This window comes from Lissotriton vulgaris, chromosome 1_2 (genome assembly GCF_964263255.1).
Source record: "Lissotriton vulgaris chromosome 1_2, aLisVul1.2, whole genome shotgun sequence".
In the NCBI taxonomy this organism is placed as follows: Eukaryota; Metazoa; Chordata; class Amphibia; order Caudata; family Salamandridae; genus Lissotriton; species Lissotriton vulgaris.
The window spans coordinates 337,859,128-338,003,306 of NC_141686.1; the positions used below are offsets into that span (position 1 = coordinate 337,859,128).

At 45.0% G+C, this 144,179-nt stretch overlaps 1 protein-coding gene across 1 annotated transcript; it reads left to right on the forward strand.

The window, feature by feature from the left end:
• The first annotated feature begins 15,507 nt into the window (after positions 1 to 15,507).
• On the forward strand, positions 15,508 to 95,802 carry LOC147736702 (olfactory receptor 1G1-like). The gene is made up of 5 exons (XM_086952676.1): positions 15,508 to 15,570; positions 78,637 to 78,782; positions 86,494 to 86,650; positions 86,708 to 86,825; positions 94,835 to 95,802. Exons 1-5 carry the CDS (start codon positions 15,508 to 15,510, stop codon positions 95,800 to 95,802), a joined length of 1,452 nt encoding a protein of 483 aa, XP_086808802.1.
• The last annotated feature ends 48,377 nt before the right edge of the window (positions 95,803 to 144,179 follow it).

Consider the following 144,179-nt stretch of genomic DNA (forward strand, 5'->3'; position numbering starts at 1 on the left):
GGAAAGGAAAGGGTGCTACAGTATCATCTTCTCCAAGCACCACTTCTGATGATGATGATAGTGACATGGAGTGGACTTAGACAGAGACTAGAAGACAAAAGAAGAGGCTAGGGAAAAGAAAAGTTTCAGAAAGACTTAGACTTGTGGAAAGGGATGAAGAGGAGGATGACGATGACGAAGTAGCCATGGTAGAAGGTGACACATAGAAATCTGACATTGCTATTCAACTAGCTCCAAAGGATGTGCCGCCAGCTCCCATATTTACAAAGACTCAGCTGAGACGTGGACTAACCCTTGCCTCAGGAAAAGCAGAGAGGCAATCAACAACATCCACATCTACCTCCAGTTCTTCTTCAGGCATTATTTATTTTATTATTATTATTTTAGGGCGCACAAATCATCCCCAAGTGGATCTCTCGGCGCCTGGGTAGCAGATAATCTAGTGTGGGAAATGCTCATTAAAACAGCCAGGTTTTGAGATGTTTCTTAAAGAGAGCCAGATTGGGGCATGCCTGAAGATTCTCTGGCAGACTGTAACTGGGGGCTAGATAGGAAAAGGCACAGTCACCCATCTTAACTTTCCTGATTCTCCATGTGCAAAGAAGCATTGGCAGTGGTCCGGTAAAAAAGTACTCCGCCCCAGTTTGGGACTTTTTTACAGTTAACAAAGAGGGGGAGCACATTGCAGTATGCACCATTTGCCACACAAATGTTCATTGAGGTAAGCCTGGAACACATTATGAAACTGGAGGCCAGATGACCCATCTGAAAAACACCAATCAGTCAAGTGGGAGGAGCACCTTAAAAAAATTGCTGAACATGGTGGTGGTGGTGGGAAGATCTGGGGAACATCAGCTACAAGTCTAGTCACAGGAAAGGTGATGATGATGAAGAAAAAGAAGGTGACATACAAAGCAGCCCAGTCCTCAGCAATGTGCCAGCAGATTCACCCACCTCAACAACTTCACAATGGCACAAGAATTCTCAGAGTGAGATGATGGAGACACTGTGGCATACATGACTACCCAAACACCACCACTCACATTGGGTCTACCACTAGCATCTACTTCTCAAAAGACGCCTGTGTTTGTACCCCAAGAAAAGAAGATAATCCATGTGGCTATTAAGGGCATGTTTAGGCAGGAGGAGCCCTATGAACGAAACCACCCAACCGCACATTTGTACAATGGGAAGCTGGGAAAAATGTTAGTGCTGGACATCCTCCCTTTTTCTTTTGTGGGAGGAGTGGGTATTCTATAGTGTGTGGCCGCCATCTGACTGTATGTCACGACGGTACCGGTATCCAGATGCTATGACGAGGAAATTCTTAACAGAGGACCCGTAACTTTTTTGATAGAAAGTCAGCGTTACTTTCACCATTTCACTCACAAAGACTTATCCTTTTGAAAATGTATATTGAATTGTTGAATCTAAGTATTACAGAGACACTGGGACTCTCTTATGTGCATTGCGGGATCATATTTCCTTGTTTTTAAAAGAAAATACTGTCTGGTCTCCATCCTCATGTTGCGGGCCTATATAGGACTAGGCCCAGTTTCAGATATTTCCTGTTGGAACGTGTATTGATTGCAGAAACCCTACAGCATCTAGCCCCACATTTCTGAGATATGCTTCGTCAGCCCTGATGTTCACATTTGTACATACCTCCATATTTAGATGACTATATCTTGGGCCACTAATGCTTTATGAAATGTAACGTGCGCCCTGATGAAGGAAGCTATATAAAATAGTTTTTGGTATTTTCCGAAACGCGCGTCAGCACTATTCTTGTGTGCTTTCTACAGTGGTCTATTGTTTTACTAATTGTTATGTGTACTGTCTTATGTTTCTGAACGTAATTTGTGGACCTTATGTCCGTTATCCTTCTATGTGATTATTCCTTTGCTTTTGAACTGTATTTATGTGAACATTTGTCTATATACTGTTGAATTTTGGTATATTTATGGTCGGCTTTTTCTTCCTTAGATGTTTAAAGAAACACTATGGGGCATTTTAACAAGAATAGTCCATTGTGATGTTTTAAGATTTATGTAAATGAACTGTTTTAATGTTTATCTCATCTTGTTTTTTCCTTTCTTTTTTATAAAAAAAGAGAATATCATAATGAAAAATAAAATGATAAATTAATTTTGAAATTCTAGTGAGCAGTTCTGTGGGTGCTATTTCTTATATTTTGGAACTTTTGTTCTTTTTCATATTTATTGGGGACACCCTTTTCATGTTGTTGAGTACATTTCTTCCCATGGGGGGTTGTTCCCTAGCTATAGCCAGGGTCCCTCTTATGTTTATTTAACTGTGGACGCCATCTGCCCAAAATCGATGGTACCAAGTAGGACCTATTTTGTCAGAAAGGTTGTTCCAGCGCTGCATCACAATGTGCCGCATTTGGTTGGACAAGCTTTGCAGCAAAGTGTTGTTCAGACCATCTACCTGACAATAGACATGTGGACTAGTTGTCACATACCTCACTGCACACTGGATCTATTGTTCAGGGGTATAGCAAAAGATAGCTTCAGGTCTTGCCCTTGAAGAAAAATTTAAGAGCGTTCGGCAGCATGCAACAGTGACCATGTTTGCGATGGAGAATTCAAATGCAACTGTAAACATCTTGGAGGGATTTAACAGCAAGGTGTATGAATGGCTGCAACCCAGAGGTCTTGTTGCCACGGACATAGGCAGTAACATAGTCAAGTCCATGTCAGGCAGAGGCTATTTCAAGTTCCTGTGTTTGGCCTATTGCATCAACCTGGTGGTGCAAGATTTCCTCAAAAATGAAGACATAGTCAGGAACATACTGACCACCTGCAGAAGAATCTGCACTCATTTCAGACGTTCGTTTAAAGCCTAGAAGCAGCTGAGGATTATTCAGCGTAATAATAGGGCACCAGTTAGAGCCCTGATAAAGGACATGCCAATACGCTGGAATTCTAACTTTTACATGCTGCAACATCTGTTTGAGCTGTACAAACAGATCAATGACTCTGTCATTCAAAGAGGAGGGGATGCAGTTGGGAAAGCTTTGACCGTGGATGTGGAAAAATGGGGCCTTGTCAAATACCTGTAACAGATGCTACTCTCTTTTGAGGTTTTTACACAGGACGTTTGCAAGGAGGACAGTGCAATGGGCCAAGCTATCCCTTTGTATTATCTCCTACAAAACTAGATAAAGTAGGCGTCTGAAAGGTTTGCCCCGGCAGGTTTGAGTGAAAACACAGAAGCACATGCCTTGGTCGAGACCTTTTGTCCTGCGCTTGGCTTCTAATATAAGGCTGCAACATGACAACATCAAGACGAAAGAGTACATATCTGCCACACTACTTCATTAACTGGTGCAAAATAATTCATTCCATTTTCTGAAGGGGATTTTTAAAATACAAGAGGTGGATTATTGAGCAGGCAAGATACTTGGAAGACGAATGGCTGGAACTTCGAGTCCTACCCCACAGTTTGGGGTGCCACCTTCAACTTCCAGTTTTGTCTCATGGCAGCCAACAACACCATCAACCAGAAAACTGGCAACAACAGCAAAAGAAGTACCGGACCCAACCCCTGTATCATATTTGATTCAATTGGCAGGGCTCCAGTCAAGTGCAGAGGCAATGGCAAAACAGGTTGAGCAAGTGACAGCACCAATGACCTTCCATAGAATGTTCCAGGAGTAAATGGATGATCCAAAATAGGTCTATATGGATCAAAATCCATTGATGTATTGGTATGGGAAGATGCGCCAATGGCCAGAGCTCAGTAGGCTGGCAATAAAGTGTATGGCTTGTCCTGTCATCAGTGTGTCTGCTGAATGTGTGTTCAGTGCAGCTGGTGTAGTCATCACAGTAAGAAGGACCAGTCTCTCTCCTCAAAATGTGGAGACATTGACTATGATCAAAATGAACAAACACTTTATACCACACAATTACAAGTTCCTGAAACAGTAGCACAGAAGGAGAAAGAGGGTGATTGGTCTGAAATTAAATCAAATGTTTTAACTGACCAGCATTTGGAACAACCACCGGAGTTTGAGGATGAACTCAGCTTCACAGACTAAGTATGCCAGTGCCCCCATAGAACGTTTACATGTTTTCCTTTTGAACTATGTTTTTTCTTTGCAAAAAAACAACAAAAATAGCTATAGGAACATTATTATTTTTGTGTCAGCTTTGCGCTGTCCCATCTTTTTTAATAGTCACATAAATGTTGCTAGATTACGGTTGGATAAGTGTGCATTGAAGAAGCCTCCACAATTCCTTCATGACATGGGGACAATGCTCGCCCCCTTGCATGCCTACTACCTAATGCCTATTCCTTTTTCTATCACTTAGCACTAGAAGGGATGCCCCATACAATATGTGTTACCTACAAGACTGCCTACCAAAACCAAATGCCAATGTGTTGCCGGCATCAAAGATAATTGAATACCTATCTGAACTACCCCTGCTTGGATTGGATTAGATAACTGCAACTATTGTAATGGTGAGTGACTGATTGCGTGGGTGATGTTTTAAGTTGTTTGATGATTCATGTGGTGGCAGGCACTGAGGGAGGGTGTAAGTGGAACTGTAATATGGGAAATTGATTATTGATCGCCATTGTTTGAAGCTTGAGTGATCAACACTCTTTTCTTTTCCCTGTAGGTAATGATCAGCCCTTTCACACTTAGACATATTTTATTAAGTGCAGGGTGTTCTCCTTTTTTTTGGTTCTTCAAAGACCAGAACAGTCACTTTAGTTAAAAAACAAAAACCTATGCAAAATACTGCAGTTGTGTTTCATTCTCTACTTGTTCTTCAACTGCAGAGCACTGCACTCCATTCTATCTTGCTCGGGTCATCTTGATTTATGATGATGATCATGATGACAGATCCAGGATTGGATTACTCTGACTCAGGACTGGAGGAGTATCATGAAAGAACTCAGTGTGGGAGTTGCACGCCTACCTCATATATAGCTCGAAGCAAGAAGTAATTGAGTATACTATTAACTTCAGTTAAAACATAAACTAAAAGTCTGAGACCTAGTACTCAGCTGTGTGGAATAGAGAGAAGTGTGTTTATGAAATGCTGCTGTGTGTGTGTGTTGGACTCATGACGAAAGGGATACTCTAAGTCCCCCTTTGTTTTTTTTGTGCTGTCTCCGAGTCTTCATGATATACTACTCATGAAGCTTACCTTCCTTCTGTCCTCCTTGACTCTAAAATAAATGTTCTCTTCTACCATCCGCAGGCCTTGTTCTAGCCTCCCTCACGAAAGCTAGCTAAGCTCATCAACACTTCTGCTTACCTAACGGAGTGCAAACATGTCTCAAAGAGTTGACATTCCCGAGGAGGATGCCAACTCACCACCCAATTTTACAATACAGTGTCATTTTTCTTTAACAGCCATATTAACTAAGAGAAGTGGGTGGGTGAGTTCAGTTCCGCACCTAGAAGGCAGAACATTTGAGATAAATTGGGTCTCAGAGGCAGGAGGACTGTTTGTAATGCATGTATCTATACTGTCATACTCATTCCTTGATGAATGTTGGCCTTGTGCTGTAGTGTTTGTCAACCTTTTCCTCAACTCCTATTACCCATCCATTCATCAAAAACCTAACCCTCTTCCCCTGAGCTGTGTGAGTTATGGATCACAAACTTGCTGGGGCGGATGTGGTGAAAAGCAACACCAACTTACTGTAGAATCATCTAAGCAGTAGCCCACACCAGCCCATTACAACCCTGCATTAAAAATTATCATTTTTTTTAAATACAGAATGAAGAACATCATTCATCAGCATCGTCATTCAGGCCTTCTGTTGCCTAACTGTAAAAGCCTAACCTAAGCTTGTCGACTCCAGACTTTGAGTCAATTTTCCGTAACTTGAGGATTTCACAAATAATACTGCTAGCTCCACATTAGCCAAAATTTACTAGTATTGCTATTTTTTCTATTTTAGCACAATTAGGCTCAATTTGTGTCATCACATAGTACGCAGGTGGTGTCAATTCTTTGTAATTCTTTGTAAATCTTTGATAAATAGATACACCACTTAATCAGTCTTCCTTCTTCCATTTAGTTGCCTATGATGGATAATCATCAATCAATCATTCAGAACAATCCTACAGTTGGATCTCACCTGGGTGAAACCGGAATTGGGACCTTGTGAACCTGTGATGCATCCCCAGTTATTGCAAACAAAAACGCAAAAAATGCCAATACTGATACACAATTCTTGCCTTGCATACCTGAGCATTGAAATGAAACAATGCTACCAAACACCTCTTTTTCCGTTTTTCGTAATCAAAATTTATTATAAGCTTTACATCAATAAGTCACTCAAAAAAAATCTTTAAAAATTCTGAACACTACCAAGCTCCCCTTACCCACATACTTTCTTATGGTACATCTTTCCACCCATTCAAACTTTTCTTCATGTACCCCTCTCAGCCACTCACATCTATTCAGTCATCCATTCATTCTGAATCCCTCTCATACCAGCACAAAATACAAAGAATTTTCAATAAACAACAATGGCCAAATCGGAAGAAATTTGCACAATACAAAGCTTTTAATTTTTAGCAACCATTTGTATACTTGCATGCCCCCACAAAAAAGGTGTTAGTGCTGCATGTATATTCAGGTAAGACAACTAGTATGGATGTAGTTTAAGTTAGTGAGAAATAAATTAACTGCTACTGTTTTGTATCTAGATAGTTCAGAACTTCGACACAATATAGTTCATCATCTCAGCATTCCCCATAATGGTCAAAATGGTTGGAGAAGTATAAGCCTAAACTCTATAAATAAGTGCTATGCTCTACCTTAACCACATGCGGGCTCGGTGGCCATGTGCTCATGACGAGCTGAGCTAATTCCCCCGCTGTGCTGAGCGTTCCACAGAAACAGATGTGGCCGTGACGTGCTCAGCTCGTCACGAGCACCGGGGTGCTGTGCGCGCCCCCCCCTCCCCCAGCACAGCAGGGGAATTACCCCTGCTGCGTAGGGGTTAAGTTACAAGCACGTAAACAGGCTGCGTAAAACTACTTGAAGGCAGCCGTGCAAAGTTAAAGTAAAAGAAACTACTTAAGGCATGAATTTAGATTAGAAAAAACGTTTGCCCTTTTTATCTATGTACAAAGCAACCCACCCTCTCCTTCCGAACAACATGCAAACCCCTGTCACAAACAAAACTGACCCAAGCCACAAAAGTCAAAGGGGCAGATTTACTAGCCCATTGCGTCATTTCTGCGCTGCCTTTGCGTCAATTTTCGTGATGCAGCAGCAGCGTAAAAATTATGGCCTATTTACAACATGATGCATCTAGGGTTGTGCGTCACGTTGTAAAGCCCTGCGTCACATTATACCTGTGTCAGCTATAATATATGAAGGGTGGGCGTTCCCACAAAAAAAAGCCTTGTAGAAGTGATGCAGTGAAATCTGCAAGATTTAATTGCACCACCTCTAGGACGCCAGTGGATCAAACCTTACGCCTTCTTGGAACTGGCATATGGATTAACGCTGCACAATGAGGATTGGCCTTCCCATGCATTTCTGGAGTTGCATCGTGGTTGCTACACGACTCCAGCAATGCGTGACTTTTGCGACAACAGATGCGTCAGAATTTCTGACGCTACTGTCAATCCTTGTGCCATGGTGCGTGGTATTGTAATCACAGCACATCCATGGAGGTGCAAGGGTTTCTCGGAGGGGCGCAGGGAAAGTGATGCATCTCTACAGATGCATCACTTTCTTGTATAGCTGCCCCAAATTGTCCAAGAAAGTTTCTTCTGTCCCAACTCCCTTCCCTCCCTCTCCACCCAGCCCCAAAAACCAACAAATCCCTACTACCAAAACAATTTTTTTAAAGGCTAAAAGAAGACATTATCAACATCAGTCCAGTACTAGTCCATGCTCTGTTCCATTGAGGTGAACTGGCCCTCAATGGTGTCCAGCCATTGCAGGAGGTGGCGCAGCATGGCCTGTTGCCATTGTGGTGGGGGTGGCAGCAGTTGTTTGGCAGTGGTACTGGTAATGGAATGGTCGGGAGTCTGGAGGCTGAGGGGGACTGGCTGCACTGGTGCACTTTTTTCCTGCATATTATTATTACATCAAGCTCCAGTTCCATTAGTCGTTACTAGGTGTCCCTCAAGAGTCAAATGCAAAAGCATTGAAACCCTTTCATGAAGCTGCAGTTCCACTCGTCGTTACTAGGTGTCCCTCATGAGTCAAGTCATAAGTCAAGTCATAAAATTTGTATAGCGCACTACATACCCAGAGGGTTTCAAGGCGCTTAGGAGGGGGAGGAGGATTATTTGTCAAATATCCACGTTTTAAGCTGCTTTCTGAACGCTAGGTGGTTCTGGGTGAGGCGCAGGTAAGCGGGGAGTGAGTTCCATGTTTTAGCAGCCAGGTATGAAAAGGATCTGCCTCCCATGGTGGTCTTGTTGATGCGAGGTACAGTGGCGAGGGCTTGGCTGGAAGAACGTAGTTGGCGGGGGGGGGTGTAGAAGGACAGGCGAGAGTTGAGGCAATCTGGTCCGATGTCGTAGAGTGATTTGTGTGCGTGGGTAAGCAGTCGGAAAGTGATCCTCTTATTGACGGGTAGCCAGTGGAGGTCTTTAAGGTGACCAGAGATGTGTTCGTTGCGTGGGATGTCTAATATGAGTCTGGCTGATGCGTTTTGGATTCGTTGAAGTTTCTTCTGGAGTTTTGCGGTAGTGCCCGCGTAGAGGGTGTTTCCGTAGTCCAGTCGGCTCGTGACCAGAGCGTGGGTGACTGTTTTCCTTGTTTCGGAGGGGATCCAGCGAAATGTTTTTCTGAGCATGCGAAGAATGTTGAAGCAGGAAGAGGATACGGCGCTGACTTGTCTGTTCATCGAAAGTGAGGAATCCAGGATGACGCCTAGGTTCCGTGCGTGGTCTGTCGGGATGGGAGCTTTTCCGAGGGCTTCCGGCCACCAGGAGTCGTCCCATGCAGAGGGGGAAGTACCTAAGATGAGGACTTCTGTTTTGTCTGAGTTCAGTTTCAGACGGCTTAGCTTCATCCATTCGGCAACTTCTTTCATTCCTTCGTGAAGGTTAGTTTTGGCGGTGCTGGGGTCATTGGTGAGAGAAAGGATTAGTTGAGTGTCGTCCGCGTAGGAGATGATGTTGAGGTTGTGTTGGCGTGCGATGGCCGCGAGGGGGCTCATGTATACGTTGAAGAGGGTGGGACTGAGTGAGGATCCTTGAGGTACTCCGCAGATGACTTCAGAGGCCTCGGACTTGAATGGAGGAAGGCGGACTCTCTGGGTTCTTCCGGTGAGGAATGAGGTGATCCATTCAAGTGCTTTTCCTTGGATTCCGATGTTATTGAGGCGTTGTAGAAGGGTGCTGTGGCAGACTGTGTCGAATGCTGCAGAGAGGTCGAGGAGGATGAGGGCGACTGTGTCTCCATTGTCCAGTAGAGTTCGAATGTCGTCTGTTGCTGCGATGAGGGCGGTCTCAGTGCTATGTTTTGCTCGGAAGCCAGATTGTGAGGGGTCGAGGGATTTGTTGGCTTCGAGGAAAGCGGCGAGCTGGTTGTTGACGGCTTTCTCGATGACTTTGGCCGGGAATGGAAGAAGCGAGATGGGGCGGTAATTTTTGAGTTCGGTGGGGTCCGCTGTTGGTTTTTTCAGAAGGGCGGTGAGTTCAGCGTGTTTCCAGTTTTCTGGGAAAGTGGCGGAGTTGAAGGAGCAGTTGATAACGTCTCGGAGGTGCGGTGCGATGACGGAGTCTGCTTTGTTGAAGATGTGGTGAGGGCATGGGTCTGTGGGGGATCCTGAGTGGATGGAATTCATCAGGCGGGTGGTGTCCTCCGTGGAGATTGGGTTCCACGCGTTAAGGGTGTTCACGGGGGGAAGATGGTCCGCAGATGGTAGGGTGGGCTGGTTTCCGGGTTGGTTGTCAAAGCTGTTATGGATGTCTGCAATCTTGTTGTGGAAAAAAGAGGCTAGGGAGTCGCAGAGGGTTTGAGAGGGTGTGATGTCGTTGGAGTTGGCTGAGGGATTGGAAAATTCCTTGACGATGTTGAAGAGTTCTTTGCTGTTGTGGGCGTTGTTGTCAAGTCGATCCTTGAATGCTGTTTTCTTGGCTCTTCGTATTAGTTGGTGGTGAGATCGGGTGGCGCTTTTGAAGGCGTCCTTGGTGCTGGTGGTTGGGTCTTTTTTCCAGGCCTTTTCAAGGGATCGGCAGAGTTTCTTGGACTTCTTGAGATCATCGTTGAACCATGAGGCTTTCTTGCTGCCAGGTTTGCTTTGACGTTTTTTCAGTGGAGCTAAGGTGTTGGCGGTGTTGGATAGCCATCGGGTGAGGTTGGCTGCGGCTTCGTTGGCGTTGGAAGAGGGGGCTGGGGAGTTTCGAAGGAGCGATGCGGAGATTTGGTCAGTGGTGATCTTGTTCCAGTTTCTTTGCAGGGTAGGTTGGGAGTGGTTGATGGGTTTCGGCTTGTTGTAGATGAAGTGAACGCAGCTGTGGTCGGTCCAGAGGAGATCCGTGGTGTGGCTGAAGGAGACATGGTTGCTGGATGTGAAGATGGGGTCGAGTGTGTGACCTGCGATGTGGGTGGGGGAAGTGACTAGTTGTTTAAGTCCGAGGTTGGCGAGGTTGTCCAAGAGGGTGGTGGTGTTGCGGTCGTTGGTCTTTTCAAGGTGAAAGTTGAGGTCTCCCAGAAGGATGTAGTCTTTGGAGGGGAGCGCGTGTGGGGTGATGAAGTCCGTGATGTCTTCACTGAATTTTGCGCGTGGTCCTGGTGGTCTGTAGAGGAGAGTGCCTCTGAGTGTTGTTTTGGGATCGATGTGGATCTGGAAGTGAAGGTGTTCGGAGTTGACGAGATTGACGTCAGAGCTGGTTGAGATACGGATAGATTTCTTATGGACGATAGCGATTCCTCCTCCTGTGTGGCCGGTACGGTCCTTGGGTGTGATCTTATAGTCTTCAGGGATGGCGATGGTGATGTCTGGGGCGGAGGAAGCATTCATCCATGTTTCCGTAAGGAAGGCGATGTCCGGAGAAATGGTGTCTAGTAGATTCCATAGGTCAATGGCATGCCTGTGGATCGATCTGGTATTGAGAAGGATGCATTGTAGGTGGTTGGGGTCGGGAATCTGAGGTGTGGTCGTAGCAGAGATGTTGTCGGAGCCGCTGAATTTGCAGGAGTAGCAGGAGAAAGGTCCATGGGTGTGTCCTGGAGCGGCTTGGACTCAGTTGGGGGCGCGACCGGGGTTAAGGGCTAGGAGGGTGGCGGCATCGTAGGTAATGCGGGAGGGCTGGGCAGCGCGAGGGGCAGGGGGTCTGGCGCTGGGCGCGGTCCAGGCGCGGACGGGCGTAGACGGGCTTACCTTTGGCGCACCTTCGGCGCGGGTTGGGCGCGGTCGCTGCGCGTGAACGCTGCGCGCGGGAACAGCTGTCATATATGGATAGTGGAGGGGGAGGGGCGAGGGCGTCTCAGCTGGGAGGCGGGGCGGGCACACGAGGACAACAACACACAAAACGGAGGGGTCAGCACGGCAGGAGCGCCTGGGGGAAAACTTCAATGCAGCAGTGAGCAACGCTAGCAGTAATGAAAAGCTAATGAGCAGAGCGCTATACCCAAACAGATAGCAGTCAACATAAATGAGGTCCGATTCGGTGAAAAATGCGCTGCAAACAATAACAAAGACGGCAACAGAGTAGCGCTGGCAGAATGCAATATGTTAATGACAGAGAAGGCAGATCGGCAAATAAAGCGCACGGCAGCGAGATACAAGCAGTTTTCAAATTCGTTTTCCAAGCGCTGTAAAACGATACCAGGGCCAGAGGGGAGCGACCACTCAGCACAGAAGCGGAGAGCAAAAGCTTGATATAATTTCAATGCTTCTGCATTTGACTCGAGAGGGACACCTAGTAATGACTAGTTGAACTGCAGCTCTTTGTAGATTTATTTTGATATTGGACACTTTAATATTCACTGCCCACTGTTAATGTCGTCCCATAATGATTTGCAGGGCCTTTGGTTGGGATTGTATTTTTGCCCATAACTGTGCTTGGGGTAGTCCTAAGAGGATGGGACCACCACTGAATCATTCAGCATGATATGTTCTTTGAGTTCAAGGCATCTGCTTGGTCCCACCCTAGGTTAGGGGGGACCCCAAAATCATCTCCTCTCTCATTGTCTGCAGTTTTTTCAATTTTAAAGTTCACTTTTGTGAATTGGTTTCATGCTTTTTAGTATGTAAATTTGCTTTATTAAAGCATTTGTGGGTGCAGTTTCGAAGCTGACTCCGCTGCGTGGAGGAACTGAGGGCCATATTATCAAGAAAGGGCGATATAATATCGCCGCTTTTATCTGCAGGAAACTGCCGCAAAAGCGGTGCTAATGGGCTTGATAATATGCCCTTGTGAATTCCCATAGAAGCACAGGTTCTGGTGTTAACCTGGGCTTCTATGGAAATTCACAAGGGCATATTATCAAGCCCATTATCGCCGCCATAATGCATCACCCTTTCCTCGATAACATGGCCCTGAGTTTTTGCCTGAATTCTGTGTTTTTAATGGAATTCGTAGTTACCAAATCTCTGAAAACTATGCTAGTGGAGCGGAGTTCATTGCCCAAGCCTAATAGCAACCTTTTCTTCAAATATATCATTTTGACCATGAACCCTTTCACCCACCCACCCTTTCTCTCACATACCATTTCCTTTCTTTTAAGTTACCTTCCATTTTTTCATGTGTCCCTCAAGGCATCCATAATAATAACTCAACCACCGCTGTGGAAGGTAAAGCTCGGCGGGGGGTTCACTTCGCGATAATTTTTCATGACGACGAGCAACACAATAGCAAATGAGCAAAGTAATTGCAAGAAATTAAGTGACTTACCAGTGCACAACCCTGCTGTTGCCTTCCCCCCTCCAACGGCTCCTGCAGCGGCACTGGAGACGGCATCACCAATGTTTTGTGTGACTAGAATAAAACATTACACATAATTTTTATCCTAGATACATAACCCCAAATACAACAGCAATGCAGCACAACGGCTCAGTTAGCACATCTGTATTTTCCAAATATCACTATAGGCATTTGATTGGTTGGTTAATAAATTTAGACAAGCCAGGCATGGAATAGTGGTCAATGAAAGACATAAGGTGCTGGCTGGCAAATGCAATGGGAGTGGGACCGCATACTTTTTTCCAGCCTTGCTGCACTCTCATGGGAAACTGCTAGTATACTGTAACTATGAATGAACAGGTCTGCAGCACACTATGAATGAACGGGTCTGCAGCACACTACATTAGAGGGATCGGGTGTGGTCCATGATGACCATAGCCACTCTCTTGTGAATTGAATTATGTTAGAGCTAGGCATAAGCAGGTAAAAGAAAACATTCTCAACAAACATACATGGTGATTTTTATTTAAAATACAAGCTTACTTGGGCCTGCTATCTGAATCATCACCAATCGCGATAGATGGCACCAACATTCCAATACCCCAAGATTCTACCCTAAGAAGTTCACAACAATCATAAAAGGACTCACTGGCTTCAGCAGAGCCCTTGGCATTGGTGCTGGTGATCGGAGCAGGATGACCAGCTTGTCGGGGACCTTCTGAATCATCTTTCTTCTTGCCCTTAGGTGCTGATGAAAGAAATAAAGAAGATAAATAACAAAAAGATTAGTAATTCTGTTAATCATTTCCACAAAATGCTTTATGAAAAGTAAACACAGTTGCTAAAACAGATCACCTATAGTACTGCTAGTTTGGACCTAAATCTTAATGTTTTGCCGTTAATGATCTTTGATTTTGTTGCATTCCCATTTCACAACACCCTTGATGAGCCAACTCAGTCTCCTTTTTTTTTCAATGCAGTTTTGCAAACTTCACATCATCACTGTGAATTCAAATAAATGACCTGGAACTGTACGAGCTACACAAAGAAAGTCACAGAGAGAATTCACAACTCAGTGATTCACTAGAGTGACAGGAGAATAGTCTGCAATGGCTTCTTCATTAATCAGCCAAAGTGAGCACCTGGTGAGTGCACTTAGGTAATAGCACCTGCTTTGCAGACAGTAGAAACTGCATCACACAATAATATACCAGCGTAAAATAAACCTAACTTACCTCTGAGTGTGAGCAGCATGCTATTCGTAATTATTTTTTGGCATTGTAGAACACAAACACAACAAATAATTAATACTCACTGAGACCCAGAATCTCGATGTCTAGCAGGTCGAGCAGGCCCTGTTTGCAGTAGAGAATGTCCACCTAATGGTGCTTCAGCTGCTTGGCGGTGTGCCGAACATTGCTGGTGTGCCGCATGTACCAGCACACTATCCCCCAGCACTGCTGATGCTCCAGAAGGGTGAACCTGCTACAGGGTCTGCCACCTGCTGCTAGCATAGAGGGGAGGTGGTGCTGCACAAAATGAAACTAGTGCTGCTACCTCCTCCTCTCCAAAGATTGCCTGAGGCTGCACACCTCGGTGTCAGAGCTGCAAGCATGGAAGCTGCCCCTCTGCCATGGTGCTTGGTGTGGAAATAATAACTAACAAGGAAAAGGAAGGGAAAGTAAAGAAGAAAGAAATAAGGAAAGAAGGAAACTAAATCAAAAAGTCACAAAAACACAAAACAATTTACACAAAAATGTAAAACACACAAACACATAGACACACTATTATAAAAAATAAAAATTAGGGGTACAAAAGTAGTAAAGGAGGAGGATTACAAAGATTAGGTACAGATTAAAATTTAGACCTAGCTCCATAACAGAAAGCAGAAAAATAAGTTGGCCGCACCCATGCAGACTGCGTGGTGCTGTTCGTGTGCGATTTAGAATACAAGCACACTTCCGGACTGCGTAGTGACATTCACACGTGATTTTGGAGTGTGTGGAATCATTCCGTGTTCCCAAAGCAACATGATCGGGCATGCCGGCATACTCCATCTGAAAGCGGAACTCCGCATAGCACAATTGAGTTTTTTTGCGACTCTGCGGAATTCCACGTGATACACATTATACAAAGTACAAGTATGTACCAAATTCAAATTACCTAAATCTGGATACAAGGTATAACCTGCTAGCTCTGGCCACATGGCCCCTCCATTTCTAAATGGGTCCATTCCAACAGTCCCAGGCACATGGGGAAGGGCGCTATTAAGCCAAGTCTGGTGCTCCCAGATGGTAACAGGCAATTCAAAAAGTGCATATGGGCGATATGCAGCGTGTGTCTGGGGTGCTCTGTATTCATGAAAAATATTAATATTAGTGTCCACAGCCAGAAGTGTCACTCAGGAATAAAAAAACTTCAAAGAGGGGACTCAATGCTATGTCAAACATTGAGTTACGCTGGGTGACAGTTAACATCAATAGCAATGGATTGCGCCATAGCTAATTTATAAAGGAATCAGACATAATTACAAACAGGGTATAAACATTTTATAAACCTTTTAATATTCAAGCTTGAAAAACCAACAGAACTAGGAGCTCCCTAATAACAGTTGAGGACAAATCCCCAACACCATGGACAACTCTGATCAAAGGTGCAAAGGGATTGTGGACAAGGACTACTCAGGGTTCCCGCAAGTAAGAACCTGACTAAAACAGTAGTGGCGCCATGTGTAGGGATTCTGCTCAGGAACAGAACTGTGCTTGGAATCATAGAACATCAGTATGTAGGGACTGAGTCACCATATCACCTCAGTACCTATGAGCCCAAGTCTGACAAGCTATAGTGCCTCACTTGCCCTCCTAACCTTAGGAGAGAAATAAGTGAATCACACACCAGAACACAGCACTCTTGACCTCTCAGGTATCACAGTAACAGGACACACCCTTTTTTTCTCTCACTCATACTCATCCATTATAATATAAACAAGAGACATGAAGGAAGTTTAGAATATTTATTTAAACTATTATGTCTTAAAATGCAGTATTCATGCCAGAATTAGAAAATAAATGCATACCAAAAGTACAGTTAGCATGGCCAGTAAACCATATATCATAAAAAGCCTTGTAATGTTATAAGACAGAATATCCTAAACTCCCCTCCGTCTACTGAAGCTAGATGATTGTATATCAACGATCTCTGGAATTAGTGGTGGACCCCGTACCTTAGCATACACATATGGACGTTCTACATCTCAGCTAATGTAGCAATCTTGTTTCAGAACCCTCGCTCAGTGTTTCTACTTAAATTTCTGGACTCAGTTATGTGACAAGACGCAAGCTCAAAAATAGCAGCTGCATTCTTATGTTATGTCTAGGTGGCAGTGCCTGACCACAGAGAATAACAAGGGGCATTGCTGTTTGACCTTGTCTGTGTCATTCAGACTAAAGAACAGAAGACGAAAACATATGCAGGTTCCTTGTGAAAGTACAATGTTGCACTAAAGCAAGTGTATACACATAGTAATGTGTGCAAAAGAAAATGTGGCCCACAACAGGCACAATTAGGCTAACATAGGGAAAACTATAATGGGCCATGCAGGAAAAACATGACAGTGCATCCTGTGGACTTTTAAGGATTTGGCTAGGTACATTGTGGGGAATATCTGACAGGATATCGACTGACAGAAAATCGACCTACAAAACTCAAACATATCGAAGTCAAAAATATTGAAGTCATATCTACATAACGGTAAGTACAAAAATATTGAGAACAAAAATATTGTTTTTTAAATGTTTGAAAATGTATGTAAAATTAAGTAAATAATACATATAATTAAAAGAAATATAGTTAAAAATATTAAAACATATTTAAAAAAATACCTAATACATTTAATGTTAAAATAAATTAAATTAAACATATACATATAAATTATTATATATACTTACTCCACATAGTGCAACAGTAGGGAAAGCGGACCCCACCAACCTCAAAAACTACAGACCCATCTCCCTGCTCCCGTTACCAGCGAAAGTCATCGAGAAAGCCATCAACAGCCAACTCGCCACATTCATTGAAGAACACAACATCCTCGACTCCTCCCAATCCGGCTTCAGAAAAAAACACAGTACGGATACCGCCCTCCTCGCCGCAACAGACGACATCCGCACCTTACTGGACAAAGGAGAAACAGTAGCCCTCATCCTCCTTGACCTATCAGCGGCGTTCGACACAGTCTCCCACCGCACCCTAATACGCAGACTCTACGATGCAGGAATCCAGGACAAGGCCCTCGACTGGATCTGCTCCTTCCTCTCCGGCAGGACGCAGGGGGTCAGACTCCCCCCTTTCCTCTCGGACCCCACACCGATCACCCCAGGGCTCCTCCCTCAGCCCGACGCTCTTCAACGTCTACATGGCTCCACTTGCCGCCATCGTCAGAACCTACGGACTCAACATTGTGTCATATGCAGACGACACCCAGCTCATCCTCTCCCTATCCAACAAGCCCAACACCGCCAGACGCAACTTTCGAGAAGGCATGGAAGCCGTCGCCAAGTGGATGAAAAACAGCTGCCTTTAACTAAACACCAACAAAACAGAAGTACTCATCATGGGCCCAAACCCAGACGCCTGGAGCGACACCTGGTGGCCCACCGCCCTCGGAAACCCGCCAACCCCCACAGACCACGCACGCAACCTGGGAATCATCCTGGACTCCGAGCTCAAAATGGACCGCCAGATCAACTCTGTCTCATCTTCCTGCTTCCACACCCTCCGCCTCCTTCGTAAGAACTTCAAATGGATCCCCCTCGAACACCGAAAGGCAGTCACTCATGCCCTGGTCACCAGCAGACTCGACTACGGCAACGCACTCTACGCCGGAATAAACAAAAACCTCATCCGCAAGCTACAGAACATCCACAACGCCGCCGCAAGACTGGTCCTCAACCTGCCAAAACACTGCCACATCTCCCAGCACCTGCGCACACTCCACTGGCTCCCCGTCGAGGCGAGACTCACCTTTAAGATGCTCACCCACGCACACAAGGCCCTCCACGGCACCGGACCAGCATACCTGAACAGCCGACTCAAATTCCACGCACCCCAAAGTACCCTACGATCAGCCCAGCTTTCCTACGCCGTGGACCCCCGCACCAGAAAGACCAGATCGGGAGGCCGCTCCTTCTCCTTCCTCGCGGCCAAAGCATGGAATGCCCTTCCGCTCCACCTCAGACAGACAACATCGCTCCCCATCTTCGTGAGAAACCTCAAAACCTGGCTCTTCGACAGACCCCCTCCTTGATGGAATGGAACCTGCACCCCCCCCACCCCTAGCGCCTTGAGACCCTTACGGGTGAGTAGTCGCGCTTTAACAAACTCCTGATTGATTGATTGATGGAGCGTTGGATAGCATAGGGGTAAAATTACTATTCCCACACCAGAGAGTACAACTAGAGGGAAAACGCTGGATAGCGTAGGAGTAAAAATCACTATTCACACTCCAGAGAGTGTAACAGTAAGGAAAGCATTTAATAGCGTAGGGGAAAAATTACTATTCCCACTTCAAAGAGTGCAACAGTAGGGAAAGCGCGGGATAGCATAGGGGTAAAAATTATTATTCCCACTCCAGAGAGTGCAAAAGTAGGGAAAGCGTTGGATAGCGTAGGGGTAAAAATTACTATTCCCACTCTAGAGAGGGCAACAGTAGGGAAAGGGCTGGACAGCGTAGGTGAAAAAATAACATACTTCTAAATCAAATAAATAATATTTAATACAAATTAACAGCCAATTAATAATTAACTAATAAACAAAATAATTATTAATACCCGATTGTTTTTTAATAGTTACTTATTACAAATAAATTACTTCCCACCCAATTCCCCTATAAACCCAACACCCCTCGATATTTAAAAATCGATATTTTGTCTGTTCACCCATTGTGGGAATTGTAGTCCCAATATCACTAGACCCCTGGATTGGTGTTGTGGACACTTTGAACCCTCAACAAGTCGATCTGGAAGTTTGGTGAAGTTTGGGAACTTTTTGGTAAAATGCTCCATAAGGTAACCGACTCAATGTCGAGTCAAATAAGCGACATTCAAACATGACCCGGCCTGTAATTCAGGCTTGTCCTACTAAAAGCTCCAGATCTCCAGACTTCCAAGATTTCACTGCTGCCTCACAGAAAATCAGGCTGATGACTTTGATGTATATCCGGCCTGAAGAGGAGCCTCACTTGACATCAAAAGAACATTTTTCAAAAAACGGCTAAGTGCGAAGGTACAATTTTGACTGAGGCCTCCCGCTTAGCGTATCTGACCAGAGCTCCATCACAGTTGGCCTCAGACCTTGACTTTATCCTGGTCATGCGAAAGTGTTTATTCTTTAATAATTAATATACCGGTTCCCTATATTGGATTTTTGTTGTTTTGTTGTCTATTTGTTAATAAAAATATAATCCATTTTTATAAATTGGTGTTGGATGTGCTAGATGATGTTATTGCCACGAACAATCTTTAGTGTTCACAACACTAATTACACATGGTCCTACTGATTTCTTGGAATTAGGAGCACAGCCGTGAATGGAAGGAACCTCCACGAAGACTGAAGAAACAGAAGAGGTTGACGACGATACCATAATTTGGAAAATCCTAAGGCCCCTAGATGTTGTAAGATTAAATGTGGAATTGAAAAAAAATATTAAGAGAAACCTGGATACGAGATATTTGGTTGGATATCATGAAGAAGAACATTACGTCCTAAGCAAAGAAGTCACTCAACGTGCCATGAAGGTACATGAAAGACTGGCAGAACTAGCTAATGCAGCAGTCATTTATCTAAGATCAAACGTTACTGAAAAGCATTAGCATGTATGTAAACAAAGAGATACTCACTAGTATGAAGAGTTCTGAGTTTATAGCACATATAAGAGAATTGGTAGTCAGTGTACAAAAATGGTGCAATTTAGATAAAATAAGGCACAGAAGAGGAAGAGGAAGGAAGATTCTAAGGGTACAAGAAAAGTGACCTCCCAAAATGATACTGATGCTAGTGCTTTCTCTTTGAAGGAAGTAGGTGCATGGTGGAGGATATGTGAATTTATTCCGGAATTGACGATCTTGCAACATTTACAATTCTGTTCCCAAAATTGAGGGGAAATTCCAGATTATGGTACACTCAGTTTAAGCGGTTCGTAAACATTTTGAAGGTGTTGTGGGAAGATTTGAATAACTTTTTCACTATTGTGGTTCCTAGTGACTTATGGGCTGAATGTAAAGCATTGATGCAGAAACCAAATAGAGAATGCCAGAGGGTACCTCAGATAAATGCTCCATCTCCTTTGGTCGTGCAGAAGTATGAACAAGTGATATATTTCTTGTAGAGTAAAGTCCCACAGAAAGAGATTGTCTGGTTGAAGATTACATGAACCACATAAGAAGGTAAGGAATAAATGCATGATTTTTTATAAGGTTCCTATGCCAATGTGCAGGCACCATAGCGGTGTTGAAAATCCTTCAAGGGGCATTATGAGCAATTTTGTGTTACAATGTGTTCTTGCATCAAGAGATTAGTTCGAACATCCAGAAAATTATATTTGATGGCAGGGTAAACCTTTAGATAAGATACTTCGATATGCAAAATATTGTAGTGATGAGCTGCAGAGGAAACAGAAAAGGCTCAAGTAGAAATTTATGTTGATCAAACAAAACTTGCACAAAAGGGATTCTAGAATGGTCAATACAAGGAAAATGGTGGTGGAAAGCAAGAAGTTGGATTTGTAGGCGGAAACAAATGGGGCATAATGGGAGAGAAATTCCACAATGTAGAGGTTGTGGTATACCCATTGACTCAAGTGCCACAATATTTGTGGTGATGTTGAAGCACTGTCATCTATGTCACTATTGAAACAAATTGGGACATGGAAAAGGGAGTGCATGCTAAATCCAAATAGAATTTCTGGTGATGGTCAAATGTAAAGTGTTAATCCAATGCAGAAGCACAACCTACAGATGCAGTGACTCCTGAACACTAACATGACACAAGCCCCAATGATGTAAGTTGCTCAAACCCTGAAGGCCTTGGAGAATATGGGAAATTCACGGTTCAATGAAAACCAGGTACAATGGGCTAATCCAAACCCTTTTGACACTCCTGCCAGTTTCCAGCAGTTCTTTGTCTTCAATGTGTCCTGAACCTGTGGATCTGATCGATCATAAAGACGGGCCTGAGAGAGGAGGAAGATTGCATACTTGGTGCAGTCTTTGTGGTAGATCAAAGTGGTCCATTCGTGGAAGGTGAGGCGAATGGCCACAACGTCTCCTTTTGGATTGATGCCTTCACTGCCTGATCCACAACTATAACAGCAAAAGTCTCAAACTTATGACACTCAGTAACACAAATCCAAGTTGTAGGTTTTGCAAAGAAGGAGAAATTGAACTCTGTGTCTGAAACGGTTCCCATAAAGATAGGTTCCTTCAAGGAAGGTCACCAATTTGTAATGTGTGATTGAAGTCCAATTAATCTGTTAGGCCAAGATTTGTTTTGCAAGTTAAATTGCGTAATTTACTGTAACACCAGTGGGTGGCGAGTTGCAAACCCATGATGAATATGTTAATTTTAAAAACAGCAAAGCAGGGGTACAGATGTTGGGCTACTTCATACGATGACTGTGGCATATTACCCCGATTTGAAAGATTCCATGAAATCCAAAGTCTGGGATGTCTCTGGCAGGGATATTTGACTAAAAAAAGGTATAGAGTCTGTTTGAATCACAGTCAAATGAGGTATCCCAGGATACCCCAGTATAACATCTCACCAGAGAAAGTAACTAGAATTGCCCTGGTGACTGAGTGTATGATACAGCAAGGGATTCTGGAAAAAATCTTGGGAAGTCCATGTAATTCCACTATCATGTGTTTGCAAAAGATAAAAACGGCAGTCCCACATTGTGCAGGTCTTTAGAGAGATTAATAACTATGTTGTCCTGGTTGTGGTTGTGGTTCATGGTGGTAAATTTGTGTGGAGCATTCTTTTCCATACCAATGCGTGGAGAGAGACAGATTCTCTCTGTGTTTTGGTTCCAAAATTGAATTTAGCATGGTGCCAAGTTCCGCAAGGGTGTAGAGAGAGCCCCTTAGCCTTCAAACAGATCTTGAAAAAGAATCTGGAGACTTAGAAGCTACTGTGTAACTCAGTTCTTGATCAATACACAACATTTATACGTAGTCATGCTAAGGGGCCAAGAAAATGCTATGTGTGAGCTACATAAGATCCGGGTAACAACATAGTTTAACATTACATAACAAACCATAACATGTCAGTGTGCTTAGACATTATGACATTCTGTTTTGTTTTCTAATATCAGCTTTCTTCTAAGTAAGGCCCGTGGACAGCTTCGGTCATAGGGCGATGGTCACAGCCCCTCTCATTCAAGGCTCTGGGACCCCTTGAACAGAGTAGGGCACACAGCCTGACAGTACATTGGATCACTGTCCCCCTGTTTCTTCCAGTATCACTCATTCCAGCTAGCTGGACTGGGAAGAGTGAGCCACTCTTCCCAAGGGGCCTGCTGTCTCATCAAAGGGGCCCTAGGGATCAGTCAGTGGATCTCTCACTGCACTGTCTAATAATTGTGTCTCAAGAGTCCATTACAAGACAAGCCAGCATTATTGTTCTGACAGCTCTCTCCATCACCTCTTGTGCGTCACTGCGAAACACCCAGAGGACCGCGTCTCTTGCCGGGGACAGGATCTCCAACCCATAAAGCTGGCATGTACGTGTGTGCATGTGTGCATGTAGGGGTACTTGCACAGCACAAACCTTGCCCCGGAGAAAGCGGAGGTTGTGCAGTTATGCAGCCGGCGTGTGTACATCTCTCGACAAACTGACCTGAGCAGTGTCGCCACTGAGGACACCCCAAGGGGTGGCCATGTAAAGAAAGAGTCAGCAGGTAGGTGATTCTCCTAGACAGCATGAAAATGGCACCTCATTTCACCCTGAGCACACCACATGTATCACTGAGGAGAGCACACCATTCACACTGAGGACACCACAGGTGTCACTGAGGAGAGCACACCATTCACACTGAGGACAACACTCAAGGTCACTGAGAAGAGCACACCATTCACACTGAAGGCAACACTCAAGGTGTCACAGAGGACAACACAGCATTCAAATAGCTGCCAAGTTTTCAATGCACTTATGTGTGACATGTCCACGTTTTCACTGTGCCCATGTGTGACATTTCAAGCTTTGTGCGTGACACTTTAAGTCACACTTCATTCTGAGCAGAAGATGCAGCTATGCCAAGTAAGGATGATCATGTCAGCATTACACCCTTTAGTGCAGTGGGGTGGTCTAGAAATAACCTACATTGAACTGCAGCACTCCTGAAAGTGCTAATGACTTGCACTCAATGTTTAGCTTGTTTGCTGAAAAGGGTGACACCCTGTCTGTCACACAGGACAGCCTGGAGTGAAGGATGCAAAGGGAGAGAAGGCTCACCATCCGCCATCTTCACAGAATCACCAGTGATCTAACCTGGTTGCCATTAAGAAAATCATCAAATGTTTCTAAGTGAGAATCTGATGTTGGTGGTGGACAGTTGAGAAATAAGCAGTGTATTTTTCTGTGAAACATGCTACTCAGCAGAACATTTCACCCATGTAAATCATCTAGCCAGAGACTGTGTGCTGGGAGACCTCTGCTGTGGCGTGCACAAGAGACAGTCAGACTCTGGAGAGCCACACCCCGAGACCCCTTTGTCTCCCAAGCATAGGGACCACGATTCATGCTTTAGCTAGTAAACTTCAGGCATCAGATAACATGTGAAATAGACACTGCGTGTATGCAGGAAGAGGAAGTTTAAAAAACGAAAACCCCTCCCTGGTCTGCCAGGGGCGGCTCTCGTATGTGCCATGAAGCTTTGTTCCAGATATGCGTCTATGAATCCGTCTCCGCTACAGGATTCTGCGGTAGAGACTTCGGTCTCTGCTAAATGATCCTACAACAGAGAGGTCTGTGTACCGCATGCAATATTTTGTGGTTTGCTGGAGGGGTCTTTGCAGTGTCATCTGACAGTAGATCCCTCCAGCCCAGAGACGTCTCAGCCGAGTGCTTTGTTTGCAGAAGCTCTACCTTTGAATGGAGCCACCAAGACTTGACACCCTGCAGGTCGCTATCCTCCGTGATGCAGGGTGCGCTACGAAATTCGTTTTATTAATTAAATTGTTTACTTACCTTCAGTTATCCATACTCCAGTTTTTAGCACCCCCCACCCTGCCCCTCCTCCGCCCTGCCTCTCCGCCCCACCGAAACTCCCTCCACGGGCTGTGGCTGGAACCCCAAACACTTTCTGTTGTGTTTGGAGCAGACGTGCTTTTTGCAACTGAAAAGTGTAATTGACAAATTGTGTACTCAAACAAAATAAATTGTCATATTCTAAAAAATGGTTTCCAGCGTCTTTGACCCCGCGAGGGGACGGCACATCTGTCTTTCAGGTGACATTTTTGTCTGCAGGTTTATATATCGTGAACATTACCCTCCGCACAGAAGATCGAGCAGTAGAAGGGATCGCAGGACTGGGTAGCCACACCTATCTGATAATGGAAGACATGGCTATGAAAAAACAAGCAGTGGCAAAGCCAATATGTCTAAGCAATGCCTGAGCTATTGGCCTTGTCAATATGAATAGTATATAGCCATGGGTGTCCCATTGTCCCTCCTTAAAAGTTGATATATTTTTAAATGATGGTGGGATTTCGATAAGTGTTTACTGTCTTCGTAAATCTGAGACACCCCACCGCATTTCGTCTCTCCATGAGACAGTATGTGGTTAAGGAGTGCCCTGCTGTCAATGGTAAACCACAACAGTTGGAAGCGCTGAGGGAGAGGCACGTGTGCATGCTGGGGCAGGAGAAAGGAGCATCAAATAAATACCCAGGACACGATCCGCATTCACAGTTCAAGCGAGGAGAAACCGAGCACAAGCAATGCCGCCAGCACTGCAGGGGTCCGAGAGGAGCTCTTCGGATAACATGGACTTACATGAGAAACACATCAGATTTGACACACCACATTCCTCAATTATGTAACTGAGCTCGGGACCCCTTACTGCTTTCATCAGCGACAGATCACAGAGACGTGTGCGAAGGGAGGACGCAGAGAGAGAGCTCTGTCCCGACCCGAGCTCCTTACATAGATTTATCGATTCTGCGCTGTCGTGGGAGAAATCCTTACTAACTGACGCATTTTTAAATCAGAAAGGTCTGTACTAACTGACAGAGTTATTACCGCTATAAACTACATAGATACATCACTGTGTCCTGTGCACCTTGGGGTGAATACAAGACGGAGGACCGCGGATAACATGTGCGGATGCACAGTGTGATCTTGAGCAATGAATCTGAAGAAATCTGCCAGACCTCTGCGAGCAACGGGTGGTCCCAGCCCAGCTGTCCTCAAACATGCAGGAGATATATATATATATATATTCTGTTTTACAAACGAGTTCAAATTAAATTGTTCAGTTGTGCTCAATGGCATTTCTCCTTTTCAAGAACAGGGGTCCTAATTTACAAGGAAGTGCCTCAGCGCGGCACCGCAAGCCCTTTGGCTGCGCCACACTGCTGCACTTTCAAAGCACAGGGATGCGACATATTTACGATAATATGTTGCATCCTTGTGTTTGCCCCTGCGCTAGCGCACAATTGGCTGCCATGCACCAACGCAGGAACCCTTGCACCATAGTGCAAGGGCGCCTGCGTCACGGAAATGATTGTTTATGTGCAGGAAGGATTCCCTTCCTGCACAGAAACAACCTTTAAATAGCGTTTTTTTGAACTTGCATAACCTAATTTTTCTCATTTTTTTAATGATTGTTTATGTGCAGGAAGGGACACCTGAGGTGATTTCCTTGTTCTATATGTAATGCAGAAAGCAGCAAGCATTGAAAGAGGAAAATACGAGGCAAAAGTAATACATTTCTCCTTGTTGCACCTCCCTGCGCCTCCCTGGGGAGGTGTAGCATTCAGACGCATTTCCAGGTTTACGATTTCTGATTAATCTGGAAATGTGTCACATTTCATGGAATTTGAGTGGGAACACCCACAGCAACCCCCGTGAAATTCTCCTTTCTCACAAAGTGCTGCGTGCAAAGAGGCGATATTTACAAGCGAAATACGTCACAATCTGTCCACACGTGACTCTTCTATTTTTCGCCGCCAAATATTGGGGCATTTAAAGAAAAATGTGGAAATAAATACTACGACTCTATCACGTCCAAATACATAAGATTATTCACTATAAATCGGAAAGCCATGCCATCGGGACACAAACTGAAGCTAACGATTGGACTTGAATATCAATAGAGAGAAATTGATGAATCTCATCGAAAGCATCTACAAATCATATAATTACCAGATAATTGTAGGTGCAATCAGATCACTAAAGGAAAATTCCCCACCATATCAAGATGAAGATGTAATATGAATGTATTTGAACTACTATTTTAGATTCAACAATACTGTTTTTAAACTATCTATCCGTCCTGAAGAAGGTGGTGTAAACTGATTCTATCCCACCGAAACTCCACAATGACAACTTTTGTTCTGAGTATTGTTTTTTTATATTGTGTATTTGTATTAAATTAGCACTATATATATTTTACTGACACACGTTCATGAATTGTGTCTATGTATTATGAATGACCTGGTACACAAAGAAATGTGATGTGCCCTGCGTTACTCAAACTGCAGTCACACACAGGTGAGCGAGACTTAGATATCAAAGCTCGCTCCTTCCATTCATGAAGTAACGTTTTAATAACATTTGTAATTGTAATTGTAATATGGCAAGTAATAATGAACTGTTCCCTTGTAGGCAGACGGGTGTGTAGGGGCAAACTGTGGGGCATATTTACAAGGAAGTGGCATATTTACAAGGAAGTGGCTGAGCGCCATGTTAGCCTCCTTGGCTTAACGCCACGCTCCGCCACTTCTGAAACACAGGGCTGCACTGTATTCACAAGAATACGGTGCAGTCTTCCGTTTCCTCTGCACTGGCACTAATTTAGCAGCCTAGCGCCAACGCAGCCCCCCGTGCACAATAGTGCAATGGTATCTGCGTTGCAGGGGCAGATTGTTTATGTGCAGGAAGGTGTACCTCCACGCAAATAAACAATCTTTAAACGGAGTTTTGTATCTTAGATTTGATTAGATTAAAAGTTATAAAGCTCATGGTTACTCCAACGAAATGTCCCCATGCTTAGACATCAATGTCTAAGAGAAAAACAGGGCCCAATCAAGACAGCGGAAGTTAGCACCAATCCCCCAAATGAGACCGAAAGAAGCATGTTTTGAGTTTTCTGCGAAACAGCACTTCTGAGGGCTGCATCCTCAGCTCTAACGGCAGCTGATTCCAGGCTTAGCTGCTAAAAACCTGCAGGATCTGCTTCTTAAGCGTGTAAGATGTGTCTAATGGATTTTTGGCACTGTCATCTTAGTCGTGCCTGCAGACCTAAGATTCCGGATAGGTTGTAAGGACTGAGTAAGGGCCGCAGATAGCTCAGTCCTTTCTCATTCCGAATCGTATGGCAGAAACACAGAGCTTTAAAAATGACTCTGTGCTGCACCGGTAACCAATGCAGCTCCCTCAGGGCTGCTACCACCGGGGTTCACCTTGGGATGTTCAGTAGCATTCGGGCAGCAGCATTCTCGACTTTCTGCAGCATTCCCATATTGCTTTTAGTGACCCCTACATAAAGAATATGGCAATAATCTAATCGAGATGTGATCAAAGCCTGAATATGGTCTTTTGGGCATCTAGAGGTAGGAGATCTAAGACTTTCCTTTGCATCCTTAAGAGGCCAAAGCACATACCAGCCAGAGCTGATATCTGTTCTCTAAAGGATAGGGTATTATCAAACCAAACTTCCAAATTTTTGATCTTGGGTTTGGGAATCGGGGTCGGCCCGTATTCTTCCGGCCACCATCTATGAGACCAGATGGAAGGCTGTTTACCAACAACCATGCTGTCAGTCTTGCCTGCAGTTAATTGGAAAACTAAGGAGTTAGGCCAATAAAAGGGGTGGGGTAGGCTAGACCCTAATATGTAGTAACGAAACACAAAGTGCCCGCCCCCACCTTTTTCTTTAAACACTTATTCAAACCAATAGGGCAAACAAAAATTCTTTTATGTTTGGCCTGGTATTTTTATTTACACCGATCCACTTCAATATTTTACAATTATTTTTTATATATGAATTATAGTAAAAAAGGAACTAATACATTCAGTATGTTTCACTTGGACCTTACACAACTATTTACAAAACAACAATCTATACATTTCAAATATACAATTATCTGCACGTAATTCACATTACACACACAAAACATGAAATGAACCAATTATTATTCAATAGAACAAATCTATATTCAAGAAGAAAGAAAAAGGGAGACAAAGTCAAAAAGAAAGAGCAGGACGTTAATTAGAAGACGACTTGACAACTGGCCACAGCCAGTTGAAGCGCTTGGTGTTTTAAATTGCTCCTTCAGATGTGCCGACGTGTTTCAAGTCCAAGGAAACCAGTTCCTGGACTTTTATCAGGGCTTTGTCAATTGTCTGTGTGAAAATGCAGAAAAACAATAACGTTATTATTATTTAACTGCATTCCTTTTTTTTCCTATTCAAGTTGCACCACAAATTATTTCCACCATAAGTACCTGTAAATCTTCTAGAATCCTGGCCTCTTTCGATATCTTCAGGCTCAGGAAAATTTCTGTAAACTGTTGTGCTAGTTGTAGAGATAAAGGGCAATTCTAACTACAAAAATAATAAGGGCTACATTGTAACTTTGTTGGCTGAATCAAATGTGAGACTCATTGGGGATAAAAGACGATTATGTCGTACCTCTCAAGAAGAGGATCGAATTGCGATTGCAGCTGTGTGTCCACTCATAATCAGATTGTCGAAGTGGAATCTGGCAAATAAATAAATTGCCTCATTAGAAACTTTCTTGTCCCTTATATTTACGGCTTGAGATAATATCCAAAAGTATATCAAAGGATATCTCAAACGCACTTACCTTATTCTAGGGAATGCGCGAGGAACAGTGTCATTTCTTTTTTCAGTTCGCGAGCTCCCTCTCGCCGCGCTCAAAGCGCAAAATGTCAAGCGTTGTCTGTATCCCCTCCTCGCTTTTATTTCAAATTGTGCGTGTCCTCAATCGTTGCACCTGCAGATGCAACAATCTTTTGTAAATGCACGTACACTCACAGATGAACAGCGCCACTGCCGCTCATGCCGCTCATACATTCAGCCGTCTCAAATGGATAGGTGACTAGTACCTGTTATCAGCAACTTCCCCGGGACGAAATGGCTCGATTCTGGAGTTGCCGGGGGCCATCTTAAAACGCCTATATACCAATATCTGCAATTGCTTCAGGAATTCTGGGACACGTAGTTTCTAATGATGAAAAGGCTGTTTTCATTACTTGTGGAGCGTGTGCCTATGCCGAACATAGTTCACTGTGGTACCGTGGTTTAAACTGTAAAGAGGGTTATGTGTAATCCACCCGATGGACCAAAGACAATAGCGGTCCAATATTAATCTCAAGGAGCGGATGATTTGTAATAAACTTGTGGTTAATATTCATTATCAAAAGACTGAAATTTAGGACTGCCACGAATCTCCATTTTAGCAGCGATCGTATCGCACAAGAGTTTATTATAAAAGACTGTCAAAAATAGTTGCCAACATCTACTTAACAAAGTTCAGTGGGTGTTCTGACATGCGTCTACGGTATGGATTTCAGATTGTTTGAACCTACATCTATTAGACTGCTCACAGTCGTGCTATTTCTGACAGGTTGTTTAATCCTGTAACTGTGCTATTGAATTTAAGAATGAGGTATGCCTCCTTCTGTAACAAAACTCTGTCAACATCTATTGGACAATTTATCTGACTCATGGAAAACAGAATGGACCATTTAAAATCATTTTCACTATGCCCTTTTTCCACAAAATGCTCAACCATGGGAGCAGACATGACTTTCTTTCTTATGTGTGACCTGTGCTGGCTGATTCTCAAATTAACCTGCTGGTTGGTTTTCCCAATATAGATCTTCTTACCCATGAGTCAGACACATGCCACATGCCTTCTGTTTGTCGGGCACTAAAAGCTAAACAGAACACAAGAGTACTCAACCACGTCGGGAGCAGTGGATGGGCACTGATTAAGTTATGTCAATCAGTGCTTGGCCCCTGCTCCAGAGAGGACAGAAAATGATGTCAGGCGTGCCTTGGTGAATTTCAAAGCTGGTATTAGTGCCATGCAAGCCAGCAAAGGGCAAGCAACAGGCACGCTCCAGGCTCTTTCATATATGCAATAGTGTCTTGCAAGCGAGGTGCAGGCGCTAACGCATGCTCCCTCGGACTCGACCCTAAAAATTACAAAAAATGAAGAAAAATGTGCTGCATTATGCCGCATACTTTGCCTTTGCTTGCTGCATAATTTACTCAACCCTGCGGCATAATTTGGCCCTCCCCTGCCTTGTGATTTCAGTGGCCAGACTCCTTGGCAAACAGAGGGTTTTTTTAGAATATTGAAGAGGAAAGAAAAAGCACTGCCTGGATTGGGCAAGTAAGTAAAACCAGTGTTTAAGTCTTTAAGTATCAGTTTCCTGAAAATGTTACAGGGCAGAAAGTATCTAATCCCTTGTCATCCCAAGAGTGGGAACTGCTTGATTATGCTTTCAGAGTGTACACATTTGAACTCATCTTCTACTGTGAGCGCTTGTGGGCTCAGGGCTAATGCCCACCTTAACCGTGCTCTTTAGAAGAAGGAAGAATTTAAACAAGCATTTGCAGTGCAATAGGTCTCACATTTGCCAGAATTTAAGCCATTGGCATTTAAAATGACAATGCCTTTTATTTATCTGTTTTGATAATTAACACATAAGTAAAAGGCACTGTCATTTGCCAATAGCTCAAAGTCTTGGAAATGCATTTAAAAAAAGCGGCCACCATTGTCCCGGGCTGCTTTGAAAGTGAAAGCGCGCATGGCGCACTGAATGTTGCAGGAAAGAATGTTGTGCCTTCAGTAGGAGAAACTCATTAAAGAAAATAGTGCTTACAGACTAAAAAGGACATACCATGTAAGAACAGAAGTAAATGGGACAGTCCTCACGGGAGGTTACAAATGTAGACAAAATGGTACTAAATAGGGACCAACAAGCATAATAACGAATCAGAAGCCAGCATTTATGAAGCACAATGACACAGGCCAATGAGAAATATGAGCAGATAGTGGGCGGAGCTTCAAGTCCATACTCGAATACAGCATGCCTCGCAGAGCAGCACATCCGCTGCCCAGGCTCGACCTAAAAAAACTTTTGTTCTTTAAAGAGGAGACTTGGTCACTACACAGAGGAGCACCTGTTACCTATTCCAGTGAATCAGCCTCTGCTTCCTTCCTTCAATAAGGTGCCAGAACTGCCTTCACTTAAGGGGACTTCCTTTCCTGGAGTACAGTGAAATATATTTAACAAGTTCAGGTGATGTCACAAAGTGGAAGAGAACATGTTAAAACTGCATACTAGTTGTAAATTTAGCTGTAATTCTGCTCAGCTTACTACCAGGGGCCTAACGGTGCCCCGAGATCCTGCGGTGAAGGGGGTCCCTTAGCCCTTCAGAGCACATCTCAACCTTCATGGGGCCCCCATTCAGCTCAATGCCTATGATAGCTGTGCTGCAAAATCTGGGAGAATCGGGCGCCTCTCATCACATTATAGGGGAATATAATTAAGGGCGTAGTTTAAAACATTTATGCTAAAAATCTGTGCTCAGCTTAATGAGCCGCTCGACAGGTATGTTCTATTATTGCCTCCACATATATAACACAAGTAACATAACTCCTATAACAAGCAGGACTATTGGCTTTGTCAAAGGTTGTTAGTTGCATAAGATAAATATACTACATGCATACATACAACAAGGGTTTCGCTGATTATAATATTGGAAATGTTTTAGTTCTCTGCAAGAGGTTGTGGCGTAATGGCTAGAGCTGCCAACTTTGGAGCTGAGGAAGCAGGTTTAAGTCTCCGCATCGGCTCAGCATCCTGTGTTTCTGTGAAAATCACCTGATCATCCGTTCCTACCAAAAAATAAATGGAGATGGCCTTGTCGGTGCTCATGTAAAGCACTTCGAGTTTAGCAATACAGAACTGAAAAAAAATAAAAGTTCAATCAAAACAGTGAAGTGCTGCAGAGTTAAGATTTTGTTTTCCATTCTGAGTGAGGGCAAAAATGGAGGGGCCGCGAGGGACCCGTCTCGGCATCTGTTTTTAAGGACTGCCGGTGGTGAGCACCAGCAGGACCCGGCCCACTTAAGGCCCTGGGGGAGACACAATTTTTCGTTACACCTCTTGCCGTCACATTTAGGGGCATTTTACCAAGAGGCAACAATAATTATCGCTGACTGCGCTTAGCTCGTTTTTTTTTTATCCCCGCCTATTGCTGGAACTTATCGCTAACCTAGCGCTGTATTAACAACACTCAGTGCATTCGCGATAAGAATTCCAGTGATGGCGGGACAAAGGGTGAACTTCGCTGGAAATCCAGCGATGTTCACCTAGAAACGGCGAAAACCTCGGTGATACGACCCTGTGGTCGGAAACCAAGAATCCACCTCCCATGCAAAGTATGCCCAAGTCTGGATTTTAGCAGACCTTAAAATCCAGCAATAATGGGCAGTTAACAAGATTTTGTGTATCGCTACGGCGGCAGGAGCATTGTTAGAAATATTGCAAAGCCCGGTTAGCGATATTCTCAGGTGTAGTTTTGTCAGGCACGCCTCCTTTGCATATCATTAGTGTTGCAATGCTGTGTATTTAGAAGACGGGCGCTGAGGCATGGAATCAGGCGTGTCCTTGATGATAATGCGAAAACATTATCGCCGCTTTTCGTCCCAAAACGGACGCTGAAGCGGCGATCATTTTATAGCGGCCCCTTGATAATATGCCCCATAGTAACTTTTGCAGAAACCCGCAGAGGGGCTTCACTCTTAAAAAGGGGGCGGGTTCCCTTTATTGCCAGGGGGCCTTAAACAAAGTGGTGATATTTTATTTGTAAATCAAGGCATTTTGTATAAGATTTAACTTCACAATAAATTTCGCTTTTGGCTTTAAAAAAAGAGGCCTGGTGCAGGGCCTGGATCTGAATGAACACCGGGCTTGTGTTATCCAATCTGCATTTCAGCCACCTCCACACATCTGTTGAAAAGAAAAGGAACTCTTTGAGCAAAGGAAGACATCTGAAGTTCGTCCGAACATAAAACATCTTCCTTGCAAACTGTGGCCCATCGGTGATTCTGTTCGAGCCACGGCGGCCTCGGTCTCTGATATCATCCATCAGCTACCTGAAAAACGCACCTTGATCTGTGCAGCGCCTTGATCTGTGCAGCATCTTCATCTAGTGCAGTGCTCACACACCTCAATAAAGCATCCTTTTGATCTGTGCAGCGCCTTGAGCTAGTGCAGCGCTCACACAGATCAATCAGGCATGCGGCTTGATCTTTGCAGCGCCTTGATCTGTGCAGCACGTTAATTTAGTGCAGTGCCCACACACCTCAATCAAGCATGCGCCTAGATCTGTGCAGCGCCTAAATCTAGTGCAGTGCTCACACACCTCAATCAAGCAAGGTCTTTGATCTCTGCAGCGCCCTGATCTAATGCAGCGTTCACACACGTCAATCAAGCATGCGCTTTGATCTGTGCAGCACCTTGATCTAGTGCAGCGCTCACACACCTCAATCAAGCATGTGCTTTGATCTGTGCAGCGCCTCGATCTAGTGCAGCGCTCACACACCTCAATCAAGCATGTGCTTTGATCTAGTGCAGCGCTTACACAGATCAATAACGCATGCACCTTGATCTACAGCAGTGCTCACACACCTCAATCAAGCATGCGCCATGAATATTCCAGTGCCTTGATCTGTGCAGCGCCTTGATCTAGTGCCAAGGCTCAGTTCCCCAGCTGTCCAGCGCATTTTTCTCTGGCTGCCTGTGCAGCCCGCCCTGACATTTTGGACAAAGGGCCTTTTAGCCCCTGAGAGGCCAAGTTGGCCGGGGATCAGTAAATGTGATTCTTGTGCAAGGTGATTACCTACTATGTTTGTGATGACAATTGCCTAATGTGATCTATGCCTACTGTGCAATGCCTTATGCCTGTGATACCTCTAACTGTGTTCTATGCTTAAGAGGATCTTTCCCTAGTATTATTATGCTAGTAAGGTTATGATTCCCTGCGTGACCTATGTTCAGGGTAACTATTTCTGGGTGGTGAGTATTTACCCCTTCCCAGTAGTTACTGGGTGTGTTCTACACTTGTTATTTGGTGCTACAATTCTCCTATGTTCTAAGTGCTATTTCTACTAAGTGCTGATTCTGACAGTGGTCCACGTGGCCCTGTCCCGTGTATATAATCCCCTGTAAATACTGCCCAGTGCCAGTTGGCACAGTGTATTTATGTGATTATGATCTAATGTGTTTATGGTAATACAAAGGCTATTTTTATATATAACCTTGTGTGGAGTTCTTTTTTGTGGTATACCTAGTGTGTTGTTGCTGTGTGTGTGTTGCGCAAATGCTTTATACATTGCCTCCGGGATAAGCCTGACTGCTCATGCCAAGCTACGAAGGGGGTGAGCAGGGGTTATCTTGGCGTGTGACTCCCTTGCCCTGACTGGAGTGGTGGTTTCTGCCTGGCTTTGGCACAAGCCTTAGCCAACCAGAAATCCCATTTCTAACAGCCTTGATTATTGCAGCGCCTTGATCTATTGCAGCACTCACAAACATCAATCAAGCATGCGCTTTGATCTGTGCAGTGCATTGATCTAGTGCAGCGCTCACATACGTCAACCAAGCATGTGCCTTGATCTAGTGCAGCACTCACACATGTCAATAAAGCATGCACCTTCATCTAGTGCAGCGCTCACATACGTCAATCAAGCATGTGCTTTGATCTATGCTGTGCCTTGATCTAGTGCAGCGCTCACACAAGTCAATCAAGCATGCACCTTGATATGTGTAGCGCCTTGATGTAGTGCATCGTTCACAAACGTCAATAAAGCATGTACCTTGATCTAGTGCAGCGCTCACACACACCAATCAAGCATGTGCTTTGATCTAGTACAGCACTCACACATGTCAATAAAGCATGCACCTTCATCTAGTGCAGCGCCTTCATCTAGTGAAGCGCCTTCATCTAGTGCAGCGCCTTCATCTAGTGCAGCACTCATACACTTCAATCAAGCATTTGCTTCGATCTGTTCAGTGCCTTGATCTATTGCAGTGCTCACATATGTCAATGAAGCATGCGCCTTGATCTAGTGCAGTGCCTTGAAGTAGTGCATCGCTCACACACATCAATCAAGCATGCACCTTGATCTGTGCAGCGCCTTCATATAGTGCAGCGCTAACACATGTCAATAAAGCATGTGCTTTGATCTGTGCAGCGCTTTGATCTAGTGCAGCGCTCACACACGTCAATCCAGCATGCACCTTGATCTGTGCAGCGCAATTACACATCAATCAAGCATGCACCTTGATCTGTGCAGCACCTTGATCTAGTCCAGTGCTCACAAACATCAATCAAGCACGTACCTTGATCTTGGCTTGGTAGTTTGGTCTGCCCTGTTCCCATGATGCACTGGGCCAGGAACAGACTAATTTGCATGTAGCCAGGTTCTGAGCGGGGATGGTGCAGTGAGCTAAAAAACGGTGATGGATCAAGCCCTGATCTTTGGACTGGGTAGGAGTGTTCTGCTTAATTCAGATACTCTGTCCATCACCAGCCCCTTTTCAGAATCATTGATCTAGTGCAGTGCCTTAATCTTTGCCGTACCTTGATCAGTGTAGTACCTGGATCTAGTGCAGTACCTTGATATAGAATAGCATCTTGATCTAGTGCAGCACTCACACATGTCATTCAAGCATGCGCTTTGATCTAGTGTAGTGCCTTGATCTGGTGCAGCACTCACAAACATCAATCAAGCATGCAATTGATCTGTGCAGCGCTCACACAAGTCAATCAGGCATGTGCCTTGATCTGTGCAGCACCTTGATCTGTGCAGCGCCTTGATCTAGTGCAGCACTGGCACACGTCAATCAAGCATGCGCCTTGATCAGTGCAGCACCTTGATCTAGTGCAGCGCCTTAATCTGTGCAGTGCCTTGATATAGTGTAGCGTTTGGATCTAGTGCAGTGCACACACACGTCAATCAAGCATGCACCTTGGTCTGTGCAGTGCCTTGATCTACGGTAGCGGATTGATCTAGTGCAGCACTCATACACGTCAATCAATCATGAGTCTTGTTCTAGTGCAGCGCCTTGATATAGTGCAGCACTTTGATCCAGAGCAGCACTCACAAACGTCAATCAAGCATGAGCCTTGATGTGTGCAGCACCTTGATCTAGAGCAGCACTCACAAACGTCAATCAAGCATGAGCCTTGATGTGTGCAGCACCTTGATCTAGAGCAGTGCTCACAAACATCAATGAAGCATGCGCCTTGATCTGTGCCATGACTTGATCTAGTTCAGCTCTCACACACGTCAATAAAGCATGCGCCTTGATCTATGCAGCGCCTTGATCTAGAGCAGCGCTCACAAACGTCAATGAAGCATGCGCCTTGATCTGTGCCATGACTTGATCTAGTGCAGTGCTCACACACGTTTATCAAGCATGCGCTTAGATCTAGTTTAGTGCCTTGATCAATTGCAGAGCTCACACACCTCAATCAAGCATGCGCTTTGATCTAGTGTAGTGCCTTGATCTATTGAAGCGCTCACACACCTCAATCAAGCATGCACTTTGATCTAGTGTAGTGCCTTGATCTAGCGCAGCGCTCACAAACATCAATCAAGCATGCGCATTGATATGTGCAGCGCTCACACACGTCAATCAGGCATGTGCCTTGATCTATGCAGCGCCTTGATCTGTGCAGCGCCTTGATCTAGTGCAGCACTGGCACACGTCAATCAAGCATGCGCCTTGATCAGTGCAGCTTCTGATCTAGTGCAGCGCCTTAATCTGTGCAGTGCCTTGATCTAGTGTAACGTTTGGATCTAGTGCAGTGCACACACACGTTAACCAAGCATGCACCTTGGTCTGTGCAGTGCCTTGATGTAGTGTAGCGCATTGATATAGTGCAGCGCTTTGATCTAGTGTAGCGCGCAGACACGTCAATAAAGCCCTCTTTGCTGATCCGCCGACGTAAGGGGCAGCGAAGAGGGTTTCTCCTCATAGACTCGTAGCAAGGAAGCACGAGTAACCCCTATGTTAGTATGGTCTCATGGAGTAGTAAACTCCTAACAAAACAGTCAGCCAAATAGCGGTTGTTCAGTAGGTACATTACTATACCTGCACTTATTAATTCCAGAATATAACAAATCTAAAAAATAGAAAAACGTGAGTAAGGTGGGGATTTGTGTACCCCAGTCCTGAAGAAGGTGTTTTTACACCGAAACATGTTGGCACACACATAGGAGGTGTCGCACATAGGTTACGCCAATATCTCCTCTCTCACCTTTTACTAGTACCAGCCCGGGGGCCAATTAAAGTTTTTTTGCTACCCCACGAGCCAGGCACTTTTTAAACTCCACTCACTATCAAACCCCACCACAGCACTCACTTACAATTCCCTCACCTACACCACACATAGCCAATATAAGTGCTCCCACGTAACCGTCGGTTGCAGCACGCCGCATCCCGTAGAGGAGTGCGGGGACCCCAATGATGAAGCATGACACCAAGGGGCCTGTTGATGTGTGAGGGGTACCCAAAAACACCTAGTGTGTTCCCACCCACCGCAGGGACACCTCCTTCCCACGTCCTAATGGATTCCTTTTGTTTATAAAACTAACTCTGGGAGAACGAATCCATTTCAAGGTAATTCTCTCTCTCCCCTTTTTGTTAACATTTGCATCTTGATCTAGTGCAGCACCGTGAACTAGTGCAGCGCTCACACACATCAATCAAGCATGCGCTTTGATCTGTGCAGTGCTTTGAACTAGTGCAGCGCTCACATATCAATGAAGTATGCACCTTGATCTGTGCAGCACCTTGATGTAGTGCAGCGCTCACACACGTCAATCAAGCATGTGCCTTGATCTAGTGCAGTGCTCACACATGCCAATAAAGCATGCGCCTTGATCTAGTGCAGCGCCTTGATCTGTGCAGCTGCTCACACACGCCAATCAAGCATGTGCTTTGATCTGCGCAGCGCCTTGATCTAGTGCAGCGCTCACACACGTCAATCAAGCATGCGCCTGATCTGTGCAGCACCTTCATATAGTGCAGTGCTCACACACGTCAATAAAGCATGCGCCTTGATCTACTGCAGAGCCTTGATCTAGTGCAGCATTCACACACGCCAATCAAGCATGTGCTTTGATCTGCGCTGCGCCTTGATCTAGTGCAGCGCTCACACACGTCAATCAAGCATGCACCTTGATCTGTTCAGCGCCTGGATCTAGTGCAGTGCCTTGATCTAGTGCAGCACCTTGATCTAGTGCAGTTCTCACACACATCAATCACGCATGCACCTTGATCTAGTGCAGCGTCTTGATCTAGTGCAGCGCTCAAAAACGTCAATCAAGCACGCGCTTTGATCTGTTAAGAGCCTTGATCTAGTGCAGCATTCACACACGCCAATCAAGCATGTGCTTTGATCTGCGCTGCACCTTGATCTAGTGCAGCGCTCCTGCACATCAATCAAGCATGCGCCTTGATCTGTTCAGCGCCTTGATCTAGTGCAGCACCTTGATCTAGTGCAGCACCTTGATCTAGTGCAGTTCTCACACACATCAATCAAGCATGCACCTTGATCTGTGCAGTGCCTTGATCTAGTGCAGCGCCTTGATCTAGTGTAGCGCCTTGATCTATTGTAGCGCCTTGATATAGTGCAGCGCTTTGATCTAGTGCAGTGCTCACATATGTCAATCAAGCATATGCCTTAATGTGGTGCAGTGCGTTGATCTAGTGTAGCACCGTGATCGGTTGCAGTACCTTGATCTCGTGCAGCGCCTTGATGTAGTGCTGCGCTCTTACGTGGCAGTGAAGCGGCTGGCTGCTTGGACATGAGGTAAACGGAGGAGTCTCCTGCAGGGCTGAGCAGCACTTGTTTTGCCTTTTATCAGAAAGATCCCTTGTGAAGCCAGAGACTGATAACTTAACGAGAAGGAGGAGCCGCAATAAGAAGCACTCTTGCCCTGCTTCGGATGTTTCTTATTTTTCCCAGGGGCTTGAATGACACTTTCTTCTTATATTTTCACACCTCATATCTGGCTGGGATCCACAAGCCACGGAATACAAAAATGCAAACTGGTGCTCAGGAAACCCTCAGTGTTAAGACGTCACATGACAGCTGCTGAATGTAGGGATGGGTGAGACAACAAATTATTAAGGAGAGCTGAGCCAAAAGAGGGGGTGAAATAGGTCTCGCTCTTTGTTTTCAAGGCATCTGCTTGGTTCTCCCCCTAGGTTAGGGAGGGCCACAAAATCATCACCTCTCTCACTGCTTGCCAATTTATCATTTTCACTTTTGTGTAATGACTATCTGCATTTTATCATAACTTGCTCTGTGCAAGAAGCTGTTTGCAATTATTGCTCAGAGAAGACAAGCACACAGTGCTAACAGCTACGTCTACTTTGTCTGCAAATCAGATATGTAAATACCAAACTGTACGGGCAGAGAGTGACGGAGCTTCAAGTTCATATCCAAATACAGCATGCCCCACAGAGCATGTGCTGCTCAGGCTAGACCTAAAAAGAATGCGCAATTTACCATTGTGCTTAAAAATTAAGAACCTAACAATTATGCTGATTTTATCTGAGGGTTAAAATCGGATTTGTAAAAATTGTGCACACTCACACAACAACGCATGTAAGGAAAATATTCTAAAATAGAAGCTGCAGAAGAATGCATAGCCCCTCACTGCCGGCAAAGACTCCCTCACTGCGCTCATCTGTGATTGCATCTTCCTGTCTTGCAGTATTCTGCTGAGACATGGGCGACAAAGGCTGTTTTGCTGGCATGTTCAGTGATGTCATTTCTCACCTAGGCTCTGCCAGCACATGACACGTGTCGCTTGTGTTTCAGGTTGTTGGCTAATGCCACACTTTCCTTTGAGAAGCAGAACCTCGGCCCAGTGCTCAAAAGTGGTGACTCTCAATCTAAAGACAGCCCCCAGCCAATAAACTGGAGAGGTAGGTCTATTCAGTAAGAGGCCAAGTCACAGAAATCTACACCCCCACCCAGGCTGCAGCAATCCTCTTTCAAAAGATGCCAGCACCCAGTAGTACTACGTGGTGAGATTCTAACATGAACATCCCACGGCAGCACACTACACACGTTATTTAAAGCAGAACTTAAAACATGTGCTGTGTGTGAGAAACTGGGTTTGTTTTGCAGTACCCCTCCTCACTTTTGCCTGTTTTTTGATGCAACTTTGACTGCAGTGTGCTAGGTCCCTGCCAACTAGGTTCCCAGTACTAGTGTTCTTTCCCACAAACTGTTACATATTTGGCACAACTTTAGCAGCCCCTGTAAGTGGTAGCCCTGGTACCTGGAGCATTGGGACTGAAGGCGGTCCACTGGCGCTGCAGCATGAATTGTGCCACCCTAGGGACCCCTCACTAGGATGATGCGCACTCTTATTGCAGGCTGTGTGTCTTGGTACAGAGAAAACCGAAGAGTTGACATGGCAGACAGCCCTGTGTGCCATGCCCACATACACTGCTTGAAGTACGGGTAAGTCACCTCTGATGCAGGCCGTACAGCCCTAAGGCAGGGTGCACTATATCCCATGTGTGGACATATATATGCATGGGCAGATATGACCCTGCAATATCTGAGCCATTCTTGGATATTGTAAGTGCACAGGGAACCCATAGAGAGTGCGTGGGGAGGATACTGGTCATTACGAGTTTCCCAGCTCCATGATAGCTTCACTGTACCCTCAGATGTTTGGTACTCAACATCGTGTCATATAAATCTTCACTGATGCCAGCTTGGGATTAATTAATAAAGGCACACATGAGCCCCTTTAGAGGGTCCCCTGAAACCCTATCAAGAACTGGTGTGGTCTCTGACTAGTCCTAGCCAGTCTGCCACCGCCAGACATGTTTCTGAGTTCTGACCTCACGTGGTGGGAGTCCGCACTCTCAGAGGCCAGGAATAAAGCATGCTCCGGGCGGAGGTGTTTTACACCTCCTCCAGGCTGGAATGACCTTCCTGAGCAGGAAACTTCAAAGACTTACCGCCTTCGAAGTTCTGCCCAGGCTTCTCCAGATAGTGGGGGATGCTCCACATTTGACCGGAGAACAGGCAGAAACAATAGTTAAATAAGGCAGAGTGTCCACACTTAGCCTGCACCACCCCAGGTAATTTGAACCCCTCTTCTGAAAATCCTCCAACTTGAGACTTGGAGAAACAATCTATGAGGGCTATTGTAGCGCCTCTTCCCACAGGAAGTGGTCACTTTGAGGGTGTAGGCACTATTAAGCTAGGTAGCCCATTGGCTGCTCCCTGTCTTTCCCCGTAACACCTAAAAATGTAGTATTTATGTGGCATTCCAAGACCTTGAACCTAGATTTGACAGATAAGAAGAAGAAAAGGACAAAGAAAACTCGCTACCCGAGAACTGAAGTCCGGCTGCAGAAGAAATTGGTGCCAAACCCTGCCTCCTGCCTCTAGGACTCGACAATCATGGTATACTGTCTTTACATGAGCCTATGAAGACTCCAAGAGCCCTGGAGCTCCCCCAGCCTTTGAGAAATCGGCAAGAACCTCCTTGGAGTAAAGGTATCACTCGCCGGCACACTGCAGGCTCTGATCCTGCTGAGTCCGGTTTGTCAACATGCTACCCGACAGCTTTGACTCAGCACCCACATCAACAGTGGTACAACAGCTCCAGAGGGTCGGATCTGCCTTCAAACCAAGCTTGGAGACACAAGGACTTACTGGAGCTACCCTTTACCAATACTTCAAGACTCCCAAAACCCACGTCCTTAGTGGCCCATCTGTCCCAAAATCGCGTCTCCAGGTTGCCTGCTCTTGACTGCGAGGCCTCTTGAAGCATGATGCCCGGCTGACCAATCTGCTCTACACCCAGCCCCACCGGCCCTGGTAATGATGAAACAGCTGTGCTACCTAGGTCCTGCAACCTCCTCCCTCCAGTGAGACTCACTAGTCTTATATCTAAGTCCTCCTCTGCAGTGTCTTTCCAGGTGGCCCCCTTCATCGTAATGCACTAGCTACCACCATCTTCAGAACTCTGTTCCCAGCCAAACCTGGGACGATCCTGATCTTCTGCAGAGGGAACTTTAGACCTGGTCCTGCTATCGACCTGAAATGAGATGGTGAACTTTGTGAATGCATTGCCCTATTTCATCTGCATTTTTCCACTTTTTTCCATTAACTTAAATGGTGGGTAATTGCGTGCAAAAGTGATATATTTTCTGAAATCTTAAAAATTGTAACTCCTAAAGCACTCACTGTAGATCAAATGCATAAAAATCTATATTATTTTTATAAATTGGTCTTGGATTTTTTTCTTGAGTGTTTGTCTCATGTATTGCCTCTGTGAGAACAGCAAATGCTTAGCACTACCCTCGGATAAGGATAACTGCTCTCCCACGCTGCCACAAAAAGAGCACTAGTATTATCTACTTTAACCTCTGTTAGAAATGGGGGTCTCTAGTTGGCAAGGGCTTGCAACTAGTCAAGATAAGGGAGTTACACTCCTAAAATAAACCTTGCTCATCCCCTTGGTTGCTCGGCAGGCTTATCTTTGAGGCAGTGTGTAAAGCATTTTCACATAACCAACAGTAATGCAGTGTAAGCACCACAAAAGGACACCACACCAGTTTAGAATATTATTATTATTATTATATTTATTTTTGTAGAGCGCAACAGCTACCCTAAGGTTTCCCGGCGCTAAAGTGAAACTGAAACAAGTAATAAGGAGAGATAGTGAGTTAATGAAAATCGAGTTATTGGTTGAACAACCATGTTTTCAGATTCTTACGGAAATGCAAATAGCATTCATTTGTGCGAAGATGAATTGGAAGGGAGTTCCACAATGTGTATAATAATATCCAATATTTGTAAATACTTAAGACAAGACCATAAATGATAACAATTCACAATACAGTAGTTAGAAATATTCAGTTATCAAAATAACCTTGAAAAACAGTTCCTTGAAGTCGATAGCTCTGTCTGGGGCTATCACAGAGTCATGAACAAAGAAATCCAAACAGTTCTGGCTGACCGCGGTGTCGCGGGCCAGCTATGGTGTCGGAAAGACCTGCTCAACAGTACATTTAGAAATGCAGGTCATCGGTGACCACTCGTTGAGTTTCCAAAAGCACGGTGTCCACTGGCAGCGGTTCAGGAGGTCCATGAGGGTGTTGTTGGGCTCTTGAAGTCACATGCATTGCAGATCGAACTCCTCACGGTTGAAGTCAGGAGCGCTGGCATCTGCAGGCGTCGGGTGCTGTGGTGCAAAGTGCAGCAGTGTGGCGTGTGATGCCCTCAGGTCGCAGTCCGAGCAGTGGCTCGGTGGTAGTATCAGATGGCGTTGTCAGTGAGAATAGGGTCATGGTGCAAAGTTGTACGGTTCTCGTCGCATTGCTGGCAGGTCACAGTGCAAGCAGTGGCGTCGTCATTGCTGAAGAGCTGTCGTCTGCTGACAAACTGGAGTCGATGGCACCGGCATCGTTAGGCCAATGCTGCGGTGCGGGATGAGGACAGTGCATTGTATAACTTTATGAGCCTGCCCTTGAATCACAGTGCATGCAGTGGTGTTGATTTCGGCATGGAGTGGTGTCGTCGGGGATACCGAGGCGGCGGCGTGAATCGAGACAATGCAGAGTGCGGGCCCACAGGTCGTGGTGCAAGCAGCGGCTCGGTGGTGGCGTCAGCAGGTGTCATTGGTGACATCAGGGTCGTGATGCGGCATTGCGGCGGTGCCTTCTGCAGTGCCTTCAGGACACGGAGTCAGCAGCATCGTCGTAGACGGCATTGTGTTGCTTTTTCTTCTGTTGCAGCACAAAACACACATTCCCTAGCGATGAGGTCCGAAGATCTGTAAGTGTTTGCTGTTCCTGAGAATTCTTGAACAGGGGGCAGCTCTACCTTAAGCCCTTAGACAAACTCACAAGACTAGATTGCAGAAAGTCCTGTTGAGTCCTTTCACTGCCCAAGACAGAAGCAGCCACTAAAGGCCAACACAGCAAAGCACACAGCAAAGTGGTAGTTCATCCTCACAGCTTCTCTAGCTCTTCTTCTTGGCAGTCTTCTTTGTCAAAAAGAGATCTAAAGTTCAGGGGTTTCGGCCCCACTTTTTATAGCCAAAAATAATTTGTCCTCTCAGGCAGAGAGTGTCTGTGCCCAGCCAGAACCAGTTCTGCCCTCTCTGGTGTCGCTTCCTGGCAGGAGGTGGGGAAGGCATTGTCAGAGGCAGACCAGGCCCTTTGAGGTGCAAGGGAAATCTCCTCCTTCTTCCTCCCTTGCAACCCAGGTCTATTCAGCCCATTCCTGACCCTAACTAGACTATCTGGAGCCACGTCTCCTCCCCAGCCCCAGTCATCCAAAACCCAGACAGTCAATCCACAACCCCAGCAGAGGCCTACTGGATTGCGGAGCAAGAAAATATCTACTTTCTAAAAGTTGTAATTTCAAACACAGAATGTAAAAATCACCTTCACTAAAAGATGCATCTTTAGATTCTGTTTTCAGGTATACTAAAAAAAAAATTCTACCTGGTTCCCAGGGCCAGTTATATTTATAAAATCTTATAGAAAAAACTCTAGATTCTGTCCTATGGGAACAGGTAGCCTTGCAATAGTGAAAAACGAAATTGGCAGTAATTCACTATCAGGACATACCACAAACACCAGGGCAAGTCCTAGATTTTACATACACTGCACCATGCCCTGAGGGGTACCTTGGGCCTACCATAGGGGTGACTGACATATAAGAAAAGGAAAGGTTAGGGCCTGGCAATGGGTACACTTGCCAAGTCAACATGGCCGTCCCAGACTGCACAGAGGCTCTGCAATGGCAGAGCAGAGTAACATTTACAGGCTGTTTGCATGGCTGGCCCAATCCAGTGCTGCAGTCACTAACAGCATTTGATTTACAGGCCCTGGCATGCTCAGTGCACTTTACTAGGGACTGACAGGTACATCAAATAAGCCAATCATGGAAACACCAATCCGTAACACAGTTTACAACAGGAGCACTTGCACTTTACCACTGATCAGCATTGAGGAAAGTGCGCAGAGACACGAAGCCAGCATAAACAGAGTAAAAACCGGGAGGTCAGCAAGCAAAAACTCAGGGGAAGCACGCTAAAGGATGTCAAGTCTAACAACCTCTGTGTACCGGTACGGGATCCACTGGACTCTGCATAGTGTACTTCATTTTAGTGCACTATATAAAGAGTCAGCTTCCTACAGTCCATGGGTGTCTGAATGAATGTGTAAGTGGGTGCATGAGTGTGAGTCAGTATGTGAGTAGGTGCATGAGTGTCTGAATGAGTGTGTGAGTGGATGCATGAGTGTCTGAGTGGATATGTGAGCAGGTGTGAGAGTATCTGAGTGGGTCTGTGTTAGGGTTGGGCGGAATTTGCGTAATCGCGTTACGCAAATCTCTGCAAAGCAATACAAAATCCCCACGAACACGCAGAAATTCCGCCAACACACAGAATTGCTTGTTCGTGATGCTTTTTTACAGTTCGCAATCGCTGTTTGCGTGCTCGAGGGGAAATATCTCGCAAACACTCATTCGAGAACGCGAACAAGCGAAACATTTTGTGAAGTCGCGGAATGCAGAATTTTGGGCAATTTTGCGTTCTCCCCAGAATGCAAAATTACCCAAATTCCGCAAATTCCACGAACGGATCGGAATTTACAGCCCAGGCCTAGTCTGTGTGTGGGTGTGACATTGTCTGAGTTGGTCTATGAGTGGAGGTATGAGTGTTTGAGTGGATCTCTTAGTGGATGTGTGAGTGTCTGAGTGGGCCTGTAAATGGTTGCTCAAGTATCTGAGTAGGTCATCTGTAAGTGTGTGCCTAAGTGTCTCCATGGGTCTGTGTGTGGATGTGTGAGTATATCAGTGGGTCTGTCAGTGAGTGTGAGAATGTCTCAGTAGGTTTCAGAGTGGGTACATGAGAGTCTGAGTAGTACTCTGAATGGGTGCATAAGTGTTTGAGTGGGTCTGTGAGTGGGTGCACGAGTGTGTGAATAGGTATTTGAGTGGGTGCATAAGTGGGTATGTGAGTGGTTGTGTGAGTGTCTGAGTGAGTCTATCAGTGGGTGTAAGAGTGTCTATGTGGGTCTGTGAATGGGTGCATGAGTGTGTGAATAGGTGTGTGAATAGGTCTGTTAGTGGGTTTGTAAGTCTGAGTGGGTCAGTGAGTGGGCGCATAAGTGTCTGAGTACGTCTGTGAGTAGATAAGTAAGTATCTGAGTGGGTCTTTGAGTGGCTGCATAAGTGTCTCAGTAGGACTGTGACTGTGTATGTAAGTAGGTATGTGAGTTGGTCTGTAAGTGGGTGCATGAGTGAGTCTGTAAGTAGGTGCAGGACCATCTGCATGACTCTGAGTGGGTACATGAGTGTCTGAATGGGTCTCAAGGTAGTGTGAGAGCATCTGAGTGGGTCTACCAGTGGCTGTGCGAGTGTCTGAGTGGGTTGCAAGTGGGTATATTAATGTCAGAGTGCATCTGTGAGTGGGTGCATGAGTGTCTGAGTGAGAGTGTTAGTGGGCGAGGGAGTGTCGGTGTGGGTATGTGAGTGGGTATAAGAGTGTCTGAGTAGGTCTGTACGTGGGTGTGACATTGCCTGAGTGGGTTTCTGTTAGATAGTTTATTTATTTTAGTTAGGAAATAGAATTTAAAAAACTTTAGAAATTCACTGCAAAAACCAAAGGTTTTAGGGGCGATATAGCAGGGTTCATATTTAACTGGCACAAAACCATACAAATTTGGCAGTTATACTTACCTGAGCAAACTATAACATGCGCCCCCACAATGCACTACTTATGAATCATATGTTACATCACAAATGTCGTGCATGATATCTTTAACATGCAGCACGATCTGTGACCGGACTCCCATCAAAAATAGTGACACAGTGAGTTTTATTAAGCAACGTAGGTGGACAAAACGGCACCTTGTTCTCCCGCAGCTCAGTTCACACAGGCAGGCGAGGGGGGAGAAGTCCTACAAAAAGAAACCTCACCAGAGCAGGTAGCCTGACTCCAACATAGCGCCCGCTTTGGACAATAAAAACCGACAACTCCATCTACAACACAGGGCACCCAATATCCTGCTCCCTGAGGTTTTGTACTGACAGCATCCGGGGTTAAGGAGACATTTTGAGCAGGCATGAGTAGGAGTGGACTGCCATGAGGACCTAGGCATTGTCGAGGGGGAGGGCCCTTGCCTAACCCTGAAATGGAACTGACCTGACTCAACTCGAGGGAGGGCATCTACATTCCTAGAGTGTCCCTACTGAAACACGTCTGACTTCAAAATGGCGCCTGCCGCCGATCTTCACCTGGGAGCTAAGTTACACCACAAGGGATGCCCTGTGTCTGTTTCCTCGGCAAAAAGGCTGCAATAATAGACTGTAACAGTAATCATGGGTTCCAGACCTACTGAGATATACCCGATCAGCCTGAGGAATAAGCAAGAAGAACTTTGCCTGACCACAAGGTGGCCGCCACTGTTGACCCCACCACAATGTACTTCTACTCCTGGACTATCAAACATTAGGTCATCGACCAGACCTTGATCTTAGCCCTCATCCAACCTCCTGCACACCCTTCATGACATTTACCCTGTAATCTGTCCCTCGACTGCTGAGACCTTGCTACCTGACCGAAGCTCATTGAAGCTACCCCGATAGCTTTAGGGGAGATGGGCTGTGGTTTCCCTCCTCAGCCATCACCTACCCAGCTGGACATTGGTTAGACCTTCCTACTTCTCTCCTGCCGTCATCTCCTTCCTTTCCCCTACACCCTCCCCTCTTACCCCTATCTGACCTGGAACCTGCACACCCTTCAGGACATTTACCCTGTGAACTTTCTCTCGACCGCGGAGACCTTGCTACCTGACTGATGACCGGTAGAGCTACCCCGATAGCTATTGGGGAGATGGGCTGTGGATTCACTCCTCGGCTGTCACCTACCCAGCCGGACATTGGGCAGATCTTCCTTCATCTCTCCTGCTGTTATCTCCCTCCTTCCCCCTTACCTCTATCCTCCCTATTTATCCTTCCTCCATACTCCTCAAATGTGTTTTCGTATATACTGCCTGTACCTGCCTAAAATGACGGCTGCAACAAACCCTTCTGCGTCTCTCCTGTCCTGACCTTATCTCCCTCGCCCCCTTACCCCCTACCCCTACCCCTCCCCACTCTACTCTTCTCCACTTTCTTGATGCTGATCTTTGCCCTCAGCTGTCCTGGTCCTTAGTCCTCACCCTGTTTATCTGTGAACTTTCCCTCGTCAATGGAGATCTAGCAATTTTCTCTGATGCCCGATGGAGCTACTTGGTTTAGCTATAGAGGAGACGGGTCGGGGATTCCCTCCTTGGACATCACCTACCCAGTCTGTCTTTAGACAGACTTCCTTTCTTCTCTCCTGTCGTCTCTTCCCGCATCCTCCCTCTATTTATGTCTCTCCTCTCACAAATTATTGAGACGGAACTATTTTGCTTGATGCCCGATAGAGCTACCTGGTTTAGCTATAGAGGAGATGGGCCGTGGATTTCCTCCTAGGTCGTCACCTACCCAGTCGGTTTTTAGACAGACTTCCTTTCATCTATCCTTGTTGTCTCTTCCCTTATCCGCACTTCTCACCTCCCCTGCCCACTCCCCTACTTTCCTCCCTCCTTTCTCTCTCTCCTAATGTATTGCCTAGTTTTTGATGTATTGTGTAAATGTTGATCTTTTTCTGTTACATTGTTGATTATCATGTAAAGCGCTCTGATATCTTCGGGTCTACCCAGCGCTTTATAAAACTCTTTAAATGAATACAATAAATAAATCACTTATGACATCACTAATGCCATCTCAAATTACATCACTGATGACATTATCCAGTGATTGTGAGTGTTTCGTAAATGTTTTTGAGTGTGAAAATATATACTTAGGTGCTACAAAGTTAAATTAGTATACCTTATGTACGACTAAGAATTATACTATTTCATTTTCAAACATATATTGTTGGGTGGATATGTGTATCTGTGAGTGAGTGAGTGGGTATGTGAGTGGTTATACGGGTGAATAAGTGGGTGTATGAGAAGCTGTTTCGGTGAGTGAGTGGCTGTGTGAGCAGCTGTATTGGTGAATATATGGGTGTGTGACTAGGTGTATGGGAGAGTAAGTAGGTATGTGAGTGGATGTACAGGTATGTAAGTGGGTGTGTGAGTGGCTGTATAGGTGACTGAGTAGCTGGGTAAATAGCTGTATGGGTAAGTGTCTGGGTGCATAAGTTGCTGTATGGGTGAGTGATTGAGTATTTGAGTGGGTGTTTAGTTACCTGACTGGGGTGGGAGTAGCTGTATTGGAGACTGACTGTTTTAGTGGCTGTATGGGTGGATGAGTGCATGTGTGAGTGCTAGTTTGGATGTGTGAATGTGTATGTAATTGGTTGTGTGGGTGGCTCTGTTGACAGGCTGTATGGGTGAGTGATTGAGTATGTGAGTAGCTGTTTTGGTGAGTGAGAGGCTATCTAGATCTGTGAGTGGGTATGTGAACAGCTGTGTGGATTAGAGAGTGAGTATATGAGTGGCTATTTGGGTCTTTGAATAGATGTGGAGTGACTTACTAGGTCTGTGAGCGGGTGTGTGAGTACCTGTCTGGGTCTGTGAGTTGCAATATGGGGACGTGAGTTGGTGTGTGAGTGGGTGTATGAGTGGCTGGATGGGTCTGTGAGTGGATGAATAAGTGCCTGTCTAGGTCTTTGAGTGGGTCTCCGAGTGGTACGATGGGTCGTTATTAGGTATGTGAGTGGCTGTGTGGGTCTATGAGTAGATGTGTGAGTGCCTGTGTGGGTCTGTGAGTAGGTGTGTGAATGCCTGTATGGGTCTGTGAGTTGGTGTTTAAATGCCTGTGTGGGTCTGTGAGTAGGTGTGTGAGTCCCTGTCTGGGCCTATAAGTAGATCTCTGTGTTATACAATGGATCTGTGAGTGGGTGTGTGAGTGGATATGAGGGTCTGTGAGTTGGTGTGTGAGTGCCTGTAATTGTCTGTGAGTAGGTATATAAATGGTGCTGTAGATTCTGGGCATTAGCATACTCAGGGTTTTTAAAAAGGAAAAATATGGACTTTGCTCTTACAAGGAGACGACAAGAAAGAAACCACTAGCCACAGTCACTACAGATCATCTTGCACTCCATTAGATCAAAGATGCATTCACCTCCATTAAGGATTTTTACAGAATTGGAGCTTTAACTGTGGCATCTGTTATGTTTCTATTTGCAAATGTGTCCTGTTGAGGTTTAATGTCTATGAAATTAACAGTGATATTGCAGGGGCATAAGATATAGTTAGCTCAGGTAACTATAACTGCTGAATTTCTATGGTTGATATCTGAGCCTAACAATAATGTCCTTTTACGCTTTGGTTTTTGCAGTGAATTTATAAAGTGTTTAATCCTATCTACTAACAATAACGTCCCCGTAACCTTCAGGTTTTTTTCAGTGAATTTCAATATTTTGTTATTGTATTTTCTAACTGTAACCTGTAACCCACCCACACAGCCCCTTACACACCCACTGATACACCCACTCACAGACCCATATTGCCACTCACAGACCCAGACAGGCACTCAAATAACCACTCACAGACTTAGATAGGCACTCACGCACCCACTCACAGACCCAAAACGCCACTCATATACTCACTCTCCAATCCACACAGCTACTCAAATGCCCACTCACAGACCCATATAGCCTCTCACTCATCAATACAGCTACTCACATACTTAATAACTCACCCATTAACCTGTCAACAGACCCACCCACACAACCAATTACATACCCATTCACACATCCATACAAGCACTCACACATGAACTCATCCACCCATACAGCCACTAAAACAGTCAGTCTCCAATACAGCTACTCCCACCCCAGTCATACAAGCATTTACACATCAACTCATCCACCCATACAGCCACTAAAACAGTCAGTCTTCTTCATGGGTTCCCCACACTAATGAGGTCACCCAGTGTGCTATGTTGGGGACTGTCTGGGGAGCCTCAATTCCCTTGTGGTCCCTGATGGATCCCCACCGCCAGCAGGAGCCAGCATTGCTCACACACAAAAACAGCAGCCAAAACGTGCTTGATAACAGGCAGTGAAACAGATGAAAAGACCACTCACCACGGGTGGGAGCAGTTTTCCTGCTCCTGCAGCTGGGAGTGGACTTACTGTTTGCTCTCGATTGACGTGAGCTGTCACAAGCCACACACCCCCCAATTAGAGCAAACAGCTATATCCTGAGGGTGGGCACGTTGGCAGATAGCAGGAGCGGCGCTGGGGGTAGCTGTCCCCAGGGCCAATATTGTCTCAAGGAGAGGACCCTAATAGCCCCCTTCCTTTAATTGGCACGGGTATGCCCCGGGGAGGTGGTAGCCCCAGGGGCTTCAACTATCCCCAGGAGAGATCTGATCAACAATTTCAGCAGCAATTCTTTTGTGTAGCTTGTTTGAACTTCAGTTTTGCTATATAGTTGTGTTAAATAAAGAAATTGCTCCAAATCTATTTCTGTACTTGATGTAAATGAGCAAAATTCAGTCCTTGTTCCATGAGTAAATTAGTCTAAATAACTCATCAATACATATTTGTTCTTCATCTAATATTCCAAAGATTACCATTATAAACTCCTGTGCATCCTGTTGAATGTTAGGACTAAAGTGTACAGATCCACTACATATAACTACAAGGTCTCCAATATGTGAAGTACAATGTGTTATAGCCCTCCTGGTCTGGTCCCCACTCCCCTTGGGCAGCCTCCCAGCAGAGAGGCACTGCCCAGGCATCCTGCCAGGCATACCAAATGGAGGCTGCTGCATGGCCGTGCTGCTGGCACGCCTAAGGTATGCCAAACACAAGCCCGTCTGCACTAGTCCGTGTCTGGACCATGCCGAGCAGCAGGACCCCTGGTCCTGCATACCACTGCCAATGCTCCTCAAGCGAAATCTGAAACCTCGAGCCTGAGACACGAGATAACAACTGCTTCAGCACCTTGCCATCCTCCACGGAAGGTCATTTCACCCACAATCACTGCCACTTGTTCTGTGATGTAAGAACCTTTGCAACCTCAAACCAGCAATACGCACCCCACCAGATACCACAGCTCCACTGCGCACTACTCAACATCAGATCATTCTGCAAACACGCCATGGAAATCTGGTGCACCATAACTACCCTTTCCTCAACGTGATGTTCATCATCTAAACCTGGCTCACCCCAGTATCCGCAACCTTGTCACCGGTTCGAGCTCCGGACCCAGCACTGTTCTCCTGGCTTCGCATGTGGCAAGTTCCTTTAACCATTTACTTGTAAATATTGCCTGTGTTTAATTTTGCACTCTCACACCATGAACTGACCAGGACAGACGACAGCATAATTCACTTCTCCATCGACGGCGCACCTGAACCCCCGACAAGACACCCCTCCCTCCCTCAATGCAACTAGAGCAAAGTAACTGAGCCCTCTGAACACGAGCCCTCAAGGAAGCGAGACTAGTCCCCATGGATTCCCTCAAACTCAACTTACAAAACTTTTCAAATTGGATCTCCTCAGCTGCCCACACCATTGCCCCCCAGAAAAACAACCACCAGCAGAAGGCCTGCCAATCAAGCAAGCTGGTACACCTCAGAACTCCTGACCCTTAAACACCCCTTTAAGAAACTGGAGAGATGCTTGCGCTCCAACAATACCCCTGCCTACCTTGACTGTTTCAGATATGCCACCAACGGCTACCACAACCCGCTCAGAGAAACTAAGGTGCATATTATCAAGAACGGCGTTAAGATCATTGGAGCTTTAGCGGCAGGAAACTGCCGCTAAAGCGGCGATAAGGGGCTTGATAATGTGCCCTTGAGATTTCCCATTGAAGCCCAGGTTCACACCAGAACCTGGGCTTCTATGGGAATTCACAAGGACATGTTATCAAGCCCCTTATCACCACTTTAGCAGCAGTTCCCTGCCGCTAAAGCGGCGATAATCTTAATGCCGTTTCTTGATAATATGCTCCCAAGAAAGAAGCCCTCGCAACACGCATGGAAGCTAGCCACGACCACACCAATGAGATCTTCAACATCATCCGAGAATTGTCCTGCCTGTCTGCACTGAGCACATGATCTGCCCTTCCTAAGCCATTTGCAACACTCCATGACACTATATTCAGCACACAATTTCTAACATCTACAGCTACTTCGATCTCCAACCCACCACCCTTACCGCCTCCACACCCTAACCAGCGCCTTCCCCCCCCCACAAATTACCAACTGGAAGCAGCTCTCGGCCGAAGACACTGCCTCTATTATGAACTCCATTCACTCCAGATCTCTCTTGGACCCTTACACCCACTGCCATCACCACAGTCACTGCCCCAGACACTTGGAAGTACACTGTGGTCAAACCTCTACTGAAGAAATCCTCAGCCAACCCCAATGAACTCAAAAACTACTGACCCATGTCTCTCCTTGACTTCCCCGGACACAGTCCTGGAGAATGTCATCAACCCCCAGCTCATGGACTACCCTGAAGAAAACCTCCTGCATGTCCCCTCCCAATCAGGCTTCTGGCCCAACCACAGCACTGAGACCACCCTAATCTCAGCAACAGATGACATAAGACACCTGTTCAACCTAGGAGGCTGTCCTCATCCTCCTCAACCTTTTGGAAAGCTTTAAACATCGTCTCCCACCACACTCCAGCACTTGAGCATCCAGAGCAAGGTTCTCGATTGGATCTCCTCCTTCCTCTCCTGTTGATCTCAGTGGATCCACCCTTCTCCTCCGCATTCAAAGCCATCACATGAAGTGCCCCTCAGGGCTCCTCCCTCAGCCCCACCTTGTTTAACACCTACATGAAACCACTGGCAAACATCGCTTGCACCCACGGACTCAACATCATCGTCTACGCCGACAACACCCAGCTCATTCTATTCCTCACAGAAGATGCAGCCACCGCAAGAACCAACAAGACCAACGTAGCCACCTGGATGAGTACCTACTGCCTGAAACTCAACTCGTACAAAATAGAAGTCATCATCATCATCATAATCAAGCCATCGTCCTGGAAATAACACCTGGTGGCCCTCTGCACTCGACCCCACACCCACCCGTACTGACCACGGCCACAACCACGGAATCATCCTAGACACCCACCTCACCATGACGCAGCAGATCAACGCCTTTGCCTCTGCCTGCTTCCACACAGTCCGCATGCTCTGGAAGATCATCCGATGGATCCCCGTCTCAACCAGGAAGATAGTCACCCAAGACCTCATCTCCAGCCAGCTCGACTACGTCACACACTCTGTGCCGGAACCCCCCAGCAGCTTTTGAATTTTCCCCAAACCATCCAGAACTTGCAGCTTGACTCATCCTTGACCTCCCTTAAAGATCCAGCATCACCCCACACCTCAGAGCCCTCCACTGGCCTTGGCCTTATATGGCGACCGTGCGAACGCGCAGCGGTCACGCGCAGCGGGCGCACCGATTGTGCGCCGAAGGCGCGCCAAAGGTAAGCCCGTCTACGCCCGTCCGCGCCTGGACCGCGCCCAGTGCCAGGACCCCTGGCCCACGAAGACCCCGACCGACCCGCCTGACGTACACCGCCGCCACCCTCATCGCACTCAACACCGGCCGATTCCCAGGATGCCACCAAGCCACACCACGACGCACCCACGGACCCTTCAGCTGCCACGCCTGCAAGTTCACCTGCATCCGGACCTGCCTCGCACCAGCACCCGCCAAGTCGAACACCAGCAGCACCCACCTCAAGTGCATCCTGCTCAACACCCGCTCCGTCCACAGACACGCCATCGAACTCTGGAACCTCCCAGACGCCACAGCCCCTGACGTTGCCTTCCTCACGGAGACCTGGATGAACACCTCTTCAGCTCCCGACATCGCCATCGCCATCCCAGAGGGCTACAAGATCACCCGGAGGGATCGCACCGCCAACCAGATGGGAGGAGGCATCGCCATCGTCCACAGGAACACCATCCGTCTCACGACCAGCACCGACAACACCCTGACCACCGCCGAACACCTGCATTTCCAGATCCACACCGACCCGAACACCACCCTCAGAGGCACCCTGATCTACCGACCTCCGGGACCACGCACCCAAGTCAGCGAGGACATCGCCGACTTCGTCAGCCCGCATGCCCTCTCCTCCGCTGACTACATCCTCCTGGGGGACCTCAACTTCCACCTGGAGAACAACAACGACCGCAACACCAGCACCCTGCTCGACAACCTCGCCAATCTTGGACTCAAGCAGCTGGTGTCCACCCCCACCCACCTCGCCGGACACACACTCGACGCAGTCTTCTCATCCAGCACAGACATCGACTTCAGCCACGCCACAGAGCTTCAATGGACGGACCACAGCTGCGTCCACTTCACCTTCAAAAGAACGACGACCCACCACCACCAGCAACATGCTGCCCGCAGAAGCTGGAACAAGATCACAGCAGACCAGCTCACCACCTCCTTGAGCCAGCACCCTCCTGCCAGCTCAGCGAACCCCAGCCAGGCCGCCGACAACCTCACGAAGTGGATCAGCAACTGCGCGGACGAGCTCGCCCCGCTGAGGACCCCGCCCAGCAGACCCGGCAGCAAGAAAGCCCCATGGTTCACCGACGAACTCAAGAGCTCCAAGAAGAACTGCCGAGCCCTCGAGAAAGTCTGGAGAAGGGAACCTACACCGGACAACAGGACCACCTTCAAGCTGGCCACCCGGAAGCACCACCAGCTGATCCGCGCCGCCAAGAAAACTGCATTCAAGGACCGGCTGGACAGCAACGCACACAACTGCAAGGAACTCTTCAACATCGTGAAAGAGCTATCCAACCCCAGCGCAGGAAACAACGACATCACCCCATCGCAAGACCTCTGCAACTCCCTCGCCTCATACTTCCACAACAAGATCGCGGACATACACAACAGCTTCAACAACCAACCAACGCACACCACGACCGAACAACCACCCCCCACCACCACCCTCCACGCCTGGACCCCGATCAGCACCGAAGACACCATCCGCACGATGAACTCCATCCACTCCGGATCGCCGACCGACCCCTGCCCTCACCACGTCTTCAACAAGGCCGACGCTGTCATCGCACCCCACCTGCGAGACATCATCAACACATCCTTCGACACCGCCACCTTCCCTGAGAGCTGGAAGCACGCCGAACTCAGCGCTCTACTCAAGAAACCCACAGCGGACCCCACCGAACTCAAGAATTACTGCGCCATCTCGCTCCTCCCGTTTCCAGCCAAAGTCATCGAGAAGACCGTCAACAAGCAGATGGCCGCCTTCCTCGAGACGAATGGATCCCTCGACTCCTCACAGTCTGGCTTCTGAGCCAACCACAGCACCGAGACCGCCCTCATCGCCGCCACCGATGACATCCGAGCCCTGATGGACAACGGAGAAACAGCGGCCCTCATCCTCCTAGACCTCTCCGCGGCATTCGACACTGTCTGCCACCGCACCCTAGTACAGCGCCTCAGCAACGTCGGAATCCAGGACAAGGCGCTGGAATGGGTCATCTCCTTCCTCGACGGAAGAACACAGAGAGTCCGCCTACCACCGTACAAGTCAGAGGCCACCGAAGTCATCTGCGGCGTCCCTCAAGGATCCTCACTGAGCCCCACCCTCTTCAACGTCTACATGAGCCCCCTCGCGGCCATCGCACGCCAACACAACCTCAGCATAATCTCCTACGCCGACGACACCCAGCTGATGCTCTCCCTGACCAACGACCCCGGCGCCGCCAGAGCCAACCTGCACGAAGGGATGAAAGAGGTAGCCGAGTGGATGACGACCAGCCGCCTGAAACTGAACTCAGACAAGACGGAGGTCCTCATCCTGGGCTCTTCACCCTCCGCCTGGGACGACTCCTGGTGGCCTCCCGCCCTGGGCACCGCACCCAAACCGACAGACCATGTACGCAACCTGGGCTTCATCCTGGACTCCTCCCTCTCCATGACCAGGCAAGTCAACAACGTCTCCTCGGCGTGCTTCAACATCCTACGCATGCTACGGAAGATCTTCTGGTGGATCCCCACCGAGACCAGGAAGACCGTCACCCAGGCCCTCGTCACTAGCCGACTGGACTACGGCAACGCCCTCTACGCCGGTACCACCGCCAAGCTCCAGAAGAGACTCCAGCGGATCCAGAACGCCTCAGCCAGACTCATCCTCGACATCCCACGAACCAGCCACATCTCCGGACATCTGAGAGACCTACACTGGCTCCCCGTCAACAAAAGAATCACCTTCCGCCTCCTCACCCACGCACACAAAGCCCTACACGACCAAGGCCCGAGCTACCTCAACAGCCGAATCAACTTCTACGCTCCCAAACGCCACCTCCGATCAGCCAACCACGCCCTCGCCGCCGTCCCCCGCATCCGAAGAGCGACTACAGGAGGAAGGTCCTTCTCCTACCTGGCCGCCAAGACCTGGAACTCCCTCCCGACCGACCTGCGCCTGACCCAAGACCACCTCTCCTTCAGGAAGAAGCTGATGACCTGGCTGTTCGAGCAGTAGCGGCACCCCCCCACCCCCAGCGCCTTGAGACCCTACGGGTATGTAGTGCGCTCTATAAATGTCTTTGATTGATTGATTGACTGGCTCCCAGGAGAGATGTCTCTTAAAACTTCTCACGCATACCTACAAATCCCTTCACAGAACCTAACCCACCTACATCATGTCCAATATGATTTTTTACCAACCGCCCATAGAGCTCCACTCCTCCACCCTCACCTTGGCACACATCCCCCGCATCTGTTGCAGCTGCTGTAGAGGTAACTCCTTTTCCTACCTCATCACAAAATCCAGGAACAATCTACCCCTCCAGGTTTGCACCATCCCATCTGTGAAGGACTTCCGGAAACAGCTCAATGACTTGGCTCTTAACCATAACCTCAAGGAACAAGTGTGAATAAGTCTTTCAGAAACAAAAAAAAGTACAATGGACCTTTCTATCTGATTTAGTTATCAATCTGAACAAATTTAATTGCTAGGTACTCTGTTTCACTCCTGTTAGGAAAGCTAATGAAATCAATAATTTTACTCAAAGCACCAGTAACTAATGCTTCTTTAATATGTAAATTCTGACACAAAATTACTCTACAGTTTTTGCAAACACTTAATAATTTTCTATTTCTGCATATTTTGAAACATTTTTTTCAAATGAATCCAATTTTGTTTTCAATCTTTCATTTAGGATTACTGTGACGCCCTGATGTTTCATTTTGTCTATTGTCATCGGTTCTAAACTTTCTTCTTTCTCTAATTTCAGCAATTCTTTGCTGAAAGAGTTGCACACAATTAGTTTTCTTTCTTGAATGAAAGTGAACATTATCTCTGCTGCTATCTTGTTTGTTGAAAGCACTTTTTTAAGAAGACAACTTTCTAGCAGACACTTTCCCTCTTCTGAAAGAGCACTGTGGGAGGGACGGGTGGAAAAAGAATCGTGGAGGCTTAATATGCTTGGCAATCTTGGCATGTCTTTATTCAGAGATGTTTACAAATGGTAGTGTTAGCAATTCCTTGGTCTTCTTTATTCTTATAATACTTCCTTTTCTTCTCTCCTTTCAGGGTGCTCTTGTTCCAGGACGTCCCTAAGGTTCTCAGGAAAAAGAAGAAAGTGGCGTTAAGTAGGCTTGTGAAATCACACTGGTTTTAAAGGATAGTATTCTTCACCACACCAGGACGTCCTGGAGAAAGGTACGAATGGGGCTTTGTGGGGGAGTTGGGGGGGTTCAGTGCTTTTCTGGGATTCCCGAGATATGAGAATTATTTCCCCTTCCTTTTAACCCCCACTTACCTTTTAGGTGGTTCTCGTGAGCATGCAGTGGTAGAAATGGAGAATGTAACAAAAAAAGGAATTGCAAATGTTGGGTGAATGGGAAACAAATGCACCTAAGAGGGTTTCCCTTCACTCTCTTTTCTTTTATGCTAAGTTGTGAACACCTGTTCCCTTGTAATCAATTTTCAGGGATAGTTGTTGCATAAAGAAAACAACATTCTATGCCAGTATCAATAACTTCCTTCCCGAGAGGAGCGTGGTGCACCGCCTATAGCCCGGGTGAGTTTGACCCCCCTTCACTCTCAGAGCTGTCGTCTAGGTTCCCTCCTCCGCCCTGGTTACATACCGGGCCTGCCACAACTCTCCTGAGTTGCAGCGGCATGTCAGCATTCCCCGGAGGAGTCCACCACTTCTCGCTCCAGCTCTCTAGAGTCCCGTCTCCTTCGTCCTCTGTCTCCTCTGGGGTGCGGCTTCTCCTCTGACCAGTTCTCGGCTTCCTCCTGCTGGTGGTACTCTGGTGGTGTCTTCCCGGGATTCCCTGCAAGCCTCCTTGGGTGGCAGTTGCTGGCGTATTCCAGGTTTTCCTGAACCAGCCCTTCGATCCCCTTTTGCAAGCTGCTAACATCTTTTTCTCCCTCAGTCCGCCTTCCCCATTGGTTCCTGAGCCACGTGGGCCAGCCTTCACCCTGCGAGGAAGAGTTTTGGTTACCCTTTCACACAAGCGGGGTTGTTGGTGCTCTGTACGAGTTTGGCAGGGTGGATGCACATATGGTGAGGAACAGAGCTGATGATTTCTCCCTCCTCACAAACACCTATTCTAATATCCTTCAAAATATTCCCGTATTCAACATCAGATGCTTGCTGTATATTCCTAAGTAATACTTTGTATGGGAAGTTTTACAAAATATTGACATTTCCAATGCTTGCCAAACAATTCAGAGTTTCATTGTCGAGCAGTGTTTTGAGCACAGGCTGTCCTTTGACAGGTGTAAGTTGCAGTAGATCTCCAAAAACCATCAAGTGTTTTCCTCCAAATAGTAGTCTGTTTTAGGAACCTGTTTCAGTCTTAAAATTACAAAGGGAAGCATTGAGTTTGAGACCATGCTCACCTCATTGATGATTAAAAGCTTTAACTTTTTTAGTACTCTCAACACTTCATGGCAGGCTTCACCGGATGACTTTTGATATTCTACTTTGTTTTCGTGCTCCACAGGCAGCATCAAACCTCGATATAAAGTAATTCCTTTGATATTATGTGCTGCTAATCCAGTGGGTGCTGTTACTACATATGACTAATTACACTCTGTAGTCTTCTGTAGGAAAGCAGTGAGAACTCGTATTAAAAAACTTTTACGGGTGCAGTTTGACCATTGACACATACCAGTATTGCCTTAAATGACGTGCATACTCTTTCTTCTCATGGAGAAATCCATGATCAATTTTGTCTTTCACCTCCATATATATATTTCTTTTTGCTCTTATGCAACTCACTCTTCCAAATCAATATTTTCCTGTCTTGCTAGTTGCATTGCAATCTGTACCTCGTTCTTTGCAATGGCAGTTTCATTTTCAATTATTGGCTGACTAAGAGGACCTGAACCATGGCTGATTTTTTAATTCTCCTTAGTTATCTCAGCAGCAATTGTTTCTTGTTCAATTTCATCATCTGGTGATATTCATGTGCCATCATGATAGAGGCACATGAATATCACCAGACAGAGGTATTCTATTAATGGATAGTCTTCCCTGAAGCAAATCCAATAACACATGCGTTTCACTTCTACAAAGAAGATGATCCACCGGATGAATACATTCCCTTCAAGGATATTGAAATTCCACTCACATACCAAGAGCATATGCTCTGGTTCATAGGCGCCCTAAAATATGTAAATCACATTACCAGGCTCGGTCCACTAGGTATACCAGGAGCAACATGGCAGGTCTTAGCCAGCTATACACCACATTCTGACATTAATGAAATGACAGATGTAGAATTACGATGTCAACTCAAAGAGTTAATACAAATTTATGGACAAATGGTTCAATATGTCATGCGGACTCTTACGGTCCAACCGGCAATAATGATTCCACAACATCTCCCTCACCAGAGGAACACACAAAAAATTACACCACAGACTTTACACTCAGTCATTGGTAAGTTACCTGCAAAAAGGGAACAGATTCCATTTTGGATAGCTCAGAAAATTACGCAAATCGAATCAGTATTTCCCAATACTAACCCTCATGAGAAACACAGAATTTTAACAATCTGTTTACCAATGGGGATCACACCACATCTGGTGGACTGCACCACTTGGGGTACAGTCTTTGCTGCTATTTACACTAAAACACACGGGGTTTCATCTATGCCGGTACTACCTGATGTCCTGAAACAGATTCAAAATTAATATGGGGCAGAGCCTGCTTTAAATTTGGGTATGAAACAGGTCTCAACAATAATATTAACTAACTAGCAGCCCGCCCCAGCGTTGCCTGGGGGCAATAAGGCTTCAAGGCCAACCACCCGCCCAGGCCCCCGCCCGCCCCGACATTGTCCGTGCATGCCCATGCACGGACACAGACCAGGCCCGCCTCCCGCCCTGACTCCCTCCCGCCCGACTCACTCCAGCCCCCCTCCCGCCCCGACTCACTCCCGCTCATGTCATCTGTCTGCCTCACTTCACCCCCCATGGGACGCCTCCCCCTGCATCACACAGTCTAAACTTTCCCGTTCCTTACCTGTGCCGCCGCTCCTCACTGCACAGCCGCTCCTCACTGCACCGCCGCTCCTCCTTCGTCGTCATAACGCACGTCGCGTCGCGCTCATCACGCACGTCGCGTCGCGGCCAGCGCTAGGTCCCGGCCGGCGCTACTTTCAGGGGACTACTTTGTTTTGAAACTTAATTTTTTTAATTTACTTTTTTATTTTATTTATATAGCCTGAGTCCATCTACACACCCCGACATTTTCATAGATGTATCGGGTGTGTAGATTGGCGCTGTGGTTCCCGAGTTTACCTGGCCAAAAGGTGCAAGTTCTCTCTTTATAATAGTAGTATAGATATTAAAGGTGAAGCAGAATCCGTAGCGATGCGCCAGAAATTAAGGGAAATATGATGTAACTGAGCAACCACAAGAATTAGCCAGAATAATTGAAAAATCCTATGAAGAATTAGGAAGAGACAGTCTAGGTGGGAAACCAGTGAAACCCCAACTGTATGAAAGTCCTGAAAAGGTCTTTACTAAAAACACTCCCACTCCTTCTAAAAAGAAGTGAGAAAATAGCAAACAAACTATTAAAGAGAAGCGTTCTCATTCCAGGGGTAGGTCTCCTAAAAAGGAGCCCTCTGAAAGGAGGTATAACCTCAGGAATAGGGCTAATTTGAGAAAAGCTGATAGATATCAAGATACTGATACACGTTCCTCTCGTATCTTTCAGACTTCGTCACAGAAATCCAAAAGAAGAGGACGGTCAGAACACAAGGAAGAACGCGTAAAGTCCAAAGACGATCAACACGTTCAGAAAAACAAGAAACCTCAATTCAACAAAAAGAAGGTAGCAGGTCTAAAAATCAGACATGCTGAGGATCTTGAGGACACAACTCAAGAACGGGGAATGGGCTCAGACAATGTTGGACAGCCCTGCAGAAGTCACCATAGCTTGCAAGAACTTGAAGGATCATCTGGAGACAGTGGACTTGAATGAATTCATCCAATTTGAAACTGCAGATACCAGGGTTAGTTCTCCACATAAGTTATATGAAGTAACACTCCAGATGGAAGGAGACATACCAAGAAAAGTGAGAGCACTCTTTTGGGAGCGACTTTCTAAGGGCTATGCCATTCTTCTAGCTGAACCAGACTGGCTTCCACAATTTGTCACGGAGTGCCCACATCGAGAAGACATCATTATGCCAGCCTTCTCCAACCACATTCCATTTCATTTAAAATTAAAATATACTTATGCGAGGAAATGGGCAGTTGCCCAAGCTCCTGCATTATACAAAAATCATGTAGGATTGTCTCCAAACCAGACAATACATATCGTCTAGTATTGGATTACAGACATTTAAACTCTTGTTGCAAAAGATTTGCAGTACAAAATGCACACAGTGCAGCATTAATGAACAACATTGTGCGTAAAAAGTATAAAACCACATTAGATATTTCTAACGGTTTCTTATGTCAAAACCTTGCACCATAAAGTATGTATTTGACTGCTTTCTCAATCATGGAGACACAGCGTCACTTCTGTCTTCTCCATCAAAGATTCAAGAAAACTCCTGGGTTATTTTCAGCGAGGGTAACAGAGTTACTACAAACGCATGATGATGTAGCATTGTCATATATAGATGACATCTATCTGACAGACAATGACTTAAACAGGCACTTGAACAGGGTGAACACCATTATATTGGGCTTCACCTCTAAGGGGTATGAATTCAATTTTACGAAATCGAGAATTGTCCACCTCAACGTCCTCTTTCTAGGATATGAGTTATCAAGTGAAGGTAAAAGCCTGGTAGACAATTTTTTAGAAAAGTGTGCGCTGCTCCAACCTCCAAAAATGCTGAAAAACGTAGTCAATTCTAGGTTTTCCTGAATTTCGGAAGAAAATACATTCTAAATTATGCAGAATGGGTTAAACCTCTCTACAAAATAATCAAACCCGATTTTAAAACAGTTAATTGGACACACGTTCACTGCAAACAGACATCTAGACAATGCAGATTCACGTACTTAACTTTTAATGAAGATTAAAAAGTATCAATAGCTTACAATTCACACTTGTATACACAAGCAGAAATGAAATTGCGATTCTCATGTTAAAATGACTAGAGAATCAGGATTTCATTAAAGACTCGAAGGCTGACATTAGCATAAACCTTTAATACAGATCCCAGCAGCCGCATCACAATACAAAGGTTCCAATTAGAACAAAGGCAACAGCTAAATACTATGAACCAACAACAGACAGCCTCTTTTAAATGAGGACACAGAAGAAGATAAAGTTCATCCAATGGCTTGAAGGCTTGAGACGTCCAGAGAATCAAACTTCGCAACTTAGGAGATGAATGCAGGTTATCTTGAAACTTGAATAGAGAAAGCAGGAAAAGAAGAGATCCATGCAGGACGCAAACTTGAATGAAATGACGTAAGCACTCTCAAGTTCAGGCATTATCTGAAAAGATAAGGAAATTAATCCAATACCCAATAAAAAACAAATCCAAACATGTCATAAAATACAATTCCAAAAAATGTAAGGATAGTAAAGATAATAAGAGGACTGAAAAGCATTACAATAAATTGTACAAGGTACAAGGTAACAATACCCATTGGAATGCCTCCAGAGGAGGGAGGGAGGAATAATCTCAGCCTCTGAGTCTTTAATGAAATCCAGATTCTCTAGTCATGTTAATATGAGAATCGCAATTTCATTACAAGACCACGGGCTACATTATGCATATTGGAAGCTTCTATGGCCACATTTAAAAGAGGCTGTCTGTTGTTGGTTCATAGCATTTGGCTGTTGCCTTTGTTCTAATTGGAACCTTTGTATTGTGATGCGGCTGCATCATTAAAGGTTTATGCATAATGTAGCCGGTCTTGTAATGAAATTCACTTCTACAGAAACAATTCTGACAGCGGTTCAAACTGCAGTTGCAAAGGAAAGAGCCCTAGCACAGGTTAAACGCATAATGATCGTTACACCTGTACCTGCCTTAGAGGCAGTGACAAAAGTGTGCATACCCAATGCTAAAGCTTTACATCCAAGATGGATACAATGGGTTAATTCTCTTGCTGCAAGAGACGTTGAATACGTTTTTGATCATTATTTGACAACACAAGCATTTCTACAATATGAACAAGAATGTCCTCTACCTACTGAAATTTTGCCTCTAGAGCAGTATGAATGTATAATTTATACTGACGGATCAACTCAACCCGCTACGGGGGTAAACAAACCTATAGTACGGTATGCCCAATCATTAACGGTTGTTGGCGTGATGGCAAATTCCGGCCAATGGTCACTAACTCTCAATCTCTTGGAGATTGTTCAGCTCAGCAAGCTGAACTACAAACATTCAAGATGGCGCTTGAGAATACGAACCACGAATTCCCCACACTCATATTGTGCAATTTGTATTATAGTGTTCAATCTTACAATGAATACTTGCAAAACTGGATTCAAAACGGTTACAAAGATGCAAAAGGTGGCACAATCAAGCATAAAATGCTTTGAGAACAAATAGTTCAGTTACGACAAGGACTAAAAAACACTCACATGTACATACACTGAGCCATCAACGTGATGGCGTTCACGTTGAAGGGAGTTCATTGGCTGATGAAGCCGCGCAGGCAGCTGTGCAAATGGCTTCTGTAGCTGCAATCACTTGTTCAAAGCACCAGGATACCCGTAGGGTGGCAGATTGCGCTATATAAGAACTCTTTCCATTCCAAAAACGAAAATAGACGGCAAAATAATGCTAGCTATAATGGAGAAGTGTGGCTCACTGTGGAGAAGTGTGGCTCACTGGTTAGAGGAGGCAGACCTGGAAGCAGAGGTCAGCCCGGGACCAGGGTTCAATTCCCGGCTCGGCGGGGTCTTGAGTCCTGAAAATGTCCATGGACTTGACAATTCTCGCTCCGGTGCCTACTCGATTCATGGGTTCACACTCTGCGACTCTGGGCAATAGCTTGCTTAATCTCCACAACGGCCCCTCGTGGTGGGATGCCTGGCTTTCACCTTGCGGATACCCTGCCGGGGTTATCTCACAGGGGAATACCAGGACGGGTTCCCTAAGCAAGCGCTTAGAAACCGCTCGGTGATTTGCGCTATTTAAATTCCTGTACATTTACATTTAGCTGTCAATGCCACAAGCAACGGCAGCGGTGCAGCGTTACCTAATAAGTTTCCACTCAAATACTCATATATAATTTATGCAAACTCCATTTCTTTTGCTCGAATCCCTGGAGTGGTGGGGTAGAGTGATTCCAAACAGGAAATGTAGAGTAGCTTTGATATACGAAGCACATTTGGGAGAGCGTCCGATACATCAAGGGATCTCTAAAACTAAATTAACTGTTAAGGAGACATACTGGTGGCCAGGAATTAATGCTCACATTCACATGTTTGTCATTGACTGCATAGACTGCAATAGAGATCGCCGCACAGAACGCCACCAGATACCTGACTTTAGCATAGCCAGCCCAGTACAGACACTATTGTTAGATAGCATTAGACTTTCTACATGCAGACCTCCTTGTGGACAAATGCGGGCCCACAACTATTAAGACAAGATTTATTTGGATGTGGCCTCAGCACTCGGCTGACGCTCGAACTGTTATAAAAGGATTTGCGAGTCTTCATCGGCACATGCACAGTAGGCACGCTACATTCCGACCAGGGTCCTGCATTTAGCTCTCGAGCATACAAGGAGGCCATGGCCAAATTGAGCGTTGCATTGTGGTACTCTAGTCCATTCCATCCTGGGGGAAATTTAGTTGTGGAGAAGAAAAAAAACAGGACATAAAGCAATCTATAACAGCTAGGGTATTAGGCTCGGGTGACGGGTGGGTCAAACATCTAATAACTATCCAACGTAGTCTTAACAATCTGCCAAGAAGTTCTCTAGGGGGTATCACTCCATATGAAGTCCTTTTTGGGACCAGAATGCTAGTAGTAGACCTCGATTGTCAGACTTCAGTGGTAGACCAAAACCCCTTTGATATCTAAGACCGTTTGGCTGTTTTACAGGACTTCAATGAAATAAGAACAAAACAAAGTAACGTGTTCCTGAAGCCATCATCCACTGAAGAGAAACCAACCGTCCCAGCAAGGCCTGCCTGGATCCCAAAGCTTGGTGATCTGGTCAGAGAAAAGATTGCGGACAAGAAGGAATTTGGGCCTTCTTACAGACATCCAGTACCTGTCCTAGCAATCCACGGATCAAGAACAGTATTACTGCCGCCCCTTGCTGTTAAAAAGGAGAAAAGGTTTGTATCAATCGACCTGGTCAAACCACATCATGTGGCCGATCAAAAGCAGTAGGCCAAGTGGACTTCGCCAATGTAGCAAACAGCCAAATCTTGCAACAATCCAAGAGGTTCAAACTGAAAGACTCATCACCTTTAAAGAATCAGCAGTGCAAAATGAAGGACTAAGCAACAAAGCTATGGAACTAGTACCTCTTGATACCCAAATAATAGTTTCTCAAGAAACACTTGTCTACAATGAAGTGGCATCCATCTACAGAAACGTCACAAGTGATCCTGTGGTTCCAGCAATTTCAACGAATCCTGATACAATCCCAACAATTGACAGAATTGCCTCTGGCTACTTCATTAACTTTGATACGTTTTCCGAGGATCCCAGCGAGCCTGCAACCAACGCCAGCGAAAAGAACTTTGAAAGAACAAGCAACAGACCTTTTTCATCACCTAACAATGGTGAAACCTTATATGGTTTCACCATGGATTGAACTTTGGATTGTGTTGGGTGTGCTTTTTCTTCTAATTTGGTTGACTCTAGTCTTAGAAATGGTGATTTCTGGTTGGCTAAGGCTTGTGCCAAAGCCAGGCAGAAACCACCACTCTAGTCAGGGCAAGGAACTCACCCGCCAAAGATAACCCCTGCTCACCCCCTTGGTAGCTTGGCACGAGCAGTCAGGCTTATCCTGGAGGTGATGTGTGAAGCGTTTGCGCCCGCACCCAGTAACAACACCTAAGGCCCACCACAAAGGAAACTCCACACAGGGTTATATATAAAAATAGCCTTTCTATTATACCAAACACATTAGATAATAAACACACACTTTACAATGTGCCACAGGCACGGGCAGAATTTACAGGGGATTATATACATGGTACAGGGCCACATGGACCACTGTCAGGAATAAGCACTTTTAGAACTAGCACTTGGTAGAATTAGCACTTTGTAGGAATAACGCTTAGCACATAGCACATATAATAACTGTAGCACCAAATAGCAAAGGTAGCACACAACCAGTAATCACTGGTAAAAAGTACACACTACGCAACCTTAACCACCTTAGGCATATATCACGCAGGGAACCACGAGCTCACTAGCATAACTATACTAGGAAAAACAACCTCCTAGGCCTAAACATACATTTAGAGGTATCGGCATAAAAGGCATTACCCATGATTCAGAAATCACATTAGGCAGGTCTCACATTTGCGCAAAAATCACATGAGGCAAAAACATGTACCCCACGCAAGGGCATATCACATAAACTGACCCCAGGCCAACTTGGCCTCTCAGGGGCTGAAGCGCCCTGAGTCCACAATATCAGGGCTGGGCTGCGCAGGCAACCAAAGAAGAATGCGCAAGGGTTCAGGCCTAAACAAAGCAGCTGCCCACTAAGTGCTGGGCAGCTGTGGAACTGAGCCAGGTACAAGCGTGCTTCCGGGCTCTCCTGTGGGGCTCAATGAGACAACAGTGCCCCAAATTCACATAGGAGCCTCCCGGGCTCTAATTACCAAAATGCGGCCCTATGTTGGAGCCTCGTGGGCTCTTGAACAAATGCCCCCGTTGCCTTGTGGGCCCTGAATGAAAGGTGGCCCCCACTCACCGGGACCTGGGGTGGGGGCTCCTCTTCCTGCCAATATGTGGGGGTAGTCCGCGAGGCTCAGCACAGCCTTTTACCGGCCAGGGCTTCTGGGTTGGCAGCAAGGGGAAGCTCTCGAGGGGTAACCAATCCCTGCTCTCTCCACCAATGGCGCTGCGGGAGGCTCGGCCGGCTGAGGCAAATCCCAGCGCGGCCTTAGGGTGACGCCGGCGGCTGCCTTCTTTGGGAAGAGCTGGCCTCGGGCCGCAGCAGTGATTTTCCCGGGCAATATGGGTAGGCTCCTGGGATAATCTATAATCTATACTACTATTATAAAGAGAGAACTGTGACCTTTGAGCCACGTAAACTCGAAAACTACACCACCAATCCAAACACCCAATACATGTTTGAAAACGTCAGGACAAGCAGAAGGACATAGGCTATATAAAAAAATATATATACCTTATTTAAAAAATGTACGATTTAAAAAAAAGTAGTCCCTTGGAAGTAGCGCCGGCCGGCCGAAGGTGCCTTCCTTGGTTTGTTAATACGTCGTAAGTTCACCCAAGCACACCTTGATCCAGCACTGACCAATCAGACGCTTTATTTACTTTTAGACTTTTGGTGCCTTTGTCCAATAGCAGCAAGGTTGGGATAGGGTTAACGAACCAATGAGTGGACTGCAGTCATCCTAGAAGCTGACGCTAAAACATTCGAACGGGTGGCGGCAGTTGTTTGCTTATTTCCGAGCTGGGTTTGGTAAAACTGATGGACTCGGTTGTCCCGTAGAGCATAAGATGAAGACAAATAGGTGTGTGAGTGACTATTTGGGTGTGTGAGTGGGTGTGTGAATGGCTGTATGGGTCTGTAAGTGAGTGTGTGAGTGAATTTGTGGGTGTGTGAGTGGCTGAGTGGTTGTGTAGCTCTGTAAGTGGGCATACGAATGCCTCAGTGGGTGAATGAATGGGTCTCTGAGTGCCTGTATGGGTCTGTAAATGGGAGTATGAGTACCTACATGGGTCTGTGATTGGATCCCTGAGTACCTGTGCTAGTCTGTGAATTGGCCTATCAATGTCTGCATGAGTGACTGTGTGGGTCTGTGAGTGGGTGTGTGAGTGGCTGTATGGGTCTGTAAGTGGGTATATGAGTGGGTCTGTGGGTATCTGAGTGGCTGTATAGATGTATGAGTGGTTATGTGGGTATGTGAATGGGTGTATGAGTGGCTGTATGTGTCTGAGTGGAGGTGAGAGTGGTTGAATGGATGTGTGTGTGGGTGTCTAAATGTCTATGTTGGTATGTCAAAAGCCATGTGAGTGTCTGCACCAGAATTACACATTCTGTCTCTGTATCCAATAAAACTCCATAGTTTTGCACAAAATATCTACCAAACTGGAGTACTTTCTACTAGTTAATTAAGAACAGCTACTTTGTTGAATAAATGTCCAGTACGTGTTCTACACTACATCTGCATAATAGACCATGAGGAAATGTCTCCGGTGACCTTGTGTGAATTTTGCAAATGTGATAACCTGAATCCTCAAATGGAGAAGCCAACAAGATTACAAAGAGGACAATTTCCACTAAACAAGGGTACTTCCTATTAACTATATGTAGTAAGTGCTTCTTTGTTTAGTGGAGATGTCCTCATATTCCTCGGCATCAAGAACACATCAATAAATCAGAGGGAAATGCGTTGAGGGACGTTTTGGTAAGCTGTCCATCATCTTGGCAAAAGGCAGCAAGACCTTTGCATACTACTAAAGTGGATGGGAAAGGGCCAAATGGACAGAGCTTCCAGGTGATTTTGTGCATTCACATACTCGTGGTAATTTAAAGGGAGAACCATGGACTCTGCTCTCAACAGCAGAAGCCAAGAAAGAACCCGGCCTTAAGAATTCTACTTGCCCCCACGCTCTGGTGTGTCAGATCTTATCAGGGTGAGCTATTTCAGAGACTACTTGCCCGAGTCTTCCGAGAGAATCTATCAGACAAAGATCAGGCGTTCTTTTCATTCAGAAAGAGAAAGAGCACTAAAGATGCTTTTAAATCTTGTTAAATTTGCTGTGCATTCACAGACAAAGGTCAAATGTCAGCTTATGTCATGCAAATTGTTCCGTATTTTATACCGGAGATCATGTTTACAAAATCCTCTATCTTTCCAGGCATTTAATGGTTTGAATTCTGGACCAAGAGCTAGCTTTCTGACAAATTTGGTGTAAATCTGTCCAGCGAGTAGTGTTCAAAATCCCTTTAGAAAATTGCATGGAGAAATTGCCTTTTGAGACTCCCCTTTTTCTCTGCCCTTGCTTGACGAATCACATTGGAACTTTCAACATAGCAGCTGAACTGAGCGGAGTACTAGTTTTTAAACCTCGCAAAGATTCATCAAATGGCACCAGAGTTATTGGCAAAACAAAAAAGGCTTTTCCTATGGATACTAGGGGCCTGATTATGATGGCAGTCAGCCCACACACTGACAGGCTTTCGGTGGCAGTCTGCCCACCAACAGTCCTCCGGTCCGACTGCCTGATTACAATCCCAGTGGTCAGACTCACAGCGGTCGGGGATAACACTGCCACCTCCACCGGGATTAGTGATCCAGAGGGGGATACGTAAAAATCGGAGCCCCGCATGTAGGCACTGCCAAGGCAGGCTCTGCCATCAGGATTAAGATATCCATTTCCATTTCAGGAAGACCACCATGAAAAGGCTATAGGAAATGGAATTTCGTGGACCCAAATAGAGCCCCCGTGCAATGTAGGCCACTGTAAAGTGGCCCTGGGGCAACATGTAGTGCCCCCACTCACATCCATGCACAGGTTGCCATGCACCAAATGGTGCATGGCACATAGTGCATGGAGGTGCAGGAGGTGCTCCATACCACGGCGGCTTGTGATGCGGCCCATTTTCTTGGCCACAGTACAGGCTGCTGTGGTATGGAGCACTTTCCGACCTTCAATACGGCTGTCACATCATATTGTGGTGGTCGGAATGCTGCATGCTTGACAGGCAGTTTTCGGACCATGACAACAGTGGAGAGCGGTTGATCCGACCGCAATCATAATCAGGGCCATGGTCCTAACTATAACTACCTCCTGGTGACCGCCAGTAGGTAATATTGCCACAAGGGTTAAAAATATATATTTTACATTATATTAATTTTCTTTTTTTCATATTTTACATTTACTACTATAAAAAGTATCATCTATCTATCTAGCTTGCTAGCTAGCTAGCTAGCTATATTTACAAATCAGATACTGTCATAAAAGCATTAAACATATAAATAACTCAATCACAAAACCTAGGAATTAATTTAGCAAATAAATAAAATATAAAATTGTTAACCCCCCAAAGACACATTTACTAACAATACACTAAACATTAATATAAATAATAAACAGATAATATAAAATATAAAAAAATAAACAAATTAGATATAAGATATATTTAATCAATATTAGAAAAAGTTTTGGAGTCTAGGAATATTAGATATACTATTCCCACTCCAGTTTATGTACCAGTATATATATAATTCCTTTATTCGGTTTAACACATTGGCAAACCATAAAAGCACATTTTTTAAAAAAATACATTCTAGAAAATATAAAATCTACATATTCATACAAATATTTGATCCAGAATAAGTCAATACATTTTATTTATTTTTTTATTTCAAATCGTTTTTATTGAAGTAAGAAAACAAAAGCAAAAGACATTACATTAAATCTTCCATCAAAAGTGAATTGATACAGATGTTGCCAGACCGGTACAGAAACTACAAATAATAAAGATAAAGAGAACACTCTTGCTTGCCACATGGTTGTTGATTAAGTTGTTAAACACTCGACGTGTGGATGTAATGGGAATAGCTTAACATACGGACTAGGTTCACACCCATACATCCAAGGTACTATTACAAGGTCATATCACTTCAAGGCGGCTCAAAATGAAGGGATGAATTGTCTAGTGACTTCCACAACTTCTTATTGGATGGACACCACGTAGAGGACTGTAGCGCCTGATTCGTGGCACCTCTTAGGAAAGACAGCCATTCCTGCCAAATCTTGAAATTTACTTCCTTAGCACATTTCCACTTGCATAAAACAACTTTACAAGCCAATGTCAACATTAAATCCAAAAGCTGGCGGTCATGCACATCTGCTAATCGCGGCTCCAGCCCCCCTAGAATGACATATATAAATTCCTCCATTGGCTTTATCTTAAATACATGATGAATGCATACAAATATTTTCTCCCAGTATTCACTCAGTAGGGGGCATTTGAATAGCATGTGAGGGAGATCACCAGTCCCTGACTGGCAGTTCCAGCACTCCGGAGAGTCACGTAATTTACATTTAAATAGCTTTTCGGGAGTCCAGAAGGACCTATTTATGAGCATATACTTTGTCTGGAAAAGGATGGGTGATATTTTGTGGGCAAGTGCTGACTTATGAATCAGTTCCCAATCCAACTCTATTCCTGTGGAATTAGGTTCCGCTTCCCATTTTGCCTCCACAATTCTGTGAGATTTGCTAGGCATCGGTAGCAACAGTTTATACACCTTGGAAACGAAGTGACCTGTGTGCATAATGCGTGGGAGATGTGTTGTCAGCCACGGAGTGTAGGGTTTGAAGTTACGGCTGGTAAGTGTCGCCTTGACTTTTAGAAAGTTATAGAAGTCTATCGGGGACAGGTCAAATTTCGTCTGTAAGCTTGAGAACGGGATTGGTTCGCCATTGTCATACAAATCTCCTGCGAGATTAATGCCTTTCCCGGACCATGACTCCCAGAAGAGTTCCACGCCCACGTGTTTAAGATAGGGGTTTCTCCATAATGACATACATGATGATTTAGAGAATGTCAATGTAGTTTTATGGGATTGGTCAAGTCTGAGTAGGGCCCTTCTGGTATTTAACATTATATATTTGGAGTGCGGCAGGTGGGATAGATCCATGGTGAGTAAAGATTCAAGTGGGGCATTGCCAACTAATGACTTCTCGATGTCAATCCACACAGGAGTGTAAGTTGGTGATTTTATCAACCATTGAGCACCTTGTTTACAAAGAAAGGCTGTCTGGTAGTTCCTGAACGATGGCAGACCCAGGCCGCCTTTATCTTTTGCCAGTTGCAGTTTCTTTAGAGATATCCTGGCTTTCTTGCCCCGCCACAGGAAGTTACCAAACAGCTGGTCTATTTTCAGGACAAAAAGATGAGAACGTCATGGGGAGCATACTGGCCAGGTAGTTAACTAAGGGTGTCGACATCATTTTGAGAGTCTCAGCCCTGCCCCACCATGACAGAAATTTTGGGGACCAACTTTCTAGAAGGGTGGATATTTTTTTCAGAGTCGATTCTTCATTTATTTTTAGAGTGGAGACTAAATCCTTATCAAAGTCCAACCCCAGGTACTTAAAGCATTTGGGCTGCCATGTAAGACCAGAATCCCCCAGGATCCCCTTATTCCCTATATTATTCAGCAGTTTAACCTCCGTCTTGTCTTTATTTAGCTTGTAACCCGATACCTTCGAAAAGTCTTCAATGTCCGACATGAGTGCAGACACTGCCTCATCCGCCCTTTCAGATAGGACAAGCACATCATCCGCATATGCGGTCAACTTGATCGTGCAGTCTCCAAACGGTATACCTGTGATTTTAGGATCTTTTCTTATATGGTGTAGGAACGGTTCGATTGCCAATAAAAACAACGATGGTGATAGGGGGCACCCTTGTCTCGTACCTTGTTTCAAGCAAAAGGAGGACGAAAACGATCCTCCCGCTCTGACTCGTGCCGAGGGGCAGCAATAAAGGGACATCACTAGCCGTGTAAATGTATCCCCCAAGTTAAATTTATTGAGGACTGCTTCGAGAAAGGCCCAATCAACCTTATCGAAGGCTTTTTCTGCATCTAACGTTATTGCCACTGTAGGGCTTTCCAAAAGCTTAGCTTTCTCCAGGACATGCGCCAAAATTCGTGTGTTATCACTGGACAACCTATGCTTTAGAAAGCCCGCTTGAGACGGATGAACTAGTTGCGGGAGCACCTTTTGGAGACGTGCAGAAAGTATCATTGCTAAGATCTTACAGTCAATATTGATTAGTGAAATTGGCCTGTAGTTTTTTGGGAGCGATGGGTCTTTCCCATCCTTAGGGAGTACTGCAATTATTGCCTCCGCCAGAGTGCCCTTTACCTCCCCAGAGCTATTTATTTCTTGGAATAGGTTTAGCAAGGGCCTTGTCAACATAGTTGGGAATGTTTTATAGAATTTTGCTGTAAAGCCATCCGGGCCCGGTGCCTTCCCTGATTTCAATTTTTTAATAGCACTTTCCACTTCTACAGCACTGATCGGACCATTTAGACCCTCCTGATCTTCAGCAGTCAACCTTGGAAGATCACACTCATCCAAATAATTCTTAATTTTATCTTCCTCCACCTTTGTATTTTTCGCGTACAGATCCTCATAGAACACCCTAAACACCTCAGCTATCTTGTCTGGCTCAGAGTGCGAGTTCCCTGAGGCGTCCTTAAGTATGTTAATACAGTTCTTTTGTACTTTAAATTTTAAATATGAAGCAAGACTCTTACCCGCTTTGTTGGATTCACAAATCTTAAACCTCCTGCCTTTGTCTAGCCAGATTCCCGCCCTTTCACTTATTAACTTATTGTATTCATATTTTTTATTTGCCAGAGCATAAAGAGTCATATTGTCTCTTAATCTTAGATGCTTACTTTCTAGATCTCCAATTTCACTTTCAAGGGAATCTAATTTCGCGTTATAATTTTTATTCATGGCAGACCTAATCTTTATACATACTCCCCGTATTGTACTTTTCATAGCATCCCATCTAATAAGATCAGATGTGTCTCCTTCTTTATTAATTTGCAGGTAAGAGGCAATGGCAGCTTGTATTGTAGCTCTGTGTTGAGCATCGCTTAGTATCTCGTCATTCAGGCGCCAAGACGTCTGCCGAGGAGATGATTTGGCATTTACAACGGACAGGGAAATACAAGAATGATCCGACACCACACGAGGCTCTATACTGGTGGACTCTATTCTGGGTACCCCGTTCTGTGTTATGAGGATGTAGTCAATCCTGGAGTATGAGTCATGCGGTGTAGAGTAAAAAGTGTACTCCCTCCCCTGTAGGGTTCTGGAGCCTCCAAGCATCCACTAAATGAAAGCGTTCACACAGATTATTGAAGGCTCTATGAGATTTATTAGGTTTGAAAGGGCAGTGGGAGTCCCTATCTAGCGTTGCGTCTTTTGGGAGATTAAAATCACCACCCACTATGTGAACAGCGCTATCTGGGATATTCTCCATGTGTTTATTTAAGTCCTCCCAAAACTTGAGATCGCTGTTGTTAGGGGCATATACGCTCATGACATAAAACTCTGTATTATCCTTGGTTAGTTTGGCCGTGACCCACCTCCCGTCTAAGCTTGCCTCATGAGACAAAACCTCCACCTTCGATTTCTTTGCGACAAGAATCAACACCCCATTCTTCTTTTGTACCGATTCTGCACCAACAACCTCACTGTAGAACTTATTCCTCAGATGGTAAAAAAGTTTAGCCTCCAGTTTAGTCTCTTGTAGCAATACAATATCACCTTTCAACCTACGCACATAATCTAAGATTTTTTGTCTTTTGATTGGCTGGTTCAAACCTTTAACGTTGAGTGACAATATCTTCATTTTGTCCATATTACATACTCCCATCGGAGTATTCACAGCGTTATGATTGAACAGTTAAAGAATGCTTCATCTTGAAAAATACCTGCATCACATTTGACCAACTACCAGATGTTAATATTCCATCTCCCCGAGACTTTGAATTGACATATGAGTGAACATAAAGGCTATAACCCACACCACCATCAAGTGCCTTGGTCCTAACTATAACTACCTCCTGGTGACCGCCAGTAGGTAATATTGCCACAAGGGTTAAAAATATATATTTTACATTATATTAATTTTCTTTTTTTCATATTTTACATTTACTACTATAAAAAGTATCATCTATCTATCTAGCTTGCTAGCTAGCTAGCTAGCTATATTTACAAATCAGATACTGTCATAAAAGCATTAAACATATAAATAACTCAATTACAAAACCTAGGAATTAATTTAGCAAATAAATAAAATATAAAATTGTTAACCCCCCAAAGACACATTTACTAACAATACACTAAACATTAATATAAATAATAAACAGATAATATAAAATATAAAAAAATAAACAAATTAGATATAAGATATATTTAATCAATATTAGAAAAAGTTTTGGAGTCTAGGAATATTAGATATACTATTCCCACTCCAGCTTATGTACCAGTATATATATAATTCCTTTATTCGGTTTAACACATTGGCAAACCATAAAAGCACATTTTTTTAAAAAATACATTCTAGAAAATATAAAATCTACATATTCATACAAATATTTGATCCAGAATAAGTCAATACATTTTAAAAGACTAGAGAAGATTAGTTCATTATAGTTTCTAGGGCCACAATCAAGCTGTGTTATTTACAGGTTTTTTCTATGCCTTATGACACATTTCAAAAAATTCACAACATGGTAACAGGCAGATTCAGATTCCAACATTTGTAGGCGGAACATTGCGGGGCGGCATTGCCTCAAACCCCATTGTCTCAACAGTGGCAATAACCATGTTTTCCGATATGAGGTATAAAATTTACAAAACAATATGGTGTGTAAGTTAGTCTGTTTTGAATTCTCATCACACGGACATACAGGAAGAGTTTGTTCCCACCTGCTAGTAGCCTGAAAAAAAGATCTAGCCTAAATCTTGTCAGCAGCATTTTTTCGTAAGAACTAATTTCTAGTGTTAGATGAGGCTGGATGCTTTCTGTGGCCTGAACCATGTTGGCATGGAGGACCGAGGGTTTTTGGGACTCAGCGGCCAGCCTTAGTGACTCTAGGTGACTTAGTGCCAGTTGTTTTAGTGTTTTCTTCGGTATGTCAATGATATTTTCAGGTTGGAGATAATAATTCTCCTTTCCTAGATCTTTAAGAAAATTTCTGACATACCGGAGCCATAGGATGTTATCTGCTCTATCAAGAGTCATCAACTCTGCTACAATTGACTGTGTGAGTAGGTTTTTTCGGAGGTCCAGATACGCCTCCACAACAATAGCGGCTGGATCTTTATAAGCTCCTCTAAATAAGAGACACCAAGTTCCACATGGATTACGTATATGGAAGTTGAACTTAGTATTGGTAGGAGGAATCTAAAGAAAGAATTTTCTACAACCTGCAGGGTAGTTGTGTCAGCATGGCCCCAGAGACCGGCCCCATATAGTGCAATTGACTGACATTTTGCACTATAAATTTTTAGTAGCTCTACTGGAGCCCTTTTCCCTAATCTCTGTGAAAAACTGATCAGCGCCGCTGTGGCTCTTTTGAATAGGTGACACCTTGCGTCCACTGCTGCCCGCCAGTTCTGTTTCCTATCGATCATAATGCCCAAGTACGGATATTTATCAGCTATCTCAAGTTTTTGGAAACTAAGGTGGATGCTCCTAACTTGTTTTTTTTTACTCCCTGCTATCATGACGAATGTTTTTTTTACGTTCACGTGCAAATCCAGTTTGGTCATGTAGTCCGTATATCTATTCAGGGACTTCTGCAGTTCACGCGGGGTGCGTGCCAAGATGACAGCGTCGTCTGCGTAGAGCAGAGCGGGAATCAGGCGCTTTTTTACCTGTGGGAGGTCCTGTGCCCCCCTCAACATCTCCTCCTCAAGACCGTTAGTGTACAGAGAGAATAGGAAGGGGGCCAGGACACAACCCTGTCTGACTCCACGCTCCACCCCAAACGACTCCGTCAGCTCCCCCTTTAGGCCAAAACGCACTCTCGCAGTCGCTGCTGAGTATAGTTCTCTCAAAAAATCTAGGAGAACAGCATCCACTCCCATTTCCCTCAAGACTGTCCAGAGTTTTGTGTGGGAAACGCAGTCAAATGCTGCGGACAGGTCCACGTATACCATGTAGACCATGCCCTTTTTTGCTTGTGTGTACTTGCTAATTAGAAGGCTAAGATTAAGAGCTTGCTCCACTGTGCCGAAGCCTTCTCGAAATCCAAACTGGAGATCGGAAATTATGCCTTTCGCCTCAGCCCACTGCTGGAGTCTCTGAAGGATTACCCTACCAGCAACTTTGCCCAGAGAGTCCAGCAGTGAGATGGGGCAATAGCATGTGGGATCCTGGCGGTCCCCTTTCTTAAAGATTGGGACCATGATAGATCTCGACCAAGATTCTATCAGGCCCACTTTTGCTGCTGCACTACATACTCTGGTGAGGATAGGGGCCCATAGATCTAAAGTATGGTTAAAGAGGTCCACCGGAACCCCATCTGGGCCCGGTGCCTTCCCATTCTTACTAGCGCCCAGTGCAAATATTAGCTGAGAGATTTCAAACTGTAGGGAAATTGGGTATTCAACCTTTGTCAGTGTGTTTACAGTCTTCCCTGGTGTTATTGGGTTTTTCAAATTTTTTGAAAAGTGAGCCACCCAAATGTCTTCCTCTATGGCCACTTCTATTTTAGGACTTTTATCGTCTACAAGGTAGGGTGATCTAAGGGTACTCTAAAATTTCTCACTATTTCTAGAGAGAGCACTAATATGGAGATCATTCCAAAGTTTTTGCTTAAGTTCTTCTATTCTTGTTTTACGTGCCCTATTGTATTGTTTTCTATAGAGTTGGATCGGAGTCTGATCTCTGGGAGTAGTTTTTAGGGCTAGTTTTAAGTTAGTAAGGGCCGCTGTACAGCTGTGATTAAACCATCCTCTAACAGTCGTATTTTGGGTTTTAGAGTTAGCGGTAAGGAGACACTTTGTTTTCTCCAGTATTTGGATGAAATTACTTAGAACGGTCTCATCTGTTTCTTGTAAGTCTAAGCATTTAATTATATTTGGGTATGCCATTTTTACCAGCTTACCAGTAATTTCTGTTGGATTTACCTTTTCCCATTTTAGTGTATATCCATTTTGTTTTCCCAGCTCCAACCGATTTTGGGCAAGCATTTTTTCTATAATTGTAGTTATCGTTTTGACGTGATTTATCTGGAAATCCGTTTTCAAGGCGGAATGATCACTTAGTGTGTTATGTCTGACCTCAAAAGTTTTAAGTCTGCATGCCAGTCCGGGAGAAAGGAGGATATAGTCAACTGTTGTTCGGAATCCTCTGCCAACGTAAGTTGGCTGCAAATAGTTTGTGTCTGCACTTATGGTGTTAGCTATTTCTAAATCTAGCTCTGATAATATATTGTTCTTGGCATCCCCTATTTTGGTGTGTTCAAAATGGATCAAAGGGGAGTCTAACTCATCTGTTATACCACATTGAATAGTCTTTCCTCGTGGGCATGGGTGTATGTTGAAATCCCCTCCCCAGAGGAGGTGGATTGCCCCTTTGCCTATCCTAGTTTGGTAGGACTGGATTATTTTTTCATGTATATTTGCAAGAAGGGTCAAAAATTGTCCATCTTCCAAATTATTATAGAGATTAATTAGAAGGATTGAATCCTTGTTCTTGAAGGTAAGGCGTAATATTTGGTAATTTGGGTCAGAATCGACTGACGTTACTTTTAGATTCAGAGTGTTAGCTACATATGTGGTAATCCCCCCTTTTGGTCTGCCCGCATTACAAGTAAGGGCTGGGATGAAATACGTTTTATAACCTGGGAGATGAAGTTCCACTGTGGACCACGTCTCCTGTAGACAGACTATTTTACCCTGCTCCAGAAAGTGCAGGGCCGTCCCATCAATTTTAGAGCGGAGACCGCCACATTCCAAAAGAAAGTGGAGAGAGGAGGTGTGTCTAAATTATCTTCTACTAAGCCTTGTTCTGGGGAGGGTGATAAGTTTACTACTTTAGGTGAGGTAGGATTATTTTGGTCAATCGACCATTTCAAGGCCACTAAATCTGTTCCTCGTTGGGATATTATACCAAGTGTCCCAGCGTGGTTGTTTGTTGTAAGTTGTTCTTTGCGAGTATGGACCTTGATCATCCCACCCCCTTCGCCTATAGCGTGGTCCTACTGTTTGCCAGGGGTTCTCATAATTCTGGTAGCGTGGGATCACTGGTTGTCTTATGTTGCCATAATCAAAGTGGCGTGAAGTTGTAAATTCCCAGGGAGTTTCATGATTGTTGTAGAAGTCATTGTGTTGTCTTGCTGGGTAAAAGAAGGAGAGTGGTTTGGAGCTTATGCCCGCATTTCCACCTGAGGGCTCCCATGAGCAGATATAGTCTACGACTCTGGGGTCCTCGAATGTAATGATGACGCAATCTCCCGGGATAGTCTTTCTACCATTTCCCACCCAGGTTGTTCTGCGAACCCCTAAAATCCTTGATGGCCAGGTTGGTGTGATTGGACGATTATTGTTTAACCAGTGCTGAGCTTTATTTTGTAGTGACCATGTGGGTTCCAGATTATGATCCGCTAATTCTGGAACTCCAGTCATTACCATCACGAAAGGAGAAGCTGCTGGAAGCATCTCAACAGGAAGTCTCCCTTCGGGCGGTCCTCTACGTCCGGTTCTATTTACTGTTGTAGCCGGATTCTTTTGTGGGTATGGTTTGGGAGCCGGAGTTTTGGCTACTGGTGTTTTAGTTGCCATTGTTTTTGGCGCAGATTTTTTAGGGACTGGTGTCTTCAGGACCGGTGTTTTGGGGATTGCTACTGGTGACGGCAAGGGATTGCTTTGTGAAGTAGTTATGGTGGTATTAGTAAGTAGTTTTGGTCTGGTTTTATTTTTCTTGTCAGGGCCTGGTTTAGTTGTTGTATTTGGCAATGTAGGGAGATTATCTTGAGTATTTATTTGGTTGGACAATAACTGCTTACTATTCTTATTTCCCCCCTTTTTTTGTTCCGCCGGGGCTTGTACCGGTTTTACAAGCTTTACTAGGTTAGCTAGCTGATTCTCTATCCTCCCTAGTCTTGCCTCTACTGGGGCGAATAGAGATTTCACGTGTCTTTGATGATATCTAAGAACTGTGCGTTGTTACTAGGCGTTGTATCGTTACTATGTGGTATGAGAACTGGGGGTTCTGAGGAGATTAGACTAAATGAGTCATGCACGGGTTGATTTACTGCTGCCGTGACCAATATGTGTTCTGGCCTAGGGGATGCGGAATGAACCCTAATAGGTGTATCTCCAATGGGGGTATCAGGGATCTCAGTAGTATTGGTGGTTGTTTGGGCAATTTTTCTCTTACTTACTGCGCCCTCCCTCCTCCCTCTAGCTTGTCTTATTTCATCAGGGGTGGTTTGAACAGGGAGGTCTGGGGTCCTTTCCAAGTCTAGAATAGATTGGTCTACTGATATCTGGGAGTCTGAAAGCTGGGAGACCGAGAGGTCGACAGTATTTGGTAGACTGGGTCTACCCTCACAGCGACTCCCTTCTCCTGAGTTACCATCTATTTCAGGAGATCTTGCCTTCGCTAAGTGACCCATAGAGGATCTCTTAGCGTGTTCTAAGTCCAGTGACACCCTACCTTCTATCAAAGTAATACTTTGATCAATAAACAGGTTAGCCTTGGTGATAAAGTCATCCATTGGGCCTAGAAGTTTGTCCCCACCCATTAGTCTTACTTTTACCCTTATTTCCCCTGGTTGATATCATTGTTCGTGAAGAGCCACTCCACAAATCTAGTTTTTGTGAAATTGTAACTATGTGGAGCCCAGTAAGAAAACAGTGATTTTCAAAGTCCTCGACCTGGGCAGTACCAGACTGGGAGCGAGTTAGTTTTCCGCCGACTGCGGAAAGCGCTCACACCAGCTGGCGTGCCTCAGGGAGCAAGCAGGGATAACGGGAAACAAACGCCCAAGTTGTAGAGCAATCCTCGGTGGCAGGCAAGTCAATCCGTGAGCGGCACCTGCGAAGCGGGTGTCGCGAAAGGTTATCTGGTCTGGAGTCAGGGGGCGTGGCCGCCGGGGGAAGAGGCACCAGCTGTGCAGAATGGAGAATGCTGGGCCTCGCAGTCCCCCGGTAGGTTTCTTTCGCTATACACACGCCAAAGTCCTCGACCTGGGCAGTACCAGACTGGGAGCGAGTTAGTTTTCCGACGACTGCGGAAAGCGCTCACACCAGCTGGCGTGCCTCAGGGAGCAAGCAGGGATAACGGGAAACAAACGCCTAAGTTGTAGAGCAATCCTCGGTGGCAGGCAAGTCAATCCGTGAGCGGCACCCGCAGAGATGCGCAGATCCCGGGTTGAACTGTTGCTCCCCACGCGTCGCGGGGGTTGTCCGGGCCTGCGTTCCGCCACTACGGTTATGGAGTCGAGCGTTTCCGCCGAACGGGAGGGGCGCACTGCAGCTTCCTCCTCGATTTCAGCAGTGCGCCGCTATCAGCGGCATTACGGCTGCACACTCAATTACAAAACCTAGGAATTAATTTAGCAAATAAATAAAATATAAAAATTGTTAAACCCCCAAAGACACATTTACTAACAATACACTGAACATTAATATAAATAATAAACAGATAATATAAAATATAAAAAAATAAACAAATTAGATATAAGATATATTTAATCAATATTAGAAAAAGTTTTGGAGTCTAGGAATATTAGATTTACTACTGCCACTCCAGCTTATGTACCAGTAGGGAAAGCGTTGGATTTCGGAGGGGTAAGATTTACTATTCCCATTCTAGTGTGCACAACAGTAGGGAATGTGTTGGACTCTGTAGGGGTTAAATATACTATTCCCACTCCAGTCCGAGCAACAATAGGGAAAGTGTTGGCCTGGGGAGGGGTTAGATGTACTGTTCCTACTCCGGTCAGAACAACAGTGGGGGAAGTTTTGATTTAGGAAAGGTTAAGTTTACTTTTTTTACTCCAGTCAGCACAACCGTAGAAAAAGTGTTGGACGCCAGAGGGATTAAGGGGCCTATTAATAAGGACTTTATCTCTGCTTTTTTGGCTTTAAAAGCCAAAAAAGCGGAGATAAAACTATTGCCTTATTTACAAGAGAGTGCTAACATGCATAATCGCATCATATCACCCTTTTTTCCGGACGTCTCCCTTTGTATCTCTAATGAGATGCAAAATGGGCGTCACTGGGCGTACCCCATGATGGACTACCTTGTAAAATATCGCTGACATGCACATCGCGATATTTACAAGCCAGCCCACAGGATTTTACCACACGTTAGATTTCGGCAAAAATGGCGGTTTTTGCCAAAATCTAATGTCTACTAAAATCCTGACTTACCTATGCTTAACATAGGGGGTGGATTATGCTGATATGGCCACTGGGTCGTATCAGCTAGGTATCACTGTTTTGCAGGGAACATCGCTGAAAAAACCAGTGATGTTCCCTGCAAAACAGCGATGTCTACGCTATCCCTGGAATTCTTATCGCCATTGTGAAAAGCGTTGTTAATACAGCGCTATCATGGCGATGAAATCCTGCGATAGGATAAACATTGCTAACAGCGCTTAGCGATGTTTATCTCTAATCATTGTTGATATGCCCCTAAGTTTACTATTCCTGCTCCAGTCTAAGCAACATTAGGGACAGTAAATCACTTCAAATGCATTACATAAATCAATAACCATATTTATGTAGAAAAAATAGTAAACTGTTGATATAAACATTAGTAACATGAAATATATATATATTTTTAAAAAAAATATATGAAAAAAAAAGAAAGAATGGAACAAATCAGTACGGCCAGGGAGTCACCAATGGCCCATGGGTACCCTATCCTTCTCCACCAAGTCTTCAATGTCAAAGTCAAGGCTGGAGACCAGATCTTTGTGTTAGGGGTCGTAATCCCTGCCCTTAGGATACCTCCCTCAGGTACCCCCTACACCCAAGTTCTTTGTCCCCCAAGCATGTGTGCTAGCTCGCGCCAACTGCGTCTGCATGGCGGTTGACAGTTAATAACCATGTGACAGCGACCTCCTCCAGCCATCTGTGCCACTGCAACCTTCTTTTGACTTGTTGCCTGCAAACATTGGAGGGTGCAGTGATGCCAATGTTATTTTGGTATAAAAGGATGTTGTAAAAGGACTAAAAGTGTTCCAACCAATCATGACCTTACCCGCCATAGGCCAGCATAGTTCACCTACTATCTGCCCCGTACCATGCGCATTGGCCTATCCAGGCGAGCAAGTTCTCCAGGAATGTCATATTACCTCCTTTCGATAATTGGACCCCATCCTGTAAGAAAGCCATCAACTTTGATACATCAGTGAGGTATGGATGATAAACCAGCTGTGTTCAAACAACTTACCACCCTTTTTTGTTCAACCATTTTTCCCAATCATTGCGGACCCTGACCTACTTCCATTCTCTCCTATTCCCTTTTGGGACAATGCTGTATCCTACTACTATTGGCCTCCAGGGAATCCTTTGTCAGCCAACAAATTTCAAATAAATATTTCAAATAAGCCTTTTTGTTCAAGCTAGGCCAAGTCATTGCCTCCTACATACACAATTACCATCCCTGGAAGTGGAAGCCTCTGGTGCAAAGTTCTTTTCAAGAAAGTCGGCTGATATCTAACCTACATTGCCAGTGACGCGTAGACACCTGAAGAATGGAAGAAAACCTTTGTCCACCTCACATAGGAGTGGGCCCACACCAGCGCATCTGTACCACGTCATGTTCCCACAGTGACAAGGGTCAATGAAGTATCCAGCAACTGCATCACCCTTTTCATGTCATACACCTGTGTTGACATTAGAATACCATAAAGGATGGAAAAATTTTACACAAAATTAAAGAGAGGGGGGACACAGGGAGCTACATAAAGGTCCAGTGACTCCTGCTCCGGAGGAGAACCTTATAACCAATAAGAGTCATTATGAGAAAGTAAGGGAAAGGAACTCTGGTCGTCCTACTTCTCTGTTTGTGGGGGACAATGTGTCCAGATCTTGATGCCCTCACACACCTCAAAGGATGTCATGCTTCATCATTGGGCTGTTTCTTCTCGTCCCCACGCACCCACACAGCTTTATCAAAAGATCTCTGACAAAGTGATCCTTTGAGGGACCCATAGGTCATTGCAGCGCCTTCCCGAAGAAAGCAAGCCGGGCTAAAGACGGCTGGAATGCCAGAAACCGGTCCTCGGAAGCTTGTTTCTGGTCCAGGGAAGACATGGCTTGGCAGTTCGGGCTGGACTGTTCCCATGAGGCACAGGGTCAGACTGATTTGCATATAGCCATGTCTGAACTGGGTTGGCAGAGTGGGCTAAAGAACGGTGATGGATTAAACCCAGATCTGTTGACTGGGTGTGAGTGTTTGATTGATTCAGATGCTCCGTCCATCACCACCCCCTTTTGTACCACTTTTGGCCGCCATAAGTGTGGCAGGGTATGCTCATATGTGAGTTCCTTGCTCACTTTGCCACTGGATTCAAGCAACCCGGGCTGAAGACGGCTGGAATGCCAGAAACCGGTCCTCGGAAGCTTGTTTCTGGTCCAGGGAAGACATGGCTTGGCAGTTCGGGCAGGACTGTTCCCATGAGGCACAGGGTCAGACTGATTTGCATATAGCCATGTCTGAACTGGGTTGGCAGAGTGGGCTAAAGAACGGTGATGGATTAAACCCAGATCTGTTGACTGGGTGTGAGTGTTTTATTGGTTCAGATGCTCCGTCCATCACCACTCCCTTTTGTACGACTATATTACTTCATCATACCTAAGAAAGGTTTGTGATTCTAAGTCTGACTGAAGAAGTGTAAATTGACGCTATAATCATAGGTTTATTTAACTCTCCACTCACCTAACATTAAAACAATGAGTATTTTTATCAGTGTTGTGTTCAACTTTTTGTAAATATGCATTATGACGATATGAGTGTAAAAAGGATGAGACTTACTATGACACTTATACTATTAGACACAGATGTACTAACAAGCATGTCACACCTTATTGTAGGACCAGCTTCAGAGTAGAGGATCTTGAAACCACACCTCCAAGCCCGACCACTGTTCAAACTCCTGCAGAAGCTCTCAGTGAGGACACGACTCCTGCTGGTCCTGATCCAACAGAGGAGCAGCCTGGTCCATCGGGTCTATCTGGGCAGACTTCTAAGGTAAGCCTCCCTCTGCCCACCGCCACTTATATCACCCTTGTTGTGTCTCCTGCTCAGCCACAGACAGTAGCCGTCACTGCTTCCAGTGGCCCAACACCACCATCTACACTTACAGTGCACACCCCAGTCCTGGCTCCTGTTTTGGCAGCTACAACTCCAACACCAACACCTGCTGGTGAGTCAGGACACAGTGTGATGAAGCCAACTCTGTCAATGCCACAGGGTAGTGTGGGCAAGGGGGAGACCAAGATTTGGACACCAGAGTAAGGCCACTAATGCCCATAGTTTTAGGGAAGTTTGAGCCAAAACATGTTTGAAGCAGCCTCCAGGCATGATGAACAAATGAGCCAGGTCATAGAGCTCCTCAGAGGCGACAAAGAGCCCAGGGGTGATATTAAATAGTTGCAGCAGGAGCGCGATGACCTAATTGAGAGGCAGATATCTGCCTTGTGCTCCTTGTCTGGGTTGCTGAGGATGGATTTAGGGATCCATGCAGAGCTATTTGTGAGTCATATACCCCTTTCTGTGAACCCACAACATTGGAGGAATATGCACAAGCCTCTACCACAGAGAAGAAGACCATGCTACCCCAGAAGCCACCTGTAATCAACTCTAACCCTGCAACTGTTGACCCAACAGTCACCTCTCCCCTGCTGGTGAGTGACGGAAGCACTCCGTCATCAGCCACGGTCGCGCTGTGCTGATGGCGGAGCGGTTCCGTCACGGCCCGCTCGGCACGCCTGCGAGGCGCGGATTCCGCGCCTGCTCTGAGCGTTCCATTGAGCGGGTGGGGCCGTGACGGAACCACTCCGTCATGAGCACAGCACAACCGCAGCTGGTGACGGAGCGGTTCCGTCACCAGCATGGGCGCGCCGCGCGGCCCCCCGCCCCCTTAGCACTGCGGCGGAATAGCCGCCACAGTGAAGGGGTTAAGGAGGGGCTGGTGGAAGAGGATTAAACCAAACCACCAACAAGAGGTGCATCACTTCATTCTGTGAAACTGCAACAGTGAGTCTTTGGGAAATAATAATTTTTGTGTGAAATTCAACATTTTGCGCTGGTTCCTTATCCCTCCTTAATCATTATGTGTCAATGTAAGTACTTTTTTAACATTCACATTGTTTCTTGTACCACTCTGTTCTAGTATTGTCTTCTGTGTTTTTTTAAAATGTCCATACATTGTCAAATTTTCGCTATAAACCGGTATACACGATTTTACAATATTTAAAGTTTAATATTTATATTTAAAAACAATTTCACAGCTCATCTCTAAAACTGACACACACTTTGATGTTTTTGAGAATGTAAAAGATTTCTTCACATTTAACTAAATTCTTCATATATTACATTGTATGCACATATCATATTGTAGGCCTATACTATTACCATCACATTACATCTGTATATAATCACACAGGGCTATCACCCATTCCTAGAAACAAATATTACAATGATGCCATCCGGGATGATACATTTAATTGTTAGAACAAGTCAAATTACTACAATAGGAAAACCTTCACAAGATAGTACATCTGTAAAGCACATGTAGGATAACTCAGCCATTCAATATCTCACCAATTATTCGTTTGTGCTACTGAAGATGATGGTGTAGGTTCACCTATGGGAAAAGAAGCCGGTTCATAATCAATACCTGAGCTTAATATATTACTTTATTTATTTATTTATTTATTTATTTATTTACTGGCATTTTTAAAGCGCAACCAAATACCCGTGGGTGTCTCGGCGCTAGACTGCAGTAATGTCTATCCTAAGAAGTAGGTACGGTGAGCTGAGGATGTGAGTTACTGGTCACTTAGGGGGCTTCAAAAGGATTGTACCACAATGGAGCAACTTCAAAAACACAATCTTCTCATGCTGATATAAACACAAAGACAGTATCACAACCAGGGGTTTTCAATCCACTATCCTGACAATGGAGTCTAGCTTTCAGGAGCCCAAAAGCCAATCCACAGTTCTACGAGTTTGCCCGTGCACCTTATTGAAGCGGACTTCCACCACCGGCATTGCTAGATTTCTCAGTGGTGGTAAGAACCAAGGTCGATTAGGAATAGATACTCTGAGTCTCCTACATAATATAAAATATCTTCTGTAGGAAGCTGGCTCTGTATATACTATACCAAAGTAAGGCATAGTGTGCATAGAGTCCAGTGGATCCCCAAAGGTAAGCGGATAATATCTTGCTCTCTTTTTGTGGTAGTGTGGGCAAGCAGTAAGGCCTTATCAGAAGGTAGTGCTAATCATTAATTGTACCCACTTAGTCAAGAAATTATTTCACACACTCAAAGACTGAACTCTGACCAATTTATTTTCTGTAAAAATATTATCTAGGTAGATTTATTTTCTAGAACCAAGTCAGGCCTGGTACAGGTAAGTATAAAAATACTTTGCAAGCATATGCATTTTAAATAAAGTTTGAACACAGTGAATTAGTTACAGAATAATTACTTTGTATTCGCAAATCGTCAGAATTACTTTTAAATTACTTTCTCACACAGCCAGCTATCTCAAGATACTAGGCTGATGCATTTCCTGGGGGAAGGAAAAAATGAGACAATGTATTTTGCAAGCTCAGTGCGGGATTACAGTGTTACTCATAAGTCACATTTAGTCCTGAGAAGCCAGAACTTGATTTACCGGTTCGTGGGTAGGATTAAGTTAAATGGGCACTCCAGTCACACCACCATTGGAAGAGAAGCGGCTGGGTGCAGAGTGCAGGGACCACACGTTAGCCAATGGGCTAAGCATGGTTGTTGGCTTGGTTGATGCGGCAAGCAGGCCACCAGACTGGAGCAAAAAAAGCTCCTGGGGTTGAGGTCAGCACTTTCGGGCCCAATGGCCAACACAAAAACTACACCACCAACGGCACAGAGGCGGCCTGTTGTAGTATGCAGTCTTGGATGATCCTGTAGATTTTATCAAGGATCTCTTGGACTCAGTCAGCGGCTGATGAGGCGAATGGGGTCTTTGGAAGTCATCGTATTGTGACCACAAGCGTTCAGAGACAGAGTCAGTCGGACCATGATGGTTTATCTTTCTGTACCACTTCAGTTACGGAGTCATCAGGGTGTTGGCTTCGGTCGCGGTAGAGGGGTCCTTCGAATTGTGGACAGCAGATTTGTTTTAGGAGCTGTTAGAAGTTTATGGATCACTGGGATCCAGGCTAGGATAGCCAGGGCCACCTCCCTAGGGTATTGTGTTACTCAGGCTTAGGCTTGGAGCGGAGTGGTGGAGAGTCACAGAATCGGTTGTATTTTTAGCAAGTCCAGTGCTCACGGGAGGCAGAGTGTGTTCGCAAAGGCAGCGCAGGTTCACTGGGTTTTCGTGGGCTGCTGGCTCCAGGACACACCGAGGTTCTGCTGGAGGAGTCTGAGGTTGGGACAGGCTGATAGGGCTAGGGTCAAGTCCGTCGGTGTCCTCCTCTTCTTCTATCAGTGCGGCTGTTTGGTCATTCTTCAGTGAGATCACTCTGTCTCACCGTGATCACCGTGATCAAACCCCTCCGATGGCACAATAGAATAAGGGCTATCAGAGATTTGGCTGTATGTCTGCCCACCGAATTTCGATGGGCAGACATCCAGTAGAATTTTAATGCCATCGCCACCTTGAAAAACCTGGGGGTAAGGGCCACTGAAAAGGGCTCAATAGCCCTTTGCCATGTGAGGAAACCTCTTTTAGAGGGTAGCTTGTTTTTTAGCTCAAGCCCAAGGTGCTTGCCCTGCAGATAGGTCTGTTGTATGTACTTTGTGGGGTTTGACTCCTCCCAATGCTTGGGATTTGTCTAGTGATTTGTTGTGTAAACGCGCTTCTTTGTTACTTGGTCATTTGGCTCACCTGTTCATTCCTTTTTTCCAAGTTATTCACTCCCGAGAGAATTGCCCCAGGACTTGTCAGCTTCCACTTTTACTATATTAGTGTCTGTTCTGGAACTTTTTTTTTAATTCCAACAAGCATTTCTGGGGATCTTGTTCCCGTGAGGTCCCATTACATGCCTTCTTGAAGGAGGCCTTTGTTTTATTGGCACAGTGCCAGCATCACGGATGCATCGCTTCATTTGTGTTTTACACTTGCTGCCAGATGATTAAGCATAAATTATATTTGTGCAAAAGCAGCAGGCTCTAGATGTAATTGACTCGGTCACAGTGCAAGGATATTTTATTTCTGTTTTGTGCCTCGGCATGAAGGGGACATTTCATAGGCACAGAATACTCCCGATGTTTACCCCTATTTTCCCACTCTTCTATATGCATGCTTGCTTCTATTCAGCCAGAAGTGCTTCGGAATCGAGACATGCATGTTCTGGATCTGCTTGTGCTCACCGGAGCCATGTCTGAGGCCACCCACAGGTGGGTCAGACGAACCGGCTCCAGAGACAGGGGTCTGATCCTGCCCTGCAAGAGACCCAAGGGGAGGCAAAGGTCATGTGTCCGAGGGACCCAACCGTTCCTGGAAGCTTTTCAAATACATCTTCTTTGTTGCAAGTGCTCCCGTTTGGTTTCTGCAAGTGCTGGCATGTGTGTGCATGCCCCAGGGAACTGAGGTCCCCTCCCCCCTGGTATTGGGACTATCACTCCACATCACAGAGGGAGTCTGTGCTCCACAAGGGGCGCTGTGCTCGAAGAATCTCTACCAGGCACCTGGAACAGAGAGCTAGCTCCCCCCTCCCAAGCCAAAATGGGAGTTGGATAGCCCCTTCTCCCGTTTAGACTCAGGTTCCTTGGCAGATAGTAGGGGCTGCGCTAAGGAAAAGAGAAGAGAGGCAGGACCCAGGGGCGGCATCTGTCCAGCACAGAGCGTCCTGCCCTTTTGGCCTTTTACAAGTACCGCTAGCCTGGAAATTTGCTACATACAAACCCAGTAGCATTCCTTATTGCTAGAAAGATACATCCCCATGTAAGATAAAGCCATGCCTGAAGGAAGGGCCTCGCGATCCAAGCAGTGCAGCCCAAGATGGCTTGTAAAGTTCAGATAAGGTTTCTTCCCCCCTCTCTGAAGGACCGTGCCCTGGCTCCCCAGACTTCGGATCAAGAATTCAGGGCAGACTTGTGTCTTATTGTGACCCCCAACCCCTTCGAACCGACCTCAAGCTGCCGGTTCTCTGTTCTCCCTTGTGTTTTCCTAGTTTCCTCTAAGCCTGCCCTCTTCCCCTCATTTTCACACTCACTCTTTATAGTTGTCACCACATAGGGGAGTGCATGCATGTCTCATCAAACAAAGCAGCAGGTGGAATATATATAGGTTTATGTGGTGACAGGAGGGGATAATGACTTTAGAAAATAGAAGGGCACCCGGTAGTATATACATTATGTGGCACATGAGGGGGGTGTAAAACAGTGACATGTTTTGATGGAGCAGCATGCTTTCATGGTTATGATGTAGGAATGCTTCTGGTGAGTACAGACATTGCTCTGCTGAGACAGCACAGGGCAAGGGGCTCAGCTGACACTTAACTGACTAGGGCCCACATGGTACCCTGGTGTAGATATAAGTGTTTTGGAGCAGTGTCCAAGGGGTTTTTGTTAGTAGTACCAAGGTGTAAACATAGCTTAAGTTGGACACAGATTTGATTATGGTAAACCGGAGTTTAAGTCATCCGATTGGCCAACAAAGTAAAATGGTTGCACGTGTGGACAACACAGTTAAATATGCATTGAATGTTATACAGTTATTGATTTGTGACTATTGTCTGGATTGATTTTTACATTTATGAAATGAGTAGAGGTGGTGCTCAGGTAGGATCCCAGTTGGAAGACATGGTGGCCCCGGGATATGTTTCTGCCTGACGCTGCCTCGTCAAAAGCCAAAAATCTCGGTGTCCTGTGTGATGATGAGCTTTCCTTCAGACCCCAGATTATTGGGCTGACAGGGAAATGTTTCGGCATCTTGAAAATGTTGCGGAAGTTTCTTCCACTACTGTCTCTGCAACATAAAAAAATCATTGTTCAGGCTTTGATAGGCTCGCGTCTTGATTACGCGAATGCCCTTTACCTTGGCCTTCCCAAATATCTGCTGGCACGTCTGCAGATCGTGCAGAATTCTTCTGCCAGAGCCATTTTTGGCCTACAGCGTAGGGCAAAAGCCTCTGAGTTGCTCAAGAGACTGCATTGGCTCCCAGTCTCTGAGAGAATTACTTTCAAGGTTTTGACCCTTGCTTTTAAGGCCCTCCACTCGATTGGCCCAAAATATATTGGGAAGCGTATGGCTTTCTATGCCCCCAGGAGGACTTTAAGGTCGGCTTTGCTGGCCAAGGCCGAACGTTCCTACCATCAGACGCGCTCGCATTGGAGGTCGCTCCTTTCGACACTTGGCACCTTTTTGCTGGAATGAGCTTCCCGTTTCCTTAAGGAAAGCCAACAGTCTGTTCTCTTTCAGAAAGGAATTGAAGACCTGGCTTTTCTCCCAGTAATACTTTTTCGGCCCGCGGTTGGGTGGTGTGTTGTGTACTCTTCTTCAGTTCTCTTTGCCAAAGCGCCGGGACACTCCATGGAGTAGCCGTGCGCTATAGAAGGGACCCTATAACATAACATAACATAACATAACAGGATAGGAGCACCAGCTTAGGGATAGTTTTAGAATACATGTGCGTGAAAGTGTGAGGTGAAAAGACGCTCACCATTCTATATACTTGTTACTGATGTATCAGAAAGATTCTTGGATGTTTCTGAGGCTGTGTTCAGCAATCGCACTAAGGCCATGTCCGTGACTCCACGAGTCTTCTTTCCAACTTTTTTTCAGTTATCCTGTCTAATGTTTGGTAAACCAATAATATCCTTTCTCCAAATACAAATAGTCATAAATAGTCCACAGATTTGTTGTTTTATTTTTTGGGTATTCCCAGCATGTATTTTGCCAACACGTGTTTCGTCTAAACATAGACTTTTTCAAGGCAATTTTATGCTTTATGTTTACCTGGAACTATTCCTAGAAAATTATGTTTATTGTACACTTTTTGTTGGTTACATTTGTCCACTACACTTCGGATATCTGTACTGTTGCTTGAGAGTGCTGAACTAAGCTCCTTTTTCTAATTTATAGATCTTCGCTGTAGTGAGATATGCTTTCTGGGAAATAAAGTATTGTATTAGGGGAAAACGCATGTTACGCAGAACACTGTTGGGACCTTCCATCACCTTGTTCTATTCAGAGTCCGCTCATGCATATTATAAGTAGTGCTGTTTCCGTGTGATGCCTAAGGGATGCGACAAACCATCAAATTAGTTGATGTCCCTGTCCCATGACATGCAAGTATTGAATAGTTAGTCGCTGGATATGTCACCCCAATCTTTATTCAGTGCGGATATTATCTTCTGGTGTATGAGGAACTGTCCTCGGTGGAGTCCATTACTTGCCGCTAGAGAGGTAAATGTCATGAGACTGCCTTCATGATATAAATCTCCACTGTCAAGAATCCCGGCCTACTTCAAGTGACGCAGCTCATGAGTTGTGATAGGCGTGGGACCTCTGGAAAAGCCTAATTGTGGTAGTTCATGGGGCGTATGGTTTTGTCTCTTTTGTAATGTACAAGCTGCTGCGATAACATCTATAAGCTATGTTAAGCAATAACTGGGTTGGGGCTCTCCGCCTGCCACATGTGTGGAATAATGTGAGAAGAACTTAATGCAATAAGGGTGGTGCATGTGTTGCCGTATCTGAGAGGCAGCACTTAGCGAGTCACCCATTGTAGCTGTGCCACAAGGTAGTATTGTTCGGAGTTGGGTAACGCAAGTCCCCCACCCATTTGTCAGCAGGTATAGTTTCTGGGAAGGGGGTCCATGCAGCGGAACCCTCCCCAAATGAACCCCCTCATCAATCTTTCCAGAGACTGGAAAAAAAAGTGGCAAAAAGGGGTAGATTAGTAATAAAAATACAATAGCTGTGGCCAAACTTCCATCTTGACCAAGGCCACTCGCCCATGACCGTCAAGGGAAGCGCACTCCAAAATGACATCCACTGCCAGCTTCATAATGTGAAAAGTGTGTTACTCAGTAGCAACCAAGTACATAACGTTAAAATGGTTACCACCAAAAAAGACATGACAATAGCAAGTTAAGCACACTTTTTTACACTATACAGTCTGCGACTCCGTACATTTTCATTATTTAAATGTTGTCTGTCCTGGGGAAGGTTCACGAGTTATAATAATTACATTCTGCATTTTCTTGGCAGGAAACAACACCATGGATGTTTGGAACCAGAGTCACCAGAATGAATTCAGTTTCAAGGGGTTCTCCAGCCTCGGGCAGTATCAGAGCTCCCTCTTCTGGGTCTTCCTCATCGTCTACATGATCACCTTGTCCGGTAACCTCATGATCTTCAGCACTATCTGCATTGACCTCCACCTTCATGAGATGCCCATGTATTTCTTTCTCGCCAACCTCTCTCTCTTGGACATCTGTTCCACTTCCACCATCACACCTAAGATGCTGGCCAACCTTTGGACTCAGATCCATACCATATCCCGCAATGGTTGCCTGGCGCAACTGTTCTTCTTTGCTATGTGCACTGCGACGGAAACCATCCTTCTCACACTGATGGCGTATGACCGCTATGTTGCTGTCTGCCACCCTTTGCGATACATGACAATCCTCAATCCTAGAGTTTGCAAGATTATTGCTATCAGCTCATGGGCTAGTGGGATCTTGAATTCATTGCTGCACACCATGATGACTGCTCGTCTCTCCTTCTGTGGATCTCGGGACATCCAACACTACTTCTGCGAAGTGCCAGCTCTGCTACAGCTCTCCTGCAGCGACACCTTCGCAAACAATGTGGTGCTGTTCGTCATCAGCATGTATCTTGGCCTGGGCCCATGTGTGTGCATAATCGCATCTTATGCCCGGATCTTCTCGGCGGTCATGAAGATAGATTCTTCAGTAGGTAGGAGTAAAGCCTTCTCCACCTTCAGCTCTCATCTGACTGTTGTTGTTTTGTTTTATGGGACTAGTTTATTTATATATGTGCATCCATTCTTCAGCTCATCACAAGGCACTGACATGGTGGGCTCTGTGATTTACACCCTCATCACTCCCATGATAAACCCTATGATCTATTGCTTCCGGAACAAAGAGGTGAAGAAGGCTTTGAGGAAGGTGATGCAAAAAAGGCATAGCTTCAGAGCACCTGTGCATAAGTGAGTACAGGGTGAAGTGATAAGCAGTGCGGCAAATTTTCATATGCTTCATTTGGGCAAGGGACAAACATTCACTAAGTCCTGATGCTCTAGCACTGTTGAACAAAGTACTACACCAAGACGCTTCCCAGGCTTAGAGACACTATATATTTATCCCAATGAACCACTACGAGCCATCTTTTATACCACCTTTTCCAGACGCAATGGGCGATATTTATGAGCGCTTTGAATCATGCTTGCACCGCATACACCTCTCAGTCATTTTTATGAAGGTATAGAGACAAAATATCGACTCCAAAATATCGACTGGACATAATATCGAGTTTTAAATATAGACTGGACAAAATATCGACTGGACATAATATCGACTACAAAAATATCGTTTTTCAGGTAAGTGAAGTAATATCGACTGTATAAAATATAGATAGCAAAAATATCGATTTTTTAATAATATATAATATTTTATAGTGTATTTTTATGTAATAATATGTGTGAATAGTGTGTATTAATGTTATAAAATATTTTATTACATGAATTTTGTTTTGATAATAATTGCGTAATGTAATTCTGTAGCGGGTTGTGGGTTTATAGGGGAATAGGGTGGGAAGTAATTTAATAATAATTAATTAATTAATATATGTTTGTTAATATTTTTAATTAATAATTAATTGATAATTAATTAATATTAATTAGTTAATTAATTAATATAATTTTGAATATATTTTGTATTAGTAAATAATTGTTAATTAATTAATTGTAATTAGTTAATTACATTAATTAGAGTACATTTTTTATATATATAATTTTGTGTTATTTTTAAGTAATTAATTTTGAAAAAATAATATTAATTATTAAAATAATTACACCTAATGTTCTAATATATTTACTTTATTGTTATTGTTAATTAATAATTAATTGGTAATTAAATAATATTGATAAATTTTGGGTAAAGGAGCATTTTTAGGGTTCAGGGTCAGTTTTCAGTTCATGGGTAAAGGGGTATTTTTAGGGTTCAGGGTCAGTTTTCAGTTCATGGGTAAAGGGGTATTTTTAGGGTTCAGGGTCAGTTTTCAGTTCATGGGTAAAAGGGTATTTTTAGGGTTCAGGGTCAGTTTTCAGTTCATGGGTAAAGGGGTATTTTTAGGGTTCAGGGTCAGTTTTCAGTTCATGGGTAAAGGGGTATTTTTAGGGTTCAGGGTCAGTTTTCAGTTCATGGGTAAAGGGGTATTTTTAGGGTTCAGGGTCAGTTTTCAGTTTTTGGGTAAAGGGGTATTTTTAGGGTTCAGGGTCAGTTTTCAGTTTTTGGGTAAAGGGGCATTTTTAGGGTTCAGGGTCAGTTTTGGGTTTTTGGGTAAAGGGGTATTTTTAGGGTTCAGGGTCAGTTTTGGGTTTTTGGGTAAAGGGGTATTTTTAGGGTTCAGGGTCAGTTTTGGGTTTTTGGGTAAAGGGGTATATTTTAGGGTTCAGGGTCAACAAATAAGATTTTAAAAAATTATTTTTATTATTTTCATTTATTATTTAATTATTATAATTTAATTTAAGTCGTTTTAAGTATATTTTAGTAATTAAAATTTAATATTAATTTAATTTAACACTGTTTTTAATAAAGTCGATATTTTTTACATCTATATTTTTGTTAACGATATTTTGTACTCGATATTTTTGTACTTACCTGTTTGTAGATACAAACTCGATATTTTGACTGTCGATATTTTGTCCACGATATTTTGGCAAGTCGATATTTTGTCAGTCGATATTATTTCAGTGATCCATTTATGAAGCCACACAAAGCCACTTTGCGTGGATCTGAATGGATTCACAAATATGGAGTAATGTAAGGCAGCACAAATTGATGCATTGTCTTACTCTGCACAAGGGAGGCATCGCGGTGGGTGGCACGCAACTCCCCTGGCTTTTGATGCATTCCCAGATTTAAGAAGACTTGTAAACCCGGGAATGAGTCAAAATCCTATGCCTCCCCCGGTGAAGCATAACTAAGAGAAATATAAATATTTCTCCTCTATTGTTCTCTTACTATGTGTGCTGCATTCTGCAGCCCACGTAGAAAAAAGAGAAATGCCTCTGTGGATTTTGTTTGGGCCTTCTACACAGGTGCAAGGGTGCATGCAGGGGCTCTTGTCTGCTAAAACGGCACCAACGCAGAGGGAAAGGACACAAATGCACCATATTGGATAAATACGGTGCATGTCTTTCTTCTCCCTGTGATGCAGGGCAGCTCAGCATAGTACACAATTCCAGGAAATATCCCCCCCAGACTCCAGTTAATAAGAAATCCCAGGGTCATATGAAAATGACATCCAAAACCAGCAAGACAAGTCATGTATCAGAAGTGTGCTAAAAAATTGCTATACTAATATTACACAAGTTTTGCAAACAACACTGTTTTATCACTCACCGCACTTATGCACACAGAATGATAGGCACAACTGCAGTCAGCCCTTCAAATGTTGTGCCTCAAAGAGAAATAAAGTGGGATGTGGTTTCCAACATGCCCACGAGCACATGAACTTTTGCGGGGCCTTCAAGGCCTAAATGTTACTGCAGCGAGTAGGGTGCCTATTATGCTATCCTCTCTTCAAAAATGTAGGAAGGAGCAGTGGAGGGTGAGCGGAGCCTGGTGAGCTGTCAGTACTGAGCCCTGGCCCCCGTTTGAGGTGATTTGGATGTTAGACTGCAAGAGAGAGCAAGCCGTGGGGCGCAGCTGCAATGGCGGTGTCCAGTGCCTTAGCAGTCAGACTGCGTGGAGCATCTAGGGGCTTTATGAGCCACCTGTGCCTCAATAGCGTCACTATTTTTTGTGCTCAGTTTGCTAAATCATATATATGAGCCGATGCAAAGCCGCTATACTGAGCATATATTGAGTATAAGAGTACTGAGTGGTGCTAGAGCATCAGGACTTGGTGAATGTTTGTCCCTTGTATACATTGAGTCGGGCAAGGCAGAGCAAAGCGCTGTATTGACTCACTCTGTGCTTGAGAGGCATTCCATGGGCGTTCAAGTGGGGTTTCCCCTGCAACACCCTTGGGGTTTGACACTATTGCTTGAGCATGAAAAACAAGAGGTGCTTGGCAAAACAGGAACAGTTTGTTTAATTAAACATTGTGGCCAGGAGATCGGTTACAGGCATGGGGTCTGAAGACTATCTCAGCATACAATCGATCTGAGTCTTTCTTATATAAAGTTCATTGTATTCCATAAACGGTTCTGGTGATCCTTGTATGGGAAGGAATGCAATGTGCTGCCTTTGGAGACAAAAATTAATTGTTATATAAATAATCCAGGTGGTCCTCGACCTTGTATGAACACAAGGTGGCCAATGTAAAGTTTCCTTATTGCGTCACGACCGCTGGACAGACACCACGTCACGACCGATGGACCAACACCACTTCTCGCAAAAGATCTGTGAGCAACACCAAAGTAACGGTTTGTTTAAACATACAAAGTAATGGGTAAACCTGTACATGAAAAATAGGAGGCTTTCCTAAAGCCAGAGGTTTATGCATTAAATGTGTCACTCAATAGGGATTTGAAATAAATGGCATACACACATGTATATACAAGCACAAGTCCACCCATAGGTATCTTGGTGCTGAATAACAGATGTTTATTGCTACCGAACTCATTTTATCTTCCTCAGAAGGATGAAAGGCACGACCCGCCAGGGATTTGAGCCTGTGAGAATGAGGTAGAACACAGGCCCCTGCAGCGGGCGCATTAGTCCACTGCACCACCAGATTTGGCATGCACACAGTACAAGGATACAGAGTAAAAAACATATGGAAGGAGCTAATCCGGACAGCCTATTTGGTGTGAAGCACCTGCCAAACTAAAGGAATCTGAAAGGCTGAGATACAATGGTCAGGTCTGTAGAGAGGGGATGGGCGAGGGGAGGGGACAGGTTTCAGGTGGGGGTTAGCAAAGCAGGCGGAGAATCAGAGGGCGGGAATAACCAGAAGAGTGTGCCAGTGGGCAGAGTCAGGTGTGGCCAGAAGAAGTAAACATTCCAATTGTTAGTATTTGTTTGGCCTTTCATTGCCCATTACAGCTTATTACGTTATATAATTCAACAATGCAGCCTCTTAAATATCTCCAGCTAGCTGAAAGTACAATCAAGGAAGCAAGCATTAGCAAAGCCAAAAGGTCTCGCCTTGGCAAGATTGCAATGAATTGCGGGCTTGATGCTGTCTTTGGCCCAGTCACTGAAAGTGCACAGGTGCACTCGCCTAAATTCTCAATTCTAGACAGCGGAAAGAGTCCAAGTGTCTGTTTGCTTCCTTACAGACCATGCCACTACCACCCCCTGTACTAGTGTAGTTCCAGAGGGAATGTCTCCTATTCACGAATCCCTGGCTGTTTGGGATATGTTCCTCTGCATTGAGGGCCTTTAGTTCAATGATCCCAAAATTAGGCGTGGTGGAATGCAAGATGATGTGAGCTAAAATGGCAGAGCTGCCTGGTTTAGCACTAAACTTGACAATAAAACAGTCCCCTTTTACAGTTCCTTATTGTGATCCACTCCGTATTATTCCTCCCCTAGAATGAAGCAAATGCCACTGCATCTCTATTTTTTTTAATTAAACACAATTTGACAAAAGAAAAACTTCCCATCAGAAACCCTGAAACAAGTTTCCAGTTTTTGGCTAGTATTATTGGAAATGCAAATCTTAAAAAAAGAAACATATTTTTCTTTTACTTAGGGCCTTTTAATTAAAATAATTTTGGGTTGGGCAGGCGGGAGAGTAGCACGTCATGGCAGTATGTCTGGGACATCGTGGGCTGTGGGAATGCGGAAAGGACGTAAGGCGGTCTGAATGACAGTGTTTTTCAGTACAGATCCTTGCATTTGTCAAGCACCTTCAACGTACGTCCCTGCTACAAAAGCCAGTCCTTCAAGAACAAATCAATACATGCTGCAAAACAGGTGTTCACCCCTTTTGCATCCATGTCATTTAAGTGAGGTCAATGTCAGTTATGTCACCCCTTCTACCCTGCCACTTTGGTGAATCCACCTTCATGGAAACGCGATCAGGTGGTTCGGCGGGAGTTGGAGGTGTCAGGGCACCCAAGGTGGATTGCAGTTTGAGGTTCCCTTCCCCATCTTCACCTCCCTGCCCCATCTTCACTTCCATTCCGTTCCCACACCTCTTTCCATCCCTACTCAGTCATCTCCCCTCCCTTTCCATCCCCTCTCCCCTTATCTCTTTCTCTCCCCCCGCCCTTGTCTCCCACTCACTTTCTATTTGTTTCTCGTACCCCTGTTCAGCGTGCTTCATTGCTGTGCCGGCACAAATTAAGCACGTTTGATTTCAGCCCCCGAGCTCAGGTGTAGCCCACGCCCACCCCCAGTAGCAAAGAAGACGTGGCTCTGCTATCCCGGCGGCACGTGCACGGCGATTGTTTATGCAGCGAAATGCAACAGAGTCGACCCGGACCCACTGTCCCAAGAACAGGCCCGCACCCACCGGCTGGAACATCAGCAAGCGTGCTCAGGGGGAGCTTGCGAGGCACCCCTGAGACAATACTCCTTTTTTAGGGCCCAGGCCCTTCATGTGCCGCGGCAACAATCATTCATTTGGGGTCAGAGGTCTCGGGCTCCTGTTCCTACAACAATGCAGTCTTTGCATGGAGCAGGTAATGTCAGACCCCTCTGCCTGGTATTCTGTCCTGTAGTGAAGGCGTTAGGCCAGTCACAGCAAGAGCAGGGAGATGAAACACTACATCAGCCTGTGTGACTCTACAGGCCAAGTAACGCCCCCCCCCCCCCTAGTCTCAGGAGAGCAGCTGCATTTTTTATGTACTTTGGCAGCGGGAGCCCCGTCTCCACATCAGAGACAATTTGAGAAAGGGAGAGCGAGAGGAGAAAAGACAGACAGGGAGAGAAAGACAGTTGAGGGGACGGAAAACAAGAGTGAGGTAAAACACACAAAGAGAAGGGTGACATAAAAAAGAACAGATGAACAAGAAAAATGGACGCAGAAGTGCCAAATGACAAGATGAGAAAGGAGGACAAGAATAAAATATATAGAGAGGGAGGGGAGAAAGAAAGAAAAATTCAGAGCGCTAAGAGAGACGAGGAGCAGAGAGTAGCAGACAGAGCTCCCACACCGTACGTCAGGAGCCGGCCTAGTTAGTTGTTCGGGAGTCGGGCTGGATCCAGGCCCGATGCCTCGCGTGCATGAATGCGGCCGAGCAGGGGAGCGCAGGAGGCAGGGATGACATTTGTGTACAGCACTATGGGGCAGATTTACAAGCCCCTTCCACCTCATTCACGCCACCGTTGCGTCACTTTTGTGACGCAGCGGCAGGGCAAATGCTGCTCCATGGTGCGGGGGTACTTACAACGTGACGCATCTGGGAAATGCGTCATGTTCTAATGCCCTGCGCCACATGTAGGCGTTCCTGTGCAAGATTTCACTCAATCACTTTTAGGCCAATGCTGCGTCAAAACCCTGCGCCTGCTTGAAGCAGGAGTAAGGATTGACGCAGCATTAACTAGATAGGGCCCCTAGAGCATTGCTGAAGCTGCGTCGCGCTTGCGGCGCAACTCCAGCAATGCGTCACTTTTACGGCACAGATACGTCACGCATCTCTGCCGTTTTTGCACCATGGTGCGCCGCATTGTTAATGCGGCGCATTCATGATGGCAAAGCTGCGGCGCACAATAACTGGCGCATCCCTGCTGATTTGCAGGGATGCGCCAGTTATTGTAAATATGCCCCCTAATGCTTCCGATATTTAGCCAACCATACATAACAAAAGCAAAAAGTTAAATATGACCATGGCTCACTTACCTGCGGTAAAACTATCGAGGCTGAAGACTTTACGACTGCAATGAAGATTCTCCGTGGCTGGGGCCAGCGAGGTCTTCAGTGAAGATTCGCCTGGGCTGCTGCTGAAAAGAACGCGATGAAGGTGACGATTCTCCTTGGCTGCTGCTGCAGAGAGGGACGTCAACGTCGACACCACGGACACAGGATGCTCCTTAACAGGTCCTTTAAAAGTCAGCTGTAACAGCGCTAGTTACAGCTGACTTTTAAAGGGCCTGTGCTTCGCGCCGGGTGCCAGGGGTGACGTCACAGGGGCGCAGTCCAATAAAAGGCAACCATAAGCAAAGAAGATGGCCGCAGGAGCAAACGTTGTGAATACGTATTCAATACGTATTCACAAAGTATGCGCCTGCGGCCATCTTCTCTGTTTAACTTTAAACTTTATCCATGAAGAACATGCACGGCAACAGGGTCCGCGGGCCGCCAATTAAGGCCAGGCGGGCCGCCAGCGGCCCGCGGCCTGTACTATGAGTACCCCTGCCCTAAACCAACAGGGGTAGTTCAAAAACATTTTTACTGAAAGGTACTTATCTTTCTGGTTATGAACAAGCTGACCCTGCCTCATATTGTTATAGGATATTACACCATCACATACAAAGAAAAATGTGCTACCTGACACAAAGCTGATGAACTCTGCTTGTTTTCTTTCCCAGCTGTCTGTACAGGATTTCGACTTCTGAAGAGACACTCTAGATCTAAAATCTTTATGGGGAAGGAGAGCCTGGCAGGTTTAGGGAACTGAGGGTTTCTTCAGAGCATGTCTGACACCACAACACATTATTTTCCTGAACAAAACTGTGCAAAAAACATGTCTTGGAATAGTCAAGATAAAATAACTTGACCATAAATTAAAATTTTTGTACATTCATGAAAATCGCCAATAATTTACATGTTACAGTGAGGATACATTGGACGCCGTGCTGCGTAATGGCTCATTCAATTCATCTGACCCCGGTGGGAAGGGATGGTTAGTTTGGCCACTGGACACTAGCAGGTGTCAGGCACGATTCCAGGGTAACACCGAGTGTTTCAAAATGAATAGACTTGGCATGTGTTATGTGCAGTCTGAACATTCGGGGGTGGTAACAACTTACAGTGTTGTGTCTTAATTGATTAATTACCTCGACATTGTCTCTGGTGAAACAACACTTGTCTCATTTGGCTGATGAGCTGGATCTCAGGTCCCATATACAACTAATTATGGAAAGTTTCTCAGCAGGGTGCTGCTGAAAGACTGTGTGAAATTGACAGGGTCAAAAAGGATTTGGTAGTGGCTGGCAACGTTATGACCACCTTTCCCCCTAGAATATACTCTTTGAGAAACATAGTGGCATCTGCAAAAGACGTTATACATAAGACCTGTTCGCACAACATGGGCAGGCAGAACTTAGATCTAATATGCTATTAAGCTGGATGGTTAAACACTATGTTCTGGCCACGTGCCGTGGCACCATATTAATGCCACTAGTCTGTTTTCTCCATATTATCTGACGGAGCAGCAAATACTCATGGTATGTAAATATGCAAAATATACCATGTTACACATTGAAAAGCTAGAGAAGGTATCTTTCACCGTTGCCGAAACGCCGTCCGCAGATTTGATAATCCATGGGCATATTATTTTGCTAATTTTCACATTCCGTTTCCAATATTGTCTGCTATACCACCAAGTAGATATATTTGAGACATGAGGGAAAGGGTTTTTATATGAGTATTGCTAACTGCCTTTCAAGTTTTGATATGGGAATGGGGATACTGAAGTCTTTCACAGCAGTTCTGACAGTGACAACACTTTAAGGTCATTCATCTGCAAGTAAATTTTGCTTCACGGGCCTTGTAATGCACTTGTAGCGGACTTGTCCTGTTACCTGAAAGGTTCCCTGACAGCTGTGATTCGTCTAGCATTCAGATTGCTCTCTAATGGGAACTATTTGATACTTAACAATCAAGGGTGTTGTGGAATGAAACCCGCATCACTTATCTGGTTATGGTAAACTCGATAGTTACTTGTTGTACTCAAGTTCTGTTTCTGCCTGCCCGACAGTTAGGGAGGCAATGCTATGGCCTTCGATAAATGTTTCCAACAAACGCTTTGATGATCTGAGCAAACTGAAAGCCATGCTGTTCAAACAAGATGTGCCCCTAACATCTGCTAAAGAGACGTCTGATCTCCAGGTGGCAAAGTTCTCTTTGGAGACACAGGCGCTACTCCATACTAACTTCCCCCAGCATTTTGGGAAGCTGGTCCATCGTATCTTTAACGTGTCTGATATGAAGGGAATAGCAGACGTTTTTAAGTCACTAAGCTCTGGTTGGATAGTACCTTCCAGACAGTTTTTGGAGAAATTCCAACTTTCATACAGTCCGTACTCCGAAGCATTTTAGATGTCTTCCGCTCATCCTGCTCGTGTTTGCCAGGACCATGGAACAAGCACTACTACTTGTGCTGCTGTGCCGTGAATGCATGGTGCAATGCTTTAGTACATTTCAGTTTCAGTAACTAAATGAGCATTGGTTCTTGTCCTTTCGGCCTGTCTGGCTTCACTACGTGCAACCTGTATTCCTCTGTTTGCTGTGCACTTACGAATGTGACCTGGATCTATGGCTCATATCGCAATTGGTTGAGCCGTCCGACATAGATGTACTGGTGGACCTCTTAAATGCAAAAACAACAATTGATGGACAGAATGGAAAAAAATGTCATACATTCACCCCAGTACAGAGATCTGGGCCTAAATTCATTGTTTTTTTGCTCACCATGCCATTCCAGTTTGGACCCAGCCATATGCAAATATGTCTTGACCCTGTGCCCAATGGGAACAGTCCAGCCCGAACTGCCAGGTCAGGTCCTCCGTGGACTGGAAACAAGCATCCTAGGACCGGTTTTGGGCTTTCAGCCTTCTTCAGCCAGTATAGCTTGACTCCAGTGGCATGGAGAGCATGGAACTCACGTCTGAGCATACCTGTCCGACTCGGGGTGACAAATGCAAAAACAGCAATTGATGGACAGAATGCAGAACAATGTCATACATTCACCCCAGTACAGAGATCTGGGCCTAAATCCATTGTTTGTGAGCTAAAGAATGATGATGGATTAAACCCCGATCAGTTGACTGGGGGTGAGTGCTTGCAATGTTCAACACTCCGTCCATCATCCCCTTTGGTTTTGCTTTGTTTTGCCTAAGTTGGCAGGGTTTGCCCAGACGTGAGTCCCTTGCTCACTTTGCCAGTGGATTCAAGCTAGTCTGGCTGATGATGGCTGATTAGCCAGAAACCAGTCCCAGGATGCTTATTTCTGGTCCAGGGAAGGCATGGCTTGGCAGTTCGGCCTGGACTGTTCCATGAGGCACAGGGTCAGACTGATTTGCATATGGCCATGTATGAACAGGGGTGGCGGAGTGAGCTAAAGAATGATGATGGATTAAACCCAGATCAGTTGACTGGGGGTGAGAGCTTGCAATGTTCAACACTCCGTCCATCATCCCCTTTGGTTTTGCTTTGTTCGCCCAAAGTTGACAGGGTATATCCAGACGTGGGTCCCTTGCTCACTTTGCCACTGGATTCAAGCTAGCCTGGCTGATGACGGCTGATTAGTCAGAAACTGGCCCCATGATGCTTGTTTCTGGTCCAGGGAAGACATGGCTTGGCAGTTCGGGCTGCACTGTTTCCATGAGGCACAGGTCAGACTGATTTGCATATGGCCATGTCTGAACTGGGGTGGCGGAGTGGGCTAAAGAATGATGATGGATTAAACCCAGATCAGTTGACTGGGTGTGAGAGCTTGCAATGTTCAACACTCCGTCCATCATCCCCTTTGGTTTTGCTTTATTTGGACCTCTTAAATGCTCATATGTATAGTTGTCCCAGCATATTCCACTACTACTTTAGGCATTTTCGAGTAATTTTAGGATGCTTCAACTCCTAGTGAAATGGATCTTGGCTCTGCAAACCTTCTACAGGCTGTGGTTACTCCCTCAGTGGTTGGTGTGGAGGCTGGATGGTAACGCATTTGCCCATAAACCTGCTTCGAGGTGCATCTCTGGGAACATCTACCACTCAGAATACATAAACAATTGGCTATTCCGCTTGGTGGGAACTCTAAATGTGGCCTGTTTTTCCCCCAATATGGATTTTTACCTTGATTTTAAAAGCTTTTATATGTTTTACATTTTTAATCAATTAGGTTTCCGTGTGCTTTGACCTTCAAATTGCATGATTGTCTTTTTAGCATTTTTGTAAGATACATTTTATATCTTAACTTTTTATATCTAAATTTCTTTATACAGCTTTTCTATTTTGTAGATAGTTTATTGGTCATCCCTTTGTTTGAGGAGTGCGTGTTGTGTGTCTTAGGTCCACGTAAGAATGTTGCCATCTTTTATAGTAAACAAGTTTTGTGAAATGACTTCCCTTGTACACAATAACCTTTTACACTTATTTGCGTGAGTAACAATGAAGGAATAGATTCTCTGAAACTGCTTCGCTTACAGATTCCGCTTCACTTACCATTATTATGACTACGTGAACACCATGTACAAGGCCTCAAGACACATTGTGTAAATGTTATTTTATTCTTCATCCATGGGGCGACATGGCTATCTATAGACCATAAAAATGCTGGCTTTAACAGGACTTGCAAGAATGCTTTTGATTCGAAGTAAACAAGCATTTCTGGCTTTAGGCAGAGGAGCGCTTTGCTGACATTGACAAGTTGTCTACACGCTGAAGCTTCAACCCAGCAGTTGCTGATATCTCTGTGAGGGGTGTCCAGCTCACAACCAAGACGGGTACTTACATTCTTTCCCTTCAGGTAACCGAGGTTGGATCATCCAGTATAGGGATTCTTGTCAGAACGCACGCCCTAGAAACTGCACAGTGGGAGTACGCCAGATACTAGATTTATATTCCTGCATATATATACTGTATTAGCTAAATGGTGGAACCTTTGTTTCTGTTCACTGTCTTGATACTTCTAATAACTCATCTGCTTCTATCTATTGATTATAGCAGCATATCTATTCTATACAAGAGTCAAGTTGGTTCAATAAACATTGAAAATGTCCCATTGTCTATTCCTTGTATATTTCTCTGAGAATAATAGAGCACGAGTGACTCGGCAAAAGGGTTCTAGATCTGTTACCACAAATCCCGGGGGAACAGGGTTGTCATGTTCCCTGGTTGGCAGAACCATTTGGTGCCCTCCAAGGTTTAGGGGTACTTATCGTGGCACTATGAGCTCGCTTGCCTATAGGACAACATATCCTGAGTGGGTGCATACAATCCGATCTTGCATCATCCCAATGGTTATGCTGTCCACAAACTTGCAGTTACTTGCGCAGAAACTCCTCGCCGCTACCCGTTTTGTAACACTGAGATTATCAACCCTTCGACCAAACTCGCCTTTAGAGACTATCGCATGTTTCTTCTCAATTGCAGGTCCATTCCAAAACACTGCTTGGAAATAGCCTTACTGTTGGACGAACTTGCCCCTGACGCAATGTTCATGACCGAAACCTGGTTGACCCAAGATTCCGAACCGGATGTGGTTCAAGCCCTTATACCAGGCTATCAGATAGCCCGCTTAGATCGCCCTAAGGGAAAAGGTGGCGGTGTCGCCATTATATTTAAGGACATTTATACATGTCGCTACTCCCCGGAGTCCATTTCTGACTGTGAAAGCTTATCATTCACTATCAAATTCTCTCCCAACGATAGTTTCACCCGTATCCTTATTTACCGTCCTCCAGGGTCATGTAAAACCTTCCAAACAGCACTTCCCACCGTAGTGGCAGAACTGGTCATTGCCCCCTCCAATTTTACACTGCTTGGAGATTTTAATGTCCATTTTGACAACACCTCAGACACCACCGCCACAGAAATCACAGAAAGCTTAGCTGCAATGCAACTGGAGCAACTTGTTTCTTCCCCAACACACATCAAGGGACATCTTTTGGACCCCATATTTAGCAACTGCGAACATCTTAAGGTGGGCACAATTAACCATCTCCCCTGGACAGATCATTTTTTGGTACCCTTTAGTTGGACCACACACAATGCACCCGCCTCTATCCCCACTCCGTGTAAATTACGTAACTGGCCTAAGCTTCACATAGACAACTGGTCCAACATCCTTAACACCACCAGACCCATTCTTGTCGCTGACCCCTCTGTCAGTAGTAACCTAGTTGACGAATGGATCACAAACTCTCTGGACATCGCCCTTCCTCTTCGCACATCGGGCCCAAAAAGACAGAAAAAAACTGCGCCTTGGTACTCGGAGGAGCTCAGGGAGAGGAAACGTGTCTGTAAGAGACTGGAAAGGAAGTGGCGCATGACTTTTAATGAGGCAGATAAATCCACTTATAGGGAAGCTATCAGGACGTACAAATCTGAAATTAAAGCTTCTCAATCTGCCTTTTACAACGGCAAAATAATGATGGCGAAGTCCAAACCCAAGGAGATATACAAGATACTAAAAACCCTGACTACGACTCCATCTCCTCCGGCAGGCAACCACAATCCAATCTCCCGCTGTAATGAACTAGTCGACTTCTTTTTTCACAAAGTAAATACTATTTATCTCTCTTTCCCGGATCCGGCAATAGAATCTCCCACTCTCAATTCAGACCCTGACACAAAAATAGGAAATCCTTCTAAGAACCATCTGGCCAATTTTACCCTGATGAACCTTGAAACACTTAGGCTCCTGATGCATTAAGTAAAATCCGGCTCTCTACTGGACTCTGCCCCTCCCAGTGCACTGATCCAAGCTGACAATATCATTCTTCCCACACTTTTGGAGCTTTTGAACTCCTCCATAAGGACAGGGCTGGTGCCACTGGCTTGGAAACATGCCATGGTGCGGGCACTTCTGAAAAAACCCACTCTGGATCCAGGCAATTTGAGCAACTACCGCCCGATTTCACTGCTTCCCTGGTTTGCCAAGATTCTCGAGAAACATATTAACATCCTTCTGACTGAGTTTCTCGAGCACAACCATCTGCTTGACATCTCCCAGACGGGCTTCCGCCCCAAACATGGGACGGAGACTGCCCTGTTGGCAGTGACAGAAGAGGCAAGGCGGATCTTGGATCGGGGAGGATCAGTGGCAGTGAGCGCTGCCTTTGACACGGTAAACCATAAAATCCTCATAAACCGTCTATCCGATCTGGGAATATCAGGAGAAGCCCTGGGCTGGTTTAAGTCCTTCCTGAGTGATCGCACCTTTCAGGTGTTTGAAAGCTCGCCCGTCTCTTCAAGCAGACCGTTGGGATGTGGGGTGCCGCAGGGCTCCTCGTTGAGCCCTACGCTTTTTAATGCATATATGAGGCCACTGGCTGGGATTGTTCGTCCGCATGGTATTAACATCATTACCTATGCGGATGATACTCAGCTAGTGGTCTCCCTTGTGCAAGGGAACGACTGCCAACCACAAACCAACCTAGCGACGTGCTTGGAGGAGGTCAAGAGCTGGATGACCATGTCTTGCCTGAAACTCAACGATGATAAAACGGAGCTCATGCTCCTAGGCCCTGCAGCCCCCACCACCTTGGAGCTGTTATGGCCTCTGAGCATGGGTGCTCCTCCCACTCCCAGAGATAACATAAAAAGTCTGGGAGTGTGGTTGGACAAATCGTTGACTTTTAATACCCAGGCAACCAAGGCATCTGCGGTCTGCTTTGGCCTCCTTAGGACGATCAAAAAAATCCTTCCTCTTCTCCCCTTCGAGGCCAAGCAGATAGTGATTCAAGGCTTAATTCAATCCCGCCTTGACTTCAGCAACTCCCTGTACCTCGGGGCCCCGGAGTACAGCCTGCAAAAACTACAGCGGACACAAAATTGTGCAGCCCGCACTTTGCTGGGACTCCCACGCAGAACCTCGATAAGGCATGGCCTAAGGACTCTTCGCTGGCTTCCCGTCAGGGATAGAATTAAGTTTAAGACACTCTGTATTGCCCACCAAGCCTTTTGGAAGACTGGCCCAGAAATTAATCATGCCCTGATTCTTCCCTATCAGCCTAATAAATCACTCCGCTCATCAAATGCCTTTTTGGCAAAAGTCCCTAGGATCTACAGAGCTAGATCAGGAGGCCGCTCTTTTGCCTACAACGCTTCCAGACTGTGGAACACTCTTCCATGTCATCTGAGAAGCAACTCCAATTTGGCGAGTTTTCGTAAACAGCTCAAGACCTTCTTATTCAACTAACTCTGACCCTTCCTGGATCGTCTCTCTGGAAGGCACTGTTCTAGTTCTAGCGCCTGGACGCCTCAGGGCAACTGTTGCGCTCTATAAAATCGCTTTTCATTTCATTTCATTCATTTCATTTCATAGGGTGGACACTGCACAACACTAGGCTCAGTGAAGAATTATAAAGCTGTTGGGTTGGTTTTGTACCAGGTCTAATTCAATAATACCCTGTGGGGCTCTACATTGTTGGGTTGAATTTTGGGCCTTATTCTGCATCGATGTAAAGAAGAAGGCATTTTGCTTTTTCGGGGGATACCTCTTGGGATAAGTAAAGTCTACCTGTGCCTACTGCATGAGAAATCAATGAGTAGACATATGACCCGGCTGATATTTGGGAGCCCACTGCGGTCATGTACTGATACCATATATTGTGCAAAAGGGTGATGTGTAGTGCATGTGGATGCTAGTGTTTGGCTTACTCTATTTGTAGATGACAAGGGAGAGATCCCTATGCAAGTGCTGTGATAATTTTTTAACAGACTCTATTTTGGCTAGGCAGCTCTTTGATAGTAAATTTCCCACTTCCATACAAAGTTAGAAATGTCTGCTTCTTGCCCTTGCTGCGGTGTTTGATATGGTAACTTTGTGGTGGTGCACTGTTCCGGTCGTCTACCTGTTTGGATAAGAACTTAGTTGTTTTGGTTAGTTCTGAGAAATATAGATGTAATTTGTCTCCCAGTGCTTGAGAGCTAGCTTCAAGTTTTTGGGATGGGCATCCCCATCAATCTACCAGTCATGATCTGGTGTGCAATTACATGATGAGCGCTGTTTGTTGTGGCTCAATGATTAGAGCGGCAGACCCTGATGCAGAGGTCTAGCCCGGGACCAGAGTTCAATTCCCGCCTCGGCGGGTCTTGGGCTCAAAATTCAACGGACCTGATAATTCTCGCCTCGGTGCCTATTCCAATCATGGAGTCCCACTCTGCAACTCTGGGCAATAGCTTGCTTAATCTCCACAACGGCCCCAACAACGCTAAGGATGCCTGGACTCCACCTTGGGGGTGCCCAGGAGTGGACGCTTCACAGGGAAAGCCAGGATGGGTTCCACAGCGGTATTCGTACAAGCGCCTTGAGACCCTTGCGGGTGAGTAGTGTGCTATACAAGTATCAATTTACATTTACATTTTTCTTAGTGCAAATAAGGCTAGGTGCAGGCAATGGAGCCACTTGGTATTAAGGCTAGCACACATTTTACTTATTTTGTTTTTTAACAGGACGTTGAGTCTCTCTCGAGTGCCGTGGCTTTGGGGTGGTATGCTGATGCTAATTTATGTGTTATGCCTAGCAGGGTACAGAGGTGGTCGAATATGGTGTTGAAGAAATCTTCCGATTGTCTGACCGGATAACGTCTGATAACCCCCAACCAAGGTATAACTTATCTTACCTGGAATGTTGCCTCTGTTTTGGTGTCAAAGTACATGCATGGGCCGGCTTCAATCCACCTAGACTAGAGGCAGTTGACTATGATCAGGTATCTGTAATTAGCACTTTGAACGATCATGGCAATGAAGTTAATATGCAATGCCTTAAAGTACTCTGTTGGTCTAGGGACTGCTGATGATATGACCTTGAGTGTCGGTTTGGCTGAATATAATGGCAAACAGTGCATCCGTTAAGGTATATAGTTACCATCTCTGTAAAACTGGGGATGAACCAGTCGGTGAGAATTTCCGCTATAATATTTTCTTTTGCTGTGTGAGCTGGTAGGTGTAATTGAGGCAATCCTATGTTGACTACACTCTGAGACAATTTTTCCATTGCTCTTTCTTGTCAGGTAGCACAGCTTTCTACAACTCCCTATTGTATCATATTCTGTTTTGCTTCGTAAAGTGCATAGCTACCTGTAGGCATCCTAGTATGACCGAGACTGGACCACATGCTTGAAAGAGTTAGGTCTCAGAAAGGCAGGTTTTTAGGAGTTTGCGAAAAGATAATTAATTTTTGGTTTTTTGCAAGGTGTGAGGGAAAGAATTTCATAATTTGGCTACGCTGTAGCTGAAGGAACACCCCTCACTTCTTGCCTTTTTAATGATGGGGACGTCTGCCTGTCGGGAGTTGGAGAAACTAAGTGTTCCACTAGGAATATAGTAGGAGTATAATGTTGTAAGAGAAGTAATAAAACAAGGATAAAAGTCATCAGGATAAGCAGAGTGGGTTTATTAAACCTCATCCAAGAACAGCCAAAAGTAAATGACTCATACAGAATTCTTGAGGAGAATACATTCTGAGAATTAAGAATGAAGGGAAGACTGATGTGTCTTAAAGGGGAAGGGAGAGAACATCACACATCTCCCTTCCTTTACAAAATGAAAAACATCACACATCTCCCTTTCTTTACAAATAAGAGATTGAGAACAAGTTAAACAGTATATAAACATAAAGAAAAAAAACTTTAGAACAAGCTCAAACATAGTCTTTTAAGTAGCACGGAGCTCTACGAATTCTTTGACTTCTTTTAAAAGGAGACGATGACCTGACAAAGGAAGAGTTGGAAGGAAGATAAGAATTATTGCACAAACCAACATCTTTATGAATGGAGTCGCTTGACAAATTGGGATTAACGACAACCACACGACTCTTATTCCAGATTCTTCCATCTTCAGTCTTAACAGCATTCCTGAAAATCTTAATAACAGCTCTAACATCAGTATACTTGGACCACGGTTTTCGTCCAACCGGAGTCTTTATTTTTACAAAATCACCCACTTTGACCTCTTGAAAATTAACACTTTTCTTTTGTCAAAGTATGTCTTGCGTGCATTCTGCTTGAGCAATTCTCTAGCCCTCCAATCACCTATGTCATTATCTACAAGGCCTTTGTTCAAGCACATCCACCCAGGACACAACAAGGTATTAGGAACCCTCCCTTTGAACAGTTCAAACGGGGACCTCCCAGTAGAGGAATGAGGGGCAAAACGATAGGTATTTATCCTGTCCTGGAGAGTGGTTTTCCAATTTAAACCTGAAGAGCGAGCAAGTTGAATTGACTCCTTCAGCGTTTTATTAACCCTTTCTACGGCACCATTGGTTTCAGGGTGGTATAGGGAACACCTTTTATGTGTAACACCACATTTTTTTAGAAAATCAACAAATACAGAGGAACAGAACTGAGGACCATTGTCAGATAACAAACTATTTGGAAAACCTTCCTTATAAAACAGTGGCTCCAAAAACTTAATGATGGAATCAGAGGTAATTTCTCTGACAGCAGAAACTTCGATCCATCTTGAGTAGAGATCAATTAGTACAATAAGATAAGGAGTATCAGAAACTCCAGATAAAGGACCCAGAATGTCAATGGCAACCTCATCCCATGGATGACCAGGTAAAGCCCTCTTGACCATAGGCATTTGCTTCGTTTTCAAGATCTTATCGCTAGAGCAACACTCTGGACATTCTCTGACCATCCTTTCAATTTCAAGATCCATCCCTGGCCACCAAAATTGCATTCGCAGAAACTCTTTAGTTTTCACAATCCCCAAATGACCACAATGGGCATGAGTCAACAATTTTCCCCTTAGAGTACAGGGAGGAACAAGTTTTGTACCACGAGTCAAAAGACCATTATTAACAGAGAGTTCATCTGAAACCAAAGACCAAGGCTTAGACAGACGAGATTTACTCTTTAAGGAAATAATTACTTTAGATATTTCTTCGTCCTTGTCCAACTCCAACCTCCACTCAGATTCATTAATTGCACCATCAGTAATTTCACACACATTTGTACACTCATCAAGTTCACATGAATCATCCAGATCAGCATTCTCACTGTCAACCAATCTAGATAAACAATCAGCTGACCTGTTAGCTATACCAGGAAAATACTGTACTTCGAACTCAAATTCTTGCAAGGAAACAATCCATTTCCTAATTCTTGAGGAAATGGCATCTAGACCTTTTTTTGAAAAGACCTCTCTCAAAGGCTTATGATCAGACAACACACACACTTTCGTTCCCCAAATGAGATTTTTGAACTTTCTTAAAGCCCAGAAAATAGCAATTGACTCCTTCTCTATTACAGAGTAATTAAACTCTGATCCTCTAAGGCAACGAGAAGAACAACAAATTAAACAATCTTTTCCATTTCTCTTCTGAACCAGAACGGCACCCAGGCCTTTATCACGTGCGTCTGTAAACATAACAGTGGGTAATCCAGGAACAAATGCATGAAGAGAAGGAGCTTTATTTAACTCCTTCTTGATGCACACAAATTCAGCCTTACATTCACTAGACCAGTCAAACACAACATTTTTAGCAGTTAATTTTCTTAAATTGTGGGTTTTGTCTGCAAAATTAGGAATGAATTTACCATAAAATTCAACCACACCCAAGAATGAGAGAAGTTCATCTTTGCAAGTTGGATCTTTAACTTTGTCAATGGATTCTACTAGTTCTTTCTTAGGAAAAACCCCATCACCGGTGATACAATGACCTAAATAGTTAACTTCCTGAACTCTGAATTTGCATTTAGACCTTTTTAAAGTCAAACCAGCTCCATCTAATCGTTTTAATACATCAGTCACACGACAATCATGCTCAAGAATATTGCTCCCATAGATTAATAAATCATCCTGATAGCACTTAACACCTGTTAAACCTCTTAAGATCTTTGACATGATTCGTTGAAAAACGGAGGCCGCAGAAACAAGACCAAAAGGCATTCTCTTAAATTTAAACGTGCCCATAGGTGTAATGAAGGCAGTCAGATCTTGAGAATAACTATCTAGTTCTACCTGATGGTACGCGGAAGCTAAATCAAGAGTGGTAAAATACTTTGCACCTTCTAAAGTGCTAACTATCTCATCTATGTTGGGAAGGGGAAACCTGTCAAAAACCACTTTCTTATTTAAAGCCCTTAAGTCAATGCAAAGACGAATCTCACCTGTGGGTTTCTTTGCAATAACCACTGGAGCAAGCCACTCTGTTGCCTCCACCGGTTCGATAATATCATTTCTCACCAGTTTGTCTAGTTCTTCCTGAACTTTCGCTTGCTCTATAAGGGGAATCCTCCTAGCCTTTGCCACAACTGGAGCATTAACCTTTAACTTAATGTGATGTCTGTAACCACGCAAACACCCCAATTCTTCTTTAAAAACATCTGGAAATTGTTTTGCTAAAGACAAAGACAAACTATCATCACTCTTGTTGTTACCTACTGATTTAGACACTTCATGAATTTGGACTTGAGGAGAGGTGTTGGGATCAAGTGTTACACCTAAATAGCGTTGATGCAACCATCCCAATAGTGCATCACCTTTCTTTGATACATAGACTTTACCAACAGTGATCCTAAAACCAAGTTCTATCTCAGCCATGAAATATCCCAGCATCACAATAGGTTTTTCACTATAGCCCAAAGGAAAAATATCACATTTGAACAACTTCACTTTTCCTTTAAATAGTTTGTTATACAACTTTTCATCAATTATAGTTATCTTTGAGCAAGAATCAAATTTTAAATTTACCATTGAGCCTTCTACACTAACTAAATGAGAAGGATGGTCTGATTTGTCATCATTCACCTCAAAACAAATCGATCTTACTTGAGGTTGAGACCATCTTCTCCTTGAGTTATCACCATTGTATGTTTTGCTCCTGCACAATTTTGCATAATGGCCCTTTTTATTACATAAATTACATGTAACTTTTAAAGCAGGACACACAGGCGAATTAGCCAAATAATTACCTTGACCACATCTAAAACAGGAAAATTTGTTATTTGTGGAAGAGAAAGAAGGATTAGGTGACCTAACATGTTTCTCTTCGGAGCTAACATTTTCTACTTTCTTTAATTGATAAACAGTCTCATCTACTTTTACTTCATCCTTTGACTCAGAAGTAGATGGCTTCTCTTTCTCTTTTTTAAGTTCACCGACACATCTTGTCATGTGTTCAACTTGTTTTGCAATTGTTAAAACTTCTTCTAGAGGAGGCTCATCCTTCAGCCACAGTTCTTTTCTTATATCATCATGTGCGCATCTCAAAACGAACTGATCACGTATCCTTTCATCAAGTGTTTGACCAAAGTTACAGGACGAAGCAAGTTTCCTCAAAGAAGATACGTATTCTTCTACTGTTTCATCTTTTTTTTATTCACGCAAACCAAAATGATATTTTTCTATGATGGTGCTAAGTCTAGGTAAATAATGCCTGTCAAGTTGTAGAATGGCTATTTCGTATTCATTTAGATTTCTTTGTTCAGCAGCTGACAAATCTGGTAAATGTTCGAGAACATCTTGTCCTTCACCTCCAAGACAATGTAGTAGAAGTGAGTGTTTCCTTTCCGCACTCAAGTTAGTTCCACAGACTCTAGCGTAATTTGCAAATATTTTTTCCCATTTTTTCCATTTTACGTTTGTCTCTCCTGGACTCGTAAGGAAAAATGCAGGTTGCGTTACATTTTGCATTTTATATGGGTAAGTAAATTTTTTATTTATATAAATATATTCTTTTCCTTTTATTTCTATATTTAAAATAAACTTGTATTCTGCAATGGATCTCCTCTTTAAAAAAAAATGCTTTCTTTATTCTCAAATTCTGCAATTTTTATTTACCAATTGTGCATTGTCTTTCCCTGAACCACCTTAGTAATGTGTTAGAATGGTGAAAACAAATGACATTTGTTCAAGGTTACAAAGAACAGTCTCAGCGCAGAACAATTGAAGAATGGAGACGTTCTATGTTGATGAATTGCAAGTAGAACGTTCCACGTTTCTTTGAATGCAGTATTGACAAAAGAAAAAAAATTGTCAAAACAAAGAACGTTCTAATGGAATGCAGCGCAGGTTTCCTGAAACGCAGCGTTATTAAAACAGAGCGTCAGCCTGGAGCGCAGCGTTATTAAAGCAGAACGTCAGCGCGTAGTACGCTTGAGCCTGGAGCGCAGCGTTATTAAAGCAGAACGTCAGCGCGTAGTACGCTTGTTTCTCAGCTTGCGCAGATCGTCAGCGCGCAGTACGTTCTTTCCACTATCTGGAACGCATACGCTTGAAACGCAAAGTGACATCAGGAATCTAACAGCGGAGCGCGAGCACCAAACGAATCTTAAATTCTACGCGCAAAGTCTTTTATATTTTATAATCCCAGTATCTTTTATATTTTAAATAAACGCCTCCCGCTCTCCTCACCACCATGATAGTCTGAAAGCTGCCGCTGGGAAGTCTACGCTTCACACGAACTGCAAATGAACAGCCGCTGGAGGAGAGAGCAGGTCAGGAATCTTGTTATGTTGTTCTGTTGAGGTCGTTTCCGATCGTCGCCAGTATAATGTTGTAAGAGAAGTAATAAAACGAGGATAAAAGTTATCAGGATAAGCAGAGTGGGTTTATTAAACCTCATCCAAGAACAGCCAAAAGTAACTGACTCATACAGAATTCTTGAGGAGAATACATTCTGAGAATTAAGAATGAGGGAAGACTGATGTGTCTTAAAGGGGAAGGGAGAGAACATCACAAGGAGATCAAAGGTCGTAGGATGGGAGGGCCTTTGTCTGACAGTGCCCTGTGGGCTATACAGAGGGATTTACATGTAAATCCTCTGTTTGATTGGCTTTCAGTAACGAGAGGTCAGAGCCTGCCTGGCTGAGGTATACTTGGGGCTATTCAGAAGGATACATGCAGCAGAAGTTCTGTACTACTTGCCATTTCCGGGTGATGGGTGATGGGTTTTGGAGCCCCCAGATTGAGTGAATTTCCTTAGTCTTGGTGAGAAAGCATCAACGCCTGGACCACCAGCCTTCTGGGGAGTGGTAGGAGTAGATACAGAACTTTGTGGAGTTTTCTATGAATACCAAGGCAACTGGCTGAGAGCTTAATGGCCTGAGCTTCCATCGACAAAGATTTGTCAAGCCATACTCCCAGACTTTTTACAACCGTCTTGGGTGAACCCAGGCATTCTGGCCAGCCCAGGCTCAATTTGGGACTAAGGTTGTTTCATAATATCATTAGTTCAATTTTATCCCCATTAAACTTGAGGAAAGGTTTTTTCATACAGCTTACAACTCTTTCCAAGCAGGGGCCCAGAATGCCAGATTCAGAATCCTGCTTGGGGGAAAGAGAGAAGACCAGCTGGGTATCATCAGCATAAGAGACTATGGAGATCCCAGATGTATATACAATGTCTGCTAGTGGGCGTATGTATAGAATAAATAGTGTAGGGCTTAAAGACGATCCTGGGAGCACTCCGCATCGCAAAGGAAAAAATGTCAGAGGTACAGGGCGCCTCAAAAATCTGGAAAGTCCTGTCTCTCAGGAAAAAGTTAAGCCATTTCAGGGCCAATTTGTAGACTTTCATACTGGAAACTCTTTCGATGAGAATGTCAAGATTTACATTATAAAATGCGGCACTTAGGTATAGGAGGATAATAGCTGTAGAACCTCCCTGATCCATTAGCCTCTTTGATTCCTCCACTACTGCCAGGAGGGTCGTTTCTGTGCTCTGCCTAAGTCGGAATCCTACTTGAGTTGCATGAAGCCTACCGGTCAGTTCGAGAAATTCTGACAAGGTCTTGTTTATTTTCCCTTTAAAAAAAAGAGGAGGTCCAACTTATGGCCAGGTAAGGACCTACAATTACCCAAAAACATCTGCCATCTACTGAGAGTCTTGAGATCACCAGTGACGTGTGGGGGCAGAATGCAGATTTTGCACTGAGAGTCCCCATTAAACAGATTAACTGAATGTAGCCGATTTTGCTTCATGGACCAGGAAGATTTAATAATTGTGCTGGGGGATAAATTGCCTTATCTGAATGAGTAGGAGCAAGATTCCGGACCCCTGGTCCAGTTTGGGTGAGGGCGGGCACAGACGGGCATGTCTTTGGCACACCCAGCAGCATGCCAACTGCACAGCTGCACCCCAGGTTTCATTTATGGAGCTGAGTGAGGAACAAAAACAACTAGAGTGCCAAGCAAGAAGGCATCTGTAGAGTGGTGCCTTCCCTCCCAAACACATCCTTCCTCTGAGTAAAGTAATGGTGCAGTTCAGGTATTTAGAAAATGACCAGTATTTCAAAATTTCTCAATAAGAATTTTTAAAACCTATTTAAAGCACCAAATTTTAAAAGGTAGCAGCAACAATTTGAAAAGAAATAGTGCCCCAGAGCACAAAGTGGCAGCGCATCACACTAACTAAGTGACCATGCCCGGGCTATATTTATGAACCAAACGAAGAACAAAACGACTACAGCGCAGACCATGAAGGTATCTCTAGCGTTGTGCCCACCCTCCCAAGCACCTCCTTCCTCACAGTAAAGTGCTGGTCCAGTTCAGGTATTTAAAAAATGCCTAGTATTTCAACATTGCACTGTAGGAATTCTTAAAACATATTTAAAACTGTGAATTTTAAATGGCAGCAGCAACAATATTCAAATAGTGGGCCAAAGCACATGGTGGCAGCACGTCACCCTAACTAAGCGACCACGCCCCAGGCCTCATTTATGGGGCTGACTGAGGAAGAAAATCAACTAGAGCACCGACCTGGTGGTCATCTCTACCTCCCAAACTTGGTAAAGTGCCGTTGTAGTTCAGGTACTTTAAAAAAACCAATATTTCACAGTAAGAATTTTTTTTTGCCTATTTAATATATACATATCTAATACAGATACAGCCCTTTTGTTTCTGTTTAAGGATTGTCCTGAGTGAGCTTTGCCTCAGATACATGTTGCAACTGAAGCACGTCTGTTTCCCCGGCTGCTCTGTTGCTTGCCTTTTTTGCAAATTGGTCAGCTAGTTCATTCCCCCAGCGTACAGAATTTTTGCCCCGATATGAGCGGCGCATTTAACCACAGCCACACGTTTAGGCAGGGTCAATGCGTTGATTAATATCTCAAGGAGGTCCCTGTTTAAGAGAGGTGAACCGTCTCATTTCAGGAAGCCCCCCCTTTTCAACCTTGTGACATAGGCTGAGTCTGAGTAAATTGTTACCATTTTCCCCGTGGTTTGGGGGAGGGCGTTGATTAGTGCTGTCAACTCTGCCGTCTGTGCTGAGAGTTGTGGGAGGAGAGTTAGCTGTGTGGTGTTTTGCATTGTTTCTAAGGGTGCATGGCTACAGGCCATTGTTACTGACGTCCCTTTGTGTCTCACCCCTGTCTCTTGGTCTATCATGGAGGACCCGTCGATGAACAGTGCCTCACTGTCTAGCATCGGATCTTCTTCTGCCTGACTGATCCTATCGGGGGTGTACGTCACACAATCATGAATCTCCTTCCCTTGGTCTAAAAAGGAGGCTGGGTTTACCAAATGACACCGTTTACTTTTAACGATGGTCTGGAGAGCATCAGTTCATAGCCTGAGACCTGTTCCATAGTCAGCATGCTGTTGTTCTTTTGTATGCCGAAAAGCATTGAATGTTCAGCATACAGCGTCAGCCTCCCCACCCCCCATTACAATGGAGGTTCTTTTCTCAATGACAAAACAGCTGCTGCTGCCAAAGATTGTTCGCATGGGTTATGACCTTGCATGACTGATCTAAGTGCCCGCTGCAGCAGTCACTGTGGCTGAATAAGAACAATTGCTTCTTATAGTTAGGGATTCCAAAATCTGGAAGGTATTTTTCTTTTTTAAGCTTTCAGAAGGTATTGTGCATATTTGTGGTATCGGGTTCCCAAGGCCTACATGCTCCGTAGATAACCCACTTACACCGAAAGAACTGTTGGCACGGAAACTGAAAAGTACAAAGGACAAGTTTATTAAGACCCCATGGGGTGGTGGTACATTCCTACAGCACCCTACGGCAATGCAAGAAGTATCACACCGAACGTTGGTGTGAGTCCTTCTTTTATACAATTTACAAGCAATAAAAAGATAGGCGGTACGAGGTTACAGAGTTTATGTACATATATGGTCATTTTTGGAGTACAGCCAACTCATGGGAGGGGTTACAACCCCACTGGTCAGTTTGGCGGCACATTCCTGAGGGGTGACTGGTCAGTTGGAACTGCGCATGTACAGGCTTGACCGTTGCTAAAAATAGCCTGTTGCTGGGCAAAGTCGAGTGGTCAGTGGTACGGACAACGGACTAAAGGTCATGCTGACCACGAGGCCGCTCATTCCCTAAAATGGCCGCCGTAACATACAAAATGGCGTTTTCTAATATGGCCAAGTTAAGGGAAATAACGTGTAGCAAAGCTAAGCGCTAACTCGGCCATTGTCAAATTACGACAGACGACCCTTTTAGCGTTTATCTGAAGCTACCTCATAGTGGACGTAGTCGGGATACTCATCTTCGATACCAATCAACATTATTTGAGCAACTTCTTTATGAAGCATCATTTCATTTTGAGCAAGAGCTCGTCTGGATGGGATACAAGCTGATAAACACATAGAACATAATGCAGGGCCACATTGTATACATAAACATACAAAGAACAGTATCCCAACAATGATACATAAAATCGTCAGCAGTTTCCAACCCCAAGTGGTGATCATTGACCAGAACCACCCTGAAAGAGTCCAAGTGCCATTGTCCGGGTGTATTTCAGCAGCTATTTTGTGGAGCTTTGAGATGGCATCATAAACGGAAGGCGAATTATCAGGCACGTACACGCAGCAGCTACTTCCAATGATTCTACATGCCCCCCCACGGTCAGCTAGAACCACATCTAGAACCATACGATTCTGGAGCATAACAATCCTAGAAATCTGGAGTTCTTCTGTTATGTTCCCCAATGCAATGGCAGTGTCATTGGCTACAGCCGCGACAACACGAGTCAGTCGTCGTATTTTCCGACTATTCAAGGCAGCCCCCACAAAGGAAAACAGTCCCAAATTAAAGTCTACATATTGTTGTAAGGCGGTGTCATCCAGAACCACAGTTCGTTTAACTCGATTTAACACAAAATCATGATAAAGCACGTAGTCATTGTGATACATTGGTGGGGCAATGAATACAGGGGGCAATACAAAAGATACGTAACATGTGCCTAACCATCCTAAAGGGAGCTGATGGTAGCCTTTATTACCACAGATAAAGTAGGTATTTCGAGATGCCACAAATGATATGCCATTCGGACTGTCAAATGTAAGTGTAATGTTACATTCACTTTTCCCCACCGGGATTGTACCTTTATTGCGAATGCAGAGATCAGCCTTGGTAGTGATAACATTAATAACATGTGAGCTAGACATATTAATATTCCTTTGATTACTGTAAACACGGGGTGCAGACACATTATCGGGGCGGTACTCTTCCCATTCAAATCGAGTACCCTCAGCTCGTGGATACCCAACCCGGTCATGGTAACAAATCTTGTTCAAACGGAAGAGCACCCCCCCTTTCGTTGGCTATCGTAAAGTGAATAGAAGAGTATTTCTGTGCTTTGCAGATCTTTCAAGCGCATTTGATTTGGTCGACCATGCCCTGTTATGGACAACTCTGCTGGGCATGGGAGCCCCCCCCGATATTATCTATTTCCTGGCCACACTTTATTCTAAGTTATCCGCCCAAATTCGTTATGGCCCGGAGGGTGAGTGCACTCGGAAGATCAGAGTAAGATCTGGCATTAGACAGGGCTGTGTATTAGCCCCGTTGCTTTTTTCCCTCTTCATTAACTCGGTTAAACAAGAACTAAAACAAATTCATGCTGATGCCCCCCATGTTGGAGGTTCCCCTATACCGGTATTATTGTATGCCGATGATACAGTTCTTCTTTCTAGGACTCCTATAGGCCTACAAAAATTGATGGATGGGTTCTATGATTTTATATTGAAACGGAAACTCAAAATTAATAATTCTAAAACGTTCGTCATGGTGTGTGGGAAAAAGCCGAAACTTTTTAAACCTTTCTCTTTTAAGGAAAACCATATTGCAATTGTCACAAATTTTTGCTATCTGGGGGTCACATTTAACGATAGAGGATCTTGGGCCCCTGAGGAAACAAACGTTAAAGCGAGAATGGGGAAAGCTTCCTCGGGCGTCTTCCGCTTTGCTACCAAAGTAGGAAGCCGCCGCATTGTTGATATGTTGACTATATACAAGCACAGATGTACTTCGATAGCTTTGTATGGCTCCGGGGTATGGGGACATTGCAATGCTAAGGCCCTGCAAAATGAAGAAAACAAATTCATTAAACGGCTGCTTTGTCTCCCCACCTCGGCATCTACTGTTTTAACCCATTCGGAATTGGATCTGGATTACCTGTCCGACCTTACAGGGTTAAGGCCATTGATGGTATGGAAATCCATTTTCTCCAAGCCGGAAACAGCATTCACCAGAAATATCATCAATGACTGTTTGCTCTTGGATAAAGCTCTAAGTATTCCATGGTTAAAATACGTAGTTATGATTGTTAAAGATCTGTTCGACATGGACCTAGGAAATGACCCTACTAGTATGAATACCTTAGACAAACTGGAAGTAAAAAATGTTTATTTTAGGGCGAGATCGGATGTGCGAAGTCATGCCACTAGGGAATACTCCACACATATTTTCCACCTGGCCTTGAATGATGATAGCCGGGGTATTCCAATGTACCTCAAAGTTATCCATAGACAGTCCCATCAGTTCGTTCTTTCAAGGCTAAGACTAGGTATAGTGCATAACCTGGTCGCTTTCCCGACTATGAAATTACATCCAGTAATCCCATGTCCATGTGATGACTCTACCAAACAAAGCACAATGCACTTTCTATTATTCTGTCCTCTGTATAAAGCACTACGCATCTGTTACCTCAAGCCTATGTTCCTTAAATATAATATGTACACCACCGATAGCGCTCTGAGACTTCTTTTTTCACTTTCAAGTCCAGATATCTGTTTTTATACTGCTACTTTTATTCTGAAATCGATTAGAGCTAGACTTAGCATGGTTTTCCCGTAATTTTATGTGCAGCTATTCCCACAACATGTGACTATGTTATTTTTTGTTTCTGTATTTTGAGTATCATGTGTATGTAATGTTTTAAACTGTATACTTTTATGATGTTTTTTAAACATTCGAATAAAGTTATAAACTGAATAGAAGAGTATACCAGGCATTGCAGGAACCATTATGCGAGAATGGGAGTGGGATGAGTGGAGTGCCCCCTTTCTTCTGATGACCAGGCAACATCCCACACACCCAACAATTTGAAGTGTTCGTCACATTGTGAGTATGATGCAAGATCTGAATGAAGCTATTGTTCAAGTAAGTCTGTCGGTGCCGTTCTTCATGGTAGGGCAAAGTGAAGTGAAAGTGTTCAGATGGAGCCGGGGTAGTCGGCAGCAAGTGTTCGCGTACAGGCACCACAAGTTCTACTACCCAGGCTATTACTGCTATCACCATAATTGTCAGTATGAACAAAATGGCACCAAGAATTCTTTTATCTCGTGATGCAGAAGACGCCATAGTTCAATAGTTCACAATGTCTCAAGTGTTCAACTACAAAAATCAAAAACAATGGTGCTGAGCTCCGAGGTAGCCGTTGTTTTCTTCTCCGGGGTCAAGACGGGTGTCGCTACTCTTGGCAGAACTGATCCCCCCCCTTGAGATTCCCGGCTTCCGTTTCACAAACCCCAGAGCGGTAACCAACCAGTCTCACACAAAAATCTTCTTCCTATCTTGTCGCAGATCGTAGCGCTGTCGTCCAGAAACAGTGTGGTCCGGGAAGGCTCCCTCAGATTCGGCCGATGTCACAGCTGGGCTCTTTTCTTTATCCAATATTTCTTTGTAGTCGGACAGCACAGTAAGATTCACCAGATCCGGAGAGACACGGCGGCAGTGAGTTGAGTGCACCCACCGCTTTCTGTTGGTCACTCGCACAGCTGTTCGAGTTGCCAGGAGGACTTGCTCGGGGCCACGCCACCTCGGTTCCAAGCTATTCGCCCTCTCAAACAACTTCACCATCACAAAATCGCCAGGACGAAGATTGTGAGCCTCTCCAGTAGAATTGTCAGGGAGCGCTTCTCGAACCTGTTGATGAATAGAAAGCAAATCATTTGTTAATTGTGCCAAATAATCGTTCATCATTATGCAAGGCACATCATGTATCAATCGCGGCTTAGGCACTCCCCATATGTTCATAGGCCTTCCAAACACCACTTCATACGGTGTGAGGCCTGTTCGAGAGTGGGGCACTGATCTAAGAGAGAGCAATGCTAGCGGCAAGGCATCCGTCCACTTCAATGATGTGGACGCCACAATCTTAGCCAGTTTCAACTTCAACGTAGCATTGTACCGCTCGACAAGACCTGCTGACTGAGGGTGGAACACAGCATGAAACTTCTGCTGGATCCCCAACCCCTTCAGTACATACTCCACAATTTTCCCAACGAAATGAGGCCCATTATCGCTCCACAAAAATTTGCAAACTCCAAATCGAGGGAAGTACTCCTTGAGCAACACCTTAGCTGTTGTCAAAGCTGTATTATCTTTCGTGGGGAAGGCCTCAACCCATTTGCTAAATGCGCACACCACCACTAAGACATACTTAAGGTTATTGCAGCGCTCAAGCTGGATGTAATCCATTTGGAGTACCTCGAATGGTGCAGAAGGTGGAACGAACCCTCCTTTCGGAGTATGAGTCCCTTTTGCAGGATTGTGCTGTAAACATATCAGACAGGTCTGCACTACTCTCTTGGCAGTATTGGCAATCTCGGGATGCTCCCAAACTCGTGTTAACAATCGAGTGATTGCAAGAGCTCCCACATGCGCTAATCCGTGTGTCATCTGAACCATCACCTGCGAGTAAGCTACAGGCAATTTCCATCTTTCCATGTCCTTGCTTCTCCAACAACCCTCATCATCTAGTACCCCTTCTGCTGCCCATGCCGCAAGTTCTGATTCAGTCGCTGATTTTTGGATATCTAGTATCTCCGCTCTAGCATCATACCATCGCTCAGCCTGTGATTTTGTTACATACATGGGGGAGTCAGTTCGGGACATAGCTGTTTATCTTGCTATGCTGTCTGCAAAAGCATTGCCTTGACCCACTTTATCAGTGATCTTTTTATGTGCACTGCATTTAATTATCGCTACTTTCTTTGGACAAAGCAACGCGTTTAGGAGATCACGCACCAGCTCTCCGTGCATAATGTGTACTCCATGAGAAGTCAAAAACCCACGTTCTCTCCAGAGTAGCCCGAAATCATGCGCTACTCCGAAGGCGTACCGGCTGTCTGTGTATATGTTCACACATAGGCCAGCGCTCAGCTCGCAGGCTCTTGTCAAGGCTATCAGCTCTGCTGCTTGAGCCGATTTCTGTGGTATTCTAGCTGTTTCTACCATTGTCTTAAGTGTCGTGATCGCATATGCTGCGGAAGTCGTACCATCTGGCAGCCTCAAACACGATCCATCAACCCACAGTTCCCCATCCACATCTGGAAGTGGCATATCCTGTAAGTCAACACGACCCTTTGTCTGTTCCTCGGTCAGGAAAACACAATCGTGATGTTTTTCTTCCTGACCCTCCTCAACCGGATAGGGCAATAAAGTGGCAGGGTTCAGGGTAGCGCATCTTTTCAATGTAATGTGTGGCGCCAAAAGTGTGAGTTCATATCCTGTTAAACGTGCGCTCGTGAGATACTGTGTTTTCGTTTGATTCAACAGGGCATCTACTGTGTGAGGAACTAACACCAACAATTTGTGCGATAAAACTATTCCCTCACTCTGTCGTATAGCTACCGCTGTTGCTGCAACTGCTCGAAAACACCCAGGTAACCCTCGTGCTACAGGGTCAAGAACCGCTGAAAAGTATGCACATGGCCTCTGCTTGTCCCCGTGTGCCTGGACTAACACTGATAATGCGCACCCATCTTTCTCGTGCACGTACAACGTGAAGATCTTTGTATAATCTGGTGTACCTAACACGGGTGCAGAGCAAAGGGCTTGTCTCAGTTGATCAAAAGCATTTTGACATTCATCTGTCCATTTGAGGGGCATTGGTGTAGTTTTTGACAGTAATGCTAACAAAGGTTTTATAATGTGCGAAAACCCCATGATCCACTGTCTACAAAAGGACGTTAATCCTATAAAGGCACGTACATCTCTCTGAGTGCGGGGGACTGGTGTGTCTAAAATCGCCTGAATTCGATCTGATGTTAATGCGCGCCCCTCCTTAGACAAAAGATGACCGAGATAGGTCACCTTGGGTCTACAGTATTGAAGCTTTTTCTTTGAAACCTTATGATTGTTCTGAGCCAAAAAGGAAAGCACGGCAAGCGTACTCTCCTCACATTGTGCATAAGTGTCTGCAGCCAACAGGAGGTCATCAACATACTGTATAAGGGCTACTCCAGATTGTAATTCAAAAGAATCAAGCTGTCTTTTTAAAGCCTGGCTGTAGATGCTAGGACTCTCAGTGTAACCTTGAGGAACACGACAAAATCTATACGATTTATTATTTAACGTAAAGCCAAATAAATATCTGCTATCAGGATGGATGGGGATGGAAAAGAACGCATTTTTAAGGTCAATGACACTGAATGTCGTCGCCGTTGGGGGAACCAATGTGAGCAATGTCGTGATGTCGGACACCACCGGATATTGGGGAATGACAATTTTGTTAATTTCCCTCAAATCAATAATAAATCGATAGACCTTGTCGTCAGTGTCTTTCTTAAGAATCGGAAGAATAGGGCTGTTGCAAACATTGTAAGGAACCTCCTCAACTACTCCTGCAATGATCAAATCTTGAAAAATGTGTGTCAGGGCAATTTCACCTTCCCTGGAAATCTTATACTGTGGTACACGTGGCAAAAGTACTCCCTCCTTTACAGTTATTCGAATAGGTGGAATAAGCATCTGTCCCACATCCGTATCTGAGGTCGCCCATAACGTGTGAGGGAGAGAGGCTAATGCTTCACTTTCTTTTATAGTGCAAAATCTGTCTGAATGTGGATAATTGTCGTTCAAAATAACTCGCACTCCCTCCGGAGCGCAACGTATCGTTGCTCGAAAATATTTGAGCAAATCAATGCCCAGAATGTTATCTGGGGTATGGGGTGACAACAAAAATTGACCAAAACTGAAAAATGTATCAAGACAAAGTGCAAGAGGTTTCGATAATGGGCTAGGAGAGGGTGTGCCATCAAACCCTATACATGTTATCGTTTCGCCAGACAGGGGAGCCCTCGGAACCAAGTTTTTAGACAAAGCGCTACGAGTAGCTCCTGTGTCGACTAAAAACTGATCAGTAGAACCCAAAATGCCCGCTGATACATATGGACCTCTCTGATCTACTGGCACTTCAACTGATTCCGTACCCCATCCTACGCAGTCCTATGCATGCACACAATCCTGATGCTCCACATTCTCACCCTCCGATATCTGATACTGGTTCCGTCTATCAAAGGTATTACGTTCATCCTGGCCACGGCCCCTCTCTTCAACCCTACCACGATCACCTCCGCCACCTCTTGCCCCCGAATAACTGTTCCTTGACCTTCCACCTCCTCGACCACGCTGACTACGTTGCTCACGAAGTACCGGACAATCTTCAGCCCAATGCCCAAACTCCTTACAATAGGCACACTGGTCCTCCGCTATATCCGTACGCCCATACGACGCATTACTCCCTCCTCTTCTGCCTCTATCATTCCCTCTAGATTGCGTTCCACGAACCTGTGCCAACATCACCTTCGTTTTCAATTCCTTCGCTTTCTTATCAACACTTTCTTTAGCCTCCAATTCCTGCCGCTCATAATACTGAGCCATAGTTAACAAAGACGCAGGGGTCGCCGTGGCCCAGGAACTTTCACTCGTCTTTAATCATTTTGCAATCTCCGGTAGGAGATTAGCCACATACTTATCTACAAACAGATGCCTACCCGTATCATCTGTTAACGATTGGCCACTGTAATCGTGAAACGCCTCTTCGAAACGTGTAAAGAAATCTGATACCAATTCATCCAACTTTTGTTTGCACGAGGCTAACATAGTCCAATCGATCTTTTTGGAAGGAACAAGCGTTTTCAGTTTAGTTAAGATAGCCGCTGGAAGGTCTAAAATCAAATCACATGGTTTACATGCAGGTTCCCTATCTAAGTAAGCCCTATTTATTTCTTTCCAAGTTCCCCCAAACGCCGTTTCATCATTAGTTTTTCGAATCGATCTCCACATATCAGGCGGAAGAATTAACCCAAAAAATAGATCTATATCAACAAGAGTCATAACACAGGAAGAAATAGCCCCCTCCACCCCTTCATAGAATGCGGCAAGATTTTTACGAAGATCGGGTAAAGAATTTTTCAATGCCATAACGTCCGCTCTATTCCAAGGCGTATATACCCAATTATACACAAAATACCCCTTTGCATCCTTCGATGTTTTATCCTCATCTGTACCGTCCCCTTTAGGGGGGACATACAAAGGTGCAGCTTCACGCATAGGCATAACATGCACTTTAGAATTCTTATCTGAACCCCGGAGAGAACACAGTTTGGACTGCTCCGTCGACCCCGGCACAGACTCCGTAGCCTTTTTCCCTTCTTCACGCAATCTGGACGCCTCATCCCTCATCCTGTAGCTGGAGCAGTTGTTTGAAAAGGTCATCAACATCTGAAAGGACAAATAAACCTTTATCCCAATTCTCACAATAAACCGACACGGCTTTAGGCTCTAGAGTGTCTGAATATTTACGAAATCGAGTAACAACTTCAGTTGCAAGAGTATTCATAAAACACAACAATTCTCGGTCTGTCCATTTACCCCTTTCAGTTACAACTTCTGTTACAGTAACTTGATTCAAATTCAACTTCCTAGCAAGACTACGCAACTCCGCTCCTCTCTGAGCAGATAACCTGACACTCGACTTATCTGTTTTATCTTGGTCTTCATCGCCAGAATCTTCAGTCGGAGCCGTAGGAGGAACGTAAGGAGGCGGCGAGCGATCTAACAACGAAAAATCATGAATTTCATTATTAAGGACAGGATAAAGTGCTCGTCGAATAGGAAATTGACCGGTCGTTTGCAAATTACGTTCCCGTTCCTCCCTCTCTTTCTTTTCCTGTGCCTCCTTTTCCTCAAGCTGGAAAGCTTTATCTCGAGCAGCCTTGCGCTGCTCTTTGTCCGCCAAGGCAATCTCACACTTCATACGCTCACGCACCGCTTTCTCCCACATTCGTACACAAATCAAACATATTCTGTCTAGACCTGCGCTGAAACAAACATTGCTCCACAAACTGAACCTTTCGTAAATCAAACGACCCATGTAGTGGCCATTGTAACTCGGGATCGGTTCTGGTATATTTATGCCATAATTTACTATACAGTATAGGGGGAAGGCCGAATTTCACATACATCTCACGATTTGGAGTTCCTTCTGGGGGAGCCGGCTGTGATTCCGCTAACCTAATTGTGGTACCATTTCCAAAACAGCACATCCCTCGGAGCGTGCTTAAAACAGGCATGTTCAAAAAGTACCACGAAAGCGTGATACTATACAAATGGCACTTACAGTACTTCACACAAATGTGCCGCTCAGAATACAGAACACAGTTAGAGAAACATCTCTACATGCCTGCCTATGTGAAGTGCACTACACATATATTCAAAGTTCACAAAATCCAAATGTTAGCTAACTCAAATCATAGACACAATCATAGAACTTCAGTAAGCGTCCGTAGACTACCTTACCGATCACAAATCGTAGAACTTCAGTAAGCGTCTGTAGACTACCTTACTGATCACAAATCTTACCCAATTTCAAATATCCAGGTTCCAACTGCCAAGGTCTTTAATCGAATCAGCCAAACAGGCACTGTACAGCAACGCAGACGATCAAGATCTCAGTCGGAGACCGGCGCCACCTGGAAGGTCAGATCAGAAGGAAAGGAAGAAAACACCGTGGGTGCCAAGACTCGGGTCACTCAGTGGCAGCGTACGCGTCCATGCCGAGTTTCCAATCCTTCGTCACGACCTCTCCTTCGGGCATCCGAGTCAACGATGAGTCCCTTCGTGGTCGCCAATTTGTGGTATCGGGTTTCCAAGGCCTACATGCTCCGTAGATAGCCCACTTACACCGAAAGAACTGTTGGCACGGAAACTGAAAAGTACAAAGGACAAGTTTATTAAGACCCCATGGGGTGGTGGTACATTCCTACAGCACCCTACGGCAATGCAAGAAGTATCACACCGAACGTTGGTGTGAGTCCTTCTTTTATACAATTTACAAGCAATAAAAAGATAGGCGTTACGAGGTTACAGAGTTTATGTACATATATGGTCATTTTTGGAGTACAGCCAACTCATGGGAGGGGTTACAACACCACTGGTCAGTTTGGCGGCACATTCCTGAGGGGTGACTGGTCAGTTGGAACTGCGCATGTACAGGCTTGACCATTGCTAAAAATAGCCTGTTGCTGGGCGAGGTCGAGTGGTCAGTGGTACGGACAACGGACTAAAGGTCATGCTGACCACGAGGCCGCTCATTCCCTAAAATGGTCGCCGTAACATACAAAATGGCGTTTTCTAATATGGCCAAGTTAAGGGAAATAACGTGTAGCAAAGCTAAGCGCTAACTCGGCCATTGTCAAATTACGACATCCTGGGCATCCATATCAGTTTCTTGTTGTCAGCTTTCATCTTTTTCATGGCCTTGAGTAGGGGGCGATGAGCGTATTGTATTCAAAGACCCATTGCCGGACGTAAGTACACAAACTCCAAAACTTTTAATACCTCTTTTAGATTGCGGTGGGGTCATGGTCCTAATGGAGTTTGTGCATTCTGAAGTGACCTGTTGACCAGACGCTGAGATCAGCTGGCCCACAAAGTTAACCTCCTGCTGCACATTTTGCATCTTCCCCCATCTCAAATTTGTAGCCCCTCTTGGCTAGTGCAGTGAGGAGAGTTATTGTGTCCTGATGACATATGTCTTTGGAGGGGCTACATATCAAAATATCGTTCGTGTATGGCATCAGGGTTCTATTCAACTGGAAGTTAACTAGATCCTTCCTCAGTATTCTATTGAAGATACTGGGGACTCACAATACCCTTGTGGTACCCTCCAGAATAGCTTCTGAACCCCTTGAAATGTAAACGCATGACTGTTAGCATGCAGCAGGATGCTAAAGAACTCGTTCTTGATGTCTATCACTGAAAAGTGTTTCATGGGCGTCAGTATATTAGTCAGGATGATGGCGGGGTCTCTTACTGTGAAAAATTCTGGGGCCACAATGTCATTAAGGGGCCGCAGGCCGTTCACCAGGTGCCACATCCCTCCCTTGCTCTTTGTGAGTGGGAAGATCAGCGTGTTGTAGGAGGACACTCCCATGTGAAGGATCTCTTGATCAATTAGTGCCTGAATTGTGAGTGATATACCCTTGTCAGCTTTCCAAGAGAATGGGTATTGGCACACTGTTAGTAGGTTGGCCCCGCTCTCGCGACGTTATCTTTTTGTGTTCGACGGTAGTGATAGCACCTGCGTCATACAGCTCTTCTTCCCACAGTTTCGTTGGCATGTTGTCAGTACCACCATGGGCAGTGGGGCCCCATTTTGCAGTTCTACCATGATCTTAATCAATCTACAAAAATAATTTCAGAGGTCCCGGGCACTCACCAAACAGTTGGTCATCTGTTATCTCCCTTACACAGAAGCCAGGCGTAACAATGGTGATACACACTCATGTCACATTTGCTTGGTCAGTGGCCAGTAGGATCAATCACATCGTCATGCTAAATCTCAGTGGCCACCAAACAAAACAGCACTTCTATTTGGGGATTTTAGTCATGGTGTCCCTAATGGTAGAACTCAATTTCAGTGGGCAGCTGTCACTTCTGCCACTACAATGCAGGTGTGTTGGCCTTTATTGGCCCAACTGCGTGGTAATGGTTGTTCAAGGACATAAGCCTTAAGGGTGAAACTCCACAGGTCGAACAGGTGATTGTCCCGTCTTCATGTTTAATTTGCCCATTAAGTCTCTTCCAAAATGTTTAGTGGGGGGTGAGGGATAATATAGCAATTGTCCCTTTACAAGACTCCCTCACAAGGGGTTTGTGAAGGGGATCCTCATAATCTTACCAGAAAACCCCTGCTTGTACCTGGAATCTTCGGATAGGGGGATGATCCATTCTTTTAGGCATGACTTGGATACCCTGTGTGAATCAGGAAGCTGTAGCGTATTTTGGTTACTAGTACTGTTATGGTTTCTCCCCCTTGGGCTGATGTGTCACTGATAGCATGGGACATGTGAGGGTGTGTGACAGCCACTGGGTGCAGGACCAACCCGAGTGACCCAGTGGCTTATCTACTTCTGGAAATGGAGGAGGAATCGCCTTTGGTAGTTTTCCGTACTACTTCCTCTGGGCCTTCTACTACATGCTTTATCCTTTCTGAACCTCTGCGGTGGTACCTCTATCGGTGCCGCCGTCTTCTGTGCCACCACAGCTGCAGCTGCAGCTGCTCTATCCAGGGCCACCTGCTGCCAGCTCAGGGATATCACGGTGGTGCCCTAGTTCTGTCCCAGCTTCTTTCTGTACTCTCTCTTTCTTGCTCTAACGTGCCTTTTCTCCCACCTCGTCAAGCATTGCTGCATGTTGGGGAAGTTCCATTTAGGATTTCCCTCTCTATATCTCATGCCCTCCTCTGCTATTGCCATGTAATTTGGCTCAAAGTACCCTCTCCTATGCCAGGACCAGTCAAATTGGTCCCTCTCCTCAATCCAGTCTGCTATCAAGTCACAGAACAGATGTCCGAAGATCTCACCTCCTCTCTTGCTTCTATCTCCCTCAGGGTCAACCTGTCTATATCATGCACTTGGGAGAGCAGCGCCCATCCTCGTCATCGTTTCCTCACCTTCACTTGAAGTATCACTGTCTAGAACCACCAAAAATCTCCTTGTCACTCATGCATGTTTGTTTGAACCAGTCGGAGTGCGTGTACTTCCTGCTGCTCAGGTTCTCAAGTCAAATGTGGTAGATGAGGGAATGAGCTTCTGGGGACTTTTATATGGGACTTGGGTTTCCCTGGAATTGTCAGGCATGTCTCATGCTTGTGCCTAACCATTTGTCTTTCCGTGGGGGGTCCACCGGCTTCTACTATTGGCGCAGTATCCTAATGTCCCGGGAGCAGGCGTGAACCCCTCCTTACTTGCATATGGTGGGGGAGGTACTGATGCCTTGCTTTCTATCGGTAGTGTAGGATCATAGATCTGGGCCTTCTCGAAGATGACCCATAATTCTAGTAATGCCTCTCTTTTGTCTTTATTTTGAACTGTGTATTTAGTTTGTTTGTGGGTTCTGGTTTGTGCAATGGTGTTAGTGTTAAGTGTTCCCTCCTGAGGCCAGGAAGATGTGTATGCCTTATTTTGGTTTCAGTGTTTTATATAGTGCGAACTTGACCTGAAGGTATCAGAGCGCTTTCCATGATCACCAGTTTCATTACATGAGGACACATTCAATTTTTGTAGGCATGGGGACATTAAGTGATTTGCCCAGGATCACAGGATGTTGAGCATCATTGCCGAGAATCAAACCCGGTTTCCAAGATCACCTGCCTTAGCCATTAGGCTACATCCTCTCTTACCTTAGTGTGTGAATGCCATTCTTGGCAAAACATATTACTTTATTAGCCTGTGTGGGACAACTTAGCTCTTTTTGGAGAGTTCTTGCTTTAGTCTAAATGTGGGGAAGACCTATGTGGTGCACTCATAATTATGTACGACGAGCTCAGCACTATCTACAGATGCTTAGAACAATTCAATATGAGCATTTGAAAAACACAGTTGACAATGCATATGGAGGGTTGCATCATAGGAAAAAAGTGCAACAGTATCTGAATGAAATCGACCTTCAAAGTCAAATACGGTTTGCAAGAAACAACAGTATGCTCATATGGAATATTTAGACATAGACGAGACAATGCAATGCTTTAGGACAATCTCCGAACAGCACCGTAACATCACATATACATTACACCTACTCAATCAAACCTGACAGAAAAAAATGATTGCTGTGTGAAAACATCTCGTAGTCCACTCCTGGTGCGTTCTATCCTGTAACTAGGAGAAGCTCTGCGTGATACACGATACTAAGTGACCTGGTTGTCTTCAATATGTGCTCCGGGAAAAAGGTGACAACAATAGTTTTGGGATAAAAGGGAATAACTCGAGAACTAGGAAACAGGGAGGGAGCAGACTCCAGACCTCTCAGTTGGGTCCCCCCTTCGCATTCTGGTACATCCCGTAAGCCTCCATAGCTGATGAACTATAGGTGAAGCACCTTCCGCCCGAGAGACAACGAAGCCTGTATTGTTTGGCAGCCTCTTAGCCACCCCAAACTGATCTCTACTGATGAAGGATACTATCCAGAAACACGAGCCATGTCTTGTGTCTAGAGATACGTTATACCAAGTACCTACTTGCACCAACCTTGGTGAAATACTTACTAACTTTGTCCTGAATCATACGAACTGCATGTACCAGAATGCGAAGTGGCGACCCGGCTGAGCGGTCAGGAGTCATAATTTCTATACTTAAACAAAGGGTCATGCATTAAATGAGAGGCAGAGTCCGTGGTGTCCGATTCAAAAGGGCTTTATTTCAATAACTCAAGTTAAGGGAGAATCGGTTCCATCACCACTAAGTTTCAGGAAGGGTCTTCTGAACTTTATTCACAGAGTACAATATTTATACATTGAATCTCGTACATAGGGAGGAGCGCTCCAGGCAGAGCAAGAAAAAGAGAGAGATAAGAGCATGTGGGCGTGCATGAGGGCGTACATGTGGGCGTTCACTTTGAGGAGTCATAGGTGAGTCATAGGTGGGTGGATGCATAGAGGGGGGTTGCATGGCCAGCTGGAACCTTTACCCTACTTGTGTGCGTGACTTGGTCATGACGTGTAATTGACGTGTAACTGGGGGGAAGCTGACTTTCGGTCTAGTAGGGAGGCCTTCAGTGTCAGGATGACCTGCACGTCTGGCATTATCTGATATCTTAAGTCCGGGGATGTATTATCTGAAGCAAAGGTCGCTCTTCACCAAGAGCCGGTGTGGGCATATATTTCTTCGTTCATTTGCGTGGGGGCTTTGAGTTTTCTATGGATGTGAGCTCTGCAAATCACTTAAACGGAGACAGAAAGGCTAGGCCCTATCTCTGCAGATGGGTTCTGTTCACCTTCTTCACCAGGCAAGAATGTGATTCTGTTGAGCAAGCAGATAACTGTGTGCAAAATACTGTCTTGGCACCCCGGGCTGGGCCCCTCTCGGCTTAGACAAAAGTATGCAAAGGTCAGGGATACGTAGCTGCAGCCCTCAGAGTGTCTGGAGGCATGAAACCTTAATTTGGGTCCTGGCTCAGGCTGAGCCACAAAATGGGTTCATCTCGATATATTAAACGTGCATAATGCAAACACATAGGCCACATAGGCCTCAGGGCAGAATTAAAGTTTCTTTTATGAAAGACTTGGTAACTGGCATCCTAATGCGGGACGCAAATACAGAGGCCTCATTATTCAGGCCACAGAGGGAAAATGCATGGGTGACATGCATATACACTAAACGTTGGGGTACAAGCAGGGGACACATTGGCCATGTAAAATTTCTATTTTCTCATTCCCTCCTTGTACCCTACTTTACCCTTCAGGACACATCTATTTTCATGAGACTGCATATCTGATCATACAGCATCATTTGTTCATCTTTGATCCTTTGTATACGTGGGTGGGGAACACAGGCAGTGGCACACAGGCCGCAAATGGCCGGGCCACACTGCAGACAGAGACAGCAGCTGAATATCATAAGCAGTATCATTCCTAGGAACGACAACACTTTCCATCCCCATGCCGATATTACACCCCAGAGCCAACTGGACCAAGTCCATGTGCCTGGGTCTTGATGTATATCATGAGCAATTTTGTGGAGCCTTGTTATTGCTGCGTACACAGATGGCGCGTTATTCGGAATGAAAACGCAACAACTGGAGCCGATCACTCTACAAGCCCCGCCCCTATCTGCCAGGATGACATCAAGAACAAGACGGTTCTGAAGAACAACAAGTCTCATGGCAGACTGTTCCTGGGTCAAGTTCGCCAGGGCAGATGCAGTCTCATTCACTACTGCTTCCAGAGTTCTTGTTAACCTGCGTATGAGTTTACTGTTTTGGACGGGACCTATGAAGAAAAAGAATCCTCTATTGAAATCCGTATATTGCTCCCAGGCTGTCTCAGTCTGATCAATCACTGGGGAATCGGTCTCCCTCCTGTGTCTAACATGCTCTAGTCGTGAATCTTGGTGATAATGGGATGGGGCTAGAAAGACGGGTGGCAGCAGGAACGCTATATAACACGTCCCACCCCAGTCTAAGGGCAGATGTACATAGGCTGTCTGACCGCAAATAAAATAGGTATGACGAGATGCTTTGAAAGAGGACTTTCCTTTATCATTAAACTCGACTACAGCATTACACTCGCTGTGTCCCATATGTACTGATCCTTTCTTTATAACGCACAAATCACCTTTTACCGTTAGGACTGAAATAAACGGCGGACCTGCATTTTGCATGGGCTGAACATTCAACATTATAAAGCTGAGGGAAGCATTTCCTTGCTCGTACTCTTCATTTTGTAGATCGGTCCCCTTCCTTTGGGGAAGGCCGTCTTTGTCTGGAAAACATACCTCATTCATTACTTTATTCAAGTTTCCCCATATCCAGTCACCCTTGTAAACTGTGGACTTTCTGTCTAGTGATGACATTAAAGCAAACCATGCTCCGCACGAACCATTGTGGGAGAACGGAAAAGGGAAGAAGGGCAGAACTCCCTTCGTCTTTTGATAAGGTGGAAGTTGGCCACATACCCAGCAATCTGTCGCATTGCTGGTCTGATGAGAACGGTGCAACATTCGAATAAAAGTATTGTTGCGCAGGGCTAGTCGATATGACAGTTCATGGGGTGGCAGATCACTAAATGTATGCTCTACGGTGTCATTTATGGAAAAGTGTATATGTGAGGCAATAGGAGGAAAGATAACATGTAGTATTAAGCTGATACAGATTATAGTGATGCACAAAAGAGATAGAAAAATCAGAGTTAATATACATCTACTTCGTAATATATTGCAGTATTTCTCTTTCATTTTGCTCTTTTTACTATTCTGGTCCGCGATCCTATACATGTCAGAAACTTGCCTAACCGATTTACCACCTAGTGGACTTAAACAATTAAACGCTGTCTAACTTTCTAGATCGTAATTTGGACCTGTACTCTTGCTGTGGAGTCTTTTCTAGCAAAGGGGGCTCAAAGTCTGTAATGTCATTGTTCTTTACCAAAGTTCCAGAGTCTCCAAAGTACTTTTTGCAATGATGGGCATGGAGCCAACCTTTTCTTCCTTCGACTTTGATCGCTGTCCTCGTGGTCAGTAGCACTAATTTCGGCATCTTCCAACGCGGTTCAAGGGGGCTTGATCGATCAAAATTCCGAACGAGGACGAAATCACCAGGGACTATGGCGTGCTCCTTGACCTGGGTGTTATCAGGGAAAGCGGCGGCAACCTGTGAACGACAAGAGAGTAGTGCAGACATCAAGGAAGCCAGGTAATCTGTCAGCATGTTACTGTCAACATCAGTTATTTTCTTAGGCATAGGCGTACCCCACATATTCGGCGTTCTACCGAAAACCACTTCATACGGAGATAGGCCTGTTCTGGAATGGCCTACCATAGGCATGTAAAAGAGGGCAACCGGCAAGGCTACCATCCAATCCACGCCTTTTTCTGCACAGATTTTTGCTAGTTTCGTCTTTATTGTCTGATTATGTCTTTCGACAAGGCCTGCTGCTTCAGGGTGTCGTACACAATGGAACTTCCAGGTATATCCTAACAGAAGGGACACTTGTTTCATTAATTCAGAAGAAAAAGGCTGACCATTGTCTGAGTACACGACACGGGGCAATCCGTATCTGGGGAAAAATTCTGGCACCAATTGCCTGGCGGTTGTCACAGCAGTATAATCTGGGACTGGATACGCTTCTGTCCATCTAGATAGTGCACACACAACTACCAGGACATACTTGTAACCTCTACATCTGTCCATTTGGATATAATCCACCTGGAGGACCTCAAAAGGGTGGTCAGGAGGATGAAATCCGCCTTGTTCCACCGGGATGCCTTTACCTGGATTGAACTGGCAACAGATCATACAAGTTCTAACTTTTTGTTTCGCTGCTGCACGCAGGTGCTTGTTAAACCAGATATTCTGTAAGCTGTCTAACATTGCCTTCTCTCCCAAGTGTGCTGGACTATGTGCTGTGTTCATGATCACTTGTACCATGGAATCTGGAAGAAACCATGTAGCTTTTCCCTTAGTCATCCAACCTTGGTCAGTCTGGACCCCTCCTTGTTCAGTCCATTTCTTTATTTCATCTGAAGTGGCATGTGTCTGTATGTCGAGTACATCTTGAGAAGGATCCCTGACTGTCATACTTTTTGTCAGTAATGGTACCTCTGTCTTTGTCGTGTCTGTTGGTGTTTGGGCTGTATGTTTAGCAGTTCGGTCTGCCAGGTCATTACCCTGGGAAATGGTGTCTGTAGCTTTGGTGTGTGCTTTGCATTTCAGGATAGCTATGGCTGCAGGTAAATGTATTGCTTCCAACAGGGCCTGAATAAGCGGGCCGTGCTGAATTTTGGCCCCATGGGAGGTCAAGAAACCTCTCTCCCTCCACAGGACTCCGAAATCATGAACTACGCCAAAAGCATATTGTGAATCTGTATAAATGTTCACTTTCAAGTGCTTAGCTCTTATGCAGGCTTGTGTCAGAGCGATGAGCTCTGCTGCTTGTGCTGACAGTATGTCTATTCTTTGTGTCTCTATGACTTCAGTAGCAGTGGTCACGGCATATGCTGCCACTAACTCTCCTGCACTAGTTCTCATGCATGATCCATCTACATAGAGTGTTAGGTCAGGGTCTGTGAGTGCAATGTCTGTCAGGTCTTGTCTTGGTTTCGTCACTATATTCATTACTTCCACACAGTCATGTGGTGCGGTGTCTACTGTACTTGAGGGCAAAAGTGTAGCAGGGTTCAGAATGTTAGATCGTCTGATTTCTATGTGTGGCTGAAATAACGTCAGTTCATATCCTGTCAGTCTCGCTACGGTCAAGTGTTGTGTCTGTGTCCTGTTCAAGAGAACTTCCACTGCATGCGGTACCTGTAATGTCAGGGGGTGTCCCAGCACTATGGAGTCACTTTGTCTTATGGCTAGGGCTGTTGCTGCAACTGATTTCAGGCACGCAGGCAGAGCCTGGGCCACTGGGTCCTGTGTACTAGAAAAATAAGCACAAGGCTTGTGTTTTCCTGCTTGATCTTGTGTGAGTACAGATAGTGCTGTTCCATCCCGTTCAGTTACAAAAAGTGTAAAGGGTTTGCTGTAACTAGGAGTCGCTAAAACTGGCGCTTGACATAAGGCTCTTTTTAATTTTTCAAATGCCAAGGTATGTTCTTGTGTCCAAGGGAGGACAGTCGAAGACGCTGCCTCCTGTGTTGTCAACTGTATGAGTGGTTTGGCTAGATAGGCATACTGGGGTATCCATTGTCTGCAGTATGAAGTGAGGCCAATGAAGGTCCGTACTTCCTTTTGTGTCTTGGGCTGCGAAAGGTTAGCAATTAACTGAATACGTTCTTGTGTCAGCTGTCTACCCCTCTTGGACAGCAAGTGTCCAAGGTACACCACTTACTGTGCACAGAATTGTAACTTTGAAGGGGACACTTTGTGCCCCTTGTCTGCCAGAAAGTGTAAAACCGTCAGTGATGCATGTTCGCAGTCTGTTTCTGATCGTGCTGTAATTAGGATGTCGTCTACATACTGGAGCAGTGCAGTGTTGGTAGTCATATTAATACTGTCCAGCTGTCTTTTTAATGCTTGACTGTAAATGCTAGGACTCTCTGTAAAACCTTGTGGTGCTCTCGTAAATTTAAAACTGCGTCCTTTCAAACTGAATCCGAAGAGATACTGGCTGTCTGGATGAATTGGAACGCTAAAGAAAGCATTCTTCAAGTCAATGACAGTAAAGAACGTTGCTTCGGAATCAATAGCAGTCAGTAATGAAGAAATGTCTGGGACTACTGGGTACTGTGGAACTACACATTTGTTCAATTCTCGAAGGTCAACAACTAGTCTGTAAACTGGTGGTGCATTAGGGTCTGATCGTTTAAGGATAGGAATAACTGGCGAGTTGCGTACATTCGAGTCAGTCTCCACTACCACCCCTTGTGCAATGAGTTCGTCAATAATTTTCAATAAGGCCACTTCGGCCTCATGTGGTAACTTGTATTGTCGTATACGTGGTAGTACTACTCCTGCTTTGAGTGTGACACGGTGTGGTGTTATGTTCATGTAACCTACGTCAGTCGGACCTTGTGCCCATAGGTGCTGTGGTATATTCTGGAGTCTGTGGTCAAAATCTGTCAACACATAATGTCCCTTAAAATCACGTAAGAACAGTCGCACTCCCTCCGGAGAACAACAGATAACTGCTCCTTTTTCTTTTAATGTCTTTATACCAAGTAAGTTTTCTGGACATGATTTAGTAAGTAGCAAGTCAGTGGTACGTGACAATGGACCAACCCCCAGGGAGACTGGTTTCGATACTTCATTAACAATAGGCTTTCCTGAAAATCCCAGGGAAACATTCTGTGAGCCCGAGAGGGGTGCCCCTGGAACCTCGTCATGGCTGATGGTAGTTCTGCTCGCCCCTGTGTCAATCAGAATTTTTCTGTCTTGTCCCAATACACGACTATGTACATAGGGACCCTCTTGATCTACAGGAACCTCAATAAGGGGCAAGCCAACTTCCCTCTCAAGGCTGTTTCATGAGTACGATTGGTATTCTGGATAGTCTGACTGTCTGTACTGATACATTTGTGATGTGGCATGAACAGGCGGTGGTGGGGGTGGAAAAGTCGCTACTGTCTGTTGTGTGCTCTGAGGGGTGCTATTTTGCCTAGGAACGTGTGGTCGTTCTTTTTTCTTGCCTGTAGCTATATTGTGTTTCAGGACAGCACATTCATTTACATAGTGACCTGGTTGCTTGCAATAATTACAGTTCCCCTTGACAGGTGTCGCGCCATTTTTGCCATTTTTGTTCGTGTTTGCCGGTACCGTTTGGGCAACCAGAACCTTCATTTTTGTCTCTTTCATGCATCTCTTTTCCTGATCCTGCTCTTCTCTAATCCTGTTCTGGTGATATTGTAGCATTTGCAACATTTGGGAAGGGCTGTTTGCTTGCCAAGTACTCTCAACCTTCAGTACTCTATTCTTGATCTGGGGTAAGGAATTCTCTACTAATTTGCTCACGAATAGATGTGGATGTGACTCACTACTGGGCTTAAGGCCACTATTAATGGCAAAACATTTCTCAAATCTAGAATAGAAATCACTTGTGTCCTCGTCTGGTTTTTGTTTACAGGCTGAAATAGCATTTTTTAGTAATCAATAGTCTCGGCAAAACCTGTATTAGGAGTTCAGCTAGTTCTCTAGCTTTGTCCCCAAGACCAACCCCCGGAAGCCTGGCTTTATCCTCTGTTTCCAATTCTGCCCAACTTAACTTTTTCTCTCCCACCTCCCAGTCTTTTTCCTTAAGTTTTTCATAAATACCTGCAGGCAACAGTACTTTCAATAGTTTCAGAATGTCAGCATACGTATAATCTCCGATGCGGAGAATGTCTTTTAATTCACGGTGAAACCCCCCCGGGTCTTTATCATGGCAGGGCAACATCTTTTTCATTTCCAGTATTTCTAATTTCGTCAAGGGGGTGTAAACATACACTCGTTGAAGCTCACCGGTTGTATTTTTGACGGGATGTACCTCTCGTAGGGGGTTCTGTCTGTCTATGTATAGGCGCTTTCTGTCGTGGTGTGGGGCGGGAAGCATGCATGTGGTCAGAGAATTTAAGTACTTATGTTGTTGATCCAGGATCACATTAATTAAGTCAGTACCCAGGCCTGTCCATCTTTCTAGAAGTATGTCGTCCAGTAATTTATACAATGGACCGGGATCAGAATATTGACTTTCATACAACGTTATTAAATGTTGGACCATGTAAATACCGGCCAAACGCTGTTCGTTCGGCGGAAGGCTCAAGAAAGTCTGAGCCACTATATCATTGCTATATATATTAGAGTTGGACACCCACTGGGTGGCTGACCTGGCCAATTCCATTTTGTGTGGGGTGTGAGAACGTTCGCTCTCTATCCGTCGTTTCAGTGCTTTTTCAGTAGCTTGGAATAGATTTTCAAGGGAATATCTTTCTTTTATAGCAGGCCCCTGTTTACGGTAGTCGAGGCACTTGGGCCTGTAAAACTGTCCTGCCTTGCCTACATAATTTATCTTGTCCTTCGCCTCGTTTTCCACTTCTAACTCTTCCGTTGATGACCCACCCTTCTCGTCAG

What these genes read in the sequence shown, in the direction of transcription:
- LOC147736702 (XM_086952676.1), top strand. Translation starts at nt 15,508, where the DNA reads ATGGACAACTCTGATCAAAGGTGCAAAGGGATTGTGGACAAGGACTAC. An exon ending in ACTACTCAGGGTTCCCGCAA is followed by an intron (nt 15,571 to 78,636) that starts GTAAGAACCTGA and finishes CTTGCTAATTAG; the next exon opens with AAGGCTAAGATTAAGAGCTT. An exon ending in TATCTGGGCAGACTTCTAAG is followed by an intron (nt 86,651 to 86,707) that starts GTAAGCCTCCCT and finishes TCTCCTGCTCAG; the next exon opens with CCACAGACAGTAGCCGTCAC.